The sequence below is a fragment of the Arvicola amphibius genome, chromosome 7 (genome assembly GCF_903992535.2).
Source record: "Arvicola amphibius chromosome 7, mArvAmp1.2, whole genome shotgun sequence".
In the NCBI taxonomy this organism is placed as follows: Eukaryota; Metazoa; Chordata; class Mammalia; order Rodentia; family Cricetidae; genus Arvicola; species Arvicola amphibius.
In genome coordinates this window covers 91,705,093-91,820,645 of record NC_052053.1, presented here as the reverse complement: position 1 = coordinate 91,820,645, position 115,553 = coordinate 91,705,093, and the positions used below count along the sequence as shown (strand labels likewise).

At 45.5% G+C, this 115,553-nt stretch overlaps 5 protein-coding genes across 10 annotated transcripts; 2 read left to right on the top strand and 3 right to left on the bottom strand.

Moving 5' to 3' along the window:
• Positions 1-626: 626 nt before the first annotated feature.
• Positions 627-5,100, bottom strand: Ngb (neuroglobin). The gene is made up of 4 exons (XM_038337394.1): positions 4,947-5,100; positions 3,492-3,603; positions 2,804-2,923; positions 627-1,633 (listed from the first exon to the last, which is right to left on the bottom strand). The coding sequence occupies exons 1-4, from the start codon at positions 5,033-5,035 to the stop codon at positions 1,499-1,501; spliced, it is 456 nt and encodes a 151-aa protein (XP_038193322.1). The 5' UTR covers positions 5,036-5,100; the 3' UTR covers positions 627-1,498.
• A 4,244-nt stretch (positions 5,101-9,344) lies between these two features.
• Pomt2 (protein O-mannosyltransferase 2) lies at positions 9,345-55,750 on the bottom strand. The gene is made up of 21 exons (XM_038335833.1): positions 54,964-55,750; positions 47,204-47,288; positions 45,620-45,724; positions 43,897-44,005; positions 41,423-41,531; positions 39,580-39,739; positions 38,249-38,355; positions 37,522-37,604; positions 35,922-36,031; positions 31,225-31,291; positions 29,382-29,451; positions 25,782-25,860; positions 21,331-21,482; positions 20,824-20,915; positions 19,854-19,930; positions 14,228-14,299; positions 13,857-13,916; positions 13,664-13,769; positions 12,727-12,867; positions 12,445-12,559; positions 9,345-11,705 (listed from the first exon to the last, which is right to left on the bottom strand). Exons 1-21 carry the CDS (start codon positions 55,419-55,421, stop codon positions 11,600-11,602), a joined length of 2,463 nt encoding a protein of 820 aa, XP_038191761.1. The 5' UTR covers positions 55,422-55,750; the 3' UTR covers positions 9,345-11,599.
• Gstz1 (glutathione S-transferase zeta 1) lies at positions 55,499-65,503 on the top strand. 3 transcript variants are annotated; one of them, XM_038335835.2, is made up of 9 exons: positions 55,499-55,643; positions 58,616-58,667; positions 59,801-59,868; positions 60,467-60,547; positions 60,863-60,988; positions 62,521-62,599; positions 63,097-63,149; positions 64,066-64,115; positions 64,790-65,503. In XM_038335835.2, the coding sequence occupies exons 1-9, from the start codon at positions 55,629-55,631 to the stop codon at positions 64,914-64,916; spliced, it is 651 nt and encodes a 216-aa protein (XP_038191763.1). In that variant the 5' UTR covers positions 55,499-55,628; the 3' UTR covers positions 64,917-65,503. The 3 variants fall into 3 exon arrangements, with proteins under 3 accessions (XP_038191763.1, XP_038191764.1, XP_038191765.1); XM_038335836.2 differs by lacking the exon at positions 55,499-55,643 and adding an exon at positions 58,263-58,369; XM_038335837.2 differs by lacking the exon at positions 55,499-55,643 and adding an exon at positions 58,453-58,479.
• A 3,704-nt stretch (positions 65,504-69,207) lies between these two features.
• Tmed8 (transmembrane p24 trafficking protein family member 8) lies at positions 69,208-99,519 on the bottom strand. 4 transcript variants are annotated; one of them, XM_038336618.1, is made up of 7 exons: positions 99,363-99,519; positions 82,454-82,535; positions 78,568-78,697; positions 77,022-77,148; positions 76,742-76,839; positions 76,534-76,591; positions 69,208-74,974 (listed from the first exon to the last, which is right to left on the bottom strand). In XM_038336618.1, the coding sequence occupies exons 1-7, from the start codon at positions 99,478-99,480 to the stop codon at positions 74,757-74,759; spliced, it is 831 nt and encodes a 276-aa protein (XP_038192546.1). In that variant the 5' UTR covers positions 99,481-99,519; the 3' UTR covers positions 69,208-74,756. The 4 variants fall into 4 exon arrangements, with proteins under 4 accessions (XP_038192546.1, XP_038192544.1, XP_038192545.1 ...); XM_038336616.1 differs by having other exon boundaries at positions 76,534-76,839; XM_038336617.1 differs by having other exon boundaries at positions 76,534-76,839; positions 78,580-78,697.
• Positions 99,520-99,650: 131 nt separating this feature from the next.
• Positions 99,651-111,489, top strand: Samd15 (sterile alpha motif domain containing 15). Its single transcript, XM_038336615.1, has 3 exons — positions 99,651-101,723; positions 102,804-102,902; positions 110,932-111,489. The coding sequence occupies exons 1-3, from the start codon at positions 99,861-99,863 to the stop codon at positions 111,253-111,255; spliced, it is 2,286 nt and encodes a 761-aa protein (XP_038192543.1). The 5' UTR covers positions 99,651-99,860; the 3' UTR covers positions 111,256-111,489.
• Positions 111,490-115,553: the final 4,064 nt, after the last annotated feature.

Genomic DNA, 115,553 nt, shown 5'->3' with positions numbered 1-115,553 from the left:
CACTGCCTTCAAAATTGTTGTCACAAGCTAGGCAGCAAGCATTCAAAACTGTCCCACTCAAATACAAACCACTCCCCACCCCACGCACAAGAGAAGGTTATATCACTTCCAAACTGAATTCTAAATGGGCAATGCTGGGGGCGGGATGCCTCCACTAAGTGGCCTTCAAGGCCACTGTGAACTAACTCTGCTTTAAGCCGGTGAATGACTGAGCATGGGGAACGAGTGGACACCTGAAGATGGGTGTAGCATGTGTGGAAGTGTTCCCAGTATCCACACGGGCTACTGTTAGAACTGTCCCCTGTCCCATCTGTTTAAAGGAAGCTGGTTCAAGTGTGTGCCCAGAGAAGAGAACTGGATTTGGTGGCCTCATAGACAGTCTGAACCCCAAAACCACGACAGCTCCTCCACCGCCGCTGCCTCTGGCCTTCCCTTCCAGACCTCTTCCTTTTCCACCTGCTCAGGCCTTGGTCCTGCCAACCCCAGCACCCCAATCCTGATCTGAGCCCCAGGACTCTGTAGTCTCATCTGGCACAAGTCAAGGCCCACAGAAAAACCAGGCATGGAGGGTCAGCACACAGAACATGTTTATTTCTTGTGAGCTTACAGAACCGTGACACAGAGTAAGAAAGTGTGGGTGACTGGGGACAGGAACAAAGGCCTTTCCCACTGTATCTCCCCTGCTTCTCTGCCCAGGCATGCGTTCACCTCAAGGGTTAAACACAGAGTTGGGCGCCTGCAGCTGGAGGGAGCTAAGTGAGCAGAGGAGGATGGGGAGACAAGATTCAGCCCTGCTGGACTAGGGTGGCAGGAAGAGTCCTGCAGCTCAGGGCCATGTGGGATGAGGTCACTCCTCCTTGCCCTACTAGCCTCTCAGTTTTGTCTGGCCAGCTTGGTTCTTTCCCCCCCCCCCCCAGAAAGAACACTGGGGTGCTTTTACCAGAAATGCTGAACCAAGGGCACAGGAAGTTTTGTATGGGACATCTGAGCAGCTGAGACTTGGGGCCACTGCCACGGAAGAACACAATCTTCCCTGCTCCTCTTGCCTGAGATCCCCAGCCACACTGAAGCTGGTCCTTCTCTTCAGTTTTGGAAAGTAAACAGCCTGGACAGCCTGGCAGGAAAGCATCTGAGAGACTGAGCAGACTGGTAGAAGGTTCTAGAAGCCTACTCACTTTACTCTCGCCGTAGGCTGAGGCTTCTCTGAGAAGAACTCCCATGCCACCTCAGTACCCAAACTACTTCTGTCTCATGGCGAGAGCTAACCAGACATGCAGGGGTGCACCTATGGGGAGTAGGGGAGCCCAATGGCCCCTCTGGAGGGAAAATCCCACCTCTCTGCAGTTGACCAGGAACTGAGACAGAGTCCTCTCCCATCACCTCTCTAGGATGGCCAAGGGGACAGAGGCCAAGGTGCAGGGAAACCCTGGGGGAGGGGCTGAGGCTACTACAGACAGATCAACAGACAGACAAGTAGGTGAGGATGCTGGCTCTTCTCTCACTCCCCATCCCAGCCTCGGCTCATGGCTCGCACCACAGCTCCGTAGAGTTGGCTCCAGGCAGCCTTTGTGGCCGGTGTGAAGTCAGGACCCAGGCAGTTCTCCAGCATGTAGAGCAGGGACTCGCCCACTGTCTGCGGAAGCAAGCCGTACTTAGTCGCGGGAAAGCGTCTCTCCATTTACAGGGGAGAAAGCTGAAGCCCTGGGCCAGAAAGGGTACACAGGCTTTTCTCCTCTTCCACACAGGGCTCATGCTTCCCAAGTGTAACCTTGAGCATCACCCTGCGCCCACCTTTCCCTTGAGATTTGAGGATGTTCGGCGGATACAGCATTCATCTCACTCCTGTCTTTGCAACCTCCCTGTGCATTGCCTGGAAACCGCTCAGACCCAACTATGCCAGCGCCTGCAGATCGCAGTTTCCCCACCTGCAAGGCGGCGGCCGTGAGATTAAAAATCCCATATTGTGCAGTCAAGTAGGCGTGAGTTCACATTCTGACCAGCACTCATGGCCTGGATGGCCCGGCGCAGTCCGCCCCCCCCCCCCCCCACTACCGCTCCTGAGAGTCTCAGCTGTTTCATGAGTAAAACGGAGAACAAAAACCCCAGGTTCTGCGAAAGCTCTCAGCACGGCAGCTGCGCACAGGGCGCCTTATCCAGCAACTGAAATGAGGTTTGTTTATCCCACGTGGATTTCTGAATCTCTCCTAAGGATCAGGCACTGTGAAAATGCCCAGACGGAGAGGCAATTAAGACCACCCCCTTGTGACTGGTTCCGGCCAGTGGGACCGTTAGCGGCAGTGGCGCCAGCAGAGGTTTTATAATCTCTTGCCCACTGAGGCTTGGTTTCCTGGTAGCAGTCCTTCTTTGCTGAGATTTAGCTAGCATGAGGGAGGTTTAAAAGCTCACAGGTTCCCTTAGACATCCTAGCCCCAGTGAAGCTGGACTCAGTACACAGAGGACTCCAACCAGACTCCAGAGGACGAATTAAGTCTAGCCACAAGGACTCAGAAACTGCTTTAAGGGAGGACTCTGGAGGTGGTTTGATACCTATAGAAAGATGATCTAATCAATGGAAGCCAAGGGCCGCCAGGCCTTCTTAAAGAAGCCGTATTAAAGAGAATTCTGAGGCTCTGAGGGGTTGGGACAGTGTTACTCACATAGCGCAGGCAAGTCACTAAAGCAAGCCCCTATTTCTGGTCCTCTGAGGAAGTGGTGATGGGGGGGGGCAATGGATTTTGGTGGGGGATGGCTGGGAGAGAGTGGCGCCTGCAGTTCTGGAGCAAGAAAGAACCCCATTACCCACCGAGAAGGAGCCAAGCCTCACTCCCACAGCCCGGTGCTTCTTGCCCAAGCCGGCCAGGTACTCCTCCAGAGAAGACAGGTCCTCTACATTGGTCACTGCAGCATCAATCACCAGCATCACCTGTGAGGGATACAGAGCGCCCAACACAATACTACTGCCTTCCTAGAGCCCAGACTTCTCAACCAAGGAGGCTTTTAGAATGTTGTTGCCCAGGAGCCGAGGTGGCAGGCGGCCAAAGTCTGTAGACGGTAAGTATTCCATATGTGGCAGCTCGACGACCAAAATTCTGTTTTGAGGATTTCAAAACTTGCAACCTACCTGCAAAACACAATACTGCCTGCCTAGAACAGGGCGAACTGAGGTGCGGTGGAGATCATGAGCCCAGCCTAGTTTTCATAGGCAGGCCACTCCAATTGATCAAGATCCACTGATACCATCCATGGGAGCCAGAGGACAAGACTGGGAGCCATGTACCAGGCTGGGGCCAGCTGGCTTGAGGAAAGAATGGGGGAGGAGGCGGGGTCCAGTCCAGAGATACCGGAATGGAGTGTGCGTGCGTGCGTGCGTGCGTGTGCGTGTATGCGCACGCGCGCGCGCCACAAAGCTGTTTTTCATATCCCAAATACTCTTCTTCCCTACCAAGACAATGTTCTGCAGATCTGAGACCCCATGGCTCTGTATCCCTCACCTTCCTAATGTGGTCCAGAAATTCTGGGGAAGAGAGACAGTCCTCGGGGCTGGAGAACTGGCGGCCGTTGTATTGGAAGAGAGGCAGCAGGTCCGGTTCCAGGGTGAAGAGCCTGCGGGTTGGGGGCAGTGTCATCAGCAGCGAGCTGCAATGGAGCAGACTCTGGCAGCTCAGAAGAAAGACGCAGTACATTCCTAACGAGGCACTGCCAGCTTAGTCAACATCCCCTCATCCCTTTTCTGGGCACCCTCCAGAGGACTCTGTGTCCCCAACCTCTCACATTACCTGGCAGACCATAGCTCCTCCCTAGACAACCGAGAGGCTGAGTTTGGGACAAGCAGAAATCTCAAACCAAAATCTAGGGGGAGATTTCCCTTTTGGATCGAAACTTCCCAATGTCCTCAGATATGAGGAGGCTTAGCTGCGTGGTGACAAGAAGAGCACAAGCACAGCCTTGCACTACTGAGCACTACGCATTTATTAGCTAACTGGAGTTGTGCATCTCCCATTCTTTTAAGCAGAAACAGAAGCTCAGAGAGGCTAATCAAGCTGCCTAAAGTCACACAGTAAAGCCATAGTGGGTACTGGAGTAGCGGGGTGAGGAGATGGGGAGTTGGGGGAGGAGCATGGAGATTTTGAAAAAATACAGTTAGCACAGCCAGAAAATGTCAGCCTCACTGGGGAGAGCTTGCATTTTTATGTCACTTTTTTGTGTGTGTGTAACTGAATTTATTCCCTTTTCAACTACAAGAGGTTTTGCAAAAGTCTTGTTCCAAAGTTTTGGACTGGCTTAGGGATCTGCAATGAGAGAGGGAGTGCGGCCCTGTGGTGTTGGCAGCGCCCGAGGTGAGGCTGAAAACCACCCATCCTTCTGTAGATACCCACCCATCCTCTCCCTCTCTTCCGGGTGGTGAGAGTGGATGCCTGTCGTCCCTCTTCTGGAGCTTCTCTGGTTCTAAGCCTGTGTTTTCCTCAGAAGGGTTTATCTTGCTGGTGACTGGGCGTGAGTTCACCTGGGCCAGGACAGCGTGGCCTCCTTCCACTCGAGGGGGGGTGGATGGGCTTGGGAGCCTGTCCCACCTATCTAGGTGCCTGCACATCCCAGCTGACCTTGGGTCACTCGTCTCCTCCTGCTGGCCCCACTGCTGTGAGCGACCCTGCAGTCACTACCCATTGGGATATCACAGGGTAGAGCAGAGGGCACTGCATCCACCTGCCCTATCGGTGGGTGCGGGTAATGGACCCCTGCAGCCCCCAATCAGTTCAGGTGGGAGCCGCTAACTGGGAAGAGCAGATGGGACGGCACCACCTGTCGCCACGCACACACCCCTCTCTCCGGAGCACCACTGCAAACCGGAGGCGCGCGGGGGAGGGGGGCGTTTCTGCTCCTCTCGGGACAAGTCCCCTGCTGCCAGTCCCCCCTCCACTCGCACCCTGGGGCCCGGCAGCGCTCACCTGGAGAACAGGACAGTGCCGTGTTCCAGAGGGCTGTGGCTCACCGCCCGCCAGCTCTGCCGGATCAGCTCCAGCTCTGGGCGCTCCATGCTTTCCCCGAGAGATGAGAGATGCGGGACGCAGGGATGGGACCCTCAGGGCTTGGGCGCAGTCACCGCACGTGCAGCGCCATCTCCGGAGCGACGCGGGGGAAGAGGGAAGGGAGGGGGGGTCTCTAGGCCCAGTGCCTTAGTCCGGCGGGGCCCAGCAACCGCTTCGCTGGTCCAGCAGAGAGGATGCGCACCCGCTGGTGCTTCCGGGGGACCCTGCTCGAGCAGTTGCGCCCTGTGCCCCGAAGCTCCCAGAGAACCGCCCTTTAAAGCTATGGTGGTTCCCACCCCCTCTGGCTTAGAGAGGCTTGTGCACTCCCTCCGTACCCGCCTTAGGCAGGGACGACCCAAGGCCTGGGAAATGTCCAGGCTTCAGAGCCTAACAGAAATTGCTGAACCTCTGGGCTTGTTTCCCTCTTGAAAACTAACAGAGCTACTACTTATCTGGGCTGGCCTAGTGGCACGTGCACGTAATCTCAGCCCTGAGAGGCCGGAGGAGCAGGAAGATGAGAGGGGGAAGTTAGCCTGGACTTCAGAGATTGACTGCCTCACCCGCCTCCAGTAATACTCACTTCCTATTTCCGAGGAAGAGCCCAGGAGCCCAGCGTTTAAAGTGAGTTCCAGCTCTCCACGAGAAAACTCTTGGACTTGCCATCCCCGGGCGTGTGCTTTCTGCTCACAATCCCTGAGTTCAGCTAACAGGACCCAATTTGATGAAACTGGTCTGTCTGTCTGTCCTCTGCTCAAGCCCTGGGTCTGAGTGGGGCACTTGCAAGGGAAAGGGCCCAAGCTACAGCTATCTGTAGGCTAAGTAAGCTAACTGTAGGCTTCATTCTCAGGCCTGCTGGATCAGGATGGAAATAACTAGAAATGCACGGGGTTAAAGCCGTGCTCTCTCATCCTATGACCTACTGAAAATCAGGACAAAAAACAATGAAAAAAATGAACAACCCCCCCCCCAAACCCTCCAAAACAAAAACAACAAAGAAACCAGGGGCTTGGGAAATGGTTCAGTGGGCATACTTGCTCTTCGAGTGTGAAACCCTGAGTTCAAACCCCAGCACTCAGATTAAAAACAAACAAAAAAAACTGGGAGTGACGGCACATGCCTACTATCCCAGCACTGGGGAGACAGAGGTAGGGGGATCTCTGTGAGTTGGAGGCCAGCTTGGACTGCATAATGAGTTGTAGGACATCCAGGGCTATGTAGAGGGACACTGTCTCAAAAGGAAAGAAAAACAGACACACAACACATACACAGAGCCGGGGCCTAGTGACTGTAATACTAGCACTGAGAAGGTGGAAGACTGGGGTTTCTGCGGCTAGCTAGCCAGTTCAGTGAGTTCCAGGTTCAGTGAGAGACTGTCTTAAACTATTAGTTGGCGTTCCTGAGGAAGACACGTAAATTAATACGATTTTCTAAAAGGGGCTCAGGTAAGTCCTGTGCTTGTCACTCAGGGTCTGCAGCCGGTCACGGGTCAGTTAGCACTGTTCTTTCAAGCATGGAAGTTCTTTGGCCCCGCCCAGTTCTGCTGGCTCAGGCACTGGACAGCACACCCCCTTATCTTCCATTGTTGGCTCTAACGTCTCATCGCCTCTGCGTCCTCATGTTCTGTAAGGGTTTGAGTGGGAAGGTCTCTATAGAGTCTTGCTGCATGGATTCAAACCAGCGTCCTTGGTCTTCAGTTATGAACAGACTGTAGCCCATGCCTTCTAGAACTTCTGGTGGCCTGTCTATCCTGCCCCACTCAAGCTCCTAAGATTGACGTTTGGGGACGACCTATTCCACTTTTCTCCATCTATTTGTTTATCTCTGGGCCCCTAGACTGGAGCAGAAGAGAAGGCTTTAGGGCAGCCTGGCAAACCCCAAAGAGTTCAGGAGACCCCAAGCAAGAAGACAAAGGGATAGTGCTTTCTGCAACCCACCTGGCCGGTCTGCACCCTCCACTCGACTCAACCTCTGCTTCCTGGAAGTCCTCACTCAGGGTCCTTGCTGCCTTTTCTCTTAACTGCCTCTGGGATCTGAAGAGCTGATGGGAGTAATGGACTTATGCCCTACATGGAGCGACCAGCACCCAAGCCCACAGTTCCTCTTGTCTTCCGGGAGCCAGAGTGACAGAGGACTAAGTGGGCTCTAATCTCTGCTCCCCTTGGAGAGCCCCCAGGATCTGGTATGGCCTAAGCAGTCAGGGTGAGGTATCCCCACCACAGATGGTCTGAACTCTGCTTTAAGGGGTTAGAGAGATTTCTCCTCCCTGTGGGATATTCAGGAGGTCACAATCTAGGACAGTTCAAGTGTTCTCTAGTCAGGGCTGTCAATGTGTCATTCATGTCCTTAAAGAACTAGGAGACTGGGCATGTGTCCAGACACTGTGCCCATTAGCTGTAACCTCCCAACAGCCCTGTGACCCTGTGAAGGAGATGCTCTTTATTATACTCTTACCTCACAGTAAGGAAATAGGAGGCAAGGAAGTTAGCTGGCCCAGTTGCACAGTTAATGAAATGGAGGGGTCAGGGTTTGACCTCAGTTCTGATCATCTGGCTTACTCTCTTCACTGCCTCCCTCAAATTTAATAGACTACAACTAAGAGTCATGCCCATAATTCAGACTGAGCCAAGGTTACTGGGTCTGAGTCAGTGCAGGGCTGGATCATAAAGCCTTAGAGCTGACTATGCACCTCTTCCCAACTTCTCACGCACTGACATCAAGTTGGTACCCTGAAATGACCACAGAGGCAGCATTTACACTGCGGAAAATGGCAAATGCTATAAGCTAGGGCTTAGTTTTGCTCCCACAGGAAACCTGCTATAAAATATTTACCTCCACTGGGGGAACCCAGAAAGCCAGGGTCCTAGTACATTATGCAGAATGTCCAAATTATCGGCCTGAACTACAATACCCACAAGCTGTGCCTCGCCTCATTTCGGTGTCCAGGGCTATAGGGGCACTCTGGGCATGTTCTTCCAGTCTAGAACCAGGCTGGGGCTTCAAAGGCCCCCTTTTGCTCCAAGTGCTGCCTCATATTTTCTAAATATGGATCTTTAGGTGAGTAATATAATCTCTTATGGGTACAATGGCAACAAGGATGGTGGCTTCCCTGGGCCTTCAGAAGGACTAAATGTCACATTATTAAAATGATGTTAACTGGTTGGTGGGGTGGCACACACGTATTTAATTCCAGTACTCGGGAGGCTGAGGTAGGCCAAGCTCTAAATTTGAGGTCAGTCTGGTCTACAGAGCAAGTTCCAGGACAACCAGGGCTACAGAGAGAAACCTTGTCTCAAAAAACAAACAAACAAACAAACAAAAAAACCAAACCAGATGTTTCCTAAGCTATTGTCACTCAGTCAATTTGGTTCCCTTCTGATTTGCTGTCCCTGGCATCTTCCAGATGCTACCTCCAGAGTGATGGGAGAGACCTTTCTCCCCAGCCTGCCTCCTGCCTTATGGTCCTTAGGGGGGCTGCAAGGTAGTCCAGAAGACTTCCAGTTTCGTAGAGGCACTAGTGCCTCTATGTTGGCTGTCACTGTCTGTATGCTCTGGGGAGCGGAGGAAGCCCTGGATGGACAAATATCAGGTGCAGACGAAGTCCTGAGTGAATGTGCATTATCGAAAAGGACCTCAGTGCTTCATACCACGGGGACTGGCAAAGTCTTCCTCTGGTGCCTGTGGGAATGTTGACAGAGCATACAGAAGGTATGGCCCCCAGCTACTTCCTTCAGGACGTCTCTTCCAGCAGGCAGAGACTACCTTACAGAGCCCCGACTTAGAGTAGCTAACTCTTCCCATGTTGTGAGCAGTAAACACACTGAGGTTCCAGGCAAGCAGCTGGTGCATCTCCATCATAGCACACATGTCCCAGCTTTTCTGCATGTGTATCTGTTATTTCTTCATTTCTGCAACATCCCAGTCAGGTTTTCAGTATCATGCCCTGCAGGGCAGGGTAGATCCTTTACAGCTGGCACTCTCAACAGAAGACCATGTGGCTATCACACTGGGCCACATAGATAGCTATCTCAGAATTAGGGGGAAAATGGTTCCCTTATTTCTTTCTATATACTGTCTGGAGAAGTTAAACAAGAAAAAGTAGGCTCAGCTTCTTATTGGCTTTAGCTTAAGGAATGGAAACAAGAGCCACTGTCTCTCAAGTAAGCAAGTACTCAGGAAGGCCCACATTTCCCTGGCTTTAAGCCAGAGCCTCAGCTGGAATGATATTGGCTCCAGCCATGAGATACCATGTGGGACTTGCCCTCTAAACATCTTCTAAAGGGCAAGTCACATTCAATTAAACACAAGAACAAAGTCGTGTTGAAAACAAGAGCTATTTATTACAAAAGTAATGGTCTCTGATTATCTCTAGAAACTTAAAAAAAGAAAAGAAAAAAGGTGTGGTGGGTCAAGACATTGGCTGGGTTAGGCTGCTTGGCGCATCTTCCTTCTTGCCAGCAGTCTGAGATGTACCACATCTGTCAGTTCTTAAGGAGTGCAACCAACATGCAAAGCAGCACCTAGAGCCCTCTGCCCCTCCATCTTCCAAATAGAACCCAAGTATTTGGTGATGTCACCAAGTGGCCTTTTTCCACAGGAATGTAGGTCAGTTTGGGTATGGAAGAAGAGGGAGTAGGTGGGGAGCACTCTTCTTCCGGTACTTGAACCAAGAGACCCCTTCTGTCCAAAATGTGACATTAGGGGGAGGGGCATGTTGGAGCCCACTGTGCTCTCCTACCTACTCTGGCTCTTGAAGGCTCCCTCTGGTTACTTCAGGGTTCCTTCCCTCTAACAAGTACCTCCAGAAATAGAGTACAAGAAAAATCAGCCACCTGTTAGATGCCCCATGGGCCACCTTAAGAGCCAAGCACAGATTCCAGCATCCCTCTCAGGAGAATCTACCCAGATGGTACCCCACTGGGCTCAAAAGAAACCAGCCCAGCCTGGGACTGCAGGCAAAGGTCAGGGAGGGCAATGGGAGCAGAGTTCCCCAGTCCCTGCAAGAAATGCAATTAAACAGACAGTTCAGATTCCACACACAAGCTACACTTCCTGCTGGGAGGAGAAGGGAAGTCAAAAGGGCTGCAGTCATGGGAGAGGATGGTCAGTGGGCCTCAGATCTAATTAGCTACCTTGCCTTGCTCTTGACAGGGCTGCATTTCCTCTATTAACATTAATGATGCTCCAGCTGAATGTCCAAGCAGGGCCCAGAAGCTTTCCTCTCCACCATTCTGTAGGTAGCACACAGCCTGTCCCTGAGACCAATTTCCAGTCTCCGTGGCAACCACCTCCTGAAGATGCTTTAAAGAGCTCTGACCCTGTCAGAGTTGTTGAGAGCTACAGTGGGTGGAAGATGGAGTATGGCAAATTCATCATTAAACCTTGAAATATCAAAATCTTCTGGGATCAAATAATTATTTTGTTCTGAACTGAAAGGAAGAAGGCAGACTAAAGGGCTGGTCTTGGATAGCTTTAGTTCTTACCAAATTTTCTTACTCCCTTTGGGCAAGGAAATGGAAGAACTTAAAGTGGTGGACAGCAGAAGCTGTCATGTGTTTCCAGGAGCTGTGGGCCTTTGGGGAAAAGACTTGGTAAAGCAGTGTCAGAAAGGAAGGAAATGACAAGGAAGCAAAATAAGGTATTGTCAGGGAGGGCTAGAAGTGTGAAAACAGGAACGCCATGCTGGAACAAAACATCAGCCCAGAGAGGCTACGTGATCCCTATCCCCGCATCTCAGTATGCTCAGCCGCACACATCTCTGCTCTGACTCAACCGCTGGCTCTATCAGCCGGCAGGGCTTGGTCCTCAGATGCAGAGAAAAGGGGATGGAGGGATGGCCAGTGAGAAACAGACACTGGGCACATGGCAGCCAAGAGGTGGGTTCCACCCACCCAGTTCAGAGAACAGGGAACCAAAAATCTAAGGACGGTCAACCACAGACTGGCAACTTCTCTGCCAGCTTGTGCTCTGTGCACACTAAAGGCAGCACTGTATGCACAGAAGACACTGGGGGCAGCAGCAGAAGGCCAGCCCGCAGTGAGGGTAGAGGGTAGGAGAGTTTTGATGGTCCCACCTGCTGTGCCTTGTACACTGTGAGGGTGGGACAGCACTCTCTACCCTCCTGGAGATCAAAGAATTTCTTACGGACCTTATAAACCTAAATGAAACCAAATCCAATGTGAAAAGATACCAGAGAATATCCTGTTAACCTTGGACCATTTTTTTTTTTGGAATTTATGACACTTGACTCCAGTTAGATGATCTACATGCCAAGAAGATTGGACACAGTACCCTCCCACACTCACACCAGCTTTCCTTGTGTTGACAGAAGAGGGAACTGGCACCAAGTGGTGCTGTAGGTCAAGTGCCCCATGTAGGAGCTGCAGACAGGGGTGTGGTTCCTTTTAGTGTTGAGTTAAATCCAGGTCTGTTTCCCAGAGTTTGGTCCTGGGGGTAGCAGAGTGCTTTAGGCTCCACAGGCAGCTCCCCTGAAGTTGAAAGGGTCCAGGATCTGGCTTCATAGCTGGGTGTCTCTGGACAATACCTGGATTCAGGTTGGGGTCCTGGCAGTGGCCTCAAAATTCCCATGATTCCAGCCACCTTAGTCCTGCCATTGGACTCTCAGGTTCCTGGGCTAGGGGACCAACCATCCCATAAGCCAGAGGGTGGAAGAGGTAGAAGCTACGGGAATGAGAGAAAGGTGGTCAGCATCCCAGAACTTCACCAACTGCAACTTCTCCTGCTGGCACCCATTCCACAAAATAACCTAGTTTGTTTATCCATCCATCCGTCCGTCTGTCCATTCCTCCATTCATCTATGCCCATCCAAGTCCACTGTGATAACACTGGCTGAATGACCAGGAGGGAAAAGGCTTTCCCCAACAGGCCTAACAGAGATAACCTTTTAGGGGTCTGACCATGGGAATGTATAGTTCAGAGTGCTTGCCAACATGTAAATTTAACCTTTTCAGAAGACACAAGCTCTTGGGTTACAGGCCCCATTACAATGGCCAAAGACTCTTGACAGGGGCTCTGAGACTTTCCAGAAGGCAGAGAAAGAAGAACTTTACAAAGACCAGTCTCTTTACAGCAATCCTGAGTCAGGCCCTATACCCCCAGTGCTATGCTTCCCATCCTCCCTCTCATCCCACTGCCTGATGTTTTAGCAAGGGGTCACTGTGACTAGAAAGGGGCACCTTTAGGTGTGCTGGGGTGGTGTCACAGCTAAGAACAACTAGCAAGGAGAAAGGGGAATGAGACCCTTTCTGTTCCTACCCAACCACACATTAGGATCATTCAGGCCTAACAGATTCAGAACCCCCAGGGACATGGCCCAGCCCTGGGAAGACCTTAAAACACCCCAGAGATTTTCAAATGCACCTAGAGCTCAAGCTGAAGGCTAATGTAAGGGGATACATACCTGTACACAGTTGCCAGAAGCAGGCTTACGATTCCCATGGCATGTATTCTTCTACCCAGGGGAGAAGAGGCCAAGCCCCAGGCACAGAGCCGCAGGAGGGTGTCCCAGAAGATCCCTGTGGAGAGCAGGAGACCTGTACCAGCCCGTGAGGACAACCCCTGGGGATCCCACAGGAAGGAGTCACCACAGTAAGTCGGCTCTGCTCCTCAGGGTGGCTCACCTCCTTTCCCACCTAGCCTCCCAGTGCTTATCTCCCCAGGGCAGGTAGGCAGCAGTGCTGACCTGTCAACATGCTAGAAAAGAGCATGGCTGGGAAGTAGTGGTGGAAGTAGAGGATCCGGCCCATCAGGAAGAAAGGGAAGTAATGGAGCATCCAGCCCAGCAGCAGCTGGCCACCTCCTCGCAGCAGCACCCTGGTCAGCCCTGTGCAGCCCAATCAGCACAGTCAATGAGCAGGCAGTGGAGGCAGAGCCCAGCTCTGCCCTGACTCAGTGTGGCCCTGAGTAGGTCACGCCATCTCACTAGGCCTTCCTTTCCTCATGTGGACTACCCAGATCCCATGGCAACTACAAAGAGAAGCCAGCAGGTCTCTAGAGTCCCTGGTCAGTACCCAGCTTGGCAGGGATATCAACAGGGCCTAATGTGGGCGTCAGGCAGGAGACACACACCCCCAGACAGCTGTCTTCCTTGTCTCTACTTCCCACCTTTGTTGTCAGAGACATTCCCCAGCAAGGAGGTCAGAAAGGAGGCTGGGTAGGAAGTGTCTGGAGCTGGCAAGGACAGAAGGGTCTGTGGGGTGCCACCCATGCCCAGCAGCTAAAGTAACCAAGAGGGCAATCACTGCAATGGCCTGGAGCTACTTCTCTATCCCCACTAGAGGACAGGGCATGGAACAGAGGGGGCAGAGGAGGAAAGCGAGACTGAGAGTGCAGGCTCTGAAGGCGAACTGCTGGGGTCTGAGCCTCACTCCCGTCAGCACAGCTCTTGTCTCACTGTGCCTAGTTTCCTAATACACTTGGCTACAGGGCTACCGGTAAGATGCAAAATCTTGAGCCCAGTGTAAGGTGTCACTTGATTAAGGGGTTCCAAAGCAAAGAAGAGGAAGTGTGTGCAGTGGGAGAGGGAAGGGAAGCTCCACAGCAGGCAGACACCCCCCCTTCCAGTACAGGACAAGCAAGCTGAAAGACAGAGAAAGCAGGGAAAGCCCAGATGCCCTGACCTTCCAACTCTGCTGGCAGCTGTACCCCTCTCTGAATAGCGATGGCAATGGTGCTCCCCAAAAGGAGGTAGAGGACAATGCTCACCAGATTCAGCCACCAGACCACCTATATAGAAGAAGAGCTGGGGATAAGCGGACACCAACTTCTACAGGCAGATGCATGGGCCTAAGTATTCAGAACTGGGATACTCACAGGGTTGCCAAGCAGATAGACTCGGAAGTCTGTGTCATTGGCTCCTGAGAAGCGCAGGCCCTGTGGAGCAAAGGACACCCTGCTGATTCAAGGCACAGCTCATCCCCAGCCACCCCCATTCAAGGGGAAGGAAGTTATATATGTTGCACATCTTTTGTAGACAAGTATCCTGGACAGGAGGCTCAGAATGCACATTCTACGTCAACTCTCTAGGACGTGGGTGTCAGAATCAGGCAGCAAACAGCCCCTTTCCTGGCCAGTCCCCCAGGTAAGGTTTCCCCTTTTCACAAATAGTCCAGTTCCACAGACTCAAGTTCCAAGGTCTTTTTCTTGGTTCTATTTCCTGGAGGAGCTCAAGTCTTAGGCCCTACCTGATAATTGATAGGCCAGTGCCAGGGTTTGGATGTGAACTCATTGTCCTTGGGTTTGAGGCCATTGTTTCCCTGTAAGAAGGCAGCAAAGAAAAGCTAGTCAAGAAAGAGATCTAAGTAGCTAACATAGGCATGTGGCATAGTGATCTGATCATCCAGCCAAGTGCCAAGAGAAACCCCAATGATTCCTCCTCCCTGGCACAGAGCAACCATTTTCAGACATTGTCCACCTGCCTCTAGTAACTGCCTCTATTCTTCAAACAAGCCTCCAGTCCTACCAACAGCAGCCCACATGGCTAAGACCAGGGCTCAGAAGGTGTGCATAGGATAAAATCAGTATTTGATTTCAAAAAGAACTTAGAAAAGGGTACCTTATCTTAGTGTCTCAATGGCTTTTCTTTATGCCCTTCACCAGGAGAAGCCTTTCAGATTATTATTTCTAAATGCCCTCTGTAATATTTTAATAAGATACCCACATTATATAGCTGTTTATGGACTATGAGAGGTAAGAATTTTTTTTCTCTCTCCAAGACTATATCTCTCTGGGGAGAGAAACCATTTCGAGTACTCAATTTAGTCTGCAGGACTGGCATCCAGCAAAGAATATCCAGTGACTTGTTTCTCATGGCAGAACCAGGTCTTAGCTAAAATAAAACAGGAAGGAACACAGCCAGAACCCTGGACACTAGCTCCCAGGCCGGAGCCATGCTCGTCAGCAGCACACACTAGGAAGGGTCAGCGGCGGTGTAGGTCAGCTCTCACAGCCTTGGCACTACTGCATTTCAGCTTGGGCAGCTTTGCTGTGGGGCTGTCCTGTGTTTAGCACCTGGTACTACTCACTGGAAAGCTAGTAGAGCCCCCAGGCCCCATTCTTCAGCTCTGCTATCCAAAAACATCTTCAGATATTGCTAAATATCACCAGAGAGGCAAAACTACCCTCAACTGAGAGCTGCTGGTTATTCAAGAAAGATCCAGAAGGTCACATTTAGTGATCTCCTACCAAGGAGCCTGACTAATTAAACAAAGCAAGGGCTTGAGAATAGTTTAGTTTGTAAGTCTCAGCATGGCAATGGGTTGCTCTTAAAAGGTGCCATTTAGAGGTGTGTGTGTGTGTGTGTGTGTGTGTGTGTGTGCCCCAAAAGGACCAGCTGTATACCCCCAATTCACTGTCATAGTCACTGTTCTCCTGTGAAAAGACACTCTCATAAAAGAAAACATCTACCTGGGGGCTTGCTAACTGTTTCAGAAACTTAGTCCACTCTCATCATAGCAGGAAGCATGACCTAATTCTTAGGTAGAGAGGTATTGTGGGGTGGGGAGTGGCAGCCTACTTGGGCCTGGTATGGGCTTTTTAAAAATTTTTTTCAAAGGTCTTTTTTCATTTTACATACCAACCACAGTACCCCCTCCCTCCGCTCCTCATGCTCCCTCCCCTCATCTTCCTTCTACTCTACCACCCATCCACCCCTCAGAAAGGGTAAGGTCTCCCATGGGGAGTCAAAAAAGTCTGGTGTATCAAGCTGAGGCAGGACCAAGCCCCTTCCCCCTGTGTCCAGGCTGAGCAAGGTATCCCTTCATAGGGAATGGGCACCAAAAAGCTAGTTCATGCACTGGGGGATAAATCCTGGTCCCACTGCCAGTGGTCCCACAGACTGCCCAAGCCACAGAACTATCATCCAGATTTAGAGGTCCTAGTTCAGTCCTATGCAGGTTCCCCAGCTATCAGTCCAGAGTCAGTGAGCTCCTATGAGCTCAGATCAGCTGCCTCTGTGGGTTCTCCATCTTGATCTTGACCCCTTTGCTCATATGATCCCTCCTCCCTCTCTTCAACTGGACTCCAGGAGCTCAGCCCAGTGCTTTGTGAATCTCCGCATCTGCTTCCATCAGTTAATGGATAAAGGTTTTATGGTGGTAATCTCCAATCTGATTACAGGGGAAGGTTAGTTCAGGCACCCTTTCCACTATTGTTAGGAGTCTCAGCTAGGGTCATCCTTGTAGATTCCTGGGAGTTTCCCTAGCATCAGATTTCTCCCTAACCCCATAATGGCTCCCTCTATCAAGATATCTCTTTCCTTACTCTCCCTCTTTGTCCATCCCCCAACTCAATCATCCTGTTCCCTCATGTTTTCCTTCCTGCTCCCCTTCACGCATACCCCCTCCCAATTTACTTAGGAGATCTTATCTATTTCTTCTTCCCAGGGGCATCCAAGCATGTCTCTCTTAGGGTCCTCCTTGCTACATAGCTTTTCAGGGGTTGTGGACTGTAGCCTTATTATCCTTTTCTTTACATCTAATATCCACTTATGAGTGGGTACACATACCATGTTACTCTTTCTGGGTCTGGGTTACCTCACTCAAGATGTTTTTTTTTTCTAGTTCTATCCATTTGCCTGCAAATTTCAAAATGTCATAGTTTTTTATCGCTGAGTAATACTCCATTGTGTAAATGTTCCACATTTTCTTTATCCATTCTTTGGGTGTGGGTCATCTAGGTTGTTTTCAGGTTCTGGCTATTACAAATAATGCTGCTATAAACATATAGAAGCAAATATCCTTGTGGTATGAATGTGTATCCTTTGGCTATATGCCCAAGAGTGGTATTGCTGGGTCTTCAGGGAGATTGTTTCCCAATTTTCTGAGAAACTGCCATACTGATTTTCAAAGTGACTAAATAAGTTTGTACTCCCACCAGCAATGGAGTAATGTTCCCCTTACTCTACATCCTCTCCAGCGTAGGCTGTCATCAATGTTCTTGATCTTAGCCATTCTGACAGGTATAAGATGTATCTCAGAGTCATTTTGATTTGCATTTCCCTAATGGCTAAGGATGTTGAGCAATTCCTTAAATGTCTTTTGGCCATTTAAGTTTCTTCTGTTGAGAATTCTGCTTAGATCTATAATTTTTAATCGGATTATTTGGTATTTTGATGCCTAGTTTTAATCCCAGCACTCAGGAGGCAGAAGTAGTTGGATCTCTGAGTTCAGGGCCAGCTTGGTCTACAGAGTGAGTTTCAAAACAGCCAGGGATATGCACAGAAACCCTGCCTTGGAAAGAAAGGAAGGAAGAAAGAAGGGAAGGAGGGAGAAAGAGGAGGAGGGAGGGAGGGAGTGAGGGAGGAAGGAAGAGAAAGTCTCAAAGTCTACTCCCAGTAATATACTTCTTCCAGTAAGGCCATACTTCCTAACACTTCTAATCTTTTCAAATAGTGCCACTCCCTGGTGACTAAGCATTCAAATCTATGAGCCTATGGGGGTCATTCTTATTCAAACCATCACAATCACTATGGCTGTCCAAAGGATCTTGGAATAAAGAATGAAATGTTCTGGTCCTAGGAGTAATTGATGAGGGAAACCAATCCCTTAAAACCTATCCAATTTAGTCCAAAACCAGGCCTTAGCAGGTTATAGGAATCCTATTCACTACACCCAACTTAGAGAAACCCAGCATCTCTATAACACAAAAGATGAAAAGAGGCAGATCCTTACCCAATAGAATACGTGTATGTAAGCTAAATCTAGATGGTTCATTCCAACCAGGCTATGAGCTTTCTTCACTCAGGTCTCAATTCACAGACAGACACAGACACACCATACACACCAATATCTGCATGTCTACAGTTTAGATTCACTGCCTCTCACTTCTCTAATTCTGGTAGACTGAGCTCTTAGACACCCTTTGCTTTGTCTCCACCTGTAGGTGAAGCATGAAATTCCACACTCCTCACTTCAGTCTCAAAATTCTACTTAGACCCAGACTGATCCTCTGAGTGACAGACACATATTCAAAACAGCTATGTCATCAGGCCACAGTGACAGCTACAAGCACAGAGTCAGAGAAGAAGTGGCCCAGAGATTGTTTAATGTCAACTTATCACCTTCCAATGTGCAAAACTGACAAAAATCTGGATTTTTAAAAGTTTAATCTGATGAAGTAAGTCAACTATGTTTTCTAAGGACTGTGTATATAATCACTTCCAGGTAAGTCTACTTGACAGTGGCTCAGAGATGAATACTAACAACTACCACAGCTCCTTGCAACTCTGTGGGTAGCTGATAGCTACCTTTGTGACCTGAGACATGGTTCTGAACATCATTCCTGTAGGACTCAGGTTCCTCCCTCAAGAGCAAGGGGGTCTTCTACCAGACACCAACTGTAGCACACAGGCAAATTTCATCCATGGGCAAAAAAATTCCCATTTAAAGATTTCCCCTCTCAACTTACTTTAGACTTTTGATGCTATGATTGCTGCTAGCTACTAACAACAATAGGGGCAAACAATGAGTCTCAGGAATCCTTAAACAATAATCATGCAAGCTAAGCAGCTTCAGTCCAGGAATAGGAATGGTTTAGGGCTCATGGTTAGGGTTTTATGATGCATATAAACACACCCGAACACACATTCCAAATGACTCTAATTTCATGAAATGTAATGTGTGGCTTTCAGGAGCACTGTCACTCAGGTAAGAGTGTCATGGTAACTGATGCTGACTCTGAAAGCCTACTAGCCTACCTTTGAAGCCTGGATCTACCCTACATATAGCTGCGTGCCCTTGGAAAGGTTCCTGTCCAGTGGGAATGACAACTGTCTTCAGGGGACTGTAATGAGTATTAAGTAGTTAAAACACATACAGTGCTCAGAGTAGGGGGAGCTGCATAAATGTTCACTGGTGTGCTGGTTACCTTCAACCGTCAACTTGTTACAACCCATAATCACCTTGGAAGAGAGCCTCAACCCAACTATCCAATTATGTAGCTCTTGTTGGTCTGTGGGTTTGTCTGGAGGAGATTATTTTGGTTATTAACTGATGGCTCAGTTTACCATGGGTGTTACCATTTCTAGGCAAGTGGTTCTTTATTACCCAAAAAAGCTAACTGAGTATATACTCTATAGTTCCTTCTGTACCCAGGCTGTGAAGTGCACTCCATGGTCAGAAGTAGAGCTGTGTGAAATAGTTTCTGCCCCTTGACTTCCCTCAACGATGGGCTGTAAACTAGGAACTGTAAGCCAAATAAATCCTCCCCTCCCCAAGGGGCTTGTGATGGTTTGAATGAAAATGGCCCCCTTAGGCTCAGGGAGTGGCAGTATTAGGAGGTGTGGCCTTGTTGGAGGAAGTGTCACTGGGAGTGAACTCTGAGGTTTCAGAGGCTCAGGCTAGGCCCAGTGTCAATTGTTTTTCTGGCAGTCTGCCAATCCAAATATAGAACTCTCCGCTCCTTCTCCAGAACCATGCCTGCCTGCATGCTGCCATGTCCCACCAAGATGATAATGGACTAAACCTCTGAACCTGTAGGCCAGGAAAACAATTAAATGTTTTCCTTTCTAAGAGTTGCCATGGTTATGGAGTCTCTTAACAGCAATAAAAGGCTAACTCAGACAGAAGTGTTATCAGGTGTTTGTCACAGCAACAGAAACTACCACATGAATAGCTGATACTATCCTCATCAAATGACCACCTCATCCTGAGACCAGAAATGCCCATGAAGGGTGAAACACTTCAGCATCTTCCACAAGGAAGCAGGATCTGTAACATTACTATTGCTCAGTGCTCTAAATATGTGGCGCATATTTCCCTAAGAGCTCTTGGACACCCACAGATTTAGAAGGAATAAGAGAGCTCACAGTACCCGGATCATAACCATGTGGGACTCCAACAAGATCTCAGAAAAACTGGGCTGCAGGACGTCCAGGCTGATGTTTGGCACTAGGGGAAATGACAAGAGAAAAGATTTATTTCCTTACAGTCTGCCGTCAGTACTGACACCCCAGCCAGAGCTCGAGTGCAATCTTCCTAGCAAGTTGAGACAGGGAGCGATGCAGAGAGTCACTTACTGAGCTTATGGTAAGCACTCACTAGGTAATCTGAGGGCTTCAGAGGAAACAGACAAGACCTCCTTCTTGGTGTTCTGACAGTTCTTGACCCCATCACCCATGACCGTGGCACTGGCCCAGAAGCTGGCCTCCTGTTAGTACAAGACTAGGAACCAAATTTGCTTCATTCACCAAAATATCCAACAAGACCCATGTGGTTCCTCCTAATAAAGAACTGTTCAACTAGCTAATCCACGGTTTGTCTAGATCAGGTACTAAGGAGAACGGAATGACCAGTATGCAGAAATCAATCACAAGCTAGGTGAGGTGGGAGAAAATGAATCCAAAGACTTGAATTGAAATTGACATTGAAGTGGGAACATCAAAGGTGCCTGGAAGCAGAAATCTGGAATCAGTGCTGCTGTGGCCTCCTGTGAAGGGTCTGGTTGGTTATAGGAAGAGGAGGTGCTTGGCACAGGGCAACTGAAGCAATCTGCAACAAGCATCGGAGGTCTAGAGTCTCCCATGGTGGAGGAACAGAAGCTGGGGGGCTGAAATGGTCTTGGAGGGGGTCATTGGTCACTTCAGAATAAGGCATTTAGAGGAAACGGACATGAAGGAAAAGGAGCTATGTGTCCACAGAGACAGCACTTATAAAGACAGCAATGGGGGAAGAAAGCAAAAATGGCAACAATAAAATGAAATCAGGATCTATGAAGGTTTGCATTCCTAAGCAAAAAGTTTAGTGTGCTTCCTCCTTCAGAGCTAGCCAGGGCCTCAACTCACGTTTGGGATTGATATGGTCTTCTATGTTCCAGATGGAGTTAGACATTTCTTTTAGGTACGGAGTGCAAGTAACTTCCAACTGCTCCCAGCCCCTGCCAGAAAAACAGTCACAAATGTCCCTGAAGACTTGCAATGTCCCCAGGTATAGCAATGTCCACTGTTCTTACATCTGTGGAACGTCTACGTTTACAAGTCTGTGGCCATAATTTCAACCTTACACTTTCATTATCCACAACTATCCTAACGGTAGCTTAGCATACCTTATTTTTACTTTACAAAGAAACATAGGCCTAGAGTTTTAACCTCAAGCGCATAAAATACAAAGCTATACTGGAGTTCTTTGCACTATAGTATCCCTGCTACCTTTTCTTCTTTCATCTACTACCAAAAAAAGCAAAAGTGAAGTGAGAACTAACCATGGGGTGATTGAAGCTTCTGGTTGATCCCTTGTAGAGTGTGAAAAGAAAAGGGTAAGCTAGATTATATTATCAGGACCCAGAGACTCACCACCTGGGAAGAATCTTTCCTGAAGATCCCAGGACACAACCTGTGACCAAATGGATGAAGCGAATTCGACTTCTCAGTACCTTGATCCGGTTCCCATATTTTCTGTTTACAACTTCAATCCGCCAGAAATCATTTGAGTCCCCTGTCCCATTCTGCCACATAAACCAAGAAAAAAAATTACAAAAGTCAGATGATGTTAGAGGCAAAATGTCTTTATTATTATAAATAATAAATAAATAAACAAAATGTCTATATTACCCGGGACTCCCTATTACAAAAAGTCAGGGTATGATGTGAATGAAGAAGAAAAAGACGTAATGAAAGTGTGGAATCTCCATGCTATAAAGCATGGATTTATTGCTGACAATCAAATCATGCCTGTATGTTATTTGTAGAAAATTATGGACAGAAAATAATTAAGAAGAATTTATGTTGGTAACTTCATGCTTCATCAAGTCAGCAAGCATAACTTTTAATCTTATTAGTATAATATCAATAGATAAAACTGTTTCCAAGCTCTGGGAAATGGAGCTAAGCCTAGAAAAAGGAGAATTTACAACCCCTGCAAATGAAGAAATAACTGAGGAACATGGGACAGTAAATGAATTCAGTGAAACTAACTCAAAAGAGAGAAAAACTTTGGAAACAGCTTGTGGCTCAGGTTCCAAAACAGAGCAAGAAGAAAACCTCTGAGATCCAGCCCTGTGTTGTGGACAAACTCTGAAAATGGCTTCGAGGGAATTGAGCCTCGAGGAAAAGCTGCGGTTTTAGGTTGTCTGGTTTTCAAGCATGGATTTGGGACAGGCAGTGTTAGATAAAGTCAGTGACCTCAGCACAGAGGTTCTGTGGGTCTGCTTCCCTTCTCACATGCTTATCAGCTTTAGTAATGTCGTCACCATTTGGATTAAGCCTGAAAAGCAGTACTTCAAGGCAGTTTTTAAAACTGCAACAGTCATCTTATGAAATATATTGGGTTAATCTAGAAATCTCACACCTGAATTATAATGCTTTTTGCATTAGTGAATGTCTGTTTTTCTGCTTTGTAATTATGAGACATCTTCTGGGGAGGGGAGGTTAGGATGTCATTCCCTCTTAGAGATGGAGGATTTTTGCAAAATTGTTACATTGCCACTTTCTCCTAATCATTGACTTTTGATTCTGAATCATTTATACATTTGGAATGCAAAGTTACAATACAAAATCTGCATCGGTTCATGTTGCAGTTTTAAAGTGGCACCTATTCACTTGCCTGTTGGAGATGCTAACTGTCCAGGTACCATGCCGTGCCATGTGCCCTGATGAAGTTACCATTTGCTTCCAAGTAGATAATTTCAGTGTTTGCTTACCCAAAATATATTTTTTTTGACTTGAACATGTTTTAGTTTTCCTTTTTCAGTTAGATAATCCCATGGAAAATTCTCCTGTGAACATCTCTGAATTTGGATTGTAAAGCAAGACAAACAGTTGGAGACTATAAAATGTCATTTTGCGTGGGGGACTGGGCTTGAGAATGAACCAGGAACCCTGTTTCATTTGTGATGTACTTTATAATGAGAATGTCCAATGCAGACAAGCTGACTTGAGTTATTTTGAGCAATTATCCCTGTTACATATTTTACGCTCATAGTTGCAGTTGGATTTTCTCCAAGAGAAAGCAGTTCACTACTGGCATATTAATAAGCATCAACAGGCTTGGTTTTTGAGACAGGGTTTCTCTGTAGCTTTGGAACTAACTCTTGTATATCAGTCTGGCCTCGAACTCATAGAGATCTGCCTGCCTCTGCCTCCTGAGCGCCACCAATAGGTTTTTATTCCAACTCAAAGTACTATGGTTGACTAACATCACCTCAACTTTTATTACCTTTAAAGAAATTGGATTTTCATATTCTTTTATTTATAAAGGATTAATGCAGCTGTAAACACAGGTATTTTTAATGTAAATTCATTCAACCACCATCAGAGGCATTTCCCTATTTTGTTTAGTGAAGGGACACAAGCTTTCTCATGGTGTCTTCAGAGATTTATAAATGTAAATACTGATTTGGCTGGTCTTTACGGTGTGCTTCGCTGTGAGGCTATTTAAATGGTGTGGATGTGATCCATAGTCCAGCACTAAGTTCTTAGTGACTAGTTTTGTGTTTAAGATACAGGGAAGAGGGAACTGCAGTGCTGGCTGCCAACACCCTGACTGGGAAGCTCTCCTCCCAACTTCGCTGAGCTCTCGGTTGGCCTCTGGGTGTGGGTTCTGGGCTTTAATTTGCTAAAGCTGTGCACACATGTAAAGCTGTACACATATGTAAAAAAACAGATGATTTTAGGGAAGATGTAGAATTATTGCTTAGTCATTTCTTAAACAGTTATGCTCTTAATGCTTAAAAGACTAGCATTGCTTGTACAAAAAAAATGGTGATTTCTCTCTCCCAGATAGTAAGGAAATTAGTTCTGCTGAGTAAAATTTTTTATGCCACCTTATAATAAAGCCGAGGCCAGGCGGTGGTGGCGCACGCTTTTAATCCCAGCACTCGGGAGGCAGAGGCAGGCGGATCTCTGTGAGTTCAAGGCCAGCCTGGTCTACAAGAGCTAGTTCCAGGACAGGCTCCAAAGCTACAGAGAAACCCTGTCTCGAAAAACAAAAAACAAACAACAACAATAATGATGATGCTGCTGAAAAATCCCTTTGTTTCTAGTTATATTTTTTTAAAAAAGCTTTTTGGACTGGAGAGATGGTTCAGTGTTTAAGAGCACTGAGTGCTCTTCCAGAGTATCCAGGGTTCAATTCCCGGCACCCACATGGCACCAAACAAATGTCTGTAACTCTAAGATCTGACACCCTCACACATACATACATGTAGGCAAAACACCAATACACATAAAATAAGAATAAATAAATTATAAAAAAATTTTTTAAAAGCTTTCATATATGTACCCTTAATAACAGATTTTGAAGAAATCATGTAAAAAGATGATAAAGTATTTGAATGGTACAATAAATGTTAAAAAAATCAGTTTAAAAAATTTTGTTTTTACATTAATTGTTTATTTGAAATCAAATGATTTTGTCCATAAAGTTCAAATATATATACGTGTGTGTGTGTGTGTGTGTGTGTGTGTGTGTGTGTGTGTGTATACACAGGGCATGAATACATACACATACATACACAGGGTATGTATATGAATCTAGAAGTGAGAAGCAGAAATGCTAACTTTATAGGACCAGAGTGTTAAGTTCTAGACAGCTGATTTTGCCCACAAATCATAATCCAAACCTCACACAAGCAAATAAGAAGATCTGGGGCATTTGTGTCCATTATTCTGGACATCTGCATACTCTCACGCAAGCCAGTTAGGTCCTGACACTGCACCTTGGAAATGAAGGTGGCTGTATTTAATTCTCCTCAGGAGAGGGTCATGGGAAGACAGGGAGTTCGGTGTCTTGGCTGTAGTATGATATGGGCTCAGGAAATACAAAGAGGCCAAGGGAATTCACTTTATGGAATCCACACTCTTTATTAATGCTCCAAAGGCCTTAGAAGAGAGAGTGACAGATAAATCTCAACAGTTTCCACCAGCTGCTCTGCTTCAGTTACTCTCAGGAACAAGCCCCCACAGAACTCATATTCTATTAACTGCATGTCCCTGATATGGCAAAATACAAAGTTATGTTGGCAACAGCCCTCTGCATGGCAGGGGAAAAAACCTGTAAAATAAAACTAAAAGTATTTGGGATCTGGCTTTTTTTTAGCGCATTATTGTGTTTATGTGTGCATGACCAGGAAGGAGAGGAACATGCCATCGTATACATGTGGACATCAAAGGGCAATTTTGTGGAGTTAGTTCTCTCCTCCCACCTTTATGTGGGTTCTAGAGGTTGAACTCAGGTCACCAAGCTTGCATGGCAAGCACCTTTAGAGTCATTTGAGCCCATCCTGCCAGTCTTCCAGTATGATATTTAAAAGATCCACATGGTATTCCTATATGACATTTATTAGGTATTAGGCTATATAAAGTACATAGTTACTTTACAAGAAGAGGAATAGAGACAAAATAGAATTTATAAACTGCTTTTCTTATAGCAAACAGAGCTAAGCAGTTATAACATGTTAAAGAAGTCTATATGCTGGCCAGGCGTGATGGCATACAGCTTCAGTTCCAGCACTCGGGAGTCAGAAGCAGGTGGATCTCTATGAGTTTGAGGCCAGCCTGGTCTACACAGCAATTTTCAGACCAGTCAAGGCTACATAGTGAGACAATGTCTCAAAAAAAAAAAAAAAAAAGCCAACCAAACAAACAAACAAACCAAACAACTACAAAAAAGAAACTCATCTATATGCAGCCTCCAAATTCTTAGAACATTCTAGAATTCTGGGGAGGATGACTCCTACTACATGGCCCTGGACCAAGATTCACAACTTTTTAGATACACCCTGCTCACATCCCAGTTTTTTACTTACTATGCCATAGCCAGTGACCTGATAGTGCTTCCGGGTCAAGGGAGCCTCATGATAGTGGCTATGCAGGTTCCGAGTCGTTCTAGAAGTTAGAGAAGAACTATTATCTAAAGAAAAGAGACCTACGTGCTGCTTCTTTTCATTAAGAATATGCAGTCATCTGTTAGGATTAGAAAAATTAGAATCTGAACTATTAATCCCAACACACCAGGAAAAGTGGTATCTATCCACTCCTAAGAACTAGTTTGAGCACTGGAGAAGAAAGGAGCACAAGGTGAGAGAGACAGAGGGAGGAGTACTGAGCAGAGTACTGAGCAGCAAGAAGGCCTAGGGGGGAGCATCAACCTTCACAGGGTTAGGAGCTTTGAAGTTTTAGCTTTTCCTGACTAAAGAGGCAAGTCTGGGGAGAAAAAACAAGCAATTGAGATGACTACACTTAGGTCAGGCAAACTTCCCTGTTCCCATTTACTTTCTATTCTCACCAACTTTTTTTTAAAGTGGGGATTTGCAAGGAATGAGGAGAGGATTAAATTTAGTTTTGATGTTCTTAGCTTTTTATAACAACTCTTGCTTTTATTCATGAGTAATAAATGTTCATGATACAATTACGGGGAATTTACAAAAAATTAAATATGATTTATTAGAAACAAATCAGATTTACTTAGTAGTAGGAATTTAGAATATCTAAAATCCAACTAAGTAGAAAAATGTACCGATTTCTATACATGCATTCTCTCTCCCTGTTTCTCTTGTATTTCAAAGTCTTTTATCTGGTAATTCCAGTATATAAATATTTTGAGGCTGTTTCTGATAATGACTGCTTTGGTCAGTTTTTGGCCTTGAATAATCTATGTTTGTGCATTATTAACTGTCGTTGAAAAACTATAGGAAGAGATTCCAGTGTCTTTCCAAAAGCAGGGTTAACACTTGCTTTTAGCCAGGCACATAGGAGATATTACCAGTTTATGCTCATGTTTATTTAAATCATGGCTAAAGATGCTGAGCCCACCTAAGTGACATGAATGTGAGCTTCAGGCCCAGGAGTGGATCAGTTGGAGGTTACTTCTTGGGAAGTGCCAACAATCTACTCCTACAAAGTAATTTTTCCTAAAGTACAGTGAGTAAAGTATATAAACACTTAGCCTAAAATCTTCTGGGTTCCAAGTCTTGGAGAAGGGTCACTTAGTACTAAATTGTCACTTTGGAGGAACCAAAAACTTTGACTTGAAAACTCCTCTTAGGCCAGTGAGGTGGTTCATTCGTAAGGGTACCTGCTGCCAACTCTGAGAACCTAAGGTTGATGCCTGGGGCCCTCTCACATGGTGGAAGGAAAGAACAAACTCCTGCAAGTTGTCCTCTGACCTGCCATCACACTGGGGCTCATGTACACACTCACAAAACAAAAATAAATTTTAAAAAAAATTTAAAAGAACTTCTCTCAATAGGTAGTCAAAACAAAATACCAAAACTCAAGGCCTGATGATGATAGTACATGCCTTTAATCACAGAACTTGGGAAGCCGAGGCAGGCAGATCTCTGAGTTCTCTGAGTTTGAGGCCTGTCTGGTCTACAGAGTGAGTTCAGGGCTATACAGAGAAACCCTGTCTCAAAAAAAAAAAAAAAAACAAACAAACAAAAAAAACAAAACCAAAAACAAAACCCCCAAAACAAACAAACAGAAAACCCCAGAAGAAACTTGAAGTAGTAAAACTGACTTGCATCTCTGTTTAAATTGTTCAAAGTTTAACTCTGTTAGGTTAAGACTAACAGAGATTTAAGGATGACAGTGTATTTGGAATGGATAAGCCTAGGGTGTACATAAGTAATTAAAATCTTCTATTCAAAGTCGGCTGCTCTTTGAGCAGGAGTCAGAGCCAGACAAATGCTACTAAAGAGCTTTCCCTTCTTTAGTCTCTAGATGTGAGCAGTGATCTCTCACTGGCAAGGCATACTGTTTCTACAGCAGGATAAGGGGAATGTGGCCTCAGTGCTCCACTTTTCTCTGAATTCCTTCTTTCTCTTGGATTTTGGTTAAAATAACTCTAAAATTCTAAAAGCTTTTTCATGCTTTTAAGTAATTTTTGAGTCAGACTGGTGTTTCCATTCAGTCCAATGAACACACAGTGAGACAGGCCAGTGTGTCAGTCTCAGAGACAGATGTTTACATTCCCTAAAAGTATCTACCCAAAACACAGCTTTGGGCTATCAAACTATCCTTTCCTGGAGGCGGGTGAGAGCTAAAGTTAGTTTTTAAGTTTAAATTACTACGCTTTAAAGAGAACTATAAAACAAAAATACCTCTAATACTATAGAGATGAATACTTTGCACTGGTATGGATCTTGGTTTATTGATATAAATTTAAGGTCAATTTTGTTATATGTATATTTCTGCTCTTGATTAAGACATTATGTTTGTGCAGCTCATTTAAAAATGTAATGTATAGTTAAGAAATACAGGTTAAAAGATAGTCATCTATCATAGTCAAGCTTATAGTCTTGTTAGGTTTTCTAGATGTATAGAGATTTTAGATGGATAGTTATTCTTCAAAAGTTAAAGCCTTCCTTTCTAATTAGACAGAAAAGGGGAGGTGATGTGGGATTCCCCACTGTATGGTTAAGAAAGAAGCTGGTTTTGGCCAAGGGCTTAATAGACTATATAGCCAGACTGGAAGATATATATATATATGGAGAGGGGGGGGGAGAGAGAGAGACAGAGAGAGAGAGACAGAGAGAGAGACAGAGAGAGAGAGAGAGAGACAGAGAGAGAGAGAAGGCAGAGTCAGGGAGAAGCCATGTAGCTGCTGGAGGAGAAAGAGATGCAAGCCGCCAGCCAAAACCTTACCGGTTAACCACAAGCCTCATGGTAAAATATAAAATAATAGAAATGGGTTAATCTAAGATATAAGAGCTAGCTAGCAATATGCTTAAGCTATTGGCCAAACTATGTTGTAATTAATATAGTTTCTGTGTAATTATTTGGGTCTGGGCTGCTGGGAAAAGAACAAGCAGCCTCCGCCAACACTCTAACCTATAAGCCCTACTTTCCCAAAGACAGATAACTTCCTGGAATGCTGGGGGCTGTTGTTTATTTAAGACAACAATCCACATGTTTTCACTTCTGCAAACAAGGCTGGTTGCCCCAACTGCACAGGATGTGTTTGATCACATATAGGTGGGAGGTACATAGGTAGGAGGTACATGGGCAGGAATTACGTCAGGATGTAAGCTTGTCCTGAATTGGACAAAGGTGGGAAGTTCATAGCCCTGTGGATTTTACCTTTGTAAGCACCAGATTAACATAATTCACAGCCATTCTCTGGGAAACCCAGGTATGGACCTGGCCACTGTCCACCGTCCTGGCCAGTATTTAATAAAGCTTGCTTCAAATTTGGCTCAAAACTTGTAGCAGTGATTTTATTCTCACCCAATCGAATTGACCAGAGAAGGGACAATGAAAGGCATCCTTAAAGGTCAGGTCTCCTCAAAGCCAAAATCAGCAAGCAAAGGCTGGCTCACTATACACCCTTATACCATGCATGGATTTCTTACTCCACACAGCCCACTGCCCTACCATTCAAGTTCAACAGCAGCAGGCTCACTTACTCTTTGTGTTCTAGTCGCACGATGTCTCCATGTCTGACAAACTCCACTGGGAATGAAGGATCTAGGGGATCTGCCAAAAGAAGCAGATGTGGACATCGAGTGCATCCCTCACATTCTAAACTACAGACAGCTGAAGGCCTGTGGGAAACGGTTACAGTGCCATGTGGTATGTGCTGACAGACTAACAACGTGCTGGGAGACCAAAACACTAGGTTCTCCAGCCTCCTCAGAGGATTAGAAAAAGCGTCCCAGAAGTACTGCTTGGAAGACTCTTGAGGAGGAGGGAATTCTGACAAGTGAACGGCAGGATAAAGGGACACATACCAAAGAATCATACAAAGAAGAATCTGTGCAGCAAAGCGTCCACACACATAGAAAATGTGGGAACAAATGATGGCGTGAGGAGTGGTGAGGAGTGGGCTAGACTGGCCACTACGCAAGCTGGCAACACATCTCTGTCTAAATTACTGAGGCCTCCACTGAAACTTCAGGTGGGAGGTTAAAGAATGGAAAAGTCCTTAGTGAGTAATACAGTCTTTACAAATTAAGTCTACACAATTGCCCAGCTCTTTTCAAAATCAAATTGTGTCTCTGCTAATAGACTTCCTAAGCATGAGATGAAAAGCATGATAATGAAATGCAGAAAGAAAAGAACTCCTCCCCAGGTTTCTAGAAGTCAGAACTGGTCATGACCTGGAAAGGGAGCTGCATAGAAAAGCGGTGGGAAGCCGGCACTGCGGGGCAGAGGCATCCTCGTAAAAGTCTGTCTCCAACAGCAAGACGCCAGGACTCTATAAACAATCAAGGTCGGGAAAGCTAAATTTGCTAATGCAAATTACTGGCTGTGCGATTCACCTGCACAGACACCCGCTGCTATGCTGCCTTATAAACAGGGAAGGAAGTTTTATTTGGTGTGGGTTAGAGCGAGGGGCCTTTACAGCCAACAAGAACACCAAGCTCTCAGAAAACCCTAGCTACTTAGGTAAAATGCAACCATCTTAGCTTAGAAGCCACAATGGAAACCAGGCAAATTCGAATGACTTAGAGGCACAGCCAGTCTCCCTCAAACTCCGCTATGACTGTCGTATCAAAAGCACAATCAATAGCAGTAGCACTACAGACTCACTCAGGGCTAATTTACATTACTGAGCATGCAAATAAGGCAGCAGGAGAGGAGAAGTCGCTGCTGTGTGCACAGTTCTAGCCAAAAGCAACAATGTGAAGAGACGGCAAGGAAAAACAAGGGGAAGTGAAGATGAACAGCTGTCTACTTTTCCAGACTGGAAGCAGCTGGCCTGTGCCGGCTTAGGCAGGTGGTATTTGCTGAGCAGGCACAGGAAATACCTGGGGTCCACGATATCACCAGTGAGGATGGACTCAGGTGATAATTACCCTCTTACAGATACAGCAGAAAGCTGTCCACAGGTAGCTAGTTGCTTTCCAAGGAAAGGAAGACCCTAAAACACCTCTTGCTTAGTCCTAAAACCAGAAAGTTCAACGTGTGTGTGTGTGTGTGTACACGGACTGGCAGACGCTTGAATTATCAAGTAATTCAACCAGCCCAGAATCAAGAAAGGCACTCTATCATATCAGGACTACAGCTGGGGTGAGCAGGTCCCCAGTAGGGCTACCTGAGAGTCCTTGGGATGAGCTTACATAACTCTTCCTGGATGACCCTGAGCCCTGGCCCTGCAGTTTCATCACTGCTCGTCCTCTACGCTTTCAATGTGTCTGGAACACAACAGGAGTTCAACAGTGTTCAAAAGGTCACCAAAGGTGTCATGAGGAAAGTGAGGGGACTCAGTGAACAACAGCACAAGAACCTCAGTCTCTGCCACATTACCTGTGTTTGTGTTATGTTTCTTGATAATCCACAGGTTGTTGTAGTCCTTATGCAAATAGGTGGTAACCTAGGCAGAGGGCAGAAGTGGGGGAAGTAACAATTATGATCAGCACAGCAGGCCAAGCACAATCCCCAGCAAACTGACACCATCTGAACATCTTTCAGGATCCCCAGCCCTAACTCAGGAGGCCACAGTTCCCAATGAAGCTCAGAAGCCGCACTTCTGAATGAGATTTTCTCCATTTTTCATAATTTAAAGGCCCTACCCCTCAAGAACTTTTTAATTTATCTCTTTCCATCTTGTCAATAAAGTTTCAGCTGCCTTAAGGGAGGACCAGTACACTGTGTGTTAACAGTCTCCAGCACCAAAAGTAGGAGATTTAGTATATTCAAAAAGCGATTAAGACAATGTCTGGGGGCTGGAGAGATGGCTCGGGGTTAAGAACGAGATGTTCTTCCAAAGAATCCCAGTTCAATTCCCAGCACCCACATGGCAGCTCACAACTGTAACTCCGGTTCCAGGGGATCCAACACTCTTACACACACACACACACACACACAGGCAAAACAGTAATGCACATAAAATAAAAAAAAACAAATCATAAAAAAAAAAAGCAATGGGCTGGGGAGACCCCTCAACTGGTAGGTGCTTGCTACACAAACACCCTTGTGTTTGATCCTCAGCACACATGTAAGAAAAAGCTAGTGTTCTCAGAATCCTATCACTGGGGAAGTAGACAATACCTGGGCTTCGCTGGTCAGCCAGTTTAACTAAACCTGTGAGCCCAGGATCAGTGAGAGAGACTTTCTCAAAAACTAAGGTGGAAAGTGACTATGGAAGGCTCCTGACCTCTGGCCGCCACATGCACATGCACACCTGTGTACCCACATACATGCATGCACACTTACAAAAAAGGCTACTATTTTTTTCTTACTATGTGAGTAAATAACACTAAAATGCTCCATACATATCTTATCCTAAAGTTTTAATCCATAGCCATAAACTGATTTTTTTAAAAATTGTGTGTGCACTCATGTGAATGTCTATAATGCAGTGATACGTCTAATAGTAAAAACCTGAACACTGTATGAACATCTATTAAGAGGGCTAGTTAAAGCTGGACAGTGGTAGCACACACCTTTAATCCCAGCACTCGGGAGGCAGAGGCTGGAGGATCTTTCAGTTCGAGGCCAACCTGGTCTACAGAGTGAGTTCCAGGACAGTCAAGACCTCTCAGAGAAACCCTGTCTTGATACTGTATACACACAATAGAATATTATACACCAGTAAAAATGCTGTGGAGCATTTTTTTAAAGCAGCATGCAAAAAGGTTCATGAAATGCTCCCACTCACAGTGGCTACCTTAAGTTTCCAGGCACTGTTCTGAGCACCAGACAAGCCCTGCCCTGCCAGTCACTACCACAGTTCGGTATGTAGGTGCGATTCCCGAACAGTAGAAAAACACAGGCTAGGTCATTTGCTCAAGATGACACAGCTTATAGTTTGGGGAGCAAGAAGAGGAGAGACTAAAAATATACACCTTTGCCAGACATGTAAACACGTACCAAAACAAAAGGAATACACACACACATTTCTTCTGAGTTTCCATAACTTCAATTGGCCATCTTGCAAAAAAAAAAAAAAAAAAAAAAAAAAAAAAAAAAAAAAAAAAAAAGTTGGAACTAGCACTTATGGGAAAAATCACTCTGCATGTACTACAGCTGTATTTGGGCTATTTGAGAGTTTTTTCTTTGTTTCTCAGGGGAAAAAAACCAACGATATTAAGAATATATAAAGGACTAAAACATAGCTGGGCAGTGGTGGTGCACCCCTTTAATTCCAGCACTAGGGAGGCAGAAGCAGGCGGATCTCTGTGAGTTCAAGGCCAGCCTGGTCTACAAGAGCTAGTTCCAGGACAGACTCCAAAGCTACAGAGAAACCCTGTCTACAAAAAAAACAAAAACAAACAAACAAATGAAAAGACTAAAACATGTTGATTTATACAAATGACGCAAAGCCAGGTCCAATCTATCTACCTGGGACTTGTTTACAGATGTCAGGGTTTGGTAGGTCTTGTGCATGTATGGAGGGAATGGTTTCTGTTTTTAGAAGAGCCATTATCAAAATTCTCCCAGGAAAATTGTTTCTTTATCACAAGTGTAGCCCCTGGCCCACCCACAGAAGCCTTTGTTTCCACAGTGGAGTTTGTAAACAGGACTCCTAGAAACTCAAGTACCTAATTACAGTAGAATACTACTTTTCAAAATATTTGAAAAATGCAGATCTTCGGAGACTACAGGTAGCTTTGGTTTCTTTTTTTATACTTTTCTAAACTTTTTTATCTTATAGATGTTAATCATCTGAAAACATTTTGAAACTGAGACCTAGAAACATCCCTAAGCAGCAGGGCAGTGTGGAAGGAAGGCATTTAGTCCAATCACTTCACACTTCAGTTTACAGCAAAGGAGACAGCCTGAGCGTCAAGCCTGACATGTGGTCCCTCGACCCAATGCGCTGTCCACACACAGCACCGCCATCAGCCTCACACCTGCAGCCATGGGCTCCAGACATACAGTGCCAGCTGAGCAGCGTCTTCGGAACTTGACCTTCCTCTCCTTCTGCAGCGTGGCCGCAGATCTGCCACTTTACTATCCTCTACATGACAGCTGCAGCAGGGCGTCCTCATGGAATGGCCACTGAGGCTTTCTGTCCTGGCTTTACATTAACATGGCCTAAAGTATTTAAACCAAAGTGAAGGCGAACAATGCTTGAGGCCCACCCTAGATCCATTAAGTCAGAATCTCGGAAGAAGAGTCTACAAGTCAAATTTTTAAAGCTCAGTTAACTTTAAAGTGCAGCCAGGACTGAGAAACATTGGGCCGGAGATAAGCAATAACCAAACATGAGAAAGCAATGCTGCAAACCCAATACCCAGGGTCACCTTTCTAGCAGAACTAAAAAGAAATGTTGCTAACGTGTTTGAAGAAATAAAATTTGGGAAAATGAAGCTCTCAGCCATTCTTTGGAGAAGCCTCACTTGGGAGCATCTAAGATGAACAGCCTGGTCCACAGCTTCCCCCTCCCCACCACTCCACTCTCACCTGCACATCACTGCATCTGAGACTTCTGACCTTCCCTCTGCACCAAAACTAGCGTGTCGGCCACAGGCCTACTGAACTGATACCATCCTCTTTCAGAGACCTCACTCCCCACTCCTCCATGTCTTCTCCAACCTCCCCACTCACTCCTTCACTCTCAGTCTCTTTTAGTTCCACTCTGAGTAGCCTTGAACACCCCCTTAAGTGTAGGGCCTCCTCACCGGCCCTTTCTCCCTGCAGTCCCCTGGGCAACATTAGCCACCCACTTTGTGCTAACACCTACATGTTATACTCAGATCTCTCTTCTGAGACAAGTCCCAAACCTAACACACAAGAAAAGTTCTGCTCCCAGCTTCAAAGCCATTCCTCCCCATCGGATCATGATTAAATAACATGATTACACATATACTTTGCCATCTTGACTGTAGAACCACACGCAGCTCTTCCTGACCTCCAGTCCATTACCAGGCCCTCCAGGGACACCTGGGAGGTGTTTCTTGACTCAGTTCCAGCACTGCCCCTGCCTCCTAACCAGTGTTACTTTATAAACTTCCATTTAATCAGACCTCATCACTTCATCACTTTCCTGCCTCCCCAGAACAGAATCTGGGCCCACCACCCTCTCCACTCCCCTGTTCTCCCTCTCAAGCACCGTCCACCACAGCACAGCCACTCCCTGTAAGAGGAGAGAGCCACTTGTTGGTTCCCGACCGCCCAGCTAGTTTAGGCCCGAAATAATCACACAGAAACTGTATTAATTAAATCACTGCTTGGTCCATTAGCTCTAGCTTCTTATTGGCTGACTCTTATATTAATTTAACCCATTTCTATTAATCTGTATATCGCCACATGGCAATGTTTCAGCTCCATAACTTCTCTGTCACCACTTTCTTTCTCCCAGCATTCAGCCTAGCTTTCCCTGCCTACCTAAGTTCTGCCTTGCTATAGGTCCAAAGCAGTTTCTTTATTCATTAATGGTAATCCCAGCACACAGAGGGGACTCCCACAGCCACCCCCTAACATGAACACCTTCCATAGGTGCCCTTTACAGATGTTATCTCATTCTATCTTCTGAACAACCCTACAGTGGAGAGGAACATCATTTATTTCCCCCTATGATTGGGAGATTAAGCCACAGAATGATTAAGACATTTGTAAAAAGTCAAACCTATTCAGATTCAAACCCAAGGAACCCAGTCTAGTTCCCAGGTCTGTAGTCATAACTATTATCTTTCCTCATGATGAACTGTGCTAGGCACAAAAGACTTCCAGGATCAGGCAAAAGAATGGGAGAAGCAAACTCTCATGATGCCTTATAAATTGGGTTCCCCAGAGGCAGGCAGAGTGCCAAGAAAGCCTCTGGTAAAAGGGGGAGGGGAACCAACTGGGGCAGAGGGGGATCATGAAATGGACAGAGAGGAACCTCTGAGCTGAAACCTAAAGAAGCAAGGTTAGCCAAAGGAAGGAATAGAAGGAGCAAGGAGAATGTTTCAATCAGGAGAAAATAGGTGAATTAAGGATGACAAGCAAGAAAGTGAATGGCAGGTTCAGTCACAAGCTCAGTGTGGCTGCAACCAAGATCACAAAAGCTTACCCACCTGCTGCTGGCGTGCACCAATGCCCTCAGGGTAGAGGTGCCTATGGGAGTGTAGGTAGCCAATGGCCATCCGGAGATTCTTCACAGTGATTACAGAGCCGTATGCCAGGTCTAGAGGAAAAGAGACATCAGACAGAGGACAGGCCGCCCCGTCTTGAAGGTAGGTGCAAATCCTTGCAAATCCTCTGAGCGATCATGGGGCCCAGACTTGCCTAAAGCTGGAGTCCTGTTGCCTTCTCACGTCAATGGAAGCAACTTAAGAGGGAGCTCCCTACATTCCCAGCACTGACCACCTTGCTTCACACTCCACACTCCCTCACAGGCCGCTCCTCCACAGTTCTTCTCATTCCTTCCTCTCACATTCTCTAGTAACCTGTTTCGTTCCTCTTTCCAGTGCTCATACAGTTGCTACCACAGCATCAATTACAAATTTCAGTCCAAAGCTCCCTCTCTAAGGGCTACCTCCACATTAGTCCCTCCAAACCAGTGCTTTCTCTTGCTTTCCTAGCTCTCATTCCCTTCCCAGTCTGTGGAGCCCACTGTGTTCCTGTTACTAGATGTACTGAAAGAGCAAAATGGCATTCCTGCACTCCGGACCTCAGAGACACTTTTTTTCTCCCTTGCCTGGTCCCTCTTGGATATGCTCTTGGCTGTCCCTGATTCTTAGAGATCCTCAGGTACAGCCTGGCAATGACTTCCTAATAGATGCCCCCACTTTCCTTGACACCTTATACTTCCTTCCAGCTGTGCTAACTCTACAAGGCACTGCACTCAGAAACCTCCATGCAGTCTCCAACAGCTTACTCCAGCATCTCAAACCCTTATCATCTAGGTCCTAACTCTCTTTTCTAACTTAAAATCCCAGGCTCTGAACATAGCCTGTACCTTGAGTTTTCCCCTGCCCTTGGCTTTGATCATGCCATCCCTTCTTGCCTAATATGACCTCTTGCTCTTTCCACTCATCCTTGCAGGCCCAACTTGAAGGCAAATCTTTGTATGCATGTGTTTGGGATCCCCTTGAACTGCCTCCTAGCACTGACTTGGCACGTGCTTCAATCCCAAGTACTGTATTCCACCCCTCATTTTTCTTTCTTTCATTTTATATTATTAATACTATTATTTATTGCTATTATTATTTTGAGATAGGGTCTATGAAGACCAGGCTGGCCTCGAACTCACAGAGCTCTGCTTGCCTCTGCCACTACGCCTGGTTCTGCATTTCCCTTTTCTGTACTTAACACACGAATGGCAGTCCTTCACATCAGACTATCCCTGGAGGGAGAATAGCTGCTAATTACTACCTGTGAATAAGCATATGCATAAGACTATCAGAACTCTACACGACCTACAACTGTTCCTAGAGGCCTTTCTCTATGACCAGATTCTCTTGAGATGGCCTTCTTACAGAGATAGTTTTGACAGGTACAAAGGAGAAGATATTTTGAGTACTATGGTAACTGGTACTCTTGAGAACTGATATTGTAATGCTGGGTTTTCTTCCAGTCTGCTATATATAGGCAAAAAAACAAAAAACAAAAACCAAGCTTCAGACTTGCTTTTTCCAATTCAACTCCCAGGAAACCTCTGCCTAGCACACTCACATTCAGGGATAGAAGCATTGTGAAGGCTGTTTCCTGAAAGCCGGGCTTGAAAGGCAGAGCTGAAGAAGCCATCACCAGGACCACTGTGGGGAAGGAGAAGCAGAAGAATCAAGCTGAGAGAATAAAAGCTGCCATTTCCCAGAATCCCTTAGATAATTTAAAAGGAGATTTGAGAATCTGAATGGCAGGGTGACTTCATGAAACAAACATGGATGATAGATTTGGAGGAACTACAGTCCAAATTTCACTTCTGCCACTTACTACCTGGGTGACTTGGGTGATGTCCCTTATATAGCCTTGGTTCTTCATTTATAAATAGATCTTTTAATTCTATTTTAAAGCCAAAAGAACTCACCAATAATGACAGCTAAATGAGATTATGCATAAAGCTAATAAACCCAGTTCTCAGCACTTAGTGGCTACTTGTTCAATGAGATGTTGCTGTTGGTATCCTGGTTATCAGTACCTCTAGTCCCACTGTAACCCTGGTATCCATCCTCACTAAAGTGAAAGGCCTCTAATGGAGATAGGGACATTTAAGCTATCAGGGAATTTCCACCTCCTTCAAGGCTGGGTGCTGGGTGTTCTGAGCCTTGGGATATGCAGAAGAGAGAACATGGGGGCAGGAAAAAGTTCCTCCCCTCATCCTAACCTCACATGGCCCACACATAGGCTTAGGTGCCAGAGAAAGACCAGAAGTAAGAGGCTGGAAAGGTTCTGACTGTACCTTTTATTCAGCACCATGACATGAACAGCAAAAATGGTCACATACAGCACCAAAGGCAGCACTATGAGGCACAGGATTCGTGCAGTCAGGTGCTTCCCCACAGTCACCTGCAAACAAAAGCCACCACAAGTGCTGGCATAAGAAACTCCACTGTATGTATAATACGAGTCACATTGGAAAGAATAATGGGTGGAAAACCCTAGGCCTTTCGAACACACACACACTGCAGGAGGATAACATGGGCCAGTTCTATGGTGCCCTTCTAGGAACTGCACGCATGGCCACTGACAAGGTGAAACTGTTGTTTAACAGCGGCCTCCAGCTCACTGAACTCCTTGAAGTTTCCCAAGGCTCCCTGTACTGACTGTGCCAGACCCTTATCACATGGCCAACTGTTGCTGGCCTTAACCTCAACTTCCTCACAGTCCTCCCTGGAGTTCCTAAGCTTTGGGGCCTCCCCTCTGCTGTCAAAAGAAGTCTATACTATAATAAGCCTCTCCTCCTCTCCCCCAACCTCCCTCGCCCCTGCAATAGATTCCAGAGGGCAGGGATCATGTAATAGTCACCAACACATTCCCAATATTCTGCATTTAGTAAATGGTCTCTATATAATTTCTATATATTGGTTGGAACAGGTTGGTAGGTGAGTCAAGGAGCTTGCCTAACCAAAGCTGGAGACATAGACTGCCCTCTTACTACCTCTAATACCTGTAGGTCCTTGGGAAAGTTATCTCTCTAGCTTTCAAATTCTTCATTTGTAAAATCAGTGAGTGGTTATGACCCGCCACATAGGATTTTAATGATGAGATAATGAAAGCAAACCATTCTGTACAGTGCCTGGCAGTGAATCAGCCCTTGATTACTAATGTCATAAAGAAAAAATCCTAACAGCATTTAACTGTTATCCAATTATGGAAGCCCTGGATCAGGAAAAGAAATAGTGAATTCTAGAAGCTGAGTCATCTCACTCAACTGACCTAAGCTCATATGCCCTTGGTGGGCTTGGCATGAGTCCAACTGGACAGAATCCTCTGGCTGGGCAATTTCAAACAAATTAAGGGAGATGGGAAGGGGCAACAATAAGAGAATTAATTGCAAGGTAGTTCATTTACTCTCTCTACACCACTCCAGCCCCTCAGCCAGGCCCACTCCCTGATATCCTGATGTCTACAGAGGAAAGCTGTGCCTGTCCAGTCTGGCCACAGCCCACAACACAGAACACAGGGCACAGGGCACAGGGCACAGGGCACAGGGCATAGTCACTCCCTCCACCCACAGCAGAAGCAGAGGCACTGTGGAACAAAGATATCCACAAGCACTTGAGTTCTTACCAGTGAAAGACTGAGGTCTCCAAACAGCTGCCAAAGGTCTGAAATGGTGTTCAATCCCACTTGCAGGATGATAAAGAGGCCAACAAATTTGACCCCTAAAGCACCAGCAAGACTAATACCAGTCAGACTGAGCCAGAACCACCAGGAGGCAGAGAAAGGCCTGGAAACCAATAAGATACAGTTCAGTTTGGAAGCTAGAACTAAATGGGAAATCAAGAGCCCTAAGCCTCGAGGGTTCTTAACCCCAGGGAACCAGGGCATGGCTCCAAGGAGGCTGTGCTCTGTGAAGGCCCACAAACTACAGGCAAGTCAGTGTGAAAGAAAGTAGCATGTTGTTCTGGGGAGGGTCTATGCTATTCCTGGATAAGCATAGGGCCTCTTACATAGAGACTTATTCTTCACTAGAGACAAGTCAGGTAGATATACAAGGAAAAACAGAAAATTCTCTGGATTCAAGTCAGACTTATTCTTTGTGTCACCTCTAGGCCTGCCAAAGCTAGCATTTATTAACAGTTCATTACATGTGAGGCGCTATTCCACATATTGTATCCTATCCATCTAATCCTATCATACCCTTAAGCGAGAGCTCATTATCCTGTTTACACGAAAGGAAATCAAGGCACAGAGAGGCCAACCAATGTAGCCAGCAAGTGATGGAAGGCCGTTTAAGCCAGGCAATAAGCTATAACATTGATGTTCCTTATTGGTTTGCTGTACTAACAGCAACCAGTATACCTCAGCAGATTTTCTGATGATCTGGCACTTCCCCTGCCAGAATGAATATTCCTTAAAGGCAACATCTTTGTTACTGTGCCTCTCTCTCCTGGTATGATACCTGGCATATGCTACATATTTAAGAAATGGGAGATGGGTCTGGAGATATATGGCTCAGTGGTGGAGGCTTGCTGAACATATGAGGCCCTGGGCTCAATCTTTGATACCACTTTTTTTTTCCTTAAAAAAAAAAGTCACTGGCTGGGACCAATATTATATTTTCTAGGACCGCCTAGGAAAAACCAGCTCTTTGGAATGCTGAACACGGTATTTTGAATACATAGAAAGGAATACTCTACTCCTTTGGAGGCAGAAGGATCTAGAATAATAGGAGAATTCTGGAAGACCAAAATCCAGATCAGCTTTAGAACTGACCAGGGTCTGGAAAGATCCTCTTGGCTTGTGTGCAAACTTCATCATTAGGTCAGCACTGGATGCAAGCCTTGAGGCAAGGAGACAGCACCTCTGAGGCGGCATCTGCACTGCTGTTTCGACCCCTCCAGGATGGAGACTGTGAGGACGAGCTGATAAGGCTGAGTGAGGAGGTAGCATCAGGACTCCTCCATAATACCCACCACTCCTCCCCAATTGTACACCAACTTTAAACATCCAAAACCTCCTGACAGTCAACAATTTCTCATCTTGTGAAAAGCAAAACTAAAAGCATCTATTAGAGGAAACTCTTTAAAAATTATTTTTCATGGGGCTGAAAGATGGCTCAGAGGTTAAGAGCACTGACTGCTCTTCCAGAGGTCCTGAGTTCAATTCCCAGCAACCACATGGTGGCTCACAACCATCTGTAATGAGATCTGGTGCCCCCTCTTCTGGCCTTCAGGGATATATGTAGGCAGATGCTGTATAAATAATTAATAAATAAACCTTTAAAAATATTTTTCATTATCTAAAAAACAAACAAATGAAAAGTATTGCTCCTCTTAAACTAAGCTTGACTGCTAGTCCTGTAAGCACCCACCCAGCTCTGCCACAATAAAACTTCTGGACTGCCATGGCTTCTGCCACCCCCCATCTCCCTTCTGCCCCCTCCCCCGCCCAAGACGGTATTTCTGACCTGTCAGCGCAGGAGTTGTACTTGACCATGCTCAGCATGGCAGCCATGATGAAGAACATCAGGATAGGGTCAAGGAGGATGTACTGGGACAGAGTGAGGCATCCTGTGTCTGAAAAATAGGAGATCTCTAAAAACCAAACACTCTAACAGCAGGAAACAATCCTCTCTGCACTGCAAGTAAGCATCTGGCAGTTATGACTAGGCAGCCATTGATCACTACTGGGTTATCAGCAAGGAGGAGGACTCAGCTGGGGGCACAGTAGAGCCCAATGATAAGAAGCAGTACCAACTACCTATAGGCCCTCTATCTCAGAGGCTCATGTCACTCACTCAGCCCTGAGGCCACTTCCTCATTTCTACCATAAAAACCCCACAAACTGATGAGTTGGAAACTATAAATGTATAGGAGAATTTTATTTCATATGACATCTTTATTGAGGGTTGACTCCCTACATAGGTACCAGACCAACCTAAAAAAAACAAACAAACAAACAAAAAAACTTAAGCTATTAACATATTCCTGCTTAAACCCCACAATGTCTTCTTATCTCACACAGGCTAAAAATTTCTCAGGACAGTTCTCAAATCCTGTATGGCCTCCATATCTATCTAAAGCCAACCCCACATTCTTACTCACTGCCCCTCACAGGGCTACTACACAGCTGTTCTCCTACCTTAACAGTCTTCCCTCGGAACTCTGGAGGCCTCTGCTAGACACTACCTTCTTGGGGGATTATTTACTGCTTACCCTATCTAAAACAGCATCGATCCCCATTCATCTATCCCCACTCTGCTTTATGTCTAGCCTAGCACTAATTGCTTAGGATCTCCATTGAGATGGTTCAGTAGGATGGGGTACTTGCCACCATACCTAACAACCTGAGTGTGAACCCTGGGATCCACATGGTGGAAGAGGATCAATTCCCATAAACTGTCTTCAGACTCCCTCAGGTGTGCCATGACAAGTGTGCATGTGCCTCCCCCATCACATACAAAGTAAATAATTTAAATGTTAAAAGAAAAATAACATGCTTTATCACAGACTTAATATGTCCTGGTTATTTGTCTGCCCTTCTATAGGGTATATTTTATGAGAACAGCATCTTATCAGTGTATTTTCTGAGGCCTCAAAAGGTGGCCGGGTATAGGGTAGGTGCCTAGGAAACATCAAATAGAAAATGAAAAATGACTGATTATGAATAACTAAAGAAAAAATATATACAAGGGAAAAGCCACTGGTTCACAACAGGGAATCCTATAACCTTGTCCTATATTCATCAAAACATCAGCACATTTGTCTGAACGAGATCCAAACACCCACCTAAATCGTTCTGGACTTCTTTACATGTAAAGCACCACAAGGTCATTGATTCACTTGAAGAAGAACACAGCTAGTACCAGGACTAACCTCTATAGTTAGTCTGTGTTTATCCAGGTGAGGACCCAGAGAAAATACTTAATACTTCTATTGTAATTTTCTGCTTCACTGCTACTTCTGGGTGTCTGCTTTAGGGACTGGGAGATGCCTCATCAAAAAAACACTTGTTAGCCGGGTGGTGGTGGTTCACGCCTTTAATCCCAGTACTCAGGCTTCAAAGCTACAGAGAAACACAATCTTGAAAAACAAAAACAAAAAATAAAAAACACTTGTCATGGGCTGGAGAGATGGCTTAGAGGTTAAGAGCACTGGCTGCTCTTCCAAAGGTCCTGAATTCAATTCCCAGCAACCACATGGTGGCTCACAACCATCTATAATGTGCAGGCAGAACACTGTATACATAATAAATAAATAAATCTTAAAAAAAAAAACAAAAACAAAACAAAAAAAACCCTGTCATTCAAGTTTGAAGGCTGGAGGTTGGATTCCCAGAACCCACATAAAAGCTGGGCAGGCATGGCAGCCTCATGGAATCCCAGCACACAGGAGGTAGAGATGGGATCCTCAGGGAAAGATGGTTAGCAAGACTCACTGGAACCAATGAGCTCTGGTTCTGCTTCAGTAAATAAAGTAGACAGCAATTGAGGAAGACAACTGTCAACTACATGCCTCAAACATACCTACACAGACACTCAGATGTGCAAATATAAACACTCATGAACATCACACACACACACACGATTCACAGATGTAATTATATACTTAAGTGTTACTAGTAACACTATATTTTACCCAACCCTTAAGTTAATTAAGAATTGGGTCCTATGGTGGAGGTGCACACCTTTAATCCCATCACTCAGGAGGCAGAAGCAGGTGGATCTCTGAGATTTCCAGGCCAGCCTGGTCTACAGAGTAAGTACCAGAACATCCATGGCAACATGGAGAAATCCTCTCTCTAAAAACCCAAAAATAAATAAATAAATAAATAAATAAAAGCGTTGGGTGCACAGATGTGACACTTGGATGTATTGATTTCCAACCACCCACATGGTGTGACAGTCCCATTTCCCAAAACACAGAGGTCAAGACAACTTACCAAAGGTGAGAAGGGCAGCAGTGAGCAGTGCTGCTGGGAAGGACTTGGACAGATCCAGGACAGTGAGGTAGGCAAAGGGGATCAGCCAGGAACCCAGGAAAGCACAGAACTATGGAAGGAAGACAGAAGCGCTCAAGCAACCAGCTGACTTGGTATACTAATGTCTAAGGTGAAGGACCCTGACAAAAGCATAATCTAGGTGATCTGAAATCACGTGGAGCATGCAAGGGGAGTGTCATAGTGAAAAACCACATGAAGCAGTGGGAATGTATGCCCGTCAGAACCTTGGCATGAGTACTGGCATGAAATCAGTGACATTTACAGAAAGAAGCAGGGCTGCCAATCATAGCCAGCTGTCTCCTATCATTTCAATAGGAAAAGCCAGCTCACAGGCTCAGGATGAGGAGTCCATGAGCTCAAGGCTTACTAACCCAGAAAGTACTTCACCAACATTAGTGTCTAGCATAAAGCTATGGTATAAGTTGAAGCATACTTTTTTGAGGCATCTTAATATTTCTGAGACTTCTACTGATATTCTTGTAATGCTTCCCCTGGTTCTTGAGGTTTTGAGGATACCAGAAACCACTCAATCTACAGGGTGCATTTTGGTTCGGGAAAAATGACTGCTTGACACTTCAAGAGCTGGAGGAGATGGGGGGTTGATTCTTTTTTTAATCAACAGCCCTCTTCCGCCTCCTTAGTCTGCCCATCAGCAGTACACAGACAAGGCTGGGGTAATGGGAAATTCTTCCCTTTGGGCCATCACTTTTATACACAGGAAGTAAAGTGGCCTGATAGGAAGAGAACAGATGAAATTATTTGTCCTTTTCCAATTTCCACAGCAAGTCCATGGGGAGTATTGTGTATACTCTGTGCTGTTCAAGAGTCATTAGAAAGAAAACCATTTCTTGAGAGATCTGGGTGTGGTGGCACAAGCCTTTAATCCCAGCACTTGAGAAACAGAGAGGCAGGCAGATCTCTATGAATTCGAAGACAGCCTGGTCTACATAGTAAGTTCTAGGATAGTGAGGGCTTCATAGTGAAACCCTGTCTCAAACAAACAAACAAACAAACAACAAAAAACGAAACAAAAGTGTCACTTGAGAGTATGAACCGAGGGGCGGGCACTCCCTGTTTAATACGGCACGCAGTACTGTACAGACCGCCCAGTGATTATCCGCAGGAAGCACACAGTCATCTAATCTAACTTGTGAAGGCAAAGTGCTCTGAGAACTCAGGCTGAGGGGTCAGCTTCCACAGGTTTCATTAGGTTGCTCTCAGGGAGCTGAGTGTTTAGGCTCTGCCGTGTCCCATCAAGCTGATGCTGGGAATCAGGGTGCAGAGGGACTGACTGGAGTAGCTTTCAGCCTCCCTGAGAGCGAGACTGCTAAGTGCCAACTTCTTTGTTAGAAAGGAAATAGGAATCTGGAGACGTGTGAAGAGGCCACAATCTGAAGGAAAGGCTGGCAGAGGAATGCAACCTAAACATGGGCTGACAGGCTGCAGTGTGCACGGCTCATAAGCAACTTCTATGCTATCTGTGGCCTCCCTTCTTTCCTTCCTCCTACACTCACTTCCACTACTTTAGGGGGCGGGCTTAATCAATGTCCTCTCCCCACTCCACCGAAGTACCCTCATCTACACTGGCTGCTTCCAACTGTAACACCTCTGCGTGGGTGTGGCCCCAGGGATTCGTCAGTCTACATAAAGCAGGAAGCCTTACTCCTCTCATTCCCATGTAGCTGTGGTGCTCGTATCTGTCCCCAGGCTTCTGGAACAAAAAGGTGCCATCATATCCACTCAGGTAGCCAGCAAGACCAATCAGCATCTGAGGAGAGAGGAATGGACAAAAGATAAAATGTTCAGAGAAAAGATTCCTCTGTCCCGTTCTCTCCAGCTGCATGCATGGCCTTCCGTTTCCCTTGACAACTGGCCATAGACGTGCCAGTGTGACATTTTGTCCTGCAGCTGCTGCAGAGTAAAAAAAATCTTTTGTCTAAAGAGCTTGTTGCTTGAAACAAACCCTCTCTTATGCCACGCTAAGTTCTTGGGACTAGAGCAGACTGAACATTTAGGGAGGAAGAGACTCCATAATTGGAAGGGTAGGGTCAGTGAGGGCTCACACATGCTATGAGATGAAACATGACATCTCGGGGGAGGTCCTGGGCAGTCTCACTCCTGGGAGACTGGCCTTCTACTCAAAGAAAAGAGGCTCCAAATCACAATGAAGCGGGAGGAAAGTGGCCAAGAGCTACACATAAGGAATAAAGGGCAGAAGTGAGAAAGAGAATGCAAAGAGAGGCATTTCCCCAGAAAGGGAAGGGGGAGGAAGGGAGATTGAGAGATTGAGAAAGACAGCTCCCTCTTTCAACACAGAGCTACAATAGTAACTGCTCTACCCAGCTGTTCTGAGTTTCACAGGTCCAGGCACAACAGCTTGTCTCTGCTGTTACCAAGCAGACAGGAAGAGGCAAGGCTTTTCTACCCTTGCCTAGGCTCAGACTTCACTCTAAATTTAGCTACTTGGCTTACCTCTACACACTTCTCCCTGGAGGGGTTTTGTCCCCAGTCCCTAACCTAGGCGCTCATGCTTCCTTGGGTCAACCTGACGGACTGCTATCCTTAATTTTCCATACCCATGCCATTACCCCAAGATTTGGAGACCTGAATCTGCAGTTAGGAAGAAAGGCTTTTGTGAATACTAAAACTAACCCATTGGTCTTCTCAGGGGAACCTGCTTTTAAAAGAGTAAAATAAATTTTAATTGGTTGAATTTCTAACTATAAAATGCTAGGGGACAGATTAATATGCTTATTAGGAATCAAGAGAAGGAAAAAGTATAATTTTTATAGATTAAGCTCCTCTAAGTTATATTTTCTTTATGTAGTATATTATATTTCTATTTTCTTTTATAAAATTTTTAAAAAGCTCACATAACATAAAACTAATGATTTTAAAAGTAGTTTTAAATATTTCTACAAGGTTATACAACCATCACTACTACGTCATTCTAGAACATTTCATCATCCTGAGAAGAAACCTCCTGTATTAGAACATTCTTCTTCTCTATGGGTGAATAACATTCTGCTTTAAGGATATACCACATTTGTTTATCCATCCATCAGTTGATGGATGCTCTTCTCCATTTCTGAGCCCAGAGAACCCCTAAAAACACCAAAGATTTTCTATCAAAGTACCTATTCATGGAATTCTGAAGTCTAAGAACTAAGTACAAATCTAACACTTGGCTCCAGTTCTTAGAAGCCATGTGCCCAGATAACAGAGTGTTAATTGCCACACTGCTTACCTTTCCCAGAGGTGGGTGTACATCAAAGAAGAAGGTGCGGTTAATATAGTAACTTCCCATTTTTCCAAAGTGAGTCTCATCCCAACTAAAGGAAAAGCATCAAAATTTAATAAACCTTAGTTAAAGTTACAATTAAAACCAAAGGTCATCAGTTTCAAGCATATAATACGTACGTTGCATTAAAAACAAAACTTTGACATAGTGGTTTGAGGAAAACCTTTTAATTTTAAACTGGTTATCAACCTAAATCTTGATAATGAGAAAAGTTAACAAATATTTACCCAGCATTTACCATAAATTTAAATTAAATGTAGTCTTCTTCTCTATCATGAGTTCCTATCAATTTATTTGAAAGCAGCAGTGTCTTCCTGTAACGCAGAAAGGGTTTTGCAAAGCAATTTCTTCGCAATCTGGTAACTTCTCACTTTGAGGCCACTGGGTCTCAGAATGCACACTACTACACTGTCGGGCTACTGGTTCCAGAGCCAATAATGCATGAGTGTCGCAGCAGGCCAGGCGCTGTCTACCAACCTGCTGACTCAGATCTGCTGACCTGTTATAATGACCAGCTGTCTACAGACGCCAAATATCCTCACTAAGAGCATTTCTAAACCCCAGGCCTAACCTTGTTACTTTGCAAGTACACATGTGAATCTAACCCTTGACTTTCCAGCCCAATGTGAAGTCCTGCTCTGCCATGGCCATCAGCCTTTCCATGGCCTGCAAGGGTTTACAAGACAACCACACCATCCAGCAGAGCCTGGCTGCTTAATACCTTCTTCCTGTAGCTGAAGAAAGGTGGCTCTTGGTGCCTACGCCTCAGGTCGGCCTCCACAAACAGTCACCACTTCCTCACCAACACTCATGCTCTCCCAAACAATGGGCAGCTCTCATGTATGGTTTTAGTTCACTGTGCCCAGTAGATGGGTAGAAGACCAAAGCTACTGCATCAGCCAAGGACACGAGGTACTGACAATAACATGGTGGTGTTAAAGAGAGAATTAACTTCAGGGCAGAGCAAAACAAAACAGACCACGGAAAGGAGAGCTATTCCCAGCTGCATCACCTACTAATGTCACAACATGATAAAACCATGCTCTTCACGCTCCTCCCAGGAATTAGGGTTCAACTCAGGTAAGACATGGAAAGGAACTTTGTAGACTTAGAATTCTATACACATATTGGGCACTAAACTGTCCCAACATTTTCTGTTAGTCTTGACATCTATTTGGAAACAGACCAACAGAGGTACATGAGATTTTATTTCAAAAGGGTCTCAAATAAAATCAGTAGTAACACACACGTTTCCTCTTGCGTTCTACTACTTGCATCAGAAAAGCAGTTCTCATGGCTCTCTCAGGCTCTTACAGCCCTTGTAGAGTATGCCAAGAATGAAGGGCCTGACTCATCTATACTCAGACCCTCCTCCTTGTTGTGCCATGAGAAATAAATCCCTTGGGCACTGATTCAGGATTTTATCTTCTGCTGGCACCCATAAAACAGCAGCAAGTTGCCGGGCGATGGTGGCGCACGCCTTTAATCCCAGCACTCGGGAGGCAGAGGCAGGTGGATCTCTGTGAGTTCGAAACCAGCCTGGTCTACAGAGCTAGTTCCAGGAAAGGCTCCAAAGCCACAAAGAAACCCTGTCTCGAAAAACCAAAAAAAAAAAAAAAAAAAAACCCAGCAGCAAGTTAAAGTTAAAGTCTTAGTTTGCAAACACACTAAAAATATCCAAGACCCTGTCGACGTGGGGCGCAAGCCTAGGTTGATGACATACCTACCTAGCTAGCTTTCTGAACAAGAAGGGATAAGGAACCTCATGGACTGAGTTAGACACAAATACAAGAGAAGACATCCTAGAACCTGGTGGTGAAGATTCTTACCCAAGTGAAGCAGTAGGCAACAGGAATAGCAACTGTCTGCTATGTTCTATTATTTAAAAGCTTAATGAAGAAATGGAGCAGCAGTAAGAACCCTGATATCCTGCTATTCCTCCATCCTCCAACCCCTGTACTGCTAGATCAAACCCTGGGCCTGTGCACTCCATTAACCTATATCCCAGCCCATCATTACCCTGTACTCAATACAGCCACCAACTAAAATGAAAATGTTCTTGTTAGGAGTTAAATGTGAAATGTCCCCATAAGCTCATGTGTTTGAAAAACTGGTGGTGCTGCTTGGCAGATTATGGAAACTCTGGTGGGACGTGGGGCAAAGCTGGTAGCTGACACCTTGGATGTCAGTTTCTGGCTTTGGTTTAGTACTCTGCTCCCTGGCCCCCCGCCTCCCACCACTGCAGTCGCTCCAGTCACCATGATGGCCTGGATGCGCCCTCTGAAATGATGAGCCCCAGCAAACGTCTCTTCCCTGAAGTCCTTCCCATTAGCAATTTGGTCACAGCATTGAAAAATTGATACATTGTTAAGATCAGCACTCAGGAGGCTGAGACAGGAGAGTAGCTATAAACTTTGAGGCCAGTCTGGTCTACATAGCAAGACCTTGTCTCAAAAAGCAAAGTCGAACCAAACAAAAAAACCACTGAAGAATCCTTCAGTAAGCTGTGTGCTCTAGGCAAAAAGCACATGTGCCTTGTTCACTGGCTCTGAGCCCTAATGCCTTGATCCCTCCCTCTCCACCATTATCTTCGCTGCTTTAAAGGGGAAGGTCACGTGTCCCCAAGCACACTGAAGACCATACACACTCACCTTAGAACTCCAGGGAGGAAAGGGACCTAAACTCACAGCTCTCATGCACAGAGGCCCCTAGCTCCTCCTACCCAGACCCATGGGGGCCGACTGGAGTGGGAACACAGGGATTACCAAAGGCACTAAGGACTGCAGTATGTGCAGAGCTAAAAGACAGAGGGCCTCTAAGCCCAGGGGCTCACTGGGCAGAGGGAAGAACCCTGGGGAAGGAATGGTGCCAAGTCAGTGAGGAGGTGAGTGGGAAACAGTTTCTATCTCTCTAGTCAGTATTTCCCACACCTCATGAAGAGTCAAGTTCTCTAGATGTTACCAGATATTTAAGCTCATTAGTTCAAGGGGGAAAGAGGCTAAGTTTAATTGACTAAGTCTGAGCCAAGATCTCAGTAGTCAAAGTACCTTGTGGATAGAAATCATATGACCATTTCGGTGTACTGTTGTTGGGCACATGCTGCGAAATGTATAGCTTGTGTTGATCGCAAAAAGTATCAAAGGAGATTCTCTTATTCAAGGACTGTTGTGTGCAGAGAGGTAGCCCTGTTCCCTCCTAGTGGTCCAGGAGAAATTAATCCCCGAAAAGGAAAGGGAATTCAGCTTTAAAGACAGAGCTAGGAAGATGGCAAAGAGTTTTGTAAACAGGAGGACCCGAGCTTGAATTCCCAGCAACCATGTAAAAAAAAAAACAGGTGTAGTAGAGTATCCATTATTCTAGAACTGAGTAGGCAGAGATAAGAGGATGTCTGGAGCCCACTGAGCAGCCAATTCCAGGTACAGAGAGAGCCCCTCTCTAAAAAATAAGGTGGAGACAAAGGAAGACATTCAATATCAACTTCTATATGCACTACACATACATGCACACACCCATACACACGTGTGCGCACACATATGCAGGTGCACACTATCCCAGGCATGCACACGCACATTAAGGACTGCTAAAATCCTTTGAAACTAGTCACCAGCCTAACAGTGCCACCTGCTGAGCACAGGTACTAAATACACTCTTCTAAAAGGCAGTTATTAACCTCTTGTTGAAAGGGTACCTTAGTCAGAAAAGCCTTGAGGCTCTCTGGCCCTCCATTTCCACTTTGGAATAGGTTATCTTGGAGTTTATAACTAACAAAAGGAGGATTCAACAAGTGGCTGTAGTCAAGAAGACAGTCAACCTGACCCAGGAGGCTGCTCAGTTTTACGTAAAGCAGCGGGTACCCCCTTTGGGAGAAACTTTCCTATTCCACTCTGCGGCACAGCCTCCAGTTCAGTGGCCATGACTCACAGAGCTTCTTTACAGAGCCCAGACCAGGTTCTCTTAGGATCAGGCTACATAAAAAGCTGATGATAGCCACTGGGTGGCCCAGCCATTTTACCTAAAGACAACTGTGCTCAATAGTTTTATGTCAACTTGACTTGACCTAAAAGCATCTGAGAGGAGGGAACCTCCAAGAAAATGCCTCCACAAGATCAGGCAGGCTCTAGGCAAGCCTGTAGGACATTACTTAACTAGTGATTGATGAGACACCCCTGGGCTGGTGGTCCTGGATTCTATAAAAAAGCCGCTGAGCAAGTAATGGGAAACAAACCAGGAAGCAGCACTCCTCCAGACTTCCTTTGATGATGAACAGTGATATGAAGTGTAAGCCTCTCTCTCCCATGTTAATCTGGTCATGGTGTTTCATCACAGCAATAGTAACCCTAACTAAGACAACAACTCTGGCTGCCTGACTGCAATCAGAGTCGAAGAGTCTGACACACCACTTAGAGGATTATATCTGAGAGACTCAATCTCCAGGGAGCTGGAAACTGTCTGCCTACTGATAGAGTCGTCCATCTTACTCATGAAGACACCCATCATACAGATGTACTCTGATATGACGAGCTACTCTAGGCCTAATTAAGCCTACACGATCCAGCCTGGGTATTGTACCAGGGTGATAACACATGTAGAATCAGGAACTGACTGAGCACAAAGTTTTAAAAGACCAAGGTCTCTGAAGCAGAAGCCACCATGGCATCCCAAGCTGCTGCATAATATTTGCTTACATTGTAAATGTATGTCTCTGCCTAAGGCACCTTCTGATTGATTTAATAAAGAGTCAAATGGCTGATAGCTAGGCAGGAAAGGATAGGTGGGACTTCTGGGGGGAGGAGAGAGAGAAAGAGGGGAGGAATTGGGAGATGTAATCTAGGAGTATAATTTCACCAGCAGACTCAGAACAAGTCAGATGTGCCATACTAAGAGGTAACTGAACCATGTGGCACAATGTAGACTTTAAAAAATGGGTTAAGTTATAAGAGCTAGTTGGGGGAAAAGCATAAGGTAAGGCCAAGCTTTCATAATTAATATTAAAGCCGGGCGGTGGTGGCGCACGCCTTTAATCCCAGCACTCGGGAGGCAGAGGCAGGCGGATCTCTGTGAGTTCGAGGCCAGCCTGGTCTACAAGAGCTAGTTCCAGGACAGGCTCCAAAAAAGCTGTAGAGAAACCCTGTCTCGAAAAACCAAAAAAAAAAAAAATAATAATAATAATTAATATTAAGTCTCCAGGTCATTGTTTGTGGGCTGGCAGTTCAAAGATAGTCTGTCAAAAAAAAGCTTGCTATAGCAGGCTCCTGCCAAAAAAAAAAAAAAAAAAAAAAAAAAAAAAAAAAAAAAAAAAAAAAAAAAAGCTTTGAGTAGGAAGGATTCTACATTGCAGAGGGCACTGACTGCCTATTCCTAAGACACTGTGTCCTCATCAGTGCCTCACTGCTGCTCAAACTACAGAAAGGCTGCCTCAGTGACCGGATAAATCATTGTGGTCCTTACAATTAATGTCATTTTATCAGCTTTCCAAACCATCTAGTCTGCCAGTGGTACACCTTTTTGTCACAATGGTCATCTAACAACAGTCAAAGTAATAGACAGACAAACCAGGCTCCCAGAAACCTCAAACAACTGATACTGTCAAGCATTGGACAATTACCTCAGAAACCAACTAAAAAGGGTTCTGACTCTGCCCCCATCACCTCCTCCTGTCTACAGACTTGAGAAAATATTCTGGTCCTTATGTATTCATCCCCACAAAAATTCATCTCCTCTTGACTACCAACTGGGTAATTACCGGGGGGTGGGGAGTGGAGTTTTACAAAGCTGCTTAGGAAAACTGACTGTGGTTTCCATGACCATGGTATGTCTTTCTTCTTAGAGACACTGTAGGTCAGCAGAAAAGGGTAAGAAAAGGTGACAATATTCAAATTTAATACTAGTTTCATCTCCTGGAATGTCTTACTAGAGCCAAATGGCCTAGAACATAAACACAATGGCACTTAGCTGAGTACATGTCTCCCTACACTGCCCACCTGTGTCAGAGAAAAAACACACATGTCTCTGAGTTTTCTACCAATGCCTATTGTAATAAAGTCTGGACATAAACAGGGTACAATGGGAGGGACGGAAAATGGAAACTGGCATTGGACACACTACCACCACGGGCAGAGTTATAGGACAGAGACAACCTCAAGGGCTGAGGAAGAAAGGCATTAGCGTTCTGGGGATGTACAGTGAATGGAAACATTAATTCTCTCTGTCCCCAAAGTCAAACCCCAGAGCCCAGCAACGTTCAGATGGGCCACCTACACTAAGAGGCAGCTGATGGCAGGAACTCAACCTGTGGCTAGAAACAGAAAAACTCATGTGGATGGACACGGGCAGTCTTGAGCTACTCTGATGGGCTGATGACATCGTACCAATGCCTCAAAAAGAGCTCCCTGGTAATGTGTGCTATTACGCAGATGGCACAATGATCTGTCTATCTCACTCTACAGAGTGTATCATATACTCTTCCCTAAAGAGCTAGGGACCTTAGTTATGCCCACACAGTCACTGAGGCTTCAACTACTCAATATACTGCCCATGGGTCTTAACCAAACCAATGCAGCAGAGGCCTAAATCAAACTAAATGATGATCCAGATAAAACTGAACTGAATGACCTGAATCTCCTTAGATAATTTTAGTATATAAGGACTGGGCCACCAAATATCTCTCCATAAGTGTTGTAATTATTGGCAATGATACCAATGAACAGAACCAATCTAAACTGCTATGCACAGGACTTAATGGGTAGTTTACTGCCTTAGACTACATTCATGCTGTCTGAAATGAGACTTGCTGGTCCCTTACTCATAGGAGGCTGAATCCAGGACCCTGAAGGATACAGCTGAGGTAAATACCCAAGGCCGGCATCATCCTGCTGCTTGGAGTCTCCCTGACAGTAGCCACAATTAAACACTGTATGAGACAAACTGAACAGATTTGGTCTCTGCCTCTGTCAGCCACGCTAATCGGAGCAGCTGACAAAGCTGCCTATGAACATGGGACATCTGCTTTAGAAACCAAGCCCGTCTGTGACTGAGGGGTAATAAAGCCTGTTGAGAGAGGGAGCCCTCCATCAATGTCTTGTACATCCACACATGGGCCAAGATGGTATCTAGAATGTCCTGACTGCATTTGACCTGGGCCATATCTTACGGCTGCGCTTGCAACTAGCAAACCTGAGAGATATGGCAATGTCTCTCTAGAACAGGGTGACTTAATGATAAAACACATTTTCCAAACTTGTCATTCCTTGGACTGCAGGTGCAGTCATCTCTTTGGGCATGGCATGTCATCCAGTGGGACCTGGCAGCGGATGAAAGAACCTAACTCCAAAGATGCTGATATCTTTGAAAACCAGACCTTGGGATATTATGCACTATAAACTTACTATTTTCTGAGGAGAGTTCAAAGCACCTCTGGGTGCCACCATTTGAAAGGCAGGTAGCCTAGACATGAGAGCCTCTTCTGCAGACCTTGAGACCCACTAGCCCCCATCAGGGCAAACCTATTCTTTTCAGTGACTGGACTTATAGAGAAGCGGCCCCTCGCTCCCTCCTCCTACCCCCCCCAAAAAAATTCCTCAGTTACCCCCACAGACCGGTCGCGCCTCCGGTGAATCCCGCCCCCTCCGTGCCCTCAGGCCAATCAGAGGGAGGCGTCCCTCCCTCCCAGTTGCCATAGTGCCCGCCAAGTCCCTTCCGTCACTTACCAGATGTGCGCCGGCTGGTCCAGCCGGTGAAAGCGGGTAGCGAAGGACAACAGCGTCACCACAGCCAGCGTGGCCCACCGGCCTGCCGCCTCGAAGCTCCGTGAGCTCCAAGCAGGTCGTTTAAGGCTCTGTGCTGCAACTCGGCGGACCGTGTCCCTGCCCACGGCCCTGACAGCCTGCGGCGCGCAGCGGCCCCTCCGGGGACGCAGCTCGGAACCCGTTAGGCCTCCGCCTATGGCCGGCGGCATCCTCCCCTTTCTGAGGATTACCCTCCGGACCGGAGTCGCGCTGGGTCTTGCCCGCAACCCCGTCCAAGAGTCATAGGAGGGCGTCTCGAGGTGCCCTGGGATTTGTAGTTCCCTCCGCTTGCCGCGGAGCGCCAGGCCCCGGGCTCTGGGCGGGGCGGGAAGTGTAGTGGCCGCCCGGGCCGCTAGGAAGCGGCCTGAGGCGTAAAGCATTGCGGGAGGCGGAGGGACGCTAAGGATGGAGAGACTCGGGACGGCTCAGGAACTACAACTCCCAGCAGCGCGGGAGGCGGAGGCGGGGCCGGGGCCAACCCGACGGAGGGAAACCCATCTAGTTCGACCCTCGCTCTTTGGACCCCGCTAGGCCTCAGTCATCTTCTAGTCCCCGAGAGCTGACTTTCTTGACTGGCCGAGTAGGAGATGCAAGTCGGGAAGGTCTGTGCCGCGCCTCCTGGGCTGAGGGTTGCTACTTAGAAACACGGAGAACAGCTGGGGGACGAGGCGGCCGCTGAGAGCGCGCCTCTCCGCACGGCTCCACAACGACTCCCGGCATGCTGTGCGCCGGGTCACTCTGCACCTGCGCGCTGGCCGCCGAGCGCTAAGTAGTCGGTCTGATTTGAGTCGGGAAGGTTCAGGGGCTCAGCGTTCTGGGTGGCGTCCGGTAGCACCCTTCCGTGCCTCGTGGGTACAGAGCTCTTGTAGGACTTTCAAACGTTTGCAATTCCGCGGTGCTCTGCGTGCACCTCTCGGCCGCCCTGTTTGCCCAGGCATGCACCAAGGGCAAGGGGAAGATGTGACACTTTCCATCGTTAACGGTTACATGTGGTGACTTCCCAGGCTTTTAATTTTGTCTTTATTGGTTTTAAGAAACGAGGTCTTGTTATGTAGTTCAACCTGACTTTGAACTCGTGACCCTCCTGCCTTCGCCTTCCAAGTTGCGCCTGGAGCCTCCCTGGTTTAAGTCGTAGCCCTCTAGTCTATCCTAGAACCATTGTCTTTAAGCCATTGGTGGAGCAGGGCTGACAATCTGTTTTATAAGGGTCTCCGTTGAGTCTAATGCATAAAGCTTGAGGCGCGTCGTCTGATGCAACGGACACTGCATCAGGTTAATATTGTATAGGTTTTCCACAATACCGATGTGATTTTCGGAATTTGAATCATGTAAGAATGGCTTAAACCCAGCTGGGGATGTATGTAGCTCTGAAGTGTAGCGCCTCGCATGGGCTGAATCACCCACAACTTCCAACCTGCAAATAAGTTTAAAATTGCCAGAATAATCACAGTGCATATATGAGTTGGAAACAGTTCTTCCAGGTGCGCTGATTAAATGAACGAACATTCTACTTGATAGTAAAAGTGTAGGTGTGCAAGTGCCAGATGGTTTGCAGTCGGTGAGTGGCTGTTATTTCTCTTCCCGTGATTTCCTTATCTGTGGTCGGTCAGCCTTGGTTCAAGGGGAAACCCTGGTTACCTGGAAACTTTCAGAGACAATTGCAAGCCTTTGTGAGTAGCGTGGGGAAATCTCACACAGCAGAGGGCAGTGAATTCTTCCTTTGTCTAGTATATCCATGCTATCTATACTCCCCACCTGTCAGCCACTTAATAGATGTTGTAGTGGTTAGGCTGTCGCGATATTACAGTGCTTGTGTGAGCGGCCCTTGTTTTACATACTATTGGCCACAAAGTTCAAGAGTACCGATCACAGCAATTTTATTATAGTAAGTAATAGTAAATTACTGAAATTATTCTATTTCATCATTATTGGTAATCTCTTGTAGTGTCTAACTTATAAAGAAAACCTTAGGTATGTATGTATGTTTGTATGCATGTGATAGTTGGTGTCATTTTGACAGGATCTAAACTCACAAGCCTCCAGACATACTTGGGAGAGAGTTTGTATGTTAGGCTAACTTGTGGTCATATCTTTATCAGATAGTTGACGTGGGAGGGTGACACTCTGGGTTGTGTATGGGCCCATAAAAACAAGGAAGTTAGCTGAGCAGTGACACACATTCATTGCTCTGTCTCCTGCTGAGAATGGGATGGCACCAGCTGTTTCAGGCTACTGTCTTGATTCCTCCCCCGCCCCCTGGACTGTATCTTGAATTATAGCCCCAAATAAACGATTTTCCTTTAGGCTGCCTTTGCTGGGAGTATGTTATTATAGCAATAGGGATTGAAACTGAGGTGATGTATAAGAAACAAATAATACAGGGTTTGGGTAGTATGTGGTTTCAGGCGTCCACTGGAGCTCTTTGAAGGCACAACCTGGAGTTTAAGATTATGCTATATAGTTACCACTAGATAAGAACAGAAATTACCTAAGACTTAGTTTCCTTCTTAAGGGCATAGGGAGAGTAGTAGCGGTGACCATGACTTTGGTCACCCTTGGTGCAGTCAGTGTATAACACCCTTCGCATGAAGCATTCCTTAGCAGTGCTGATCATGTTTGCCCCTCTCATGGTCAGTGCCTCATAATAATCCTGATAATGAGCCCATGGTCACCAAGCTGTGGCTGAATGCCACTGCCCAGCCTGGGGAAAGACCAAATCTGAAGTCCAGTTTCGAAACAAATGCCTATTACTTTTGCACCATTATAAGGTAGAAAGTTGTTAAGGAAGACACTCCTAAGTGAGGGGCCATTGGTACTGTGAAACCCAGACAGGGCCCTGTGAATCCCCAGCTTGCGACTTCACTTTGTGGCAAATGGGTATATCTGCCATCAGTTCGAGAATGGGGAGCTTCAAGGCAATGGACAGCAAAGCATCAGTAAACAAGAAGCTGCTCTGCCAGGGACGAAAGGAGCTGCTGCCATCATTTAGGGCAGCCTTTTGTTTTATAAACAGAGGAAGCAGGGATTCGTCTCAGGTCACACACCGCTGCTTCCTGAGTCAGGTCCGGACCCCAAGTCTGCCCACTTTCCCTCAGAGCCAGGCTACACTGGGTGCCTGAGTGCCAGACTTGCCCCGGCCACGACTAAAAGAAACCTCTCACAAGTTGAGAAGCCGCCCTTTCTGACCAGAGTCCAGAATCCTTTGGTGCCTATTTAACCTGCTTTCCCATTGGCTCCTGGGACCCATCCCTTTGGGTTCCTCCCCCTGCCTCACAGCTCTCTGAGAGAAGACATTGCTTGGGAGGCCGGCAGCACAATGACTGACAAGGTAAGGCTAGCACCTGAAAGTCCTTCCTCTGGAGGACACTTGTACTTCAGGAACTCAGAGCAGCAAGACTAGGCCCAAGACAGGCCTGAGTTGTCAAGATGCCTGCCCGAGTAAGGAGTCCCAGTGCAATAGCAAGAAACTGGGGTTGGGGCCTTTTGCCTGGGAGCTGGTACCTGCTTCCACCAGGCACCTACTGCTGGAAACTCAAGCCTAAGTTAATGTCCGCCTCATCCTCTCTCTCCTCAGCCTGTCCTCTATTCCTATTTCCGAAGCTCCTGTACATGGAGAGTTCGAATCGGTAAGAGCTCAGTTTCTGGAAGGATGGGAATGGCAGAGGCAGGGACAGAGGACTTCACCACCACCACCACCTCCAGCAGCCAGCGCCCCATTCTCCTGGAGCCTCTATCTCTGCATGGCACTTCCACCCAGAAAGTCCAATATGAAGACAGTGGGAGTGGGAGGAAGGGGATTGTTTTTCCCCTTGGGAGTGCCACCATTGCCACACCGTACTCCAGAACCCCTTAGCAACCATGGCCAGAGTAGGTTCACAGGATCCAGAGGTCCCTGGTGACTCAGGGAGCAGCTGGCCTCCCTCTGTTCTTATTTGATCTGGCTAATCAAACAGAACTGTTTGGAGTTGGTCACAGTCTTAGGGAGAGCCGGAACTAGAAGCCTCTGCTCTGGGCCAGGACTGACCTTTCACTCCCCCGGTGAGCACAACTGTTGGCAAAGGTCACTGTCATAGCACTGAGCACCAGAGATCTCTGTGCCCAGCGCCTTTGTGTGCATGCCTCCCTGTCCTCCCCCATTATCATAAGAGAGATATTAGTATCCCCATTGTGCAAACAAGGCAAGGCACAAAGGTTAAGTAATTTGCCCTGGAAAACTTGCAGTTTGGACCATGTAGTCTGGCTCATGTCCATGTTCACTCGCTTTGATTTGGCACCAGCAATTGAACACTGGCTTTAACCATTCCTAATCTCATATCCTTTCAGTAAGCTAAACACCTAGCCATATCCCACACTTTGAACTACTACATAGTGCTGCTTGTCATGTTGGGGAAACTGAGGCAGAGAAACTCATTAAGTTACCTGCCCAAGGCCAGACACCTCACAATTGAGTGCAGTAGAATCTGCACCCACGCCGTCGATCTCCAGTCTTGCCCTAACTGCAGAGCCATCATCGGTGACTCTCACTTATCCAATAGTCCTCTCCTGGACCCCAGAGGCTCTACCTTGACTGAGCCAGAAGCCAAAGAATTGAGTGTTGTTTTTGTAGAGCGTATGCTTTGGCCCCTCTCTCAGCCTAAATTACTTTCACTCCAAAGTAGAGCTGACCAGCAGGGAGGAGGCTCTTGGCATTGCACTGGCAGGGCTGCCTTTGAGAGTCTAGTCAGAAGTCATCCCCTAACTCCGCTCTGGTCTCTTCTAGCTCTGGCATTAAAAGGCATTGACTATGAGACAGTGCCCGTCAATCTCATAAAGGATGGGGGGCAACAGGTAAGGAAGCTGTCCCGGGCCCACAATATGAGAATTGGTACCAGATGGAGCACTGGCTGTGCACTGGAGGAAACCTATATTTCATGGTTCCTGTAACAGGAGGTTGCTGCTGGCTCTCCTGACAGCAATGGGAGCCAGGGGAAGGGGTCAGGGTACTAGGGTCAGTGCCTGATTTTATGAGAATAATGGGACCTTTCCTTATACTAGACCCTCTCAATGGATGACTGAGGCAGGAGCTGACTTGGTAGCAACATTAAAGGGTACAGAAAGAAGGTGGGCTGTGATGGCACGTCTTTAATTCCAGCACTTGGGAGGCCAAGGCAGTTGGATCTCTTGAGTTCTAGGACAGCCAGGGTTACACAGAGGAAACCCTGTCTCAAAAAAAGTGGGGGAGGACAGGTAAAACCATAAATCCAGATCATTGGGGTAATAGGATACTGCATGGCTCCTCAGAGATTAGCCTGGCCTTAGGACCAAGTCCTTCTCTAAGGATGAGAAATATGGATTGGTGCTAGGCCTACAGTCTTCCTACTTACTTGATTCTGCTTTAGGCAACTTAAGCTAGGACACCTAGTCCACCATGGCCTTGTCTCCACAGTTCTCGAAGGAATTTCAGACCCTGAATCCTATGAAGCAAGTGCCAGCCCTGAAGATTGATGGAATCACCATTGGCCAGTCAGTGAGTAGAAGGTTTCGGAGTGGCAGAGTTCTGAATGAGAAGACCTGACATCTCTTCCTAACCCACAAGTGGCTAGACACCAAGCATAATAGGGGCTCACTGAGTATATGGGAGAGGGAAGGAGAGAGAATGGACGAGCGTGTGAAGAACCAAGCTGAACAAGGTCTCTGAAAGACCTGCACAGTGCTTCAGTTGAGGAGGGCACAGAGGTAGTGGTGGTACCATTGGGAAAAGGTAGTTTGCTGGCCTCTGGCCTCTGGCCTCTGACCCAGGAATCCCAAGCCCTTTCCCTACCTCAATGTTCCCTCTGGACAGCTGGCCATCATAGAGTACCTGGAAGAGACTCGGCCCACCCCACGTCTCCTGCCTCAGGACCCGCAGAAGAAAGCCATTGTGCGCATGATCTCCGACCTCATCGCTAGCGGCATCCAGCCCCTTCAGGTTGGCACTTTACATCCGCACTCTCGTACGACTCTCACGCATCCCTTCATGTTCACCGTGATGAGCCAGAGAGAAGCTGGTGGGTGCGGGGAGCAGCAGAACAAAGAAAAACTCTGAGGGGCCTTGACCTAGCCCACATGGCAGAAGGTGGCAGGAATCCCAGAAGTCCTTTGTCAGTATGGGTCTCCAACTCTACTCAGAGGCCTGGGAGTATAGGCATGTTTGAGGCAGGGAAACGGAGAGTAGCAGGCCTGGGTACAGTCTCCAGTTCCATCCTAGGCAGCTCTTGCTCATTCTCTCTGTGTCATATTTGCAAATAGGCTTTGCTTCACCGCACTTTGCTTTGCTTCAAGGATAATTGCGGGTTAGGTTTATTTATTTATTTATTTATTTATTTATTTATTTATTTATTTATTAAGCAGACAGTCTTCTGTCAGAAGAGGGCACCAGATAGCATTATAGGTGGTTGTGAACCACCTTGTGGTTGCTGGTAATTGAACTCAGGACCTCTGGAAGAGCAGCCAGTACTCTTAACCTCTGAGCCATCTCTCCAGCCCCGCGTTTTAGTTTTCATTTGGTTTGTTACAAGTTGAAAGGTTATGGCAGTCTTTCATTGAGCAGGTCTGTTAGTGTCATTTTTCTAATGATTTTTTTATCGTTAGTATATTTTAGTAATAAATTATTTTAAAATTAAGATACATTTTCAGACATAGTGTGACTCTGTACACTCAGTAGATCAGCATAGTGTAAGTCCATTTAAATTGTTTTATTGTCATACGCTGTTTTCCCTAACCCTAAACCCTGAACTACACAGTATGCCAGTATTGGGATTCTTAAAGGTTTCTGTTTTGTTTTTAAAGTAAGTTTTTACCTGTAAAATAGAAAGGCAAGAATTAGAACCACTTATCTGTGCCAGCTTCTACTTTGTAAGATAATGGCTCTAAAAAGGAGCAGTGGCCTTGCAGGGTGACAGCTGAGTAGTATCAGAGCGAGGACCCTTGTGCACCAGTGCCACAAGGGTCCTGTAACATCTTGCTGTTTTTAACAATGGGCATTGTTCCTTAGTCATAATCGCTAGAAGCCAGTCCAGCACACCTACACACCTGTCTCGGTCCTTAGAGTCCCATGCACCCCACCCCCACCCAGGTATCACACAGCCTCTTTTCAAGAGACCAAGTAGGGGAGAGTGTTGGGTGTGAGAGAAACAGGCCTTGGCTGGTAGCTGCATCTGTCAGTCATGCCATCATCCTATGTCCCTAGTCTTGCTAACTGCTACCAAAAATCACATGGCTTTCAGAATACTTGGGAGAACTCGGGCAGCCCAAGAAGGCGGCTCCTTCCAACTTCAGAGACCTGATGGGAGGAAGGTCCCGTGTAGCCCAGAGGCGAGCAGGACAGGTCAATAGCTAGAGCAGATGGATACTGAGCTTCCTTCCATGCAGAGGCTTGACAAAGGGAAAACTCAAGCTGACTCCCAGAACAATCAGATTTCTATTTTTCGTTCTTTTTTTTTTTTCTCTTGAACCATGCAGAACCTGTCCGTCCTGAAGCAAGTGGGAGAGGAGAAGCAGCTGCCTTGGGCCCAGGCAGCTATTACTTCTGGCTTCAATGGTGAGCTGTCCAAGTGGCTTCTCAGAGAAGTGACCCATACACACATGGCTCTGGGCGTCCAACCCAGCTTCGCAGGCTTCTCTGATCCTGACAGTGGGGTGATGAGAAGACCGTGGACAGGAAGGTGGTGGGCTGGGCCGGTGCTCAAGGATGGCTTTATGCTCCAGAACTCCTGTGAACCCCAGACCTGGGGGCCTGTGGCCCCACAGTTTGTTGATGGCCCCGCCTCTATTTCACTGAGCACCGCAGTCGATGGTGCCTGTCCTCAGGATGCTAGGCCGTCCGTGAGAGCTGTTGCCTTGACCAGCTGCAAGTCTCGTCTCTTCTGAGAACAGAGAAGCCACGGGAAACATTATTCTTAGTCCTGGCTATCATCTTCCCTACAGCAGACTCTGCCCACGCCCCGGCCTAGCACTGAAATGTCCACCTATTTCATGGCTATGGAGGCATGCCCTGGAGAGGCGGATGTAAATATTATCCATATGGTCTCTCCACAGCTCTGGAGCAGATTCTGCGGAGCACAGCAGGAAAGTACTGTGTAGGAGATGAAGTAAGTATCCCCAGAGCTGCCCACTGTGGCCTGCATGCCGACCTCAGGCTCTCGTCCTCCCACTTAGACCCAGCATCTCCTTGTCCTAAGGAGATACCTGGAGGGGACCCTGGGACCAGCCTCTTGGTGCACACCTTTGCCCTGGGCAGTTAGTTAGTACAGACACCTCAGCTCACTCTTGCACTTCCTCCAGAGCAGTGCTTCTCAACCTGTGGGTAGTGACCCCGTTGGGGGTCAAACACTCTTTTCACAGTGGTTCCATATCACATATCCTTCATATCAGATATTTACATTATAATTCAGAACAGTAGCAAAATTACAGTTATGAAGAAGCAACGAAATAATTTTATGGCTGGGGGTGCCACGACATGAGTATTAGGAAGGTTGAAAACCACTGCACTAACCATAGCGGGATGTGGTTAGACCAGAGGGGCACACTTCTGAGATGGCAAGGTGTTCCAGGCATCAGCTGAAGGGTAAATGTTTCCCTTCAGGTTTGCACCCTGGAGACTGTAGGACTAGGGAGCCCTAGACGCATGCAGACTAAGGCTCTGGGCCTGTGGTAGTCTGCTCCCATGGTTCCTTCTCTGCTAGGAGTCCTCACTAAGTCCCTAGCAGTGGTGGCTTCAACAAGCACACTGACCACCACCAACACAGTCAGGCCTTCTCTGGCTACCACAAGGTTGGTTGTCAGGGAAACTAGAGTATGGCATGGGAGAAATGCTACAGTTCAGGGGACAAGGACAGACAGTTCCAGAGGAACTGAGGGGTTATAGGAATGGCAGAAAAAATGGAACAGACAGGAAGTTGGGTTGGCAACCCCAGTGCAGCTCCAGTCCAGTCAGCAGTAGCAGCTAGCCTTGCCAGTGAGTCTGGGGTGATCAGCCCTGTGCAAACTCCCCTGGTCTTCTTCCAGGTGTCCATGGCTGATTTGTGCTTAGTGCCCCAAGTGGCAAATGCTGAAAGGTAAGAGAAAGTTTTGCCAACCTTCCTTCACGTTCCCCTACCGCCAGGACCTCCACATCGACACTGAGATAGCATCTCCTGGGAGCCCTTCTTTAATGCCAAGGAGCCGCTGCACCAGGCCACCCCAGCTGCTCTGGCTGAGCATAGACATGGCAGAAGAAATCATTGAAATGTCTCTACTATGCCCACTGTAGCCTGGGTGGTCCTGTATAGACAGCCCTCGCTCCTAAGAGGAGATGGCTTATCTAAGGGAATCGCCCCCAAGAATACGCGCTTGCTGTACCCAGATGTGGAGTGTCTGCTTAGAAGTGAGCTCTGCAAGCTCCCTCCACGGCCTGCTGAAAGGCATCATGCTTGCTATTTGGGACAGGGACATGTACAGCGTACTCCCTTCCCTAAGAATCTATTATCGTGGGTGACGGGACAGTCTACACAAATGCCTGACTCTGGAATTCACAGCAGTCATCACTTAGAGAACAAAAGGGGAATAATGCCAGACGATGCCACTCCAGACCCGTTCAGAGCATCCCAGAGAATGAGACGCCTCAGGTGGCAGGGCTGCTTTCTGGCCTTGCACGGCAACCCTGGACCTCATCCAACCCTGCCTCTGCTTTCCCCGCTGCCCACAGCAGTGTCCCTGAAAACCCTGGCTTACAAGTGCTTCTCTACCACAGGTTCAAGGTGGACCTCAGCCACTACCCTACCATCTGTCAAATCAACAAGGCCCTGCTGGCCTTAGAGGCTTTCCAAGTGTCTCACCCCAGTCGACAGCCAGATACACCTGCCGAGCTGCGGGCATAGTTCCAGACCATGCCTCCTGCACAGGGAAGGGAGTAGGGCTCAGAAGCTGGATGGGCTGGACAGGCTCAGGAACAAGTGAGCTGAAGCAGAGGGCTTGAATTTGACCTCTTCCCTGAGGAAGCAGCGGAAACCCTTGGAGTCCATGACATTTCTTTGAGGCTGCCAGTATCAGAGTCTTCTCTAGGGAAATTAAGTTAGTAGAATGTATCTCTCCTTCAACTCCATCCTGCCTTAACCCTCTTCTCATGTGTTAGAGTGGGCGTGGCAGACACGAGCAGCTGTAATGGCTAATGCTGTCAACCTGAGAAAAAGACCTAGTCACCTGAGGGAAGGGCCTTTAGGAATGTCTGTGGGGAGTTATATTGGTGATGCTGAGGTGGGAAGACTCGTCAAGGGCGGCAGAGGATCCTGAGCCTTGATGAGTAAGCGAAGAGTTGAGCACTAGCGTGTATGCATTCATTGTCTTACGTTGTCTCTGCCTGACTATGGGTGCAGCTGTGATCAAGACTCCCACTAATGCCTTGACCTCCCTGCCACTGTAGACTGGAGGCCGGAACTATGAGCGAGAATAAAACCTTCTTCCTTTACATCACTTTTGTCAGGGTATTTTTGTCACAGCAACAGAGAAGCCAGGGCCCCTGCTGTCTCTCATGGGCAGCCATGAGGATGGCATAAAGATGCTGATTAATGCCTGGCAGATTTACCAAAGTGCCAGAGGGGAGCCTGAACTCTTAATCTCCTTATTGAACTTGACTGCAGAAAACATTTACACTGAGTTTGGTCACTGGTTGAAGGCAGGCCTCCAGCTTGTTCCACCAGGAGCGAGCTGGGTGCCAGAAGATGAACTGTCCTGCTACCTGGAAAGGGCTTTTAGGAATGTAATGTCTGTGGGGGCTTATATTGGTAATTAGCAAGTCTTGGTAGCCTTTTGCTCTTCCTAAGGCATACTTAGTTCCTGACACCCAAAGGCAAGGAAGAGACTAAGCACAGCCTGCCTGAGAGAACTAGCCAGATCCAGGGAAGGAAGATTTAATAAGCAGGAAACGTGTCTAGTGACCAGATGGGTCCCAGAGCAAAGTGCCGCACTGCCATGGCACATCCACACCAGCACCGAGAGGTCTGCGGCTCTCTCCACCCAATTACTCATCCTAAGGAGAACTGTCTCTGAACTAGTCCCAGGATTAGCCCTTTGAGAAAATCCACCACGAATGACGCTGGAAATGGGAAATGGCCTCCTTCATGTGCTGTGTAGACAGCTCAACCGATTCCAGATCAGATTACTTGGGTGACAGTTTATCACTTGCTCCCCTAGGAAGGGCAAGTTCCAGTACTTGGCATTGTTGAAGATAGGTAGTGTCTGCAATGGAAAACAAAATGACCGTTTGTAATCCAACCCTGATACTTCATTTCTCCTGCACTGCTTAGGCTAACCAGGGAACTGAGGTCTGTATGTCTTGTTTAACTGGAAACATTGCTCTCAGCTTTTCTCCAGCTCAGTCCCAGGGCACTGCCTGGATTCTGCCCCACGTTGTAGCCTCTCCTCTTAGATGCTCCGGGCTCTGAGCTCTGGGATGACCACTCTTTCTTCCAAGGCTGCTTTTGTCCAAACAAAGCCAGAGAGAAGTAAAGGAAGGTAGATAAGGCAGTGAGAGAGATCATTAGATACCTGGCCTGCCCTTCTGCCATGTGGAACCTTTTTCTAAATTAGTCTAGATCTACATGGATAAGACCTACTTGGTCTCTCCATAAGAAACTCACATAGAGCCAGGCAACGGTAGTGCATGCCTTTAATCCAAGCACTGGGGGAGGCAGAGGCAATCAGATCTCTGTGAGTTCGAGGTCAGCCTGGTCTACAGAGTGAGTTCCAGGACAGGATTCAAGGCTACAGAGAAACCCTGTCTTGAAAAAGAAAGAAGAAAGGGGGGCTGGGGAGATGGTTCAGCAGTTAAGAGCACTGCCTGCTCTTCCAAAGGTCCTGAGTTCAATTCCCAGCAACCACATGGTGGCTCACAACCATCTGTAATGAGATCTGGTGCCCTCTTCTGGCCTGCAGACATACACACAGACATAATATTGTATACATAATAAATATTTTTAAAAAAGGAAGGAAGAAAGAGGGAGGGAGGGAGGAGGGATGGAAAGGAAAGGAAAAGAAAAGAAGAGAGGTGGAAGAGAAAACAAACACTAATCTCAACCAGAAACCATGGATTACTCGTTTTTTTTAAATATTTATTTATTATGTATACAATATTCTGTCTGTGTGTATGTCTGCAGGCCAGAAGATGGCACCAGACCTCATTACAGATGGTTGTGAGCCACCATGTGGTTGCTGGGAATTGAACTCAAACCTTTGGAAGAGCAGGCAATGCTCTTAACCTCTGAGCCATCTCTCCAGCCCCCGGATTACTCGTTCTTGATCAAGCCCTGAGCCTGGCCTTGCCCCCTTACATATATCTTAAATTGGAAGACGTCCTTTCCCTTGCCTTGTTATTCATCTCTGGGGCCCCAGAAGATCATAAAGGCACAAGTACTTGCCCTAGATGTACACTTCCTCCAGCAGTCAGGCCAGATGGCTACAATGTTTAGTAATAATTGTTCCAAAACAGTTTTTAAAAACATCTACTCTTCAAACTCAAGTCATCAAATAAATTCTTATATTCAGGGGCAAGTTGTATCACCCAACCCAAGACTGTCTTTGTGTTTGTCCCTCTATGACAACATCCCTGAGACCGAATAATTTATATAGACATTCATTTTCTCTCAATTCTAGAGGACAGGAAGTCCAAGATGAAGGTGATTCTGTCAGGGGAAGGCTACTGATTCCAGGATAGTGCCATCAACAGTCTCCCAGTAGTAAAAGGGAGAGAACAAAAAAGACCCAAAGTAGTTCCTTCCTGTTTGCTTTATAAAACACTAAACCCTATTTACTAAGGCAGAGCCTTTAACACCTAATCACTCCTAAAGGTCTCGCCTCTTAACACTGTTGCATTGGGGATTACATCTCTGTGGATTTTGGAGTTGTCACAAACATTCAAACTGCATCAGTGACTATCACATTTGTAAGGGAACTTTGCTTCTCAAGAAGGACTTGGCTCAAAGTGCTGAGTGGTCAAGTCCTTCATTTCCATCTCATTTGTCAGGTTTGTGAAAACAGCACACCTTGGTTCCGGTGTGCCTGGGGCCAGAGGGGCCATAGTGGAGGAGGAATACATCTGAGCGGTTCCAACACTGAAGCAGTGAGTCTCAGCAAATGGTTCAGGAGGAGTAAAGCAAGCAGGAAGAAGTTTTAGAATAAACCAAATAATTCAATCCTTAGTACAGGGTGCGGAGTGTAAAACAAAAAAGCAGATTTCTTCCCTAAAAAGTTTATGTATCCATTATAAGAAGAGGTAAATGTACTGAGTGAGCAGGTGGATACACATGTTCACTAAGGTACTTATTCTATTCTAACACAACACTCACCTAACTCTTGGTTCCAAGATCAGGCACCATTCTGATTCATGAAAACTCTTTTGAGATTACTGTTGAACGCCAAGAGCTGCAGCTTAGGAGCTGCCATGTGGCAGGTGGGAATGATTCTAAATGTTAAAATGTTAACTTGAGGCAGTGTTGTTTACCAACCATTGCTATAAACCTCGCTCCCCCAAGCCAAGCTCCCACTTCAGAATATTCTGCCATGAATTTATTTTTACATTTTAAAAATTTTATACATACAAGTGTTTTATCTGTATATATGTATGTACACCATGTGCATGCCTGTTGCCTGAAGAGGTCAGAGGAAGACCCGGGGTCCCTTAGAGCAGGAATAGCATGCTGTGCTGGAAACCAAATCCAGGCACAGTGCAAGAACAATGGATGCTCCCAACCACTTGGACATCTCTCCAGCCCAAAGGTTTTTAAATTTATTTTTATTTTATGTGCATGGGTGTTTTGGTTGCATGTATGCATATACCATGTGTGTACAATGCCACTGGAGGCCAGAAAAGAATATATCCTCAGGAACTGGAGTTACAGATGGTTATGAGCCACCATAGGGTCCTGTGAACTGAACCTGGGTTCTCTACAAGAGCAGCAAGTAGTTTTGATGTCTGAGTAATTTTTCCATCATCCCCTCTGACAGGAATTTACATATAGACATTCACTTAGTCTCTGTTATGCTTAATTTTCATAATCTTAATAGATTATGGAAGAACTCACAAGCGTTCACTGAATACTTTTCCTCTTAAGCTGAAGAGAAAAGACGAAGTCTCAAGTGGGTATCAGTAGGGCTTGTTAAGATAGAACTCAAATATTTAGGTGCACAGTGAAAAAGTTTATTTATGACAGATTTCAAAACTTGGAAAAGAAGACAAAAAATGCACAAAAGCATTTCACAGAACTGTCACATACTATAAAACAACAGAACTCAGTTGTTCTGACCATGTTGTTGTCTAACCATGGCTCAGGATCCACCGTGTATCACAGTGACACATCAGTGCCGTGAGGTGAAAACATGCAGTATGACAGAAGAAAAAGCACTCAGCAGAACAGAAGAACCAAGTATCCATTGGTGCAGCGTTCTTACGTGGAGATCACACACTCTGGCAGCACTTCTAATGGCAGAGCGACATGACAAACAAGCTGCTATAATAGCTGATTAGTTTGGATTTGTTTGAATTTTGAAGAAAAAACGGTAAGACTGTGATACAGTTTCCCTTCTAGGCCTTTGGTAACCATGGCAGCAGCATATGATACACAGCAGTATGGAAAGAAAACACAATCACCTTTAAACCACTCATGGATCTGGGTGATAGCTCCAAAGTAGCCCTTGGGATGAACAGCGAATGGCATTGTGGTTAGGAGAGCGCCAGGCACCTCCCGGCCTTCCCATTCTGCTTTTCCACTCTGCTCTCTAGATTCTATCCCTTTGTTACCAAGCATTTGCAAATGCTTTTTTATTACAAAGCATCAAGCATTTCTTCTGTAAGTTTCAAAATGCTTCCAATTATTAAGAGAACATGGATACACCAAAGTCATGCATCATGGGATTGCTTTTTCCAGACCGGCATGACTAAATGGAAATAACTCAGACTGATTAAATGAAAGCTAATTCACTTATGGGACAATAATCTCAGAACCGGACACAATATGTATTTTTAGCATACAATGTCTTAATAAAATGTACTGCTTATGATATGAGAGAAGGAATTAAGACAATGTTTTCTGGCTGTGTCCTGGCCTGAAGCTAAGAAAGGACATCAGACGAGACATTCCAACCCTGAGTGAAGAGTTTAGGAGGGCCCCTTAAGCCGACAGGGAACCAAGGGTTCTTCAGTAATACTGCATTCATTGCAGCTCCAAACTCCAGAATCTTCCTAATCCCGTCAGCACTGTCGGAGATATTGTTTCCATAGTCATTCCACACACACAACTTTACCCCCAGATAAGTCAAAACGCTACCTGATTCAAACGACAGGAAACTGGAATTTCATAAAGCAGCATGTATTTCTAGGTCTCTGGGACACCATTTTTACTGTATCTTAAACTGAAGAGCCATGTCTGTGTTCCACATGCTAAAAATCAGATAATGAGTTCACACCAGGGACCAGCCCTACAGTTTCACACCCAGTGTCCTATCTACATCTATTCATGGGGAGTGACTATTTGTAGGGGAGCCAAATTATCAATACCCTACTGACAACTCTATTGTTGACTGTATTTTCTTAGCTTGGAGACAGTGGTTCACACAGAGGCTCTAGTTAGCCTTCTTGGTCCAAGAAAGCAATGCAACATCTAGAGGGAACAGTGACTGCAATCTGGCCAAACAATACTTAGGATGTTTTCCTACATTTTGTATCACAGTTCACCCTAGATAACTGAATGTTCTTTGGGAATGCCCCGAGGTGCTACATAAGTTATACAAAGCAAAAAGCTGTCACTTACCAGCAACAGATACATACAGATCTAAGAAATTCTTGCATGAGTGTCCCCCTAAAAACCACCAGGAACAAAGAATGCTCGCTTCGGTCATTGGAAATCAGACATCCAGCTTATTGGCTGTTTTGATACTCATCTTCTGCTCCCCAGAGGACTGTGACAGCGCCCGGAGCACATGAACGCATGAATACAGTGACTTACTTTGTACAGAATGCATGCCTTATTGAAGCGCCTGCACAGCAGCAGCGACACCAAGTCCCTTCTTCAGATGAAAGCTCACCTTTTCCAACAGGGGCTCCAAAGGGACCCACCCACCCGCGCTGCCCTTTTCCCAAAGTGCAGGCATTCTACACCTCTGGTCATATGGAAAAAACTAGGGACAGAGGTCAATGTGAATGCTTAGCATGGAGAGAAACTCCAAACAGAGGCCCTAATAGAGAAAGCTGTGTGGTTTGCTCTGTGTGGTTCAGGTGGTGATGCTGTCAGCTGCAGGAGGCCTGCTTGCTACCCAGCACTCTCATGGCTGTAGGTTCTGTGGTGGTGGACACAAGGCATCTGAATTATGCCTGCAGGGACACATTCATTACTGTGGCTTCGGCACCCCGAGTAGAACTGACTCTTGTCCTTCTCTCATCCTGCTACCTCTGTTCCGCCCCCAAAGGATGGAGACAGGAAACCTCAGGCCGTGGTTACATTTAGCAGAGGAAACTACTAAAAAATGCATGCAGCCAGCCCTGTTGACAGATGGCAAACTGGGCTGGAGGATTCTCCACTGAGCACGAGGAGAACCAGTAAGGCTTCTGGCTTACAAAAGTTCTGACGAGCAAAGCGCCACTGAAGCACTCAATGGATTCTGGGACATACCCAACCGACCGATAGTGTGGTCGCTCTCCACTCCTCTGTTCTATCTCGTTTTCACCCTTAAAGGCAGCTGAAGCAGCACAAAGTTCTTTGTGTCCCACCCCCGTCTACTAAAAAAAAAAATACATAAATGACAGGGCCACTCAGTTCCACACCTTAGAACCACAGACTCTGATGTTAAAGGCAACGTTTTGCAGAGTGCTCCTTAAACATAAATATACAATCACATACTTTAGGGCCTGGGCTTTGCCCAGTTCTCTCACAGAAGGAGCCGAGCAGGACTCACCAAAATCAAAATGTATATATTATAAACTCCACAATAATATATAATCCCATGAATATAAAACAGTTACAGACTAACTTGACTGTATTCTTATAATGGGACTTTAAAAGTCCGTTCTTCCTAGACATCAAATAAAATATTTTTAAAGTGCGTGAATTCATCCATGAGAAAAATAACTAAAAACAGCCTGCTTTCAAGCAGCTACCTGCTTCCATGTGTTCTGTGAAGAACGCATTTGCATGTGAGCATCCTGAGGGTATGTCAGCTGAGAGGAGAAGGCAGGCTTTTGAGTGCAGCTATGCAGTCGCCTTCACACCAACGTGCAGCTAGAGAGGAAAGCTACTTTGTCTCCAGTCAGAAGTAAAGAACGTCCAGCTAGCTTTCTAAAAGATGGAGACAGACGGCCATTTCTGTGAAGACGTCTTAGGCAGCCTATGTTGAATAAGAGAGATCTGCTTAAGCGGGGCTCTGACAGAGAGCTGACCCTCGCTGGAAAGGGGACATCCTCTGACTGGATACTCGCCAAAGGGAGCTAAAAGGTACAATCTTTGTTTAAAAACTGGCAGTTTGGAATTTAAAAATAGAGGTGGAATGTAAGTGTATGCTGAAATTTTTCATAAGATGTTGAAAAAATAGCACTTTAGTTATGTCTTTTTTAGAAGTCCTGTCTCTTCATAAAGAGCACACTTAGACTGAGGAAATGTAAGCGGTCAGTCACTTTGTGTAAAGACCCTCAATCTCAGCCTTCTTATAAAAGCCTTTCTCTCAACTGCACAGCATCTACCTGTGCCCTAGTGAGCAGGGCAAGGGTAAAAGCAGATAATCTAGTTCATTATTTGGTTGTTGCAACATGAACAGGGAAGGACCAAGGAAGTGACACTTCTTAGAACCTCCAAGGTACATGTGTGTTCTCCATAATTACCTGTGTTTTCAGAAAATAATACTTCATGTCTCAAATTCTCTTACTGCAAAAATTTAGTGTGAGAATAGTGAATTCATCATATAGTGGACATGTCTTCATTTAGCCATTTTATGTTCATGAGACAAAAACCCTGCTGAAGAGAAGCCAGTAAGAAATAATTGTCACAGAATGACCAGCCAGCGGCAGGCACATCAGAGAGATCAGAAGTTCACAGACTTCCCTGGTACAAGAGAACTGGGGCTCCAAGAAAGTAAGCCACCATGACCTCATGATAAGAACAAGAGACAAGACAGAGCAAAGGCCCGTGTTGCTCAGCTGATCACTGACAGGTTCATCAGTTCCTTAAGTCAATTTCCAGTGCAAGGGCTTCCATCACACCCATTCCTCATGGAGAGTGCTGAGACGGACCTACACACGGACAAGGTTAGAGTCGGCCTTCTCACCGGGCGGCTGGCATGCAGGAATGACACCCACAATCATGTTCCGAGCTCTACAGTCGTCTTGAACGCCATGGCAGAGGTGACCTGAAGGGCTCAGAGCAGACGGAAAGCAATGGGAAACAGATGGGAACTGTTTCAGAGGCAAACTGAAATGTGCTTTAAAAACCACAAAGTAATAAATAAACCTAATTATTCAAAACTCAGAAGGATGGCAGACGACATACAGGAAGAGACAAAGAGGTACAATGACTGCAGAGGTCCACGCCTCGCTGTCTGCCCTCTCCACCAGAAGCCCAGGCATCTGGTGCGCTGTGGCCACCCACTGCAACGCGACTCCATTCTGTGGCTCCAGAACCTCAGGATGAACAGAATGCAGGAGGCTGTCCCTACAGGCTTTGGTCAGGTCAGGAGCATACACAATCAGCAGCAAGAGCAAAACTCCGTCCTTACTTTCCCTAAGGACTGTGAACGTCAAAAGTTTACACCCTCAGTGGAAAGAACACAAACCCAGAATCACTGCAAACCTAATTGGGTTTCACTGTATTTGGCTCCAAAGGAAACTTTCTAGATAACACCCCTAGCCTAAAGACAGGGGTGGGAGGTGGGAGGCAGCACACCGGACGACGACTAGTACTTGACTTCCAGAAGGGCAGCTTCTGAGATAATCCAGTGCCTTCCACCCTTGCTGTACCAACTACCAGCGCCCTTAGTAAGGGAGAGAGCTCTGGAGACGCGAAGTGATGGCGGCTGCTTTTCTTCCCAGCAGATCTTAGGACACTGACCACAGCTCGGAAGTTCTTGCTACATGGCATAAACAGAGACTTGGTGCAGAGAAAGGAGGAGGAAGGTCTACCCAGTAGGAGTAATAATATCCATCCAAGGCAGTGAAGGCTTCTAGCCTGAGCTACAGACTTAGAATGCCCAGCAGGCAGGAATATGGCAGTGCTGAGAGGCTGGATGGAGCGTTCCCCATCCAAGGTATTGGGCTCTTTCACAGACAATGTGCTTTTCCCTCTTTGGCACCTCGACATGTAAGAAGGCAGGCGCTGCTAAGTACATCGGCATCACAGGCTCTGGAGAAGAGTGGGCGTCCACCTGAATGACCAGTGGTACCAGCGTGAATCAATTTGTCAAAGACATCCTTCTACCTCATTTTGCCTCACAGGGGCCTTCTGAGAGGGTTTAGCTGGATCTTAAACAAGAGCGTGAGTCGGGGCCACAGAACAGGAGCACTACACCACCACCTGCAGAAGCCAAGAGAGGGGGGAAGCTGCATGGGGTCAGGGGTCAGGCATGCCAGGCAGGGCATGAGGCTTGGGAGCCTCACACAGAACTTGAGGCCCTTGCGTAGAGACAAGAGGCACCAGCTGGCAGCCTGCTTCAGCCAGCAAACACAGCCTGCCCTAGCCTAGCATCCTTCAGCTAGTGTAGTAGATGTGGAAGTACAGAGTCTTGTTGCGCAGCAGGGAGTACGAGTTGTCAAACTTGAGCAAGTAGATGCCCTCTCCAGGGTAGTCATGGCTGCCAGCTTGCACATCTCTATGGCTGTCCCTCCGGTACACAGGCATGACTTCCCCATAGCGACCCCGTAGAGAACTCCTGGAGCCTCTCTCCACGTCTCCCACAGGGACGGGTTCTGCAGGAGCAAAAGGGCAGTTTAGATGAGCGTTTGTAGCCTGCATACATGCTGCCTGAAGGTGAGGGTGCTTCTCAAATGGGGACTCTATTATCCTCCCACAGGTACTAGGAAGAGTCCACAGATCTCATACTCATCAACATGACAGCAGAAAGAAACTAGCACTCAGCAGCCCTGAGACCAAGAGTCTCAGTAAACAGGAATGCTTCCTCTGAGAAATCGTGATAACCTTAGATGTATCTGGCTCTCAATGAGGAAAACATATTTAGAGAGCAAAACCTGGAAATCCTTAGAGTACATAAAAGGATTAGTTAACAGAAATAGGAAATAGAGATTTTAAACACAGTGTACAAAATGACCCTAAAACTTTCACTTGACATCCTGAAAAATAGCAAGATAAAAGGTCCACACCCCCTCCCTAAATATACACAGATTTCCTGGTAGACTTGAGAAAGCAAGAGAAGAACATGTTTTGTAGTCATACATGAAAGCTACAGGACACTACGAACACTTGGAATTTACTTCTAGATTCCTCCCTATAGGGCCCATCATGAGTAGACACAACAAATAATAAGAATGGAGCAGAGAGGGGCTGGAGAAATCCAGGTTTGATTCCCAGCACCCACATCTTGGTTCACAACTCTCTGTAACTCCAGTTCCAGGGGACATCACTTCCTCTTCTGGCCTCCACAGGCAGCAGGCACATATGTGGCACAGACATACAAGCAGGCAAACATGCACATAAAATACAATAATAACAAAATTATTTGGTGATACACACCTTTAATCCCCGCTCTCAGGAAGCAGAGGGAAGTGAATCTCTGAGTTCAAGGCTAGCTTGGCCTACAGAACGATTTCCAGGATAGCCAGGGCTACACAGAGAAAATCTATCTTGAAAAACAAAAACAAACAAAAAGTTTTATAAAGAATGGAGCAGAGGGGGCTGGAGAGATGGCTCAGAGGTTAAGAGCATTGCCTGCTCTTCCAAAGGTCCTGAGTTCAATTCCCAGCAACCACATGGTGGCTCACAACCATCTGTAATGAGGTCTGGTGCCCTCTTCTGGCCTGCAGGCATACACACAGACAGAATATTGTATACATAATAAATAAATAAATAAATATTTTTAAGAAATGTTAAAAAAAAAAAAAAAAGAATGGAGCAGAGACCACTACTTTTAACATGAAGTAAAGAATTTGTATTCTGCCAGCAATGGCAGTACGGAAGAAAGAGGGGAGGGGTACCTTTAGTTTATAACCATTGAGTATGGCTCAAGGTCAAGAATAAATATTGCAAAACAGAAAGAAAAACCATAATCTCAGGTTTCAGTGTGATCTGGAAAACCCTGCTGCCCATACACACAGAATGGGGAAATTACTAGTTAAAAGGGAGAGAGAAAGGAAGAGCGAGGAGGGGAGTGATGGGAGAGGCTTTCCACCAAAGACCAATACCAGCCCGTCGGCTTGCAACGCTGGGTTTCTGATGGGGAGGAGAAATGCTATAATCCACAAAGCAGTCACTAGCAATCACATTGAACAAACTGAATTAAAATTAAATTTACCTTCAATCTCCTCCTCCTCCTCCTCCTCTTCGTCCTCGTCCTCGCTGGAATCACTGACCTGCACAGTTATGTCAGTGCTCGTTACTGGGGTCCAGTCAAAATAAACTCCAAAGCCAATATCATAGTCATCGGTTGCGAATTCCCAGCAGACACGCTTTCCCTCGGGATGGGTGGGGACCCGGATGGTGACCACTTCTCCCCGCTTTACCACCAGACGGCTGTTCTTCTCTTTGCCCAGCTTGCTTTTGAATTCCTTCACTTTGGCAAAGGTCCAGATGCATGGAGGCGCCATCAGAGGTGGAGAGACTGAAAGAACAGACAGTACTACTGAGAAGTGGGGAATGCTCCTGAACTGGTTTTTCGCTAGGAAGGTTAATATACAATGTTCTTTCTGACAGCGCCCATCACTTCCTTTCACACCTCTGTCTGTCCTTCCATCTGTCTTCCATCCTTCAAGCATCTACTGGAAGTGACTGCAAAGGTCTCACCTTTCCTGTGGTCCCCCAGAAGATCTGCAGACTCCAAATCTGTTGCGAGGACATCAACAGCTCCAGTGTGCTCGGACTGGATCATGACCGTGTCTTCGGGTCGCTGTGGAGCCTGGTACTTGGCCATCTGCACAAGAGAATTCTGGTTAGAGGACTCGTGGTGGCAGATTCCGATCAGCCTCTTTCCAACAGGGGGCGCCACTCTTCTCTGATAACCACAACCCAAAAGTTAATGGGCTAAGCAACATTCCTTCTCTCTACCAAATACAAGTTACCCCAAAATTCTACTTTTTAACATCACCAAAATGTCCCCCAAAGATTCTTTTCTTCTGTCTCTTGCAACTTTAGAAAAGTCCTGTCCCCCGTCCCTGCCCCTCCACCGCACGCCGCTTCAGAACCTCTGCAAAAAAAGAATAAAAATGGCATCTTTTACAAAAAGCCTTCACTAACCCACCTAGAAGTTGCCATCACTCTAGAGGGATTTCCCTCCACATCACTACACTGTGTTCCTTGTTTTGTGTTATTATGCCTTTATTTCCTGCTCCTTCCCCCAGCTGGTAAACAACTCAACAAGAAACCTACGTCCCCTGCCCACAGGAGAGAGCATGTCATGGAGTCAGCAAACCAGCCAAGAGGCTGGGATTGTACTTGTGCAAGTAAATCAAGTTTGTGGTCCTCCCAGGCTGTGTTCTCACAAGATCTGTTTCAGAGACCGAGCCCTTCCATTCTCAGCCATGCAGCTAAGTAAATTGAACCAGACCTTGGGTAGGAGTTTACAGGAAACCCTTCCTTTAACACCGTGGATTTAATTTGCATCTTAATTAGCAGCATAGTCTTAGTAGAGCTTTTAGCCTTGGTCTCCACAGTTGCTAAATGGGGACTCTGGTATTCATCTCACAAGACTATAATCAACAGGAAATGAAATTTATAAACAAAAGTTCATATAAACTACCAAGCATTATGCAAAAGGTATATGTTTAATGTCTTTATTGACACAAATTCTAATTATTACATCATTAACAATGAAAATAATAACACAACTCATCCCTACCTGCCCTGCCCCTGTGTCAAAGGAATCACTAGTTACGAACACCACTTCTATAAACTCTACATAAATACAGAATGACTTCGGGCTACTCGCATCAAGGTTTTAGAGAACATGAGACACCCGTTCTGGCACTTCATTTTTTTTTTTTACATGCTAACATAATGACAGGCTGTGTGAGAGAGACAATTAATTATCCAAATAATTAGAACTGAGCTGTCTCACAGGGGTGTCCATCCCGTATTCCCTTGAATTCATGAAGCCCAAAGTTACTTAAAACACTGCAGTTTCAAAAAAAAAAAAAATTCTGAAGCTCAAGAATGCTCACGTGAACTTGATAGATGAGGACATGTCACAATGTCCAAAGGTTAGACACACCTGCTAGGAGTGACAGGATTCTGAGAGCCACCATCCCAGTAGTGCTATTTCCAACCCATCCACTATGTGCCTAAGTTGAGTACCAGAAGCTTTTTCTAAGAGAGAACCTGAAATCTCCCCTACCTCAGTGTGTACCTGAACTGGGCCTGCTGGCAGCAACTCCTGCTCCCCCGGAGCCTGAACCTCGGAAGCACCAGCCGCTTTCTGTAGACCCTCCGTGGTATCCTTACTTGCTGGAGATACCATCTGTGGCCTCTCAGAAGAAGAAAACATGTCAGTTCAAGAAGTCTTCAAGAGGCATAACCATTCCAGAGGAACTCTGAAATAAAACAACATTCAAAAGACACCCCACCCCTCCTGATTTCGGTATTTAGGTCCATGTCACTTCAGCTGACCACTGCCCAGAGCTGAGTGGCTCACAGTAAGGACACAGGAACAGACAAAGCCAGTCTCCAGGCTCTAGGGCCACAGTAAACACAGTTCAGTCATCAGATGGACTCAAGGTCTGGTCTTCTTTGTTGCCATGTTTTATTTATTTACTTTAATTGACAAATTTAAAATGTGCATGTCTATGGCATAAAGTATGATGCTGTAATATATGTAGATACTGTGCTATGATCAAATGAGGCTAATTAACATATTCATCACTTCACATACTTAACTGCTGTATTATAAACACATTCTTAATTTACTGCTTATAGTTTTGAGTGTAAATGTATTTATTATTATTATTATTATTATTATTATTATTATTATTATATCCAGCATCTCCCACTCCACTGTGGGTCAATTCCTGGTATAACAATCATTCTGCTCTCTCCTTCTAAAACGTGTGTGTGTGGGCTTGTGTTTGTGTATGAGAGAGAGAGAGAGAGAGAGAGAGAGAGAGAGAGAGAGAGAGAGAGAGAGAGAGAGAGAATAGCACCTGTGCTCATATGGAGACCCAAAGAGGACACCTGATCCCAGAAAACAGAAATTAAGGCATTTGCAGCATGCCTGGCTGGTTAGACCAGTACTGGGAAGCAAACTCCTGTCTCCACAATTGTGCAGCAAGCAGTCTTAACCACTGAGCCATCTCTGCAGCCCGGCTGCTCTCTTCTTCTACAGGTCTAGATTTATTCCTCTCTCACTATTTGTTCCACCCAGAATTTCAATAAACAGTTTGAATCACAGGTGGTTTCTATACAAGTCACATAGAGATGAGGCTGCCTACCCCAGAGACTAGCTACCGAACAGAAAGTGTCCATGATTAATCACAGGGATATAAAGGTAATTAACAACTTCTGGAAGGGGGTGAGATTTTTTTCTCCCATGATGCAGCCATCCATAAGTTGCCCATGGTCCATGTTCCAATTAAACTCGGTGGCTCACCAAGCTATACTTGGGTAGAAGTGATTGTGTCCTTGGTGTCCTCCCTGGGGTGAGCAGCTGGGTTTGCTCATGTCTCCCTAGGAAAAGTTCACGGACAGGGATGAGTTATGCTGCCTTCCATTTCCCCTGGCTTCAGAGAGACGAGAAAATGAGTAACAAGCCAGGCACAGTTCCCCAGACCTCCTAAGAATCTACTGCTAGTAAAAGGTGACGTGGGTTTTATTTTTAAAGCAGGAGTACAAAAGCATGGTATGGGGACCCCTGTAAGACTTAGGACCCTTCAGGGTGGCTGACACTTTAAAACCTTTCCAGACTACTAAAATACCATTCTCGTTCCTGCATTTTCTGAAGCAGGCAATGGAGATTCCCAGAGACCCCATGACTAGTGACAACATGCTAGAGTGAATCAAGAGATACAAGTGGGAATCCAACTGTCGTTTATTAAGCCACACATTAAAGGGCTTTGTACTTCCTTCTGGGCTATCTGTGCTTTAGAATCTGACTGTTTAGATCTCCTGAGTAAACTGGGAGCATGGGGACCTTTGGAGAGGGTTGAAGAGGAGGGAGAGGCAGGGAGGGGAGCAGAGAAAAATGTGTAGAGCTCAATAAAAATAAATTTAAAAAATGGATAGTGAAAAAAGAATCTGTTTTTCATTAAAGACATTATTTATAGTAATATGTAGTGAGTTAATTACTGTTTTCAAATGAGTAAAGTAACTACATTATAATTTTCAGCCTTAATTACTAATACAATTTTTAAAAGTTTGGAGGTCTTTTAAGACAATGTTTTACTCTGTAGCCCACACTGATATCAAACTTGTAGTGATCCTACTGCCTCAGTCTCCTGACGCTGGTGCCAGGTGTGAGCCACCACACTTAGCTCTAATTAATCAATAAAAAAACTCTTTGAGGTCTTCACTAATTATTCAAATTGTAAATATCTGAAAGCCCCTGCTTTTAGGTTATCAGTACCATTGTTTTCCTTGGGAGCATAAATAAGAAAATTCATTTTTAATCATAGACTATCTCTTCTTCAGATAAAGATAACCATCTTTTAGAATACCCAAGTCATGCCAGACTACCTCAGAGCCCCTGAGAAAGGTGATGAATCGAAACCAGGCTTGCTTGAATCATCTCGTGCACGTGGGAAATTGGTGAATGACATTCATTCTTAGAACCTAGAAACTTCAGTCCATGCTTGTTTCTTGTTGTCCTTCACTAGAAGGCAAGCTGTATGCTGGGACCTGGGCCTCACTCGCTTTGTGTGCCTGGCCCCTCAAACCAACCCTGAATGAGGAACTCTCAGGCCCTCTGAACTGTGACCTTATGCCCTCCACTTCCACTTTGCCCAGATCACTCACAGTGACTGCTTGGATCCTGGCTCCACCTCAGCACCTCAAGCACACTCCTGCTTGGGAGCTTTGCACTCGCTGTAGCCTCTGTTTGCATGAATAATACAGCTTACACAGGTGAAGGCCACTGATGAAACATGCTATACACATGTTTTCTGGCTGTTATCCTCACCAGGGTGTAAGCCATAGTCAGTATCTGAGGATGGTCACGTAGCCTACCATTCTGCTCCTTTCTTTGTAATTTGGATGATGCCCAATAGAGATGCTAATTCAAGCCTACGTGACAGCTAGCATACAGAGCGGATAGGTAGATGTAGATGTGACAAAAAGCCATTCATCTGGTTACCTAGGAGACAGAATGCTGTTGTATTTCCCACTCAGTTTATGTTTTGGTATAAAAACTGTGTGGAGAATGAGGAGGAATTCTTCAGGATGTGAACTTAGGACTTCATGAGGAACCACTAAGAATCTCTCCCGATAAAGCCATGTGAGTTGTGTCTTTATTCCCGCACCTCCATGCCAATCCAGAGAGATAGTTTATGTTGGGGTCTGGTCAAGAGAAATAATTGAGGGTCCGGGCTAGCATCGAACCCCGACACTTCCTATCATGCTAAGACGCAGTACAACCTTCCTTTCTACCGCATGCGCATCAGCGAAAGTGATGGAACAGAGAAGAAAATTAGGAATGACAGCCTAACGGCTGCACAGAGAAACACTGTCTCAAAAAAATCAACAACAATAAAAAGGGGCAGGTACATTCTCTGACAGGGGGTGGTGATGCATCCCTTTAATGCCAGCACTCGAGAAGCAGACGCAGACCAGATCTCTGTGAGTTCGAGGCCAGCCTGGTCTACAGAGTGAGTTACTGAAGAGCCAGGGTAACACGGAGAAAACTTGTCTCAAAAACCCAAAAAGGAATGGCAGCCTAGGAGCTGCAGAGATGGCTCAGCAGCCAAGAGCACTTGCTGTTCTTTCGGAGGAACTCAGTTTGGTTACCAGCCCCCAGGTCAGGCAGCTCACAACCACCTACAACTCCAGCTCCAGGGGATGTGAGTCCCTCTTCTGGCCCCTACAGGCACTAAACATACAAATGGTACACACACAGACATGATGCCGCTCACACATATACATAAGATAAAAATAAACAGATAATGTAGAAAAAGAATGACAGCCTAGGTTATAGAATGGCTTAACCTGACAAATCACATAAACACTGCAGCTTGTCTCACCCCTTAAAAGCACCGCCTACTTTATTCTCAGAGGACAAAACTTTCAGAAGTCCCTACCTGTAGGGTGAGGGCCGGGGTTCTGGATCAGAGGCAGAAGCCAGTGGAGAACTGACCTTGGTGTTTTCTAGATCTTCTTTCTCTAGAAAATATGAAGAGAATTTATTCTTTGAGAGGAAACACTAACACACACCTGCAGTCCAGTTCTTGGGAGGTTGAGGCAGGAAGATGAGGAGTTCAAGGCCAGCCTTAGCTACATAGAGTTTGTGGCCAGCCTAGGGCTACCTAAAACCCTGTCAAAATTAAAAAAAAAAAAAAGTCATTGCATAAATCTCACCCTATATAAAAGTAAATTCAGAGGGCTGCAGAGATGGCTCAGAGGTTAAAAGCACTGGCTGCTCTTCCAGAGGTCCTGGATTTGATTCCCAACACCCAAATGGCAGGCAGGTCACAAATGTCTCTCTTTTTTTTTTTTTTTGGTTTTTCGAGACAGGGTTTCTCTGCAGCTTTTTTAGAGCCTGTCCTGGAGCTAGCTCTTGTAGACCAGGCTGGCCTCGAACTCACAGAGATCCGCCTGCCTCTGCCTCCCAAGTGCTGGGATTAAAGGCGTGCGCCACCACCGCCCGGCGTCACAAATGTCTCGAACTCCTGTTCCAGGGCATTCAACATCTTCTCCTTGCTTCCAAGGACACATGAGGTGTACTTACGTACACATGGGCATCAATACACATAGGATAAAAATTTTAAGAAATAAATTAGAGATAGTTCAAAGATCTTAGTATAGGACTAAAAATTTTGAAATTGCTGGAGAAAGCACAGGAAAACAGTTCAAGATACAGTCATGGCAAAAATTTTCTGAAAGGACCCCAACAGTCCGGGTAATAACAGCAAGAATTAACTCATGGAGTTGTAAGGAATTAAGAAGCTTCAACACAGCAAAGAAACAATTCTCAGAGTAAAGGGACAGTCTACCAAGAGGGGGGTCAATGTCAAGAATATATAAATTAAACACATACACACAAATAATCTAAATAGTACATGGGCAAATAAACAGATAGTTCTCAAAACAAGAGATACACATGGCCAATAAGTATGCAAAAAAAGGAAAAATGCTCAACACCCTTAGCCATCAGAGAAATGTAAATTAAAACTTCAGTGAGATTTGATTTCTTCCAGAATAGACTGCTATCATAAGGAGGGGTAAAAGCTTATATATTGCTGGTGAAGCTGCCTGAGCCTTTCTTCAAACAACTGAACACAAGGGCTGGAGTGGTTAGGAACAATTGCTGCAAATTCAGGAGCACTAGAGTTTGGGCCTTGATTCCCATATAACAAGCCAGGCATGCTATGTATACCTGTAACCCTGGCTCCAGGGAAGATAGAGATAGGAGCATTGCTAGGGCTTGCTGGCTTCCAGCCTAGCCACGAAAATGAAAGTCCCAGGTTCAGGGAGAGATCCTAACTCAAAAGAATAGGCAAGGGGCTGGAGAGATGGCTCAGTGGTTAAGAGCATTGCCTGCTCTTCCAAAGGTCCTGAGTTCAATTCCCAGCAACCACATGGTGGCTTACAACCATCTGTAATGAGGTCTGATGCCCTCTTCTGGCCTGCAGACATACACACAGACAGAATATTGTATGCATAATAAATAAAATAAATATTTAAAAAAAAAGAATAGGCAAAGCATAATAGAGAACACCTACTGCCCTCTTCTGGCCTCCCTTCACATACATGTGAGCATATACAGACACAGAAATACATACATAATATGTATGCATACATACATAATAAACTAATTAAAAACATACAGACACAAATGCATATATACATAAACTAACTAAAACAGAAGTACCATATGATCTAGATATACCACTACTGGGTAACTGACCCACAAGAATCTAAGTCAGCATTCTAGGAATACCTGCACACACATTTATTTTATATATATATATATATATATATATATATATATATATATATACACACACACACATACATACATATATATGTAAATATATATATACACACACATACATACATATATATGTAAATATATATATATAATTAGATACCCATCAGACTGTAATAGTCTAAAGGCAACCTTGGCGGGTTGGAATCAAGGGGCACCACAAAGTTACACCATGCAACAGAGCTCACATGGGAGGTTTACTGGGGGAGGGTGCAGAGGCGGCCTCTGAGAGAGGACAGAAGGCAAGGGGTTGGGGGATATAGCTCACGGACATAGGGAAAGTGCTCTACTTAGTGGCTGTAGTAGCTGCAATGTCACATCTTGAATGTTGCTGATGACGTGTCCTGCTAGGTCCCTGAGTGCAGATCAGTGTAATAAATGCCTGAATGCTAATACAGTTGATTTCTCTTTTTTTTCATATGTATGTATGTATGGTGTTCACACATGGATGTATCTGTATTCACTTGTGTGAGCACATGCATGTGTTTGGACATCCTTTTTCTTTTCTCTCTCTCTCTCTCTCTCTCTCTCTCTCTCTCTCTCTCTCTCTCTCTCTCTCTCTCTTTGGCTTTTCAAGATAGAGTTTTTCTATAGCTTTGGACCCTGTCCTAGAACTCTCTCTGTAGATCAGGCTGGCCTCGAACTCACAGAGATCCACCTGCCTCTACCTCCCAAGTGTTAGGATTAAAGGCATTGAAAAAAATAAGAGCATAAATTATCCAGTCTGGTTACAGCAGCACAAAATGGACTAAGATAAAATGAAGCCATACACAGCATGCTGCTTACAAGAGCTGCCCCTCAGATGTACGGACTGCACAGGCTGAAGGTAAAAGGGTGAGACCTGGTAATCCAGAGAACACAGACAGCTACACTTGTATCGGAGAAAATGAATTCAAGCTGGACACAGAGGTGCACTCCTGCAATCCCAACATTTGGAAGGCTAAGAACTGCTGTAAACTCAACACCAGCCTGGGTCACAGCAGCAAGACCTTGTCTCAAAAAAACCACAAGACCCTATAAGACTAAAAAAATTCCATCAAACACACACATATGCATATACGTATCAAGCCAAACGGTGTTACAAGAGACACCAAAGCTATTATTTAATGACAAAGGGGTCAACCATTCAGAAGAACATACTAACTCGGAAGGCTGAGGCAGGAGAATCAGGAGTTTGAGACTAGTTTAAGCTTCACAGGGTGACCCTGTCTCAAAAAGCCACAAAAACAAAACAAATAACAGTAGTTCAAGAGCCTAATATTATTTCATGTTTTAAAAGAAAATAGCTGATTATGAGCATGCACACCATGCTCTCATCCCTAATGATGGGAATCAGTGTTATTTCCAGTTTTTTATTCCATTAATATTACAAATTGTGCTATAACGCCTTATGTGCATTTCACATTTTTTGCCAGGCTGTCATCTTTGGCAGAGACTGCCTATGATTCTGCTTTCAGAACAGCAATAAGTAAATGCCTGTTTTCCCACAATTCAACATCAGAGTGAAATATGTAAGTCATTGAGGAAATTGACAAAATTCAACATGTGACAAATGTTACCTTATTTTTCTTTCTCTGAGACAGGGTCTCACTATGTTGCCCAGGCTTGAGCTTCTGGACTCAAGTATTCATTTGACCCTGACTTCCTGAATTGCTGGGACTATACACGTTTACCACTACACCCAACTTGGTATCCGTGATAGCTAATGCCAAATGTCAATTTGGTAAAAGTTGATACATTTGTATCAGATAAAAGCAAGCTAGAAGCACTCCAGAGACAAGCCTCTGTACATGCCAATGAGGAATTACCTAGGTCAGGTTGGTCTCTGGGATTGCCTGGAAAGGACCATCTTGATTATGTTAACTGGAGTGAGAAGACCCACTTTAAAAATAGGCGGCACCATCCCCTGGGCTTGAGTCACAGACTGCATAAGAAGGAGGGAGCCAGCTGAGCACCCCATCCTATTTCCTAACTGGATGCAACTTGACTGGCACCTCAAGCTCCTGCCACCACAACTTCCTCCCCAAGGTGATCTGAATGAGAATGGCCCATGGAGGCGTGTGCTTGAATGTTTGGTCCCCAGCTGGTGGAACTGTTTGGGAAGGGTTAGGAGTTGTGGCCTTGTTGGAGGAGGTATGCCACTGGGGATGGGCTTTTATGTTTCAAAAAAGTACATGCCATTCCCAGTCATTTATACATACCCCTCTCTTTTTTTTTTTTTTTTTTGGTTTTTTGAGACAGGGTTTCTCTGTGGCTTTGGAGCCTGTCCTGGAACTAGCTCTTGTAGACCAGGCTGGTCTCGAACTCACAGAAATCCGCCTGCCTCTGCCTCCCGAGTGCTGGGATTAAAGGCGTGCGCCACCATCGCCCGGCATACATACCCCTCTCTATCTCTGTGTCTTGCTTATGGGTCAGATGTAAACTCTCAGCTAATGTGGGATACCCCTCTGTATGCTGTGAATATGTTTTATTACCACTGGATAATAAAAAAAGCTGCTTTGGCCTATGGCAGGGCAGAATATAGCTAGGTGGGAAATCCAAGCAGAGAGACAGGGAGAAAGAAGGCAGAGTCAAAGAGAAACCAGCAGCCACCAGGGGAGTAAGATGCCATAGCATTACCAGTAAGCCACAGGGCACATGGAGATAAATAGATTATAAGAAATGGGTTAATTTATATGTAGAGCTAGCCAGGAAAAAGCCTGAGCCATCCACCAAACTTATAATTAACACTAAGCGGCTGCGGGAACCAGCAGGTGAAAGAGAGACCATCCAGTGGACCAGACAGGACAGAGACAAGAATTCCAGCTACACTCAGCCACTACTCCAGGGTCATACCTGCCTCCACGCTCTGCAGCATGACAGTCATGACTCACCCTCAGAAACGGTATGCAAGCCCCCGACTAAATGTTTCCTTTTATAAATTGCCTTGATCATGGTGTCTCTTCACAGCAATAGAAAAATAACTAAGCAACTCCCCATGATGGAGCGTACCCTTGAACTGTGAGCAAAACTAAACCCTTTCCTTTCACTTATAAGTTGCTTTTGTCAGGGTATTTTATCATAGCATCAAGACAAATAGCTAAAATAATACATTACTTGTCATTTTTGTTTATTCTGATTAAGTTAGAACACATATATATGCATATCTATATATCTTTGATTTTGCTTCCTTATAAGAAACCCCCAGAAATGAAATTCCTTGTTACAGGGTCTGCCATCAAGACTCTCATACCCACTACCCAATTTCCCTGCAAGTTTCACTTCTGCTAGCAATACATAAATGTGACCGTTCCCATATCACAATGTGCACACAATCTTTACCAATCTGTTAGATAGAGCATGACGACACACTACCATTTTTACTTAAATTTTTTTGATAATTCATGTCATCAAAACAGACCCTTAACTGGATGGCAGTGGTGCATGCCTTTACATCCAGCACTGAGGAGGCAAAAGCAGCCAGATAGAAGCCAGATTGGTCCAGAGTGAGTTGCAGGACAACCAGGACTACACAGAAAAACCAAAAAAAATTGTGGTAGTTTAAGGGTGACTGGCCCCATAACCTCATAGGGAGTGGCACTATTAGGAGGTGTGGCCTGGTTGGAGGAAGTGTGTCACTATGAGAGGCTGTGAGCTATACCTAGTTCAGTTCACTTCCTATTGACTGCAGATCACGACGGAGGACTCTCAGTCCTTCTCCAGCGCCACGTCTGCCTGCATGCCTCCATGTCCCGCCATGGTGACAATGAACTAAACCTCTGAAAATGGAAGCCACCCAATTAAATGTTTTCCTTTTTAAGAATTTCTGTGGTCATGGTGTCTCTTCACAGCAACAGAAACCCTAACTTAGACAAAAACAAACAAAAACCTTAATGCATATAAAATAATTTCCCTTTTTTTCTTTAAAAAAACAAGCTCATACCAAGTACACCATTAGATTTTTCACTCAGTATTAACCTTTTTGTGTATATGTGCATTATGTGTGCAGGTGTTTACATGTGTGCAGGGACATGTGTGTGTGTGTGTGTGTGTGTGTGTGTGTGTGTATGTAGGACAGAGTCAACCTTAAATTTCTTCCCAATCACTCCACCTTTTCATTTGCTTTGATTTGAGACAGGGTCTCACAAAGCATCACTGGCTGTCCTGGAGCTTGCTATGTAAACCAAGCTGACCTCGAATTTACAGGTCTGCCTGCCTCTGCCTCCACAGAGAGCTGGAATTAAAGATGTCCACCACCACACTCAGCCCTCTATCCATATATGTACTTTTTAATTTATGTGTGCGTGTCTGTGTATACATATGTGTGTGAGAGACATGTGAGTACACATATGTACACCATTGAATAAATGTGGAGTTCAGAGGAAATCTGTTGGAAGTCAGTTCTTGCCCTCCACCTTGTGCCGAGGTAGGGTCTCTCTTGCTGTTTCTTGCTGCTGTACTGTGCACTCAAGGCTAGCTGGCTCGAGCACCGGGGCCATTCTCCTATCTCTGCACCAGAGAAGTGTTGGGATATCAGAAGTGTACCGCCATGTGCAGCTCTTTACGTGAGTTCTGGGATTCCGTCATCAGCTAATGGAGTGAGTGATTTACCCCCTTAGCCGACTCTCTGGCTTCTTCCTTCCCTTCTGAGACAGGCTCGTACTGGAGTTCACCAACTGGCTCGACTGGCTGGGCAGCACACCCCGGGGATCCTCCTGCCTCTGTTCCCTCAGCACTAGGATTACAGTTGCATTCCCGGCTTTTTACATGGTATTAGAGACCTGAACTCAGCAAGGACTTTCCTAAGTGATCTCCCTAGACCTGAGCTTTCACCCACTTAAAACAGAGCATCGAGTCTGTCCTTCAGTTATCACTCTGCCAAATGGTCTGTGTGATACCCAGGAGTCAAATCAAAAAATTAAATTTTAAAAAAAGCTCTGAGTTAATGACTACCTCGACTGAACAGACCTTACATGCTACATGCCAGGTACAGTGTTCAGATGTTGTGAACACGGAGTTAAATGTGTACCTTCAAAGATTCGGGCTACTGGAGAAAGTAAACTGGAAAGCAGGTGACTGTAAATACGCGATACTGTTAGATAGAATTATTAACTGAATTACCACAGAAACGCTTAGCAAGTGGACAGGCATCAAAGGCTTCCTGAAAGAGATGATAATTACACTGTCTTAATGAGTAAGTGGGACCCAGCCCAGTCAGGTGGAAAGGACGCTGCAGGCAAAGGAAACTAGACAGACAAAGCATCGCAAGCTCCGTCCCTCCTTCCCTCCCTCCCTCCCTCCCTCCCTCCCTCCCTCCCTCTCTCCCTCCCTCCCTTTCTCTCCCTGCAGTTTAGTGTGGCTGGAAGCCATAGCAAAGGTACAAACAGGTAACTGAGACACAGGATTGGGGATAAAACTCAGAGCATTTGCCTGGCATGTACCAGGCCCCGGATTCAACCCCCATCCACCCACCGATCCCTCAAAATACCTTAAGAAAACAGATTTCATTAATTTAGATCAATTCTTCCTGAATTCCTAAAAAGTGGTCAAATTTGTATTTGTGTACCATTTTGCGGCAACCATCTAATCACACAGAAAACTTCGGAAATAGTCCACAGAGGACAGAGGATCCAATGAGTAAGAGAAGCTGAGACAGACTAGAGAGGACACAATTGTGCAACAACTGGGTGGCCAAATTTTGGTGCACTGATGCTGGCTTCTAACACCTTTTATTTTCTTTCCTAAGGGCTAAGAAACTACCTGAGACATATCCTAGAGCCTTGAGAATTCAGATCTAGTTTAACGGCATAGACCTGAAGTCCACCGTCGTCTCTTGTAGAATAGCTGGTGGGTATGTCTACTTCTGACCCTTAACACCCTGAGTGGTGACATGAGCTGTGTCTGCAGGTCCCTCAGGATGGCAGGTGCAGCAGTCATTTGCCAACCTTTTGGCTTCTAAACACCCAGCCATCTCCCTGCTGTTTCATCCTCAGTGAAGAATGAAATGAAAGACCTTCAATTCCCAGCCCCAGAAAGTCAGGGGACAGGCACATAACCTAATGTCCCTGCCTGGGACCTGAAACAGGACTGGCATATGAGCCGAGTTCTCGCAGAACTAGAGCACACACACTGTTCCTGTGTGATGTCTGGAGTCTCACTCTCGCCTTACAGTGGTCTGGTGAGTCCTCCTTACCCCTCTAATAAATCTTCTTGCTGCTTAAGGCAATCAGAATTAGCCTCTGTTGCTTGCAACAAAAAACCCTACATACAAAACTGCATTCAGAATTTAAACTTAAAAGCATCTAGTGCATCTTGTCCTCATTCTGATTATCTTTATTGTTCTCAAAAAGATTCATAATTGTTGTTTTCTAAGCCACTTGCAGATATCAACCACTCCTGGGTTTATTTATGACCTCTGTTTATAAGGCTGCCAAATTACATGAGAGCCATTTGTGGTGCCCCCAAAACAAGTTCCATAATAACATCAAGACCATTGAACACAGATCACCACTAATATATATAACAATGAATGCTTGAAATATTGTGAGAATTACTAGAATATAACCACAATAATACGCTATTAGAAAAACATACTTGCTGAACATATTTGCACAGTACAGGATGATCAAGATTTCAATTTGTAAGAGATGCTGCTATCTGTGAAGTGTAATAAAGTGGAGCACGATAAAACAAGGTAAGGTTTTTAATACTGCTTAGGACCCAGCCATTCTGCGAAGCAAGCCTTTCTATGCTTGATGTATTTAGAGCCTTTTCAGCCATTCATTTATATGTACACTCTAGAACCCCCCCCCCCCCATCCAAGAAAACACCAAAACTCTTCTGGGTTTACTCCTGACATTGCATTTTATATAGAATCAACCTGGGAATAAACTATATCTCTATAATCTTACTACAAACACGAAGCATGCTTCCGCTTACTTACTGATGTATGAGCGAGCAGGAGAGACTAACTCATCCACCAGGCTGGCCTCAAACTCACTAGATAGCCAAGCCTTTTAGTTTTTTAGATAGCCTTTATTTTCTCTCAATAACATATATGATCTACAGAAGATTTTGTATAGGTGACTAAGCTAGTCACTCTATGGTAACCGCTACGGTTTGAATATGGTTTATGTCTGTGTAAAGGCTCAAGCATAAGGAACTCATGCCCCAGGGTGAAGACACTGAAGAATGAGTGGACTCTGAAGAAGTAGGCCCAGAGGGAGGGCTTTGATTTGGGGAGGTATGTGCTTTGGTTTTTGTTATGTTTTCTTTTTTTCAAAATCTCATAGGGGCAACTCTAGTCCACAAAGAAAATGACAGAACCACTGAAAAGTGCAGAAAAATCAGCAAAAATAAATAAAATTAGTAAGGTGCACACAGCTCAGGTCTCACAACTAGAATTTGGGGGAAGAGAAGCAAAGCCTCATCCAAAAGATGAAGTCCTGGTGAAGGCAGGCGCCCCACCCACAGAAGCAGCCCATAGTTCTCACAAGCCTCAAACCCAGCTGTGGTTGGGACCCAGCAGCTGCTCTGGTGAGATGGGTCAGTAGGAGAAAGGACTTCCTCTTGTCACTTACTGTGTCTCCGTGTGCTACTGCTGAGTATGATCAGAGAGGAACCTATTATTTAACCCCGGCTACCCTGGGGATGCAGGGAACAACAACCAGTCAGAAAGACACAGCTATAGACTAAGTGACTACTGAGGGAGGGGGTCCTGGAGAGCAGGGAGGAGGGCCAGATGCTCACAGGACGGAAAAGAACTAGCAGCAGGAGGCTCCAACCAACTGCACAGTTAAGATTTGGGGGTGGGGGATGAAGGCAACGGCTATGGGCTAACCTCATCATCTGAAAATGATTCTGGAGTTGGATAACCTTCAGTCTGAACTTTGGGGTGGGGGTGTCAGACTCTGATCCCAAACATATGCTATGAGCCCCAGATAAGAATTCTGGGGCTCCGGTGGACTGTGAGAAACTGACAACCACATCTCTCCAGCATGGTATCAAAGCTTAGTGGGTCTGAAAAGTAGGGAGACCAGTCCTCTTACAAAGATCTCTATACTGCGTGTGCTTCTGCAGAAGGAAGTCCCGCCTGGAACATGAATCACTCCACAGTTCATCAAGTGGGGATTCTCGGGAGGGTGACAGAACCCAACTTCCATGAGCTGAAGTAACCAGCAGAGGCCCCCATGCCCCAGGGAAGTGCAGTTCAAGTGAAGTGAGCTATCACAGACAGCAGGCACTACACCACAAACACAGCAGGAAAGACAAAAGTCTACAAACGCAACTGACAGGTGACACCCCAGCAATGCACCTGGCAGGCTTGGGCTGTTTTGTATGTGAACGGTGTTCGCATGCGCATGGGTATACAAATACATATGACATGAAAGAGGAACTATGTGGGAAGAGGAAGGCATCTATGGAAGGGGGAGGGTAAAGAGAGTAGTGAGGGGTAAGAAAGACAAAATGTCACACTTTCATCTATGGACTCTGTGTCTGTACACACACACACACTCACTCATGCACATGCGCGTGAACAGAATGGAGAGGGAGCAGCAAGAGAGGGAGAAGAGCAATGAGGAAGAGTGCAGAGCAAATATGAGTAAAGCATCCTAAAATTAATAAAAATCGTTAGTAAAAACCCATGGAGCTGGAGAGGTGGCTCAGCAGCTAGGAGCACGTGCTGCTTTTCCTAGGACCCAGGCTGAGTCCCAGCACCCACACAGTGGCTCACAACCATCTGTGACTCCAGTTCCGGGGGCTGACACCGTCTTCTGGCTCCTGTGGGTACACACGTGGTGCACAGACATTCACATGACACATTTAAAAATAATAATAAATAAAAATTATGAAAAGTAAGGTGCTAGAGAAAGGAGTTCAACAGTTAAGAGAGCAGATTGCTCTTACAGAAGGTCTGGGTTCCCATGTTGGGGTAAGGGGCTCAAAAATGCCTATAACTCCAGTTCCAGGGCATTCCACACACATAATTAAAAATAAAAATAAGTCAGGCAGTGGTGGTGCACACCTTTAATCCCAGCACTCAGGAGACAGAGGCAAGCAGATCTCAGTGAAGCTGAGGCCTGTCCAGAACAGCCAAAGCTACATAGTGAGATTATCTCAAAATAAAATTAAATTAATGAAATCATTAGGTGTACTACCAAAATAATTACTAATGAGATGATTTTTAATAAAGTTAATACTGAAAGATATTGATAACCTCCACTTCATGAAAAAATGAGTTTTAAAAATATATCTGTCCCTGATATGCAGAAAGACTCCAATTTTAGGGCCAGATGGTGGTGACACATGCCTTTAATCCCAGCACTGGGAGCCAGAAGCAGGCAGATCTCTGTGAATTCAAGGCCAGCCTGGTCTACAAGAGCAAGTTCCAGGACAGGCTCCAAAGCTATAGAAAAACCCTGTCTTGAAAAACCTAAAAGCACTTGGTTTGCCAGGTGGTGGTGGCACACGCCTTTAATCCCAGCACCCGAGAGGCAGAGACAGGCAGATCTCTGTGAGTTTGAGGGCAATCTGGTCTACAAGAGCTAGTTCCAGCACAAGCTCAAAAGCTACAAAGAAACCCTGTCTTGAGGGGGAAAAAACTCAAAAAGACTCCAATTTTAGGGGAAAAAACTAGCATGTTTGTATATGATTTTTTTCTGAATAGGTGATATATTGTTGTTATTCAAAATTCAAAAGTGGTTAAAGTATACCATGAAAGCTTCCTTCTATTTTAGCCCCCATCTCCGGGGGAATCGGTGCTGCTGGGTTTTCAGTAGTCTTCCAGGGAGGTTTTGTGCATGTAAAGGCAATGTGTATGTTTGTGTGAGTACCGTGAAGGATACAGCATACACATGCACATGAATCTCACATTTCCTACACATACCAGGACATCAGACACACTACTGCACATCTTATTCTTTCCAGATACATCTCGATACTTTCCACAATGTACACAAACATCTTTCTCATTCTTCTCTATAGCAAATATTCCATTTGATAAAAAGTCATTGATTTAAGAGTTCTCTATGGATAAACATCTTTTCCCCAAGTCTTTTATCACTCCCAAAATGCTGTAATAACCTTGTGTCTACATTCTTAAACAGGAATAAACGTGTAGAATAGTCTGTGCGAAGAAATGGGTCAATGGAAAATATGTTCCAATTCTGTTGGACCTTAGTGGAGTAGTGCTTCTCAACCTGTGGGTCGCGACCCCTTTGGGGGTTGAATGATCCTTTCACAAGGATTGCATATCAGATATTCTGCATATCAGATATTTATATTATTATATATTATATGATTGTATATCATATCATATTATTTTATATAATATGATATAGATATGTAATGTAATATATGTTATATTATATCATGTTACATTATATATCATATAGAAATATATAATTAACGAATTATATGTATTTGCATTGTATGCATATTGGATATTTACATTACGATCCATAGTAGTAGCAAAATCATAATTACGAAGTAGCAACAAATAATTTATGGCTGGAGGGTCCCCACAACATGAGGAACTGTATTAACAGGTTGCAGCATTAGGAAGGCTGAGGACCACTCCTGCAGAGGTGTGTTTTTGTGCACCTGCACCAACACAGTTAGTCATTTCCATTTCTCTTGATCAGTCAGCCTATACACAGTTCATATATTAAGAATCACTTCTCATAGCATCTTTTTCAAGCAGCTTGATGTATGCAGGAAAAAAAATGAGAAAGTTTTTTTTTAAGTTTTTAAGTTAAAGCGGTGGTGGCGAACACCTTTAATCCCAGTACTCAGGAGGCAGAGGCAGGTGGATCTCTGTGAATTTGAGGCCAGTCTGGTCTGCAAGAGCTAGTTCCAGAACAGGCTCCAAAGCTACAGAGAAACCCTGGGGGGAGGGGGGTGGGAGGAATGCCCTAAATTATGCAAGAACTGCTGGTTAAACAGCTTCCAACTGGATTTGGATGAGCAGGAAGTAAAAAGAGGAAAGAAAAACATAAGTTTATTTCCAGAAGAATAGAGTGTGGGAAGATGGAATGTTGTTTGAGAGAGACAGGAAAACTCAAGAATAAACATATCCTTTTAGGTTTCTGAAATCTAGACGATGAAAAAGGAAAAGCCAATTTTCCAACAGTTGAGACTTTAATTGGCCAGTCAGATATAGGCTAATTCTCGATGCATATCTAAGGAAAGCAGGACAGGTTTAACAAATTAGACGACAGCAGGGAAAGGAGTTTTTTTCTTCTAATGAATATATATATTTGTTTATCTTAGTATGATCATAAAAGTTTACCCTGTCCAGCTAGTAAAACCATGTATAACATTAAGACTGAAATAAAAATTTTAAATAGCAACCTAGTAATAGTGAAATAAGGTATTCTTCAATGTGACAAGGTTATTGTCACAGTTCCTAACTGGCCAAAATCTTGGAAACAGAGAACTGGAAGATGCAGAGTAACAACCCATAATTGATGGTCTCGACAGCAAAGTAAAGCACAAAACAGAAGCCTTCTTCAAATAATTTTAACACTCTTTCTTTTTCTTTCTTCCTTTCCTGTCGTTTTTCCTCTTCTTTTTCCTTTTTCCTTCCCTTTTTCCTCTCCTCCCCTCCCCTCCCCCTTCTTTTCCTCTCCTTTCCTTTCCTTCTCTTTCTCGGTTTGGTTTGGTTTTTTGGTGTTTTTGAGCCCTGGCTGTCCTGGAACTCGAACTCAGAGGTCCACCTGCCGCCTCTGCCTCCTGAGCGCTTAGGATTAAAGGTGTGCACCACCACATATGGCTCCTGACCACTTTCAAAACACGATTTTCTTTTCAGGCTACTGAGCGTGGCTCAGATGTTCTGATCAAACTGCAGATTTGAGCTTACTGTGCGTTTTCTTTACGAGAAAGCCAAAAAGCAGGTTTTCCCCAAAGCAGGTGAATAATAGGTCGAGGTTTCTTTAGAACTCATAAGAAGGCCCCTTCACTACACAGCTCAGAAATAATTATCTTGGCTTTTTTTTTTTTTCCAGAGGAGAAGACCCAAAAGCAGGTGATGCGGTTAGATTTGAGCAGCTTAAAGAAAAGCACATTAACTCAGTTTCAGTCAATTCCAGTGACCAGACGGCCCAATTTCTCTTCGGCACTTGAGCGATCCTTCATACAACACACATGTATTATATGCATAAACTAAAGCATGACATGATAACCAACTACCAACATTGTAAAAACACAAGTGTTCTTTGAAAAGCCACAGGCAAGCAAAATATCAGCCTGCTAATATAAAAACTGGAATAGGAAATTAAAAAATAAAGACAAAAAGGTCTTTTGAGCATAAACTTCCACCACTCTGAACCATCCCGCAGGGAGTTACCGAATCTCAAATCCTCATGAACTTAACCGAAAACAAGACAGCAAGACAGACAGATGACATACCCAGCGCTGCTCTTCATCCTACATCAGAACCAGAGCAAGTCCACCTGACCATTTCCAGTGCTCAACATCAAACGCTTGGTCATCTACATCAAACAAAGTTCCTGGTGAGACCATAATAAACACTGCTCTTGATTTTCCCCAGAGCTCTGCAGACTTAAAAAATGGCCTGCCTTTAAGTGATGTAATACGTATTCCTCAGAGAGTTTCAAGACACAAGGAATGATTTCTCTCTCCTCTGGGGAACCGAAGAGCTCAGGTGCCCCCTGAATTTAAAAAAAAATGTATTAAAAACAACCACAGTCCCTAAGACACTAAGAACATCACAACCACTGGAGACTTTCACTTATAGAAACCCTTCTATTTACCAAAATCTCAACAACTAGTACAAACACTACATGTTAAGAAGAAGAAGAAGAAGAAGAAGAAGAAGAAGAAGAAGAAGAAGAAGAAGAAGAAGAAGAAGAAGAAGAAAAGAAAAGAAAGGGGGGAAAAAAACAAACCAAGTACTTGTTATTCTGGATGCTGGCGAACTCCTGAAGGAATAAGGTACACTGAAATACTCAAACAAATGAGTAGCTGTTCATTTTCCCTGCTGTTTTCTAAGAGCAGGTGACAAAAGCAGCTTCCCCCTCATTCTTTCTTAGGATCTCTACTGCTAACTCGGTTCGTTTTCTACTGGAATGTGGGAGCAAACTCCCAGTTTTGAGCAATTTTAAGGTTTTTACTCTCAAGCCTATAAAACTCTGGTTCAAGCCGCACCCCCACTGAGCTCTGGAGACACAGCTGAAGTCCAGGCCTGAGTCTCCCTCAAAAGCAGCGTTTCTGACACCTTAAGCAGACCTTACAGGCATTTTAGCAGCACGGAAGGTTTGTTGCAGTTGTTAGTGATCGCTGCCTCCCGCTCCAACAACCAAAACCATTTCCAGATATTGCCGAATGTCTCCCGCGGTATCAGAGCTTCACCACTAAGCTAGGGGCAGCCTTGGCTAGCCCAGGTACTATTGGTTGTTCAGTCAAACCCTTGCAATCAGACCTTCACCTACAGATTCAGCCAGTAGTTGCCGAACTCCCAGCCCAACAAACATTTAAAATACCGCGTGTTAAGAGTACTCCAGGAATATGTTAGAAAACAGGTCTGATTTAAAAAAAAAAAAAAAAAAAAAAAAAGACACTTGAGTATGTTCACGACAAATTCATGAGGAAATAAAAGTTGAAGCATATGTAAGTTATGAATACTGGCATATAAGGGGAACAGGGGTTTATGAGACATATACCTCATACCTCTATATAAGGCTTATTTGTGTAGCCTTTATCATCTTTCAGAAAGTATGCTTAGAATTTTTTTCTTTTTCTTTTATTTTTTATTTTTGTGGTGCTAGGGTCTAACCTAGGACCTCACATATGAACTCTATCACTGAGCTACAGTCCACCCTGATTAGAATTTTTTATTACCAAAATATCAAATATAGTACCATAATATAAAAAAAAAAAAAAACCAATGTGTGTATGTAGCAAGACCACGGCATAGGAGATTTTAGGGTAGATGTAGAAAAGCATAGAGGGCACATGCTGAAAGGGACATTCAGGAATACCTCTACGGCAGCTCTGGCAATTCGGCCGAGCAAAAACAGACTTTATCCTCATTCCAGACAACTGCCTTGTACAGCGGGCATCTTGGGTTTCAGATCAAGTACTTCAGTCACAGGGGCTCATACAACCCTCCCACCAATGCTGTGAGACACGGGTACTTTTAGTACCCACATCTTAGAAAGGAGGAAACTCAGACGCGTTTAGAAGTTAAGCCACTTGTCCAAGGTCATTAAAACAGAGATACCACACTCCAGCCAAGCACCCAGGATCCACGGCGGTGCCTCAGTCACTTTCAGAGCTCAAAAACCAGTTACTTGCTACTTAAAGGGACCAGATCGCTCCCCCTCTAGAGTATCCTTTTAGTGGCACGCCCCTGTGATGATCACAAGGCTGAAAGGTGACAGCGTGGTAGACCGTCCCTTTAGTCTTCAGACACTTAAGTAAATTCACACGAAGGAACTTGTGTGGCCTGAAATGGACACACTGGCACAACAGGAGGGTGAGTCTCGGAGAATGAGAGAGATCTCCAAAATTTCTACTGCAGCCTCTAGTTCCTGCCTTTGCTCCGACTACGATGCTCCTTCAAAACCTCCCAATTCTGGCTCTACTCCATCTCTCTTAGACTGAAGGATGCAGGGGACCGCGGCTGGGCGCGGGGGCCTAGGCGCAGCAAAGTGGGGCTCCGACAGAGGAAGGCGGGCGACCAGGAAGACGCCAGCAGGAGCGCGCGGAGAGGCGAGCCTGGAAGGACAGAGGTGGGGTCGCGCGCGGAGCCAAAGGCAGGGGCGGGAGGTGAGCGCGGTGCAAACCGAGGTGGGACACAGACACAGACAGACGCCAAGGAGGTGCGGCGGAAAGAGCCGCACTGCCAACCCGGCTGGTCTGAGAAAGGAAGCGGGACAGGAACCAAGACGTTTCGAAACGGAGTAGAAAATGACCTGGAGCGGTAGGGATACGGGTCGCCCGACGTGCGCGGCCCCGAGCCGAGCGGCACCCACCCTTCCAGAGCCCAGGCGTTTGCGTACCTGAAGCGGCCGCCTGGCTCCCCTCCACTCCCTGTCGGTCCCCGACGCCTCCAGCCGACTCTCGACGAGCTGCGGGGCTCCAGAAGGCCGGCCCCTCAGCCGCCTGCCGGTCCGACATCTGCAGCCCGCGCGCGGAGCGTCACCGCAGCTAGCCGCTTGCGGCTCCGGAAACAGCCGAAGGCAAAGCGAGCGCGGCAGCCAAGAGCCGAGCGGAGCCGAGCGGAGCCCGGGGCCGGAAGGAGCGGCGAGGCGGCGTGGGGAGGGGGGAGCTGCCGGAGCTCTGGCCAGTGGAAGCTGGCGACGTGGACGACCGGGGGAACGGGGAGGGGTGGTTTACTACGTGCTTTCGATCGCCTGTTTTTACGGTCGACTCTTGTAAGGCTCGACAAAAATCTCTGGAAGAGTCAGGAAGACACCGCCGGAAATCTTGGTATCCATAGACACGCTGTCGGAAGTTGAGGTTGCTAGGAGGCCTTGGGCGCGTCAATTGACTGCGTAATGGCCGAAGTCCCAGAAGATTATGATTCTGACCCATATGAAATTCAAGAGCCTAAAAGAACTAAATCTCTTAGATCTCATAAATTGCATAATTCCAAATCAGATACCGTGGTAGAGGTAACCCCTGAGATGCTCCCGGAGATCGACCAAGAGCCAGAAAAAGTTAAGACTGAGGAAGATGACTTTGAAGAGGGGAAGCCAGGGAGTGCAGAAAACGTACTGCAAGAGTCCAGGATGCCCGAAGAAGAAATTCCCAAGGAGACCAACATGGACCTGCCTAGCCAAACTGAATCAGAGATAACAGAAGTGTTGAAGTTAGAGACATCATGGGAAGCAGGAAGAGAGGACTTGGAGGTACCAGTGGGTGAGAAACATGAGGAGCCAGACCTACAACCACCAGATGTTTCAGTAGATTTACTATTCACAGAACCACCTGCAGAAACAGACACACAACTACCAACAGAAACCAAGACTCCAGAGGCTACGAGCAGTGAGAAAATACTGACTTTACCAGAAGAGACTGGGCAGGAGGTTCCAAAGCAATCACATAGGAAGGGAGATGAAGAAATAGGTCCAGAGCAAAACACACCAGATTTTCCAAGTGAAAAACCAAGAAAATCGGTTGAAGAGGAAGATCTACCTCCATTAAAGACGACCAAGACCGAAATTACAAAGACACAAGAAGAGTCAGCCGAAGAGAAAAGTACAGAGCCATCTGAGGTGACTAAGCCAGAGTTTTCAGGCCAGACACTAAGAAAATCTACCAAGGAAGCAGATATTAAGCCTCCAGAAGAGATTCGAATAAAGTCCATAGAGCAGATAGGCACCAAGCAGCAGCCTGAGCAGTTTAAGCCAAAATTCCCGGGCCAGAAACCAAAACAGTCAATTGAAGAGAAAGTTCCAGCACCACTGGAAAAACTCAAACTTTCTGGGGAAGAATCGAGAAAACCAATTGATGAAGCAAGTCTAGAGCTCTCAGAAAGGGCGACATCAGAAGTTCCAAAAGAAACACAAAGTTCTATTGAGGCAAAGATTCTAGAGACACTGGAAATGGCTGTTCTGGGACTCCCAAAAGAGATAAAACCTGATGTCCAGGGGGAGACACAGAAAAAGTCAGTTGAGGAGAAAGTTCCAGAGCCATCAGAGGATAGGAAACCAGCAGGTCAAAAAGAAAAGCAGAGAAAATCAAGTGAGAAGTCGGAATCAAAGTTAACATTAGTAAAGTCAAGTAAGGAGAAGGCCCCAGTGCTACAAGAACAGATGGACGCAGGTTTGCCAAAGAAGAAACTACAAAAATCAACTGAGGAAACAGTTCAAGGGCCACCACAGATGACCAAACCAGAAGTGCAAGAGAAGTCACAACCAGCACCAACCAAGGAGCTAGAGTTATCCAATGAACGCAAACCAGGAAAGACAGCTACAGAACTTCCCGAGGACCACAGGCCAGGAACGAGCAAACTTAAGTATCCTGTAGGCAAGGATGAGCTAGTATTTCCCGAATATCACAAAAAGATGGCAGAAAAAGAAACTAACAAGGCTAAAACTGAAGATGAGTCGATGGTAGGCTCTTCCAGAGAAAGTGTTGAATCAGGTGGTACCGATGACGAATCTCACGAACTCCTCAGCGCGCTTCAGACTGACGTCAATGAAGTACTTCTAACCCATCCTGCTTCAGAGTCTTGCACAGAATTGAGAGATTCAGTTAGTGAAAAGAAAGTTGTGGTTTTACCCCAGGGGTTGGAGAAAGTGGGACTTAATGGATCCAAGATCAACAAAAGTGTGAGCCCACCATTTGAACACCTTAAGTGGACCACAGAGGATGTTGCAGAGTGGATTTGCGAGCTAGGCTTCCCTCAATACAAGGTACATGGAAATAGTGGTTTTTGAAGGCACATCCTCTGATGTTCTCTTGCCTCCTTTTCACTAGAAATGCAGATATGTTCTGGACTTTGGGGAAAGTGAATTTGGATTGTGTGTGTCTTTTTCTGTCTTGGGTGTGTGGTGGTGAAGACTGAACCCAGTGCATTAACACATATTAGACATACATGTTTACCCTATCACATATATCTATATTGTATTTTAGAAGAAAAGATTATATGTGATTTTCCTATTCATCCAAATTATTATAATTCTGTTCATTGTCTGCATAAAGATAAAAAATGTGTAAAGTCCTCTTTTCATAGAAATCTATATTTTTAACACACATAGGCTAAATCAGGCCTTCCTGCATTTTTGTCAAGATGTCTCAGTGGCAGCTCCCTTGCCCTGAATTTGTGCTGTCATTCTTAACTGGCTGCCCAGTACATCATATGTAGCATGATCACTTCAGAGTATTAATGCCTGTTAGCTATCAGCCCAAATTGGCTTTATCAAAAATAGAATGTGCTTCTTAATTTACTGATGCCAACTCTGACATTAGGTTGTGACAAAGCACAGGATCTGAAACCTTTACTCCAAAATGTCCTTAAGACTGAGCATGGTGGCTCAACTTTGTAATCCTAGCACTTAGGAGACCAGAGACAGGCAGATCACCACAGGATGGAGGCCAGCCTTGGTTATCAACTGAGTTCCAGGTCAGCCTGGGCTCAAGAGTAACACCTTTCCTTAGCTCTGACCCCCCCCCCAAAAAAATTAGTGACAACATGCAGATTGAAGCCACAGCATGAAATTTAACTCAGCACTTTTATTATTTTATTTATTATTTATTTATTGGTTTTTTTGAGACAGGGTTTCTCTGTAGCTTTGGAGCCTGTCCTGGAACTAGCTCTTGTAGACCAGGCTGGCCTCGAACTCACAGAGATCCGCCTGCCTCTGCCTCCTGAGTGCTGGGATTAAAGGCGTGCGCCACCACTGCCTGGCTATTATTTTTTTTAAATGTGGTTTTGTCCCTCTTTTCTTCCAGTTATAGTAGTATGTGTGTAAGTGCTGTTCTTGTACCAATAGGAGTGTTTCACCGCAAACTTCATCAATGGTCCCAAACTCATCTACGTGAACTGCAGCAACCTGCCTCAGATGGGGATAACTGATTTTGAAGACATGAAGGTGAGATGTGTAGTAGGGTTCCTCGTGGAGAGCACTGCCTACCGTCTGTCCCAGACCATCCTTCTTACCCTGTTTTGGCTCATGGTGTCACCGTACTCTCATCCCTCAAGCTTTTAGCGGTGGCTTCCTCCCTCTGCTTTGACCCCAACAGAGGTGAGAACTGTCACTTCCTCCTGTGTCACTTATACTGTCTGGTTGTCTTCACTGCTACTCTCTAGACTTACTGCCTCATACCTAGAACACTCAGTAGCTTCCTGCCTTCCCGCTTAGCCTTCCTTGGTGAGCCTGCTGGACTCGAGGGTTCCGGGTTTCGGCTCTTGGTTTCCCATGACTTCTACACTATTTAGAAACCCTCTCTGATCCCACGGTGCAAAACAGTCCCAACTCTTGGCTTAGGGTTCCAGGTCCTCGGTAAGTTGGCTCCAGCCACATTCATTCTCTCCCGGTTGCCACTGAATTGCATGAGTCTTCTCCAGATTGCCTGGTCTAACTCACAGCCTCCTGCCTGCTTGTGCCTGCCCCCTCTGTGTCTTCGCTCAGGTTCCATGCCCTTGTACCGCGAATGTGAACATGATCGCCCTTTAAGGGCAGGTTCCTCCTCATCTCCACAGGAAATTGTTCTTCACATTGCTATCCCATAGTAACCTCTCTTCCAGAGCGCCCAGTAACGTCTTCTGTCTTCGATACCTGTTTGGTGCTTATGTAACATTATCTGTATCTTACCTACTTTGCTGCCTGGCTTTCAGACAAGTTACATAGGCCTCACCTATGGAGCACTGACTAGTCCTTGGCCAGTCTCCTGTGCGTGGGCATGCTTTCCTTTTGTAGTATTTAACAGCCTTACACTGTGTAGCATACATAACTCCTTTGGAACCTTTTCTGTAGCACTTACCCCCCCCCCAACACACACACACACAGTATGGTCTATTTAGTATAGGAAGGCCATAAACGTTGTTCTGCAGTAGTTTCTAAACATGGTTTTCAGAATTAGATTTGTTTTTTTTTTTTAAGGTTCTTTAGAAATGAAGACTATTTGGAATAGAAAAATGCATTAGGTTTCATCCGTTTCTTTTTTGTTTTGTTTTGTTTCTTTTATTTTCTGAAACAGGGTTTCTCTGTGTAGCCCTGACTGTCCTGGAACTTGCTTTGTAAATCAGGCAGTTCTCCTGCCTCTTAACTTCAGAGGTCTACCTGCCTCTGCCTTACAAGTACTGGGATTAAAGGTGTGTGCCACCACCACCCAGCTCAGATTCAGTTTTTTTAAAGACAGGTTCCTAGTCTCTACCATTGAATGGTTTGAATAAGAGTGACCTCCATAAACTCATATATTTAAATGTTTAGTCATTAAGGAATGGCACTATTTGAGAAGGATTAAATGGCTTGGCATAGTAAAAGGAAGTGTGTCACTGGGGATGAGCCTTGAAATTTCAAAAGCTCAAGCCAGGCCCAGTGCCTCTCTCTCTGCCTGATGCCTGTGGATCTGGATGCAGAACTCTCAGCCACCTCTCCAGCACCATCTCTTCCTGCGTGCTGCCATGCTCCCCACCATGACCATAATAGACTAAATCTCCTAACTGTAAGCAAGCCCCCAATTAAATGCTTTCTTTTTGTCTTGCTTTGTTTTTGTTTTTTAAAACTGTGTAGCCCTAGCTTGTACCAGAACTCACTCTAGACCAGGCTAGCCTCAAACTCTAAGAGATCTGCCTCCCTCTGCCTCGCAAGCGCTGGGACTAAAGGTGAGCCACCACCGCCCTTCTAAATGTTTTATTTTATAACAGCTGCTGTGGTCGTGCTGTCTCTTCACAGGAATACAGCAGTGACTAAGACAACCCTCCAAGTTTTTTAATTAAAATGAAAGATTCTGGGACATGTTTCCTACAACTCTGATATAGAATATCATTTTAAGGTGTGTTACATTTGTTTATGCTCTGGAACATTTGTTTAACTCTGAAGCTATGAATTTTTTGCCTAAACAACACCTCAGTGGTCTAAAACCACTGATGGTCTAATAAAGAGCTGAATGGCCAATAGCAAGGCAAGAAAAAAGATAGGTAGGGCTGGCAAGAAGAGAGCATAAATAAATGGGGAAGTCTGGAGAGGAGGAGGAGGTCTGGGGGCCAGCCGCCCAGCCACCCAGCCACCCACAGAGTAAGAAGGAAAGAAAGACATACAGAAATACAGAAAGGTTAAAAGCTCAGAGGCAAAAGATAGACAGGATAATTTAAGAAAAGCTGACTAGAAATAAGCCAAGCTAAGGCTGAGTGTTTATAATTATAATTATAAACTATATTATAATTAAGAATTAAGCCTCTATGTCCATGATTTATTTGGTAGTTGGGTGATGGTCCCCTCAAAAAGTCATGAGTAAAGAGAAAAAGAGAAAAAAAGAGCAAAACCAGCCAACAACACAACTCTTCATCAAGTTTTAGGACCATATTCTTCTGCAAATCATATGACTCAGAAAAGAAAAATACACTTGTTAATATTCAAGTCTTTCTCTGACAATTAGAAAGTCCCTGAACAATTAAGACATGGAGTCCTAACTGAACATTCAGCTCATTTATTCAGCTAATTGCTGTGCTTTGCTGAGCACTTAGCATGTGGTAAGTGCTAAACATGGATCCATCTAATCCTCAGGAGAGAAGACTGAGTCCTGGGCAAAAGATCACTCAGATAAGATCAGAATTTAAATGCTTTCTGGGATTCATGCTCTGCCTCTCTAAATGAATATTCTGATTGCCACAAACTTCCATGTACATAGCATAGACAAGCCCACTTACCATATATGGTATTTCCAACCTTGCCTTCACATGGCTGCCAAGATCTCAAGATCAAACGACTATTCTTTTTATGTTAAAAGAGTGATACATTCTTGCCTGTGACTCCAACATCTACCTAGAGTGTACAGGATGTGTGGTCACATTGTCAACCCCGAGACTGCATTTACTGGGAAAACCTGTTTCTAGTTGTGCTGTGGCTCAGCCCTAGCACACAGCTTTAACCCAAGAGCTTTCTGCTTGAATATTGTAAACAGGATTAAATAGAATCAACCATAGGTTAAAAGGCAGAGCAAGCAACAGTTGACAGGAAAAAACAGAGAGTAAGAGGCAGTGGGGAGGATGGGGGAGGGAGGAAGCGAGGGACATGGGCGGAGGAGGAAGGTCAGCCAAGTGCTTTCCTGCCCCTCTGAGCTAGCCGACCTTCACTCCAGCAGCTGACTCCTGGTTTTCCCTGGTAACCAAAGTCCTGCAACATTTAAGTACCAAGAATTTCTGCTCTTCGTCATGAGAAAACATTGAGTCCACCAAAGTCATGTTGCTCACTCAACGTTCTGATTCCAAAGAAATCATATCCATGGGCTGTAGTCAGAATCCTGATCCTGGGCAAGTAACAAGAGGTCTTCAATGCCGGGCGGTGGTGGCGCACGCCTTTAATCCCAGCACTCGGGAGGCAGAGGCAGGCGGATCTCTGAGTTCGAGGCCTGGTCAACAAGAGCTAGTTCCAGGACAGGCTCTAGAAACTACAGGGAAACCCTGTCTTGAAAAAAACCAAAAAAAAAAAAAGAGGTCTTCAAAATCTAATGAAATCCTCCAAGTAAATGATGAGTCAACTGCTAATCCTTTTATCTCAAAAAGTTTTAATATGCAAACTTTGGCATACTTGTGTAAGTCATCAGGAAAATGTGGCTTCTTCTTGATGTCACTAGAGCAACATAAAACTCAAGACATTCAGTAGTGGCATAGGGTTATTTGACACACGGGAATGCACCAAAAAGCTAACCTCAGACTAAGACACACATTAGCGTCCTAGAGACCATACTTTTTTTTAATTTTTGAAGGGCTTCTCTTTTCTGAGACAATGTCTGGGCTAGCCTGGAACTCACTGTGTAGCCCAGACTAGCCTGCAACTCTTGGAAATCCTTCGGCCATGCTTTAAATGCTAGGATTATCAGCATTATCTGCCACAGCTGGCATGAGTAGTTAGCTATTGCCAGCCTCCTTACAGACAGATCTGTTTGCTTGTTTCTTGCTTGCTTGGTTTGGTTTTGCAGTGCTGGGATTCTGGACTCGAGGCCTTAAGCATGCCAGGCAGTCACCCTACCACTAAGCTACACTTCCAGCCCCAACACGAAGCACTTTTAACTCCACTGCTGTGATTATAGCAACCAACACATCCACATTTCCCTCAGAGCTGCGCTTACATCAGTCGGTCTTGTTTATTCTAAGGGGAGGTTAGACAAAAGAATAGCACACTTGCGTCTTTCCTCTCTCTTGGAAAATGATTCCCCAAGGAAGATGTGGTGGTACTTACTTTTCCAGCTACTCAGAAAGCTGAGTAGCTCAAAGCCAGCCTGGGTGACTTAGTGAGACCCTGTCTCAAAACAAAATTAAAAGGGAGGTTTACAGTATTAAAACATATGTGAAGTCCTGGGTTCACAGTATTGAACAGTAACACAAAAGAGTCTCAGAACTCTGTGACAAACCTTTGGAGAATAATGTAAGTGAACTGCTTATCTAGGATGAATTATTTATGATTCTAAAGTATATCCTTGAACCAGGAACTGTGAATGGCTCTAGTCAGGCATAGGGGTTCATGCCTGTAACTCCAGCACTAGGGAGTCTAAGAAAGGTAGGATATTGATGAGTTCAAGGCTAGCCTCCAATACATAGCGTTTCAAGTAAGACTAGCTCTTACAATGAGACCCTGTGTCGTTACAACCAATCAGTCCAAACACAGTCTCGGCAGCTTTAGTATATTTGCCTTACTGTAAACTATTTAGGTAGCAGATTCACAGCTACATATCAGTAATTGTCACTAGACAGTTTTTCATTTTAAAAGAATTTTTAATTTGTTCACACACTCTGTGTGTGTGTGTGTGTGTGTGTGTGTGTGTGTGTGTGTGTGTGTGTGTGTAGGTCCAGTATGGGGAAAGGGACAGGTGACCACAGAGGCCAGAAAAGGGCACCTGAGTGCTTGGCACCTGGAGCTGGAGTTCCAGGTGGTTGAGAGCCACAGGACATGGGTATTGGGAACCAAATTCGGGTCCCCTGGAAGAACAAAGGGTGTTCTTTTATAAATTTTTTTTAAAGGTTTTTATCTTTATGTGTGTGTGTGTGTGTGTGTGTGTGTGTGTGTGTGTGTGTGCACATGCGTGTTTGCTTGTGAATGTCAGAAGAAAGCATCAGATCTGGAGCTGGAATTCCAGGTGGTGGAGCCACCCAACATGGGTGTTGTAAGAGCAGCAAGGCCACCGACTCATTTCCCCAACGCTTTCTTTTTCATACTAATTTTTGAAAGGATTTTGTTTTATATATAATTATTATGTTTGCACATGAGCGCGTGCACCCTTAGGGAGCTAGAGTTACCAGGTGATGATCCTGAGCTTCTGCTGTGGCTGCTGGGAACCCAGCCCTGACTGTAAACTGCTGACTCACCTCTCCAGGTCCACATACACTTAAACCAGCTTCTAATGTCAACGTCTTACACAGTTATGGTATGTGTTTATTAAATAATGGATCTTATTCAAATTCTGTGTTGTTGACACTGATTTTTTCTTGGGCACTATGATGAATGTTATCTGGGATAGTTTTCTGATTTTTCATAACCTTGAAGCTTTTGAAGGGTAGTGATCAGGTGTTGTGTGAATTTCCCTCGATTTTAGTTACTCTAATCTTTCTCACATGAGACTAAAGTTGTGGGTGGGGAGGGGCTATCACAGATCTGGGGACTCAGTGTCAAGGGTTTATTACTGGAAACATGAAAACACCACTCGCAGGTGGTGTCGGCCAGGCTTTCTCCATGTAGAGTCACTGTTTCCTTGTGTGTTCTGCTTTGAGAAATGAAGTGCTAAGTCTAGCTAGCATTCATGGGGAGGGGAATTAAGCTCCACCCCTGGAGAGAGGAATATTGAAAAGTATGGACTTATATAGTAAAACTACTGCAGTGACAAGTACGTTGCCAGAGATATGATCTGAAGCTGTGTAAACGTCCTGCTCCGCCTCAGGACTTTGCCACCGACGTTAGCATTTGTCATGAAAGGTTGCCTGCACGGTTACCACCCTGTCACTTTAATGATGATCTCCCCCTTCATTCCTTCTGTGTTTGGTTGGAATGCTTCCATAGGAAAGTTTTCTACAGTTCCTTTTCCCTCACTTAAAAAATCCATTTCCTCATCTCTATCAGTTTGGTTTCACGGTCAGTTATTATTTGGATTACAAAGCAGAATGATCATTATTTGCTTTTTCGCTCAAAAAAAAGTCCCATCTTTGATTACTGGGTGCTGTTTGGATTGAATCGTCTTCTTGTGACACGCCCCTCCTCCCAGGAAGTGTTTCCCTACTTCTGGGACTACAGGAAACTTCAGTCTTGTTTTGCTTTTCCTCCTTACAGCCCTAAACAACCATATCTCCACAAAGCTCTGGTTATTTTATCAGAGAATATTTAATGTGGGCACAGGTTGTGCATATTGCTACTGAAGTGTCATTCTTCCAAGTAGTCTCAATTCCATTATGCAAATGTCTGTTTTGAGATCTACCTGTATTTGAGATAACATACACATACTGGGGTTGGAAAGATGGCTCAGCGGTTAAGAGCGTTGCCTGCTCTTCCAAAGGTCCTGAGTTCAATTCCCAGCAACTACATGGTGGCTCACAACCATCTGTAATGAGGTCTGGTGCCCTCTTCTGGCCTGCAGACACACACACAGACAGAATATTGTATACATAATAATAAATATTTTAAAAAATATACACATACTTGCCTCTCTGACTCTTCACAGCCTAGGTTTGTTCTAGCCTTTCCAGCCTTCATAGCTCCAAGCCCTATTGCTTATTTATAACTTTTTATGATCGTGAGAAGCCTGGCTCTTTCCATACAGAAGCATGTGTCCATTTAAGAGATAATTCTACCAAGTAAAGTATAATGTTGTGTTCACTTTTTTGGCTTTAAGACTTACAGTATTGGACTGGAGAGATGCTCTCTGTGGTTAAGGGCACTGGCTGCGCCTCCAGAGGTCCTGTTCAATTTCCAACACCCACATGGTGGCTCACAATGATCTATAGTAGGATCCGATGCCCTCCTCTTATAAAGTTGCACAAGCAGAAAGAGCACTTTCATATATATATGAAAAAAAGATTTGCCAAGCAGTGGTGGCACACGTCTTTAATCCCAGCACTTGGGAGGCAGAGGCAGGCGGATCTCTGTGAGTTTGAGGCCAGCCTGGTCTACAAGAGCTAGTTCCAGGACAAGCTCCAGGCTCCAAAGCTACAGAGAACCCCTGTCTCAAAAAACCAAAAGCCAAAAGCCAAAAAAAAAAGACACAGTATCTATACACTATTTTCTAAAGTTAAAGTAACTTACATTGCCTCTTTCTACCCATTTCAGAGTAGTTACAGCCTAAGTTTGTAACTGTCCTTACCTGTATTCCGACCTAGTCTCCCAACACCGACTGTTCACAGTGTCATATGGTGAAGTCATTCTTTGTTGTGTGCAAGTCTGTGGATGTCAATAAATGCTTAGAGCACCATATGAAACAGCTCCCTGGAATTCAAACTTCTTCTGGGTCCCCATCATTGTCAGCCCATCCTTAGATTCTGATTCTTGGCAATCATCTATTTGTCCTTGTTAATTTTATCTTTTCCAAAACATTGCACAAACGCTGGGTGTGGCTCATTCATGTAATCCCAGCACTCCTAGAGGATTCAGCGCTTAACAGTTTAGTTTTAGCTGGGCATAATGTTACATGACTTTAATCCCAGCACTCGGGAGGCAGAGGCAGGAGGATCTCTCTGAGTTTGAGGCCAACTTGATCTACAGATCAAGTTCCAGACAGCTAGGGTTACACAGAGAAACCTTGTCTCCGAAAAAAAAAAGTTTTATTAGGTCAGTTTAGTAAGCCATTTGGTTTTTTCTCACTCTGTTCGCTCACTGAAATAATTTCTTAGTATTGAAGAGACATGGCAACATTGAATAAAGCTTTCATTTCCTTGTCTTTTCAAGTTAGTCCCTCTAAAATATCCTTTCGTTTCAGACGATATCTCGGCATACTCGAGAGCTTCTGGGAATCGAAGAGCCGCGGTTCAGCCGCAGCATCCGCCTTCCCTACAGGGACAACATCGGCTTGTTCTTAGAGCAGAAGGGTCACAGTGGAGTCAAATCCGACTCCCTGACCTTGTCTGAATTTGTTAAAGCGGCAGGGTTGGAGGAGTTGGATGCCGTGGACAACCATGAGTCCTCACTGCCAGAGCACAGCCAGGAAGAAAACAATGCAGCATTACTGCAAAACACGAGCTATGGAAAAGAGTGGGCGCTGCTGGGCAAGGAGCAGCAGAGAAAACCTTTTCATTCAACTTGAAATATCAAACTAAATTAGTTGGGGCAAAGGGCGTGGTCTTTCTCGGGTTTCTCCTTTTCATCGAGGATGAGACTCAGGAATGCTGGCTCCGGTCTGACTCACAGCCTCTTCTCTCTGTTAAAGCTAACGATATTTATCTTCCTACATAATTTTCAGAATTTGTGTTGAATTTGAATACACCCAGTACTAAGATTTATTAGAGAAATGATAACTGAAAAGTCTCTGCAAGTACATACCTCGAATCCTAGGAACTAGGCTGGAGGATCGTGAATCTGAGGCCAGTCTGAGACACATAACATGTCTCAGAAAGCCACATAAATAAAATGGTTTTAAAAAATCTCTTTCAGGGATTCTATGATGCTGCTTATAAGATGGGGTGGGGCTTTGCAGTGATGCTGCAGATTCTGCAGATTCAGGGTCACCCACACTCCTGTATGCTCAACAGTCTGGGCCTGATGATCCCTGGCCTACGTCAGATGAGAATGATTATCATTTTATACTAAGATAGAAACTGTGCTACATCTTAGTCTGATTAGAGTGATTCTGAGAATCAAAATGAAGGCAGAGGGACTGGAGAGCGGCTCAGCAGTTCAGAGTGCTGGCTGTGCTGTGGAAGGACCCTGGTGCTCTTGCCCTCATCCAGGTACACAGCCACCCGGAACTCCCCTGCCAGGGGATTCAAGGCTCACTGCTGGTGTCCGTGAGCATCTGACAGCTGTGGTCTTCCAAACTCATGCAGGCAAGCATGCTTATAGTAAAGAAGACTTTTATTTATTTTTTTTATTTGGTTTTCGAGACACGGTTTCTCTGTGTAGCCCTGGCTGTCCTGGCACTCATTCTGTAGACCAGGCTAGCCTCAAACTCAGAGATCCGCCTGCCTCTGCCTCTCGAGTGCCAGGATTAAAGGCGTGTGCCACCACTGCCCAGCTAGACATTTTTATTTTTAAGAAGGAGCTTAAAATAATCCCCAAATATCAGTCAGCTTCCAGAGTGTTTTTTGTCTCCCCAGTTTACCATCCAAAGAAGGAGCAATGGAGCCAGAAACAAGAACCAGGTAACTAGTGGCGGCAGTGGAAGAACGCAGGGCTTGACGGTGACAATAAGCAGCTTCAGGAAGGAAGAGCTAAGCCGGGCCTGGGAAAGTCCTGCATGCTCAGAGCAGGAAGAGAAGATGAGAAGGACCATGGCACTCCGAGGTCTCTGCAGTCTTCTGTTTGTTTACACTGGGGTTGATTTAAATAGTGCAAGTAAATGGACAAATGACAGAAGAGCCTGAGAAACATCCTCATCGCTGCCTCGCTCGCTCAGAGACTGAGTCCTTTCCAAACCAGGTGGAAAGGATCAGGGATGTGCAAACATTCAAATCAGCAGAGCCAGGTTTAGAACAGGCCAGGGTAAAGCACAAAAGGCTTAATCATGTAGTCAGACAGAAAGGCCGCTGAGACTCGACCAGGATAAATAATCCTCCATTTTCACATATGTAAGAAATGGCTGAAGAACCAGCAGTGGACAAGAGGAGTGATAGAGAAGGTCAGGAAGGCCTAGTGGGTAAAAGCTAGTGCCATATAAGCCTGGAGGCCCGAGTCAGATCCCGAGAGCCCATAGCAGGAGGGGACAACCAAGTCCCCAAAGGTAGCACTGATGTCTACGTGCATACTGCACTTACACACATGTAGCACACACACATGCACACACACACACACACTATTTAAAAGATATTTGTGAGAAAAGATGCATTCCTCAGGGCTTCTGTTTTTGCAAAAGCATGAGTGTAGTGATGAGCTGCGGGCTGTGTTCCTGCCGCCCGGCTCATGGCCACCGGCTAGCTTTACCCAAAATAATTACACGGAAACTGTATTCTTTTAAACACTGCCTGGCCCATTATTTTCAGCCTCTTACTCACATCTTGACTAACCCATATCTAATAATCTTTGTAACACCACGAATGGTGTCTTACCGGGAAAGATTCAGCACATCTGACCTGGTGGCTGGCTTCATCGTATCTCTCTCCCTGAGGAGAGGCACGGCAGTCTGACTAACTTAGGAGAGGCGTGGCATCTGACTGAGCCATCTACCTCACTTCCTTCTTCCTGTTCTGTCTACTCCACCCACCTATGTTCTAACCTATTAGGCCAAGCAGTTTTCTTTATTAATTAACCAATGAAATCAAGATTGATAGAAGACCCACCTCCATCACATGAGAAAATGTTAAATATGACAAACCTGTCAGAAATTACAGTGTTCATAAAAATTCTCCAAAAAATCAAAAAACCAAAAACTATTATTTCTTCCAAGGAAGGCTCACTGTAACTCCAAAGGCAGAGCAGTCGTAGAGCGACTGCCTTCCTGGGCTGGAGAGATGGCTCCACGAGTAGGAGCTGCTCCACAAAGGGTCTAGGTTCAGTTCCCAGCACCCACAACCCCTTCAAACTCCAGCTCCAGAGGACCTGACTCCTATCTGCCTTGGGCACCAGGCACACGTGCACATACAGGCAGGCAAACCACTCATACATATAAAAAATTATTTAAAAAAAATTACCTTCTGGAGCTGGAGAGAGGGCTCACTCAGTACAGCTCCATCTCCAAGGGATCTGATGCTCTCTTAGGGCCTCCACGGGCGCCTGCACACATGGCATATGCTTGCATACACACGTGCGCACACGCACACGCGCGCACACACACACACACACACACACACACATCTTTGTTTTAAGTGCCTCCTAATTTCACAAGTAGTAATTGTAAGGAGAAAGATGCCCATGCAGTGCCTGTCTGGGCTACTGCGGACTTTTCCTGGAAAAGAGCCCAGTTTTGAAAGTGTCTTTCAGGAAAGCTTGTGCTTCCTGAAAAATAAAGTTAAAAAAATACTAAAAGTTAAAGTTAAAAAATACTAAAAGTAATGACCTTAGAAGAAGATCCAATTGATAGATGTGCAAGCATTTGATCAGTAAATAAGAAAGAATAGGGGGCTGGAGAGAAGGCTCAGCAGTTAAGAGCACTGACTGGAAGGGAATCCCGAGGACCTGGGTTCCCTTCCCAGCATCCACATAACAGCTCACAACTGTCTGTAGCTCCAGTTCCAGGGAACCAGACACCCATGACAAAAAACACTAATACATATACATGTATATGTACACACATATGCGTGTGTGTGTGTGTGTGTGTGTGTGTGTATATATATATATGTGTGTGTGTGTATATATATATATATATATATATATATATATATATATATGGAAAGAGAATATGAATCAAAATGCTACCACATGGAAATTTGTATAAGACATACCTAAGTCTTGGAAGGGAGGAAACCACGTGACTGTGGGAAAAAAAGACCGCATTTCTGCACTTACCAAGAAACAAAACCAATGCGGGCCTTGCACCAGAAGCCATCGCACGATATCTGCGGTGCTTAGAACTATAAACACAGGAAGGCTGAATTAGAAAATGCCAGGTATTCCCCACGTGGTGAGAGAATATCAGAAACACATATAGATGGCAGGTTAAGAACAGCAAGACAAAGGTATAGCCATGGAGCAGTGTGTTCCACAGAGCCTGGCCATGGAGAAGCTAAAATTCACCTTTAAAACGAGCAGCTTCCCATCGTGTAGGGAGGGCTTGCACAGAAGACCCCACCCTTCCCTGAGGGTCCACAGGCACTGATATTTACTGCAGAAGGAGGGGCAGTTCCTTCAGTGGTATATAGCCACGGCCCTTGTTCCAAAGGTTCCCCCTCACTCATGCTTTTGTAGGTAATCCTAATTAAACTTCAGTAGTTCACTAAAAAAAAAAAAAAAGCTGTTTCATTCTTGAACAGGCATGAGACTGGCAGCACAGCACAGGCAGCTGCTAAGAACTTGCAGGGACAGAGCCCTCTCTTAAATAGGCAGGTGCAGTCTTTTAATACAGGTGAATTATCTATATCCAAATGGAGAAAACATTCTTTCAATCTCCCTAATGTTTCCACTCTTTAACACAATTCCTCATGATGTGGTGACCCACACCATAAGATTATTTTCATTGCTACTTCAGGACTGTAATGTAGCACAGACTGGCTGGACCTTGCTATGTAGTCAAGGAAGACTGAATTCTCCTGCCTCCACCTCCCAAACCCGGCTGCTTCCTTTATAGCAGTAAAGCTTAGCTATTCTTTTTCTCTTGGCCTCGCTGCTTTTAAATTTTTTAAAACTTGTGTATGTAATGTGTGTGGGGTTTGCGCGTCATCAACATGTGTGGAGGTGAAAGAATGACTTTGTGGAACTGGCTCTCTCATTCCACCTTTACCTGGACTCTGTTGA

What these genes read in the sequence shown, in the direction of transcription:
- Ngb (XM_038337394.1), bottom strand. Translation starts at nt 5,035, where the DNA reads ATGGAGCGCCCAGAGCTGGAGCTGATCCGGCAGAGCTGGCGGGCGGTG. An exon ending in GGCACTGTCCTGTTCTCCAG is followed by an intron (nt 3,604 to 4,946) that starts GTGAGCGCTGCC and finishes CCCAACCCGCAG; the next exon opens with GCTCTTCACCCTGGAACCGG. An exon ending in TTCTGGACCACATTAGGAAG is followed by an intron (nt 2,924 to 3,491) that starts GTGAGGGATACA and finishes TATCCCTCACAG; the next exon opens with GTGATGCTGGTGATTGATGC.
- Pomt2 (XM_038335833.1), bottom strand. Translation starts at nt 55,421, where the DNA reads ATGCTTTACGCCTCAGGCCGCTTCCTAGCGGCCCGGGCGGCCACTACA. An exon ending in TTGGTGCACGCCAGCAGCAG is followed by an intron (nt 31,292 to 35,921) that starts GTGGGTAAGCTT and finishes CCCTCTGCCTAG; the next exon opens with GTTACCACCTATTTGCATAA. An exon ending in GTGCGACTAGAACACAAAGA is followed by an intron (nt 25,861 to 29,381) that starts GTAAGTGAGCCT and finishes TCTAACTTCTAG; the next exon opens with AACGACTCGGAACCTGCATA.
- Gstz1 (XM_038335835.2), top strand. An exon ending in GAATCACCATTGGCCAGTCA is followed by an intron (nt 60,548 to 60,862) that starts GTGAGTAGAAGG and finishes CCCTCTGGACAG; the next exon opens with CTGGCCATCATAGAGTACCT. An exon ending in CAAGTGGCAAATGCTGAAAG is followed by an intron (nt 64,116 to 64,789) that starts GTAAGAGAAAGT and finishes TCTCTACCACAG; the next exon opens with GTTCAAGGTGGACCTCAGCC.
- Tmed8 (XM_038336616.1), bottom strand. Translation starts at nt 99,480, where the DNA reads ATGTCGGACCGGCAGGCGGCTGAGGGGCCGGCCTTCTGGAGCCCCGCA. An exon ending in GAGCCAGGCGGCCGCTTCAG is followed by an intron (nt 82,536 to 99,362) that starts GTACGCAAACGC and finishes CATATTTTCTAG; the next exon opens with AGAAAGAAGATCTAGAAAAC. An exon ending in GGAGGAGGAGGAGATTGAAG is followed by an intron (nt 74,975 to 76,533) that starts GTAAATTTAATT and finishes TTGCTCCTGCAG; the next exon opens with AACCCGTCCCTGTGGGAGAC.
- Samd15 (XM_038336615.1), top strand. Translation starts at nt 99,861, where the DNA reads ATGGCCGAAGTCCCAGAAGATTATGATTCTGACCCATATGAAATTCAA. An exon ending in TAGGCTTCCCTCAATACAAG is followed by an intron (nt 101,724 to 102,803) that starts GTACATGGAAAT and finishes TTGTACCAATAG; the next exon opens with GAGTGTTTCACCGCAAACTT. An exon ending in CTGATTTTGAAGACATGAAG is followed by an intron (nt 102,903 to 110,931) that starts GTGAGATGTGTA and finishes CTTTCGTTTCAG; the next exon opens with ACGATATCTCGGCATACTCG.